Below are 121,896 nucleotides of genomic sequence, written 5' to 3' on the forward strand. Positions count from 1 at the left end.
ATACAATATCACTTATATGTGGCATCTAAAATATGGCACATAGAGTTCCCGTTGTGGCTCAGCAGAAATGAATCTGACTAGTATCCATGAAGACACAGGTTTGATCCCTGGCCTCGCACAGTGGATTAAGGATCCGGTGTTGCTGTAAGCTGTAGTGTGAGGAAGCAGATGCAGCTTGGATCAGGCATTGCTGTGGCTGTGGCGTAGGCTGGAAGCTACACCTCTGATATGACTCCTAGCCTGGGAACCTCCATATGCTGCGGGAGCGGCCCAAGAAATAGCAAAAAGACAAAAAAAAAATTTTTTTAATTAAAAATATAATAAATAAATAAAATTAATGTTAATAAAGCATAATTTACCTATAATAAAATGCACCTATTGTAAGGGCAAAGTTTGGTGAGTGTTGGTACATTTACACAGGCATGTAACTGTCATCTCCATCATGATACAGGCCCTTTCCGTTTCACCAGAAAGTTTTCTCATGCCCCTTTGCCGTCACTTGACAACCCACCTTGGCTCCAGGCAACCACTTCTTTTTGTGTCTACAGATTAGTTCCAAAATTTCACATAAATAGAAACATGTGATGTGGGTTGAATGGTGGCCCCAAAAGTGTGTTTTAGCCTCTGGAACCTGTAAATGTTACTTCATTTGGAAAAAGTGCCTTTTTTTAAAAAATATGAAGCCATTTGTATTGTGTATCTGAAATTTGAATGTTAAGTGGGTGCCCTACATTTTATTTGCTAAGTCTGGGAATCCTAGCCTTGATGCACTTTCTTCTTTAAACTTCTAAATTTTGTATTAAAGTGTAGAAGTGACCCAGTCATACATATACATACATTCCCTTTCTTATATTATCTTTCATAATGTTCTGGCCCCAGAGATTGGGTAGAGTTCCCTGTGCTGTACAGCAGGACCTCATTGCTTATCCATTCTAAATATAATAGTTTGCATCTACTAACCCCAAGCTCCCAGTCCATCCCCCTCCTCCCCCTTCCCCCTTGGCAACCACAAGTCTGTTCTCTGTGTTTGTGAGTCTGTTTCTGTTTCGTAGATAGGTTCATTTGCACCTTTTTTTTTTTTTTTTTTTTGTCTTTTTAGGGTCGCACCTGAGGCATAGGGATGTTCCCAGGCTAGGGGTCCCGCCACAGCAACGCGGGATCCAAGACGCATCTGCAACCTACTCTACAGCTCACAGCAAAGCCGGATCCTTAACCCACTGAGCAAGGCCAGGGATCGAACCCACAACCTCATGGTTCCTAGTCGGATTCGTTAACCACTGAGCCACATCGGGAACTCCTACTTTTTTTTTTTAATTTTATTTGTTTGTTTTGCTTTTTAGGGCTGCACCCTCAGCATATGGAAGTTCCCAGGCTAGGGGTTGAATCGGAGCTGCAGCTTCCCACCTACACCACAGCCACAGCAACGTGGGATCTGAGCTGCATCTGCCACCTACACCACAGCTCACAGCAATGCCGATCCTTAATCCACTGAGCGGAGCAAAGGATCAAACCCACGTCCTCATGGACACTAGTCAGTTTCATTACCAAGGAGACATGATGGGCACTCCAACATTAATTTTAAAAGAAAGCAAAAAAAGTGTAGCTTTAGGGAAGCCACCTTAGAAAGTCAGATCTGGCACATCTGGGGTGTATTCCGAACAAGCAGCCCAGGTGCCTGGAAGGCAGATCTTGGCACCTTCCTGGAGAAGTAGCCCCCTGGAAGCTGGGGAAACAATCTACCGCATTCTCCTGCCTTCCCTTTGGCTCCGGGGGGCCCAGTGCTGAGCTGGGGGCTCCCTGCTGAGGGGTCCTATCCAGGCCATTAGGACAGATGCCATAATTAACTCCAGCACAAGTCACATAGGACAGGAACTGACAGGTACAAAATTTCAGAGGAAGATGGACTGTGACCCTAGGTTATGGTAGAACACTCTCTCTCTCTCTCTTTTATTTTTTTTTTATTTATTTTTTTTTTTTGTCTTTTATCTTTTTAGGGCTGCAACCACAGCACATGGAGGTTCCACTGAGCCATGACAGGAACTCCGATTATGGTAGAACACTCTTGTGGGGAGGGTTAGCAGCACTGGATAGCGATTTGAGCTGGGCCCTGCCAATGGGGCAGGATTTTGACATTTGGAACAGTCAAGGCCAGTTTCTTCCTCTCATGTCCCCTTACTACACCGTGGGTCCTCTGTGCCTCCGCCCCCATACGAGTCAAGCCTGCTCAGGGGGGCCTCTCCAGGCCTTCCATCCTGCCACCTGTTTTTTGCCCAAGCTGGGCCAGGGGCCAGGCATGCCAGTCCCTTCTCTGGATTCTTCACCAACAAAGCCCCAACCATAAGACTGCCCTTCAGGGAGTTCCCATCATGGTGCAGTAGAAATGAATGCAACTAGGAAACATGAGGTTGCTGGTTCAATCCCTGGCCTTGCTCAGTGGGTTCAGGATCTGGTGTTGCCATGAGCTGTGGTGTAGGTTATAGACACAGCTGGTATCTGGCGTTGCTGTGGCTGTGGTGTAGGCCTGCAGGGTAGCTCCGATTTGACCCCTAGCCTGGGAACTTCAATATGCCCTGGGTGCGGCCCTAAAAAATGCAAAATAAATAAATAAATGGCTGGCCTTCAGTAAAGCACACTGGGGAGGCCCCTCCTATAGAGAAGCAAATGCATCCTTTCTCTTGATGACTCCACCCCAGGTTCTGATCCGCAGCTCCAGCCAAGCCTCGCTATTCTGAGACCCCTGTTTCTATGACTGGAATTGCTGGTCCCTCCCTACGTCTGGTTTCTCATGAAGGCTTTACCAGCTTTGCAGGTGAGCCTTGCCCTATAGAGCACAGGGATGCCATGGATGGTTAGGTCCTGTAGGACCTGGGTCCCAATCTCCACCTCCATTCCCCAGGCCTAGCTCCCTTGACTCGGATACTCTCAGCGATGGGCCCAGGCCAGGGCCCCAGGGCTTGCCTGGACCAAAAATGGAGCAATTCAAGCTTCTCAGACCCTTGTCCTAATGCAATCCAATAGGTTTGAACCTATGTGCCTTGCCTAAGGGAGACACCTTGGACTCTCTTAGCTTTTATCCTCTCCTTGTACCTATAAGCCAGGAAGCTTCTCCCTCCTTTGTGGACCGAGGCGAGACAGGCTTCTTGGAGCCACAGCCAAGCACTGATGAGGAAAGCTGAGCCCCGTGGCTCCAGGTATACCTCCCTGCATCCTTGTTCTGCCCACACAAGATGCTCCAGTCTTCTCTTGTAATCATTCTCTGTTCGCTCGTATCATCTTTAGGTGTCAGCAGAGCTCCTCATTGACCAGCTGAGCAGGTACACTGGCAAGGTGTCCCCAGATGGGCAGTTGGTAGCCTCCAAGACCTCAACCAACTACAGGGATGCCTCCACCTTTTGGGCAATCCAGGGACCTCCGAAATCTGATCCCAGAAGACAAGGAAAAAAGCCATGGGGAAGGAATGAGGCCTTCTGATGAACTAAGAACCCTAAAGCGAAGAGGAGCCCTCACTCTGGCAAGCTCCCTGAACTCATCACCTTGTGTCAAAGACTTGAACATGTCTTAAGTGTAAGGTAAGGAACAGCCACAGGGTGGAAGCTGCCCTCCTTGCTTTCTAAAAGAATGGGCCTGGACCACAGACAAATGGGGCATTAAAAGGGGCTCCACCAAATGTTCAGGACCCCCTGTCAGGGTATGAAGGCTGTTCTGGCCACAAGGACCCAATAATGAGGTCATCCAGGACCCTCAGTGCACCATATCACCCACACCTACTCTGGGAAACATTCTGACCCCTAAAGAAGGGATCCTAGTGACTGCAACAGCCAGATGGAGCTCAACCCTTGCTCCACCACTGAGAGGATGACTAGAGGCAGTAATTATGGCTGGTCACAATATTCCAGCTTTTCATCCACCTGGCACATAAGAGTACATTTCCTCTATCACATTATCTGAATGGGGTCACATGACCATCTCTAGTCAGTGAGTTGTAACCAGAAGTGACATGTGCCAAGTCTGGGCTGGAGCATGCAATTCCTGATACAGAACACTCTGGGTCTCTCTTTCCCCTCTGCCATGGAAACCATCAATGTTCCAGACGGTGGGTGCTCTATCAGCCTGAGCTGAACAATGAAGACGTGGTGCAAAGCTCCAACATGGGCCAGAATTAAATATTTGTTATGTGAAGTCACTGAGATCTGGGGACTCTTGTTACTGCAGCATAACCCAGCCTATCCTGACTGAAACATGGGGCAGAGGCCAACCAGCACAGCACAAGGTCAATGTCACTACTCCTAGTGACCCAGGCTGCTTTGTTTCCCCCAATCATCCACTTTTAATTTGGGGTCCAAGTCAATACCTCTGTCCTAACACAATGAAAGAGTGAAGATGCCACAGAATCCCACCCAGCTCAAGGACTCCAAGTCAATGATCTTCTTCTCTGAGCCAAACGTGCCAACCCTTCAGGATTGAGTGGATTCCAGTGGAGGGTTAGGAAACTGCAGGTGGCAAAGCTCTGGCTGCCAATCAAATACCACTAAATATCAGAAGTTGAACGGCATGTGAACTGCTATCTGACATGAGACACCAGAGCTTGAGCACTTCTTGCCAGGTTTGACTGAAGATAGACCCACCTCACCTCTTCTGTGGTTTCATCTTAAACCAGGAGAAATCCCACCCATGGGTCCTAACTTGATGGCCCTGCTAGGTCACCATCTCCAGCTTCACGTCCTAATGAAGCCTAGTGGTTCTCCTCCTCCCATCAATTTTCTAACTTGCTATCTCATAGGATCTCATAGCTTCTAGTCTTTCTTTGCTCCCCACCCTTGCCAACTCAAGCCTCAGATCATGGCCTCCCACCTTTAAACATCTTCTAACCCCATCATCCCCAGGGAGGTTTTCTGACTGACAAAGGCGGGCTGATGGGTACTGAGGTCTCACCCTACCTACTCTTAGAGCTCCCCATCCATTCCCATTCTGGATTTTAGACATTACATGTCTTTACTGCCTTATTTAACCTTTTCAGCTTGACCCTTTCAATCAAGTGGAGAAAGAAGTGAATGTTTATGAGTCTCTGCAAGGAGCTAGTTGCTCTCCTTCACTCACCCTTCATTCAAGCAGGATGGTGGGCAGTTAAAGGCATAGTCTCCAGAATCTAACTGTCTGGCATTGAATCCCTGCCTTGCCAGCCACTAGCTATGGCTCAGGGTAAGGTGCTTGACCTCCTCAGGCCTCGGTTTCCTTTTTCTGTGAAACAGGAATAACTTATGATGGCCATGAACAAATTGTACGCTTACTATGGTGACTAGACATAAAATGCTTAGAATAATGCCTAGCACAGAGCGCTCAGTGCATGTGAGTTATTACGATTCACTTCTAGAGCTTCTAAATGTGCCAGACACAGGAGATACAAAGGAGAACAAAATAGACATATTTACTCATTCAGCAAATATTGATTGGAAGGCTGCCTATGTCCCACACTGTGATGGGGGCTGAGGACATGAGTCCCTACCCTTGTGAAGCTCAGAGTCTTACAATAGAGGGAGGTGGACACGACACAAGTAAACAGCTCAAAATACACACCAGCAAGGCGTGCTCCAGACCAGGAATGGAAGGCGCGAGATGCCATAATAGAAACTGGGAGAGGCAGAGAAGTTGAGTGGTCAGGGAAGGCCTCTCTGATATTTAAAGTACAATCTCAAGATGAAATGGAGCCAAACCCAAGAGGGAAGCATAAGGTGACTCGTGGGGAGATGAGGTGAGAAAGGCAGGTCACATGGGCATGGTGTCCGGAGGGCAACCAGAAGCCACTGGATGGTTATAAGCAGAGAAGCAGCAGGTTCCCACCTGCATCTTTCTATGGGGATTCTGCAGCTCCTCTTTTACTGAAGTGGAAACTGAGGCCCAGGGCCACATCACGGGTAAATGGTGCAGCTAGAACCATAACAGGTCTCATCAGCCTTGGTTCAGTGAAATCTTGCCAGTTCACCGTGTACTGCTCACTAACCCCTGTCCCATACATTGGGAACCAAGTGCACAAGGTAAGAGCCTGTGACCTCCAAAAGCCCTTCACCTGCTCCTGGGGTCATGGCGCCTGCCTTGACTTAAACTCATACCACACCCGGGACTCTGCCATGTGCAACTACCTTTGTCCAATGAAAGTTTTCATGCCAGTGGCTTCTGTAAACGAACAGCTTCCCCGCACTTCTTCCCACCACTTTTTCCATCCCCCACAGTCACCAGAGTTGACACCCAAGCCAATAACCACAGGTAAACGTGTTTCTCTCTGGGACACGGAGTTAAACACACAACCGCAGAGATGCATCTTGGGCCCAGAATGGAAGGGCTCAAAGTGCCAGGGATGACAAATTCCCCAAGAATCCAGCTCAGAGCTCCCCCAAGAGACACCCCTCCCCAAAATAGGCAGAAGGGTCAGGAGCACTCGTGCAAATACCTGGTCCACAAAACCCCACTGTGCCCATGGCTTTCCCCACTTCAGCCCTTTCTATTTTTATCAGGAGGGTAAAAGGGGGTTGCCAGGTGGGGCTATGCTGCTGTTTATGTCTGAAATTTGAAAAGATGCACAGTGTACTTGGGAGGAGGCGTTTGCAGTTCAAGGAATTTCGGAGGAGAATTTCAAACCCAGCAGGGTGAATAGGTGCCTTGTGCTCTGGCTTTTGACTCTGGAAAAGCCACGTTTCCAACCAAGGCATGCAGAGGGGCCAGGGATGGGGAGAACATGCAGGGGTGTGAGATTTGGACAGGCAGTGGAACCAGCTCACCTGGGCACAGGCGACCACTGATTTTCAGACCGGGGCTGCTTAGGGAGGAAGCCCTCTGGCCCTCCAGGGTAATTTCTGTTCATTTGTCCCCCAGGTAATTCACAGACCTTCCTCTGCCCCCTTGGTCCTCCCTGATTTACGCCACTCAAGGCTAACCCTTCTGGCCCTTGCATCTCTCTCCTCTTGATCAGTGAATTTTACTCAGTATTAATTTTCTCATATACACATATTTGCTTGCTAGGACCTTAAGTCACTCTCATTTGTCAATTTTCTGTTTCCAGATAAATTGTAAGCATCCCTTTAGGAGCTGTAATGGTCAGTACGCCTTTCATACACACACACACAAGTTAGGACCTCGTCCAGCATTTTATACTGTAGGCACAACAGTGGGATTCAATGAGACCATTCCTTCAATTAGGGAGAGTAGAGGCAAGAAAGAGCAACAATTAAATGACAGCAGAAACTGAGTGAATTCCAACATGCCTCTTTTCTCGTCTTCATCCCTCAAGGTAATCTGGGTCTGACGCAGCTCTGTAGAGAACTCCTAGCCCGTCCTATACCTGCCCTTATTAAGCCAGGGATGCTCAGGAAGGCTGCTATGACTTTTGAGGGGGCTGGACTTCTGACTTGACCTGGGATCTAAGGTGGACTGGATGCCATGGCTCCGTGGTGAAATCTGGCCCATGTATATACGATCATAGCTATTGATCTCATTTCTTTGGGCCTCAGGGTAAGTGCCATGAAGCATCAGTCTCATGTTTGTAACCTAAGCTGCATAAAGGCAACACTCATTCAAAAAACAAATTTAAAAATTCACTAGCGGAGTTCCCCCTGTGGTATGGCAGTTTAGGATAGGGGTCTGGCATTATCTCTGCAGTGGTGTGGGTTTGATCCCTGGCCCAATGCCATGGGTTAAAAGGAGTTCCTGTTTTGGTTCAGTGGGTTAAGAACTCTACTAATATCTGTGAGGATGCGGGTTCCATCCTTGGACTCACTCAAGTGGGTTAAGGATCCGATGTTGCCATGAGCTGTGGTGTAGGTGGCAGACGTGGCTGGGATCCAGCATTGCTGTGGCTGTGGTGTAGGCTGGCAGCTCCAGCTCCAATTCAATCCCTTGCCTGGGAACTTCCATATGCCACAGGTGCGGCCCTAAAAAGAGCCCCCCCCAAAAAAAAGTATCTGGTGTTGCCACATCTGTGGTGTGGGTTGTGGCTGTGGCTTGGACTCAATCCCTGGCACAGGCAGGCCCACATGCCACAAGTGTGGACAAAAAAAAAAAAAAAAGGAAAAAAATTCCCCAGCCACAAAATCCTAATAGCCAAAAGATGCAGTTATCATGCAATCAAACCCTCATTCTGTCTATGGTTGATGGCAGATCATCACTTGACACACTTGTCCCCATTTCTTTTCTCCAGAATCCCTTGCATGTGTCACTTTTTCTCGGGGTGTCAGGGTCTCTGGCATTCCCTCCCTGTTTCTGTCTCTACCCTTCTTTTTTTTCATTTTTTATTTATTTATTTATTTATTTTTGTCCTTTTGCCATTTCTTGAGCCGCTCCCACGGCATATGGAGGTTCCCAGGCTAGGGGTCGAATCAGAGCTGTAGCCACCTGCTTACAGCACAGCCACAGCAACGCGGGATCCAAACTGTGTCTGCAAACTACACCACAGCTCACGGTAACGCCGGATTCTTAACCCACTGAGCAAGGCCAGGGATCAAACCCCTAACCTCATGGTTCCTAGTTGGATTCGTTAACCACTGCGCCACGAGGGGAACTCCTGTCTCTACCCTTTTATCCAGCAGCCTCTCTTCTTCCCCTCCTTGTCCTTCTGCCTTCTCCCTTTAGTAGTCACGGTATGGAAATAAAGTATAATTCAGCATTTGTGGACTAAACTTGACGTTCCCCATTTTTACATTACAAGCAGACGTGCGGAATCACAGCCTAAGCATTTCCCCAAAGCCCAGTCCCACCTGGCTCTCTGTTTCGAGCCACCTCCCCCGGATATCCCTCCACCTCGGAAGACCCATCTTGCCTGTGATGGGGCTCATCGCCTTTTCTCTATATTGATATCTATTTCTCTATTTCGAATTTTTAAGTTAGTCATCATTTGATCGTCCATAAAAATCTAGCTATTTGACTTCTCAAGGAAAACGCTGCCGGTAACTACCGCTCCCACTGCTGTTACCACCACATGACCCAGCAGCACGGAGCCTGAACTCCTGAACGATGACAAGCAGTTGCAACCGGCCAGGGGCTGTCCTTTTGGATGGGCACGCGATCTTCACTTTGCCTCCGCTCGGAGTGAAAGAAGCCAGACAAAAAGGAGTGCTCATGGGAGGATGACCGTTCTAGCAAGTAAAAAACAGACTAAAGGGGTGTGTCAGTGGACTCAGAATAGCCATCTCCCCAGGGGGTGATCACGGACTCAGAGGAGGTGTACCAACCAGAAGACACACAAGGGAACCTTCTCAAGAGCTGAAAATGTTCTACGTTCTGATTCGGCGGTGATTACAATGATGTTTATTGATATAAAAATACTTGCCTGTGTACTTGAGATGCACAGCATGTAAATTTTATATTAAAAGAAAGAAAGAGGGGGGAATGTTAGCACAATGCCTAGCCTAGGATGAGGCACAGAGTAAGAACTCTGCAAATGACTGATATGAACATTTTCTTGAAGTGCAAGGGCTCTGAAGCCAGGCGGCCTGTTAGAGGTCTGGTTCTACCATTTAGCAACTATATGAACTTGACCATGCAATTGTTTCCTGTCCTCAGTTTCTCCATCGGTGAAACAGAGCTAACAAGACCTCATGGGGTCGTGATGAGTTTTACTGAAACACTTAGCACAGGGCCTGGCAAAGAGTAAGTACCCAGCAAATATTCTGACACCTGCTACCACATGGGTGAGGCTTAAAGATACCATGCTGAGTGAATAAGCCCGTCGGTAAAGGGCCAACACCGTGTGATTCCAGTTCTATGAGGCGCTGAAAGGAGTTAAGTTCATAAAGACAGAAAGCAGAATGGGGCTTTGCCAGAGACCAGAGGGAGAGAAGGAATGGGGAGTTTAACTCGTATTTCATGGATACAGCATTTCAGCCTGTGAAGGTGAAAAGGTTCTGGAGGTGGGAGTTCCCGTCATGGTGCGGCGGAAACGAATCCGACTGGGAACCATGAGGTTGCGGGTTCCATCCCTGGCCTCGCTCAGTGGGTGTTCGATCCCTGGCCTCACTCAGTGGGTTAAGGATCTGGCATTGCCGTGAGCTGTGGTGTAGGTCGTAGACGTGGCTTGGATCTGGCATTGCTGTGGCTGTGGAGCAGGCTGGCAGCTATAGCTCTGATTCGACCCCTAGCCTGGGAACTTCCATATGCCATGGGTGGGGCTCTAAAAAGCAAAGTCAGTCAATCAATCAATCGATCGATCAATCAAATAAAAAAAAGTTCTGGAGATGGACAGTGGTGCTGGTGGCACAACACGAGGCATGTACATAATAGCACTGAACTGTATGCTTGAAATGGCTAAAAGGATAAATCTGATGTATATTTTACCACAATAATAAATACATACATACATAAAGATTATGACAATGATGAGCCTGTGCCAGCCCGTGAAGAAACTGAAATCCCACTTTTTTAAACTTGGGATTTTGAGACTACACAGAGAAGCATTTTGATAAACCCGGCTTTTAAAGACGAGGTCAAGCTTAAAACGCTAACAAGTAAATTCCCAAGAATAAAAGATAACCTATATGAATAGAGCTTTCCCCCTTACATATTCTGGGTTTTCTCTCCTTAAAGGAATACCCATTAAATAACCAAATAGATCAAGAGCAGCAACTAAAATGTCAAGATGACTGTTTCTCACCCCTGTATACCAAGTGAGTGGCTAGTTTTGTGGGGAAAAGTCATGCCCCTAACTTAGCAGATCATTTTTTTCTTTCTTTTCTTTTTTTTTTTTTTTTTTCCTTTTTAGGGCCGCACCTGCAGCATATGGAAGTTCCCAGGCTAGGGGTTGAACTGGAGCTGCAGCCACCAGCCTACACCACAGCCACAGCTACAGCCATGTGGAATCCAAGCCACATCTGCGGCCTACACCACAGCTGGCGGCAATGCCACATCATTAACCCACTGAGGGGGCCAGGGATCCTGCATCCTCATGGATACTCGTCAGGTTTATAACCCGCTGAGCCACAGTGGGAACTTCAAGCAGATCATTTTTTAACTATGGAGTTGCTCGCTGTCCCTCCTATATTTCATTTCCAGCACGCATTTGTTTGTGGGATACCACATTCGTTCATTTTATATGCATTTTTACATCTATACCATAACGTGTAAAACTCTGGTACAAACATTTTTCAGAATGACCCAATGTTTATCAATGAAAGCACATAAAACATCAAGTGCCATATGACTAGGATGGGGTGGTCAGTCCCACGAGACTCTGATGGCTGGAATGAAGGAAAGAGTAGAGAAGAGCCAGCTCAGGTCCAGGGTGTGGGAGGTGCCCCACGGGATTCAGAGAGAAGGTGAAGAAGGTCCCAGGAGCTTCTGGGGCTGGAGCCGCCTGGGACATAGCCTCCTACCCCGCCTCTTACCCCAGACCTGCATGGAAAACACTGTAATAGGATGGGGATGAGGATACAGGCTAACCCAGTAACACCCCACTCAGCATCATCCTCCGCGTATCCTCAAGGATAAAACACAACTGAGTCACGAGTAAAATACCCGCCATAATCTTCTTCTTGTATAAATGGCTCATTGGAAATAGAATCTGCAGGAGTTCCTGTCATGGCTCAGCGGTAACAAAACTGACTGGTATCTATGACACGGGTTCGATCCCTGGCCTCACTCAGGGGGTTAAGGATCCCACGTTGCCGTGAGCTGTGGTGTAGGCCATAGACAGGGCTCGGATCTGGCGTAGCTGTGGCTGTGGTGTAGACCGGCAGCTGCAGTTCCCATTTAACCCCTAGCCTGGGAACATCCATATGCCACAGGTGTGGCCCTAAAAAAAAAGGAAAGAAAGAAAAAAGAAAAGAAAACAGCATCTGCGATGAATCCAGGGGTGAAAAAAATCAAGCTGAATCTTTAAGAAACGAGTTTCCTTAAATGTGCCCTTCTGTGTCTAAGTGACACAGCACTTTCCTGTTACCGTACGTCATTATTCCACACACTCCCGTGTGGAATCGTAAGTGTTTCATTAACGTTACCCCATGCTCTTTATTATTAGAACATTTCCCTCTGAGTCAGTTACTCGCACGGTGTTAAAGAAATAAAATGGCCCTTTTCAAATGTTCCACTGGTTCTCACAAGACTCCCCTCCCCAGCCCAGCTCTGTAATAACAAGGCTTTTCTATATCATATTTCTACGGCCCCTTTACTTCCAGAAAGAATCTCAATGATTTCTACACACATTACGTATAGTATTAATCATGGCCACGCTCCTATGAGGTGAGTATTTTTAGCTCCTTTTACAAATCCAGAAGCCAGCATCCAGAAGAGAAGGCACTTATTCAGGAACATCAAATTGCAGTGAAGAGGGGCAGGGAAGAAAAGTAACCACCGTGCACCTTGAACCACAGAGGTTGTCAGGTGCTAACATCCCAGGTTTTTTTTGTTTGTTTGTTTTTTGTTTTTTGCTTTTTTTTTTTTTTTTTTTTGTCTTTTCTAGGGCCCCACCCATGGCATATGGAGGTTCCCAGGCTAGGGGTCCAGTCGAAGCTGTAGCCACCAGCCTACGCCAGAGCCACAGCAACGCAGGATCCGAGCCACATCCGCAACCTACACCACAGCTCCCGACAACACCGGATCCTTAACCCGCTGAGTGAAGCCAGGAAACGAACCTGCAACCTCAGAGTTCCTAGTCGGATTCATTAACCACCGAGCCAAGACAGGAACTCCTGACATCCCAGTTCTTATTCTAATTCTGTAATGTAGCTCTGTTTCACAGAGGAGCACAACCAAGACCCAAAGAGATTATGATACTTGCCCAAGGTCCCTGTGCCCGAACTAGGATTCACAGCCAAGGCTCTTGAACACACAGAGAACCTTCCTCTCCTTGACCCTCTGTTTTGTGGCTTGAGATACACAGGAAGCCTTTCCCTGGTGGCCAGTGTGAAATATGTCTAATGATTTCAATTGTCCACAAGTGTTTTGTTTTTTTCTTTTCCTTTTTCTATTTTTTTATGGCCGCACCCTAGGCAAATGGGAAGTTCCCAGACTAGGGGTCGAATCAGAGCTATAGCCGCCAGCCTGCATCACAGCCACAGCAACGCCAGATCCTTAACCCACAGAGCGAGGCCAGGGATAGAATCCACATCCTTGTGGATACTAGTCCAGTTCGTTACCGCTGAGCCAAAACTCTTCAATCATCCACAAGTTTTAATATCAACCAAAAGCCAGATGTAGCTCTAAAATACAACAATCTTTGGAGGCACCGTAGGAGCAGAATGTCCAAATGGTGAGAGGAAAGGCTGCCCTGGCTCTTCCCAAGTCAGCGCACAGCTGGCCTTGGGCATCTTTTGCCAGGAATGACATGTTAGAGGGGCACTCACAAACAGGAGCTTCCAGAGAGTGAGGAGGCCAGAAGGAAGCTCCTCTGAAAAACCGTTGAAAGACCTGTGAACATCCATCCCGCTGTGAGAAGAGGCATGGAGGGGTGACATGAAAACCCCCTTGGACGAAATGAAGGCTTTCCTGCAGAAATTGGGACCGGACCGATGCGTTGTCCCCGAGAGCAGGCTAGACCGCTTACTCCTACAGCGCATTGGAAACATTCTGCAAACACCTTAACACTCAGACTGGGCAAGGCTCTTACATGGTATCACCAGACTTGGCAAGGCTCTTACATGGTATCATCAGACTTGGCAAGGGACTTGGCAAGGCTCTTACATGGTATCACCAGACTTGGCAAGGGACTTGGCAAGGCTCTTACATGGTATCACGGATCCATGTAAGGGACAGAAACAAGCACTTGGTGACGATACAGTCAGATGGACTGGAAGACTGGCCATCCTCTTAAGAGTCAATGTAATGGAGCGTGGAAGCCAGTCTCCAAGACACCACCTGGCCGTCCCAATCCCCTGGTTGTCATAGCCTGTACATCCCCTCCCACACTAACTCAGGGCTGACAAACAGAATACAGGGGATATGACAGTGTGTGACTTCCACACAAAAACACTGTGGCTTCCCCTTGGCCTCTTGTATCACCTACTGTGGTGCAAGCCAGGTGCCAGGTCATGAGGCAGCCCCCCTGGCAGGCCCAGTATGGAGAAGAACTGAGGCCACTGGCCAAAAGCCATACCAACTAGTCAGCTATGGCAGTGAGCCTAAGACCTGGAGCCTCGCACCTCAGTTGAGCCTTCAGCGGCAACCCCATGAGACCGCCCAAGCCAGAACTGCCCAGGCAGACGTCTCCCCACTTCCTGACCCATAGAAACCATGAGAGAAATACTACACAAGGATTTCCTTGTGTAGACCCCTGCAGTGAAGAGGGAAGTGTCCATATGCCACCAAGGGCCTTCTGACACAAATGTCCTTGGATTGTCTGAACACAGTCTTTCAAGGGTCTAAATGCTGTCCCATCGTGCTGGGTTTTCTGCAGCCAGAAACGTCAGGCAATGCAGAGTCAAGCCACCCTGCACTCACTCACCACTAGGGTGGTCCCTGAGGCTGTTTCTTAGTGTGTAAAATGGGAATACAAGCCACCTGCTAGGGGTTGGTGCCCATGATATGCTTCTTAGCCCTGTTACACATTAGATGATCAATTCATTCCCTACACTACAAAGATTCATTATCTAATATTTGTTCTTGAACAATTTTTCTTTTTAGGGTCACACCTGCCACATATGGAGGGTCCCAGGCTAGGGGTCAAATCGGAGCTGTAGCCACCGGCTTACACCAAAGCACAGCAATAGCAGATCCAAGCCGCGTCTGCAACCTACACCACAGCTCATGGTAATGCTGGATCCTTAACCCCCTGAGCGAGGCCAGGGATCAAACCTGCATCCTCATAGATAGTGGTCAGATTCGTTTCCACTGAGCCACAATGGTAACTCCCTCTCTGTCCTTGAATTTAATTGTCCTTCACTAACCCCACATGTCCTGGGATGTATGTCAGATAAGACCCCATTTGACTGACAAGGGTACAGTTTGTTCTCACCTAGGGCATGAATTCACAGGAATGAATACTGACATGAGAATTCATGACCTTCCTGTTAGAATTTTAAGGATCATTTTTTTCTTCCCCTGGCCTGGACACCGGGATCTGTAACTAATAAGATTTCATCCCATTTCTTTGAGAGGAAAAATGCTGTGTCCCCCTGAGGGGACTGTCCTCTCAGCAGTGCTCAAAGCCCTCTGCAACTTAGAGACCTGACTGGGAGAAACCAACACTCAGGTAGAACAGAGGTGATGCCAAGAACCACCAACCAATGGAATACTTTAGCTCCAGTTCCCAGGACCAGCAGGTGGAGTGGGCACCATGCCCTCCTGGGGGCGGGAGGGGGGGGGAGGCTCCAGAGAATGTGCTGGGCCAGGGCCAGTAAAATACCCACACACGATTCCAGAGTAGTCACCCTGGGGAAACTAAGGCACTCTGGCTCCTTTTAATCAGGAAAAGCTGAGGCTATATCTCTATAACAGGCAGCCCACAAAGATCTCACTTCTCTTTCTCCATTCAGTCCCTGCCCAATGAAGGATCAAGCAGCTTCTACCACACTGACCAAAGCCCACTAAATCTTAGTGCCAATCACCAGTAGTTTCCTCCAAAAGGACCATGAAGGGCACCAGCCAGCCTAGGTCCCCCCCAAAACTGCAGCGCTGAACCAGGAACCTGTGTAGCAGAGTGTGACTGAGGGTTTGAAATTAGACCCTACCTTGAGAGGTAACACCATCACTCCCTGAGCCTCCGTTTTCACATCTTTTAGGAGGTAGTTGTAATATTTACCTTATTGGACTCTTTGGGAAAATTACATGAGACATTAATGTGTGTTCAGCAAGCAGCTCATGGAAGGGGTTCAAAAGCTGTCAATTCTTTTATTCGTTCAGCTGGGAAAAAAATCGTTATGGAGGGTGGTCTCAGGAACTACAGCAGTAGTGGAGAATCCCTGCTTCGTTGAGATGTCCTTGATCTCTCATGGATTTTGAAGACTCAGCCTTTTGCCTTGAAGCTCCCAGTCCCGGCGCGCCTCCCGCTTGCCCCTTAACTGCCTCCTCTCCCAGAACTCCTCTGCTACTTCGGTGCACCCCAACCCCAAAAACTTGCAGCTAGCTTTTCCCTAGGGTCCTTCCAAATCGTGACCTGGGGGTCGGGAGCCGTGTCCGTCCCGATCGCATCTGGCGGCGCGTCAGCTGCAGACCCCCGCGTGGGCTCCCGGGAGCCGGGTCCGGCCGCTGCGGCCAAGGAGCCCGACCCCGCCGGGGGCTGTTGTGCGGGTGCAGGCACCTGGGGCCCCTCAGCCTGCTGAGCGGCCGACCGCATTGCAGACGCGGGCCCTCCAGCCCTTCCCGCGCCGCCGCGGGGAGAGCTCCTCTAGCGCCCTGCGCGCCCGGCGGCTTCCCCAGCGGCGCGCGGGTCCAGAGCCGGGGTCCAGCGCGCTCCAGACGCCTCTGCCTTCCCCTCCCCCGGTCCGCCACCCCTCGGGTCCCCCGGGGGTGGGGTTTCCCTTCGCGCTCGCCCCCCTCCCGCCCCGCCCCCGCCCCGGCCCGAGCCGTCCCCTCCCCCGCCCGCCCCTATGTATGTGTCACCGCGCGCGGTGCCCGCCCGCCCGCCCGCCCACCTACCTTCCCGCCGCTCCAGAGGGGGCTCGCAGAGCGGAGGACGCGGTTGGCGCTGCTCAAGGTCTCTCTCTCTCCGCACCCTCGCTGGCCGGCATCTGACCCGGGTGCCAGAGGGCACTGGGGGCCTTTCAGGGTCCCTTCCCTCGGCCGGCCGAGACTCTGCAAGCCAGACGCTGCCGCTGCCGCTGCCGCTGCGGCCACAGCCCGAGGGGACCTGCGGACAGGACGCCGGCAGCAGGAGGGGTGCGCAGCGCCCGCGCAGAGCGTCTGCCCCGCGGCGCCGCGAGACCCGGGCCTTCCGGCCCCAGGAGCCCCCGCTGCCCTGCCAGGTGTATGGGACTGAAGTTCTCGGAGAAGGGAGCCCAACTCTTCAAGGTAATTGTCTCCTGCCCTCCAGGGAGAGGCTCTCCCAGGGCGCCTGGCGAGCCAGGAGCGGTGCTGCGGCTGCCCCCTCTGTGCTGGAGGCTGCGCTGCCCCTGTCTACCCTCAGGGAGGTGTGTGCTGGGCCCCACCCCACCCCCGACATCCACCCGCTGTGGACTTGAGCAAACTTTTTGGCTGCTGCAGACTCCGAGTAAATGGGGCGAAGGAACACGTGAGGAGGGCCTGCGGGCTCCTGGTCCCCAGAATTAAGGAATTGAGAGCAGGGAGGCCTTCACTCCAAACTTCCGTCTGTTTTCGGGCCCCGAGGTCTCGGAGGAGCCAGAGTGGGCAGAGTGGCAGCTTCAGAGTCAGAGAACTGTGGATTCACATCCAGCTGTGCTACTTTTGAGCTGGAGGAGTTGCTAAATCTTCCTGAGCTTTGGCCTGCCCTCTGTCCGCGAGGCAGGAGGAGGCCTCCTTGGCCCAGTGGCTGGGCAGTAAAGGAAATGTCATAGGCAGGGTGTCAGGTACCCAGCAGTTACCTAGGCAGAGACTGAGAAAACCCCTTGGTCTCACTTCCGGGGCCCCTGGGCACCCAGAGGGTTGAGGGAGAGCCAGGAAGAATGGGCAGAACCTGGGACAGGTCCTGGGCTGCCCACAAGAGGGATAAGAGCTGGGCTCTTGAACATGCCACCGAGAAGGGGCATTTCTCAAGGAAGGGGATGGGGGATGAAGACACATGGCCGAGGGAGACTCTCTGTCTCTTTGTTCCTCTGCAGATGCAGCCAGTGTCAGTGGAGCAGGAACTCTTTCCACCTGGGGTTGGGTGAGCTGTTGTCAATGTCAGTGGAATCCAGATTCCAGGCTAGAGCAAACTGTAGGGATGGGGGTCATCTCCTACTGGGGGACAGGATCCAACCTAAACTTTTTCACCATTCTCCTCCTTGGCCGTTGTAAGCGAGGTTCTGATGGAGTTGGTCTAGGGTTTCACCACTGAGGAGCTTAGGTCTCTGCATTTTGATTGATGTGTAAATTCCAGTTCTGTGGGGGTGGCTGGCTGCCAGAAGGGAAGGAAAGAAGACACAAAGCTGAATTGGGTTAGTGTGGCATTTCTGGTCCTGGATGCTGCCGTAGGTGGGTGTCTGACAGTTGCAGGGGTGTGCGGGGAGCCTGAACCTTGGAAGCACATTCATCTCATCTCAGGATGGAGAAAGTGAACCCAGAAAGATGTGATGACTCACTAAAGGTTGCACTGTGCCTTAGAACTAGTTGCCCAGTGGTGTAGGACTAGAATCTAGGTTTTCTGAGACCACAGCCGATTGCTAGTCCTGATCGAAGGGTCCAGAAGTCTGGGATTGAATCCTTCCCTCTCTTCCTTGCCTTCTGGGTTGCCAAGGAGAAGGAGCAGTCCTGCTGCCTGTGTTTCAGGGAAAGGCAGCTTAGGAGGCTCTGTGAAGAACGAGGTAGGAGTCAATCACTGAGCCAGTAAGAGATGGCCCAGGAATGGAAGGGCAATTGGTGTGGGGGGGCGGGGGGAGTGCAAAGGCTTGTTAGGGGTGGGAGTGTGGGGTCTGTAGAGTGGGGGGAGATGTTTCTAACCTGCAAGAAAACAAATTATAAAACAAAAGATCCCACCAATTTAAAAAGTTTTGGATGGAGGAATTATCAAAAGGAAGAGAATCTCTCTCAGAAATGCTAGAACCCTTCAAGTTACATCAAACTGTGTTTAAATTAGATGTATTTACGGGCACTTTCTAGCTCACCATCAGGTATGCTCATTCATTCTCCAGCATCTTCTAAGCACACCTTAGGTGCCAAGCCCTCTGCTCAGTGCTGGCCCATAGCAGGTCCTCAATAAAAGGTAACTGTGACATGACCCAAGCAAAGCCCTTCCCATAAGGGACAGTTCTTCCTAACTTTTCCTTACGGTATTATTTTTTACTATCTTTTTGGGGAGTGGGGGGGGTCACACCCACGGCATGTGGAAATTCCTGGGCCAGGATCAAACCTGTGCTACATCAGTGACCCAAGCTGCTTCAGTGACAAAGCCAGATCCTTGACCCACTGCGCCACAAGAGAACTCCTGACTCTCTCTCTTATATTGCTTTTACCCTTATAATTTGATGGCATTTACCATCTGATAATTAACAGTACCAGCGTGTCATGGAATATTGTGAAGTACTGAAATTTTGATTTTTCGAATACCCGAGTACACCAGACAGGTACTCCAAGTTGCTTGATGTTATTATTATTATTAATTTGAATATTAAGGAAACCTTTTTCTTTTCCTAGAATTTTCAATGAAAATCATCCTTATTGAGATTCTGTATTGTTTGAAAGCCCTCTGGTCCATACAGGAGCAAAGAATCCAGAGGGGCCAACAACAGATATATTATTACTTCTTGGAGGGGACTCTGTGTGCTTGGGTAGTGAGGGCCTGCCTGCGCTGTCTGGTGTGAGCCACACCTGACCCCACGCCCTTCCTCACACTCACACACACATTCCGCCCCTGCTCACCATCATACACACACTCTCCTCTCCCAGGCAGCCTGCACCTCTGCATGCCGAAATGAGGCACTGTCCATTCTCAGGTACCCAGAATGGCCTGTTCAACGCCACAGTCAAAAAGGGAGTCCAGGGAGTTCCCTTGTGGTTCAGTGGTAAAGAACCCAATTAGTATGCTGTGAGCTGCCGTGTAGGGCACAGACATGCTCGGATCCCACGTTGCTGTGGCTGTGGTGCAGGCTGGCAGCGGCAGCTCCAATTCAACCCCTAGCCTGGGAACTTCCATATGCTGAACTTTAAAAGGCAAAAAAAAAAGGAGGGGGGAGGGGAGTCCAAGAGAGAGTTCACCTCCTGAGCTGCTGGGGAATGGGAAGAGCCATGTGGGTGGGCAGCCTGCCCCGGAAGGCAGACCTGGGTTCGAATCCCAGCTCAGCCAGCTACTCATTACATGACTTTGTCACAGTTACTGGCCCTCATGGAACTCAGTTTCTTCTCTAAAAAGGGGAGGAAAAGCTCCAACTGGGAATTTGGGGGAGGATTAAAAGACATGGTGGGGGTGCTTTGTTCAGCTCTCAGCAGGTACCGCAAATTCCTCTTGAGTGGTTTCTAGGCCCCCCTGAGGTCACAAATCCTAAATTCAGGATAGCACCATTTTAGAATATTCTGTCTCAGTAAAGGACTGTGTGTCCCAACTTTTGGTGTGGATTTTTTTTTTTTTTCCTGCTTTTTAGGGATGCACCCGAGGCTTGTGGAGGTTTCCAGGCTAGGGGTCTAGTCGGAGCTGCAGCTGCCGGCCTGCGCCGCAGCCACACCAGATCCAAGCCTCATCTGTGACCTACACCGCAGCTCACAGCAACATCAGATCCTTATCCCACTGAGCGAGGCCAGGGATCGAACCCTCAACCTCATGGTTCCTAGTCGGATTCGTTTCCACTGCGGCATGACGGGAACTCCTTTGGTGTGGATTTTTTTTAATGATCCCTTCTAGAACCTTGTCCCTCTCAAGGTCCTTCTTGTTGGGCACTAGGAAGACCTCAGCTGAGCCAGAGGAAGCCCTTGGGCCCCTGTTTGGAGTGTTATATTTAGTCTGCTCCCACAAGAACATCTAACACAGGAGTTATCCAACTGCCCGTTTTGAAATCTATTTAGTGGAGGTTTAATGACATAGGAAAGAATAATCTCGTAGTGCCTCTCAGTGTCGTCAAGGTAAGTATTGCTTCTGGAAACGTTCATTTCTGATCTATATTTTGCAGTTCGACATAAGTGTATTTGTATTGATAATATATATGTATAGACATATATGTATATAGACACATTTGGTATTTGTATAATGTATTTCTTACTGCTGGTTGTGATCCAAAGAGTTTGAAAGACTCTGATCCCAATGATGTTTCTGACTCTGAGAAATTCCTGCCTTGTGACCCCAGCTGGCGAGGCTGGGGGATCCTTGCTGCCTGTGGAGGAACAAGACCCTTGAGTGTCTTGGGAGCAGAGGCAGCAAGGGATGGAAGCTGGAGGTGGGAGGTAAAGGGCAAGTTCAAGGAAGAGGACAGGCCAGCTTGCAAGTGGAGCAGGAGAGGGGACAGGGTTAACGGGCTGGGAAATGAGGTCTGTGGATGAGAAGAGCTGGAGATGACAGCTGTCCTTCTCTGCTGCCACCAAGTGCCCTCTTGGCCACACTCTGGGCCCTGATGGGAGCTTCACTCCCACCCTTCCTCCTTAAGAAGACCCCATTCAGGAGGCAAAGGTTGGGCTGGATGTGTGGCATCTCCCCTGGAGGAGTCTCCTTTCTCTCCTCTGACCCCCCCCCAAGGACACCCCCATCGCTGCGAGGGGGTCCGGAGTGGAGGAAGGGCTGCTGGAACCTGGGCAGAAAGAGGGGGAATTTGTGGGGAAAACGGTAAAACGGTTCCTTTTTTTCAAAAGTTGAATCCAGGGCAAGAGCTGAAACGGCAGAGTTTACTTTTAAAACTCAGAGCCTTCTTGTAAGCGGCTGTGTGTGTGTGTGTGTGTGTGTGTGTGTGTGTGTGTGTGTGTGCTGGGAGGGCGGCCCTGCGGGCTGGCCTGGATGTGTAAGAGGTGACTTTTCTCCCTCTCAATGGCCTTACAGTGTATCCTAAAGAAGCTTTTTGTTAAACTCATGAATAGGTGGATTTGGGGTGTGTGATGCTGGGCATGACGATTTGGGTATTTGGTTACCTTTGAGGTTACATGTTTTTCCTTTTAAGACACACACCCAAAAAAAAGGAGCCACCTCTGCTGCATAGGGTCTTGGGGGGTGGAGGGGGCGGCACTTGCCTGTCTGTCTTTAATTGATTTGGCTTAAGCAGGGATGGTAGGGAGGAGAAATTCAAGACAAGGTAGATCTTAATGTCCAGCCTGAGAGACGGCCCCCTGCTCAGCCCCTGGACTCTGAGCCCCTGAGGTGGAACATGGCAGTTCACTGACCACCGATGTCCAGGGCTTCAGGGCCTGTGTGGACCCTCATTTAAGAGATGGCAAGGGGGACCGGGCCCAGAGAGGAAAAGGCATTGTGCCCCAGACCAGCCCATTTTAGGTCAGTGGGGATCTCATCCTGAAACATACCATGCCCGCAGAAAGCACTCATTCATTCGTTCATTTGTTCTTCTCTCAGCAGCACTTGCCACATGCCAGGCACTGCACTAGGTGTGGGTGTCACAGCAGTGGGTGAAATAATTCCTGCTTCTTGCTCTCCAGCTGGTCATGGTCTAAGTGGGGAGACAGGCTATAATCAGCACGACCCTGACCCCTCTTGTCTATAAAGTAGTGGTTCTCAGCTAGGGGGCTATCTTGCCCCCCTGAGTACATTTAGCCAGGTCTGGAGATAGTTTTTATTGTCACCACAGGACAGGGGTGATACTGCTGGCATCAGTGCATAGAGGCTAAGGAGACTGATAAACATTTGCGATGTGTACAGGACAGCCCTTTCTCCTTAGTAAGAGGGAAGGAGTTCCCTGGCGGCACAACAAGTTAAGGATCAGGCATTGTCACTGCTGTGGCTCAGGCTGCTGCTGTGGCACAGGTTCCAATCCCTGGCTCGGGAACTTCCACATGCCACAGGTGCGGGGGGGGCGGGTGGGAGAGAGAGAGAATTATGCAGCCCAAAATGTCAGTAGTGCCAAGACGAAGAAACCCTGCTCCAGATCTTCATTTAGTCATTGGGTCAGGTCATGTCCAACTGTGTGTAACAGCAGGAAGCTGTGGGCAGGAGGGCAAGAAGGGAGAATTTGCAGGCGATAAAGAGCAGACACATGAAAAAAGAGCCAGGGCCCCAGAAGTATAATAGAAAGAACTTGAACTTTGGTAGCCCAGATCCAGGTTGAAATCCCAGCTATGAGCACTTGGATAAGTCATCTTCTCTGAGCCTCAGTTTCTGCACCTGTGAAACAAGGCTTGGGGGACACTGGAGCAAAGTCAAGTGACGCAAAGTAGACCTACAGTAAAATAGATCTGAGATTTTTTTAAAGGTCTCACTATGGAAAGTTACAGCATCAGCAGGTCTAGACATGTGATCCTGAGGTCAAAGAAGTTTGCTATTTGGGACACGGTTGCCACAATTGTGCCTTCTGGTTGTGAGGATGGGCATCAGCACCTCCTCACACGCACAGCCCCCAGCAAGGGGTGAGAAGATGGGGGAAGGGTTTGCTTCCACGAAAATCCCAGTGTGTGTATCCTCCAGTGCAGTGGGAGGAGCCCTGGACTTGCAGTCACGTGACCTGGGCACTGGCTGCTGTGTTATGTTGGGAAACTGCTTCACCTCTCTGAGCCTCAGGTTCTTTATCTGTAAAATGGAGATGCGAAGACCTGTCCTGCAGGTCAAGACCCAGAGAGAAATTGCTGTCCAGGGAGCTGCCTTGCGGGGGCACCTGTAAATCCCAAGCAGGAACCTTTTGTATCTGGTGTGCTCCATGTCTGAGCCAGTGCTGGACAGGCTGACGACTGAATGAATGAATGAACGAACCAACCAACCAACCAATTTATATCATTGTACTATATAAATTCCTTTCAATTCTTGACAAAGTGCCAGCAATACCCAGATGGGCATTCGCCGTTTTATCACTCCTCCATCCTGAGAAAGCCAGACGCTGGAGGTTGCCAGCACCTCCTAGGGTCAAGCTGCCGCACCGGCAACAGCACCCTCTAGAAGGAACTGCAGATTGGCCACTGAGCTGTGACAGTGCCAAGGTAGGGTCCCCACAGGGAGAGGGAGGAAGGAATGGACAGCAGAACTGAGGGAGCTGCTGAAAAGAGGACCAAATCAGGATTAGGAGCCCGGAGGATTCTCTCAGTGCAGGTGTGTCATTGAATACCTCCATTTTCCTTTCTTTAAAATGGAGCCATTCAACGTGGAGTTGAAATCACAATAAATTAGGGCTTAACTGAAAGCCACTAGCCATACAGGAGGATCTTGGAAACCCACAAGCTTCCCCGAGGCTTCTCAGAATTATGAAGCATCAGGGCACAGGGGGACATAAGGGACACTTGAGTCATCTGCCTCCTTCATCATGCAGGGGAGGAGACTGAGTCCCAGAGAGGGGAGGGCACAGGCTGCCTTGGCAGAGCCAGAGCTTTAACCAGACTGCTGAGGCTCCTCCCTCCATGTCACATGTCACATTCAGATAAGTCAAAGGAGGTGCTAGATCACAGAAACACTGTGCCATTTCCATCAGAACCCAACTGTGGACACATTTTGTCCTGGGACCACCAGTTGCCCACCCCTGGGCCACCTTCTGGCTCTGTCCCTCCAGGGTCCTTGCTGGTCCCAGGACTGCTTAAAGGGAAGAAAGCCTTTAAAGAAAGAGAAATGCCAAGGCAAGAGGGAGCCCAGCTTCCTAGCTCCCTCAAAAAGCCTGAGCTTCCTCATCCCAGCCACCACCCTGGGTCATGTGTGGGCTGACCTTCCCCTTGCTGCTCCCCCACCCCCATCAGGGGCTCCCTTCCTCTCCCCACAGAACCCCTTCACTTTGACCCGCTTATCCATTCAGTTCAGGGGAACACCTAGATTCCAGGATGACTCAGGGATGGAGCAGATGTTTTTCAGTTTTACGAGACACTGAAAAAGGGAGACTGGGAGCTGTCACCAGAGGCTTCCTCTGTCCCCAGAACCAGAAGCATTTGAGGAGTTGTGAGAAACATGGATGCCTGGGCCTTATGTGCCCCCAGAGATTGGTTTTTTTTTTTTTTGGAGGGTGGGACAGGATAGGAATCTGTACTATTCAAAATCATCCTGGGTGATTCAAGTACAGTCTGGTTTCTGAACCCCTAGTTTCAAGCCCGAATAAGTTCTTCTTGTTGCATTTGGCTCTAAGCCCCCATCCCAGAGTGACTGGACCTCCCTTTCTTGCAGACAGAACTGCAGCCTCTGGCAGTTCCCGTGGTGGCTCAGTGATTAACGAATCCGACTAGGAACCATGAGGTTGCAGGTTCGATCCCTGCCCTTGCTCAGTGGGTTAAGGATCTGGCGTTGCCATGAGCTGTGGTGTAGGCTGCAGACACGGCTTGGATCCCGCGTTGCTGTGGCTCTGGCGTAGGCCAGTGGCTGCAGCTCCGATTCGACCCCTGGCCTGGGAACCTCCATGTGCCATGGGAGCGGCCCAAGAAATGACAAAAAAAAAAAAAAAAAAAAAAAAAAACCTGCAGCATCTGCCCTTTGACCTTCCAGGGAGGTGGAGGCTCCCGGTCTCCCCTCTCTTGCCTGAGACAAGGGCCCTTCTTGTTAATTCAGTTGTCCTTGACTCTAGGTTAATGTTTATTTGTCCCAAGGGGCAGAAGAAGCTAGGCCAGGGCTCCCCAAAGTGGAGCATTCCTTCCAGAGATGTGAAGCGCATTGCATGTAAAAAGGATCTCATCCCCAAGGGTTAAACAGAATGAAAAAAATGCCTTTCCGGCAGGATGTCTCAACATGCTAATGGACATTGGAAATCTCCATCCAGTTCCTCACATTGAATTGACCAGAGAACTCTTATTCCCTAGAGCAGATTGAGGAACTCGCTCTAGGGACACTGATCCAGGCAGTCAGCCAGGTTTGATCCCGCAGCAAGGAGGCTGCTGCACCAGAGCCCCAGGGCCAGCCCAGGATAAGAGAGACCCCCACCAGCTAGGGCTTAAAACCCTAAACCTCAAAAGTAGTCACTGAGCCACCAAGCCTGCTCCCCCCCCCCCCCCAGGGCAAGGCTGGACCCAACCTCTCCACCTCCTACCTGCCGCCTTTACCTCTAAAGGTTGGTCATGCTGGAAGCTCAGTTTAGTTCCTTTAAATAATTTTTTTTTTTTTTTAATGGGGAGAGACGTCGAGCATTCAGCGCGGTTTACCGGAGGGTGGGGTCTTGGCTCCGCCTGCCTCTGAACAGGTTCACCCCGGACCTGGCTGCCCCCCTCCCAACTCTCTTTCTCCCCGCCCCACCCCTTGGGCTGCAAGCCTAAGCCTGTGCGCGCAACTCGCTGTCTGACTCCAGGGGGCACCAGTCTCCCAGAAGTCTCTGAATAGCACTCCCGCCCAAGGGGTTTATGGCAGCCCCTGAGCTGAGCAAAGAGGAGCTCTGCCCGTCTGCCCGTCTCTGTCGCCCGTCCCCGCCACTCCATCCATGGTCACCTCCAGCACCCAGGCCCACACAGCCCAACCAGGGGGCTTTTTCACCCGCTTCCTCAGCCATCAGTGCCCCATAGGCAGCCTCAGTCCGGGATTCCCACATGCTCCTCAACTTGCCCTGGCTGCTGCCGTAACTTGCTTTGTTGCTGCTGTGGCAGAGTGGGTCCCCCTAGTGGCCGGGAACACGATTGCTTACAGCGTCTTCATGCTCATTCCTAAGGCTGTGGAGTCAGGTTGGGGATGGCAGTGGCTTTGTCAATCAAGGAAGCTCCCAGCATGGGCTTCCGCTGTTCCCTCGGCCCTGTAAGTGTCTCAGAGCTCCCGGGCTTAACCCACAGAGGCTAGTCAAACCCATCTACACCACATCAGGCTCTGGCAACCTCAGTGGCACCTAGTCTGGCCCCTTCCTTATTCACTGAGAGTCCTGGGTGGCATGCGCTACCCTTAGATGCAGGCAGCAATCACTCCCTCCTCAGCCCTCTGGGGACAGCAGAGGCTCTTAGAGGACTTTAGAGACCTGGTCCGTTCACATTTAAAATAAAACCCAACTCCCTGCCTTTGCCCACAGGCCTTAGGAGCTGGTCTCCACTTCCCGTTAACATCCGCCATTCAGTATCCCCTCCCCACCACCCACCCCCACTGGCCTCCCCTCTCCCGCTGGCCTCCTGCTTCATTCCCACCTCAGGGCCTTTGCCCTCCTGGTCTCCCTGCCTGGCTCTGCCAGGCTGGCTCATTCTGGTCATTCAGGTCCCAGGGGCACCTCCTCCATGAAGCCTTTCTTGACCACCCAATTAAAGAAGATGAGCAACACCTCCACCCCCGCAATCCAGCGGTCCTTTGTGGCATTTTGTCCCGTGGCTTATCACTGAGTAAAATTTTCTGCTTGGCTGTTTCTCTTGGCAGTTGTCTGTCTCCTTCCCAGCCCCTCCAAAGACAAAAAGCTTCCTGGGACAGGAGCCCTGTCTTGATCGTCTTCTATCTCCAATGCCTAGAAAATGCTTTGCACACAGTAGGTGCTCAGTTAAAGTCTGCTGAGTGACTTCAGTCCAGTGCTTTTCAAAGCATGGTCCAGGGAGTCTGGTGGGTGGGGCGGCGGCCGGGGCCACAGAAGTGAGTTGAGTGATCGTGAGGGCCTGCGTCAGAGTCTATGAGAACAACTCTGATTTTCCATCTTTTAAAAGCCATCGTGTGGCATATCCTGCTCTTGTCATAGATTATGAAGCCTGAGACCTAGAAAAAAAGAATACATCCTGCCTGCAGGTGTGGCTGTCAGAGCTGGAACCGGGGCTCAACATCCCAGCTCCCAGTGCTCTACTGAACATGGTGGCTGTCTAAGAATAGCCCCCCCTGGCCCCAGACACCTCAACAGCCCCATCCCACCCCAGCCAGGGCCCAGGAACTCTGCCTAGTCAGATGGGCCCCACCTGGGCCAGCTCATGTTCTGCCACCCGTGGGACCCAGCTGAGACCCTGCCATTCGCCGTTCCCTTCAGAGCGTCCCTTAGTAGTTCACAATGATTCCATCATGTTGAAACACCTGCTTTTGGAAATAAATTGACATTTTTAGGTTCTACCACCTTGGAACGGGGCCGCCCAGCATGGGCCATGGGCCATCTTTCATCTCATTTTTTGTCCCTTTTTTTAAAGATGCAGGGTCCCAGCATACTCCATGACATGGTAGGAGACAGGCCAGGAACTGGGGAGAGGAGTTGGAACAAGACTTGGCTTCCCTAGCCTGGGAGCTCAGAATCTTCTTGATTATGGAAACCTCCATGGGTAACTCTTCTGAGCCTTCGCCATCCATCCTGAACAGCATTGCCCTCCAGCTCTGCACCTGTTCTCTTCAGCCTGCCTCACCGTGGGCCTTCTGTGGACTGCCAGGTCCATCTTGTCTTTCTCGTGTGACAGAAAATCTAGCACACTCTCCCCCATGTTTTATTCCCAGCTCCCTTCCTGATGGCATCTAGCACTTGGATTCTCAAAGGAATCCATCAGGCCGTTGTCTTCCAAGTGTAGAGTCAGGGTAGAAGGGCCCCAGGCCCAGTTTGGCCAGTTCCCTAGGGGTGTTACCTTGCCAGAGTTGATGAGTCTCGGCATGCCTTAGTGTCCTTATCTGTAAAGTGGGTACGATGACTCTTACCCCATAAGTTTGTCAGGAGGACAAAACAAGGAAACATAGCTAAACCAAGGTACATGGCACAGAGTGTGTGCTCTCTGAACAGTAACTGCTGTTCATTGTGAATGTTGGCAGGTTCATTCCCGATGTCTCACAACCTGAAGGTTTATAGGATGGGTCAGATGATCGTGTGGCTGCCTCTTGCCCAAACTGAAGTTCCTCAGCTGCTTTTCTGCCTGCTTATGCTCTTAAAGTACTCGTGCAAGCTTGGAGCAGGAAGGGGCCCAAGGAATGCAACCAGAGCCCTGGCACACGCTGATGCCCTTGAATTTAGTGCAGGTCTCCTGACACATCTGGAAACTGCCCTGTTGTACCATCGTGATGACCTCATCTTCATTTGATTACATCTGCAAAGCTTCTATTTCCAGATAAGGTCACATTCACAGCTGCTAGAGGTAGAGCCTCAACGTATCTTTTCTTGGGGGTGGGAGGGGACACAATTCAACCTATAGCAGCCTTATGGGCTTGCTATTATATTTTCTGTACTTCATTTGTAAGATGTAAAGGAAGTTCTATCAGGAAAGGCAGATTCAATAAATGACGTATCCTCCAATAGGTCAGTGCCTTTATGTGAACTAGAGACTGGGCAAGTTGAGTACAAAGGATATAAATGTCGGACTTCCCATCGTGGCTCAGTGGTTAACAAATCCGACTAGGAACCATGAGGTTGCAGGTTCGATCCCTGGCCTTGCTCAGTGGGTTAAGGATCCGATGTTGCTGTGAGCTATGTTGTAGGTTGCAGACACGGCTTGGATCCCGCATTGCTGTGGCTGTGACATAGGCCAGCAGCTATAGCTCCGATTCAACCCCTAGCCTGGGAACATCCATATGCCTCGGGTGCAGCTCTAAAAAGACAAAAGACCAAAAAAAAAAAAAAAAATGCCCTCCTAGGACCTGAGTCAAGCTCCCCAAGCGTAGACTTCATGCTGAGCCAGCAGCAAGCTCTGGAAAGTGGGTCTTATTTTCCCTCATTTATAGATCATAAAGGTAGGGCAAAGCTGGTTAGTGGTAGAGCCAGAACTTGAACTCATGACTCTCTGATTATCATATTCATGATTTCCTGGCTCGTCCTTACACTATGCCCAGAGAGAAGATGAATTTCTCAGATCAGACCCTGACATCTAGCATAAGGCAGAGAAGCAAAGGGGCTTGTCACCTGGTCTGGGGCCCATTCTTAGGGTGTATGTACAAAGCACTATTTACTCCTGCACACCATGGCTGTAAACTCTGTGGGGGTTCCCTGGCTCAGAGTTGGGGCCACCTCCAGGAAAAAAAACTAGGAATTGGAAAGCCCTTGGGCCCAGAGTCTATTGAACACTCACTGTGACAGAAAAAAAAAAAAAATTGTGTTTCCTAGCAGATTCCCAAGACTTTACATAGAGGACTTTCTGTCTCCTCCCACTGAGAGACTCCTCTCCACCCCCCCACCCCAACTGGCTGTCACCTTGGTCACTGGAGAGTCCTTTGGCTTTTACACACAAACTTCAGTTCTCCTAATGGACTGCCAGGACTGGAGCTTATTTTCTGCTATGATTGCCTTGAAGGTGGACTGTTTTTTTAAGGATATACAATTTCATTTTATTTTTAGAAACATTTTTCCTTAAAAAAATAATAAAGGGAGTTGTCGTTGTGGCTCAGCAGCTTAGAAACCTGACTAGGATCCATGAGGACGTGGGTTTGATCCCTGGCCCTGCTCAGTAGGTTAAGGATCCAGTGTTGCTGTGGCCATGGCGTAGGCCGGCAGCTGCAGCTCTGATTTGAGCCCTAGCCTGGGAACTTCTATATTAATAAAAAATAATTAAAAAAAACCAGCATAGAAAGTTGAAGAAATACAAACATGCAAAATGGAAGAAAAATAAAATGTACTATAAACACTCCACCCAGAAGTAACCAGAGTTAAATTTCTGTGTATATTTCTGGTCTTTTTTTTTTTCTGCGAATAGATATATAGAAAAAATGGCATAGAATTGCATTCTACCTATTATTTTTCAACTTGCTTTTTGTGCTTTATGATATAGGATGAACATGCTTCCAAGTCAGTAAACAGTTTTCTGTAATTAGAATATTCTACATGCCAGGCTCGCTATTGGACGCGGTAGGGAAAACAAAAGGAATGAAACGTTTTCCTTGACCTTCAGGACAGCCCAGAACTTAGGTGGGAGAGAGAGAGAGAGAGAGAGAGAGAGAGAGAGAGAGAGATGTCTGCTAGTCAGGTGATGCAGAGAGCCCTAGTTCCTTGCAGCTCTGGGTGAATTTTTCCATCAAGGGAAATTGGCACAGCTGCCCCCACAAACCTCTGCTGGGTTTGAGACTCAGCTCCAGTGCAGCAGCAGTCACTGGGAGAGAGCACCATTTAGTGAGAAATTGCAGGCACTCCGCTGATGGCCTTGTCCCCAGTGCACCAGAGACAAGAACCTCGAATTTGCTGCCACCCCAGTTGGCCTCAGTTCCCTCATTCTTCTCACAATGTGAGCATTTTGAGGCACCCTGCATGTATCTAATGTTTAACAGTATGTTTCTCAAACAACACAGCCTTCCTAACAAACCAACAGATCCATCTCAGATAAAGAAACAACAGTCCCACCCAGTAGTGGAAGAAAGATGATTGTGTTCATTTCACTCAGAGAGAATATGGAGGGGGTGCCACCAGGACACCTTCCTAAGAGATTTTCAAGGGGAACTTTGATCATGCCTGGTTTCCATCCTGCATGTAGCTTTAAAGCCCAACCCCAGGCAGATGCAGCTCTTCTGTGGAGCATGCGATGGCGCCCTGGGATGCAGGAGGCAGTGTGGTACCCAAGAGGGTCCTGGGTACGATGAAGGCTTCCTGGCATATGCAAAACATTCCAAAAATAAATAAATAAATACATACATAAATACATAAATAAATACATAAATAAAAGGGAACTTGTGCAATTGGAATAGCACGTAAAGATCTCTAGAAATTTTGCTAGATAGGATATAGCTTTGCTTCCTCCAGTCGTCCAGTTCATAGAGACAGAAAGTGGAAAGGCAGTTGCCAGGGACTGGGGGTGGGGAGGGGCGTTACGGTGTCCTGGGTACAGAGTTTCAGTTTGGCAAGATGAGCAAGGTTCTAAAGACGGATGGTGGTGATGGTTACCAAACAACATTCAGGCACTTAATGCCGCTGAACGGTAAAATACTGGAACTTAAAAATAGTTAAGACGGTAGGTTTTCCGTTATGTGTGTTTTACCACCATTTTTTTAAAAATCCATTTTTTTGAAAAGGAAAGGTACCTTTCTTGTGAGGACGGTATCACTGAAGAAACCCTGTCTGGGAGGAGCTGGGAGGCAGCACACAGCACAATTCCCTGGAAGGCGCTTTCGTGAAGCTCGCTGCTCTGGCATCCTGTCGGGAGGCTGTTAGGCACCATAATGCTGATAGCCTTGCAGGACACAGTCACACAGCCAGGAACAGCCCGGCAGAGAACTGGGGACATGCCAGAGACAGCTGGAAAGGAAGGGAACAGGAAAAGGGTGGCAACATTTGCAGCTCTGCACCGACTGTTCTGGAACAAGTCACGAGTGAGAGAGGTCTCTAAAGGGCTCAGAGAGCAAGCTCTCTGCCTCTCGTGAGGTTCCAGTCTTATTCTAACCCCTGAGGAGCCTCAGTGCTTTGAATCAAAGCTTGACTTTGACCCCAGTCTATGCAAAGCCTCTCCCCTGGAGGAGACACACAACAACTGTCTACCCATCAAACCTGTGTGTTTAAGCTGAGACCCCAGGTTGTCAAAGGCCTTTGGGTGATGAGAACAAACCTCCATTCTTGGCACCTACCCCCATCCCTGACAAGGGCATGGGAAGCAAGGAAGTGGTTAGGAGCATTGGCTTTGGGGAAGTTCCCTTCGTGGCTCAGCACTTAACGAACCCAACTGGAATCCATGAGGATACAGGTTCGATCCCTGGCCTCGCTTAGTGGGTTGAAGATCCAGCATTGCCATGAGCTGTGGTGTAGGTCACAGACGCAGCTCAGATCCTGCATTGCTGTGGCTGTGGTATCGGCCAGCAGCTGTAGCTCTAATTCTACACCTAGCCCGGGAACTTCCATATGCCATTAGTTCGGCCCTGAGGGGAGGAAAGAAAAAAAAAAGAAGAAGAAGAAGAAGAGGCACTGGCTTTGGAGTCAGACTGATCTGATCTGGGTTTGAATTCTGACTCTGCCACTCCCTGGCTGTGGGATTTACAGTAAGTTTTTTAGCCACCTGAGCCTCCGTTCTAAAATAGAACTAGTAACAATGTCCTCCTAGGAGGTGACTTGTGTGGCCACACTGCTGCTGGGCTGGGATCCATCTTCAATACACAGCCATTTTTAGAGGAAGTAATTACGATGAGGGAGACCCAAGGATGGACAAGCCCAGGGTACACCCCCAGGGGGCAAAGTCATCCTGCAGAAGCAGACAAACACTGGAGGCAGCACGTGTTCCTGCTATGATGGAAGAGGGTGAACTCGGTCAGGACGGAGACGTCTCAAAGCAGGAATCAGCCAGCAGATAGAGTGGAGGCTGTGGTTTCCTCCTGTTTTAGAGATCAGGTCATTCCCTAACCCCTGAGAGCCCCTTCCTCACCTACAGAATAAAGCCAAACTCACTAATCCAATGGAGGCTCTTCAGAACCTAGCCCAGCTTTGTTTTTAATTTGATTTGATTCTATATCAGTTGAAGCTACTCCTTTATTCATGTCTTTGTGCAGACGATCCTTTCTTCCTAGAATGCCCTTTCCCCTCCTCTCTATGCCCATAGTGTCCCCATCTGGCAAGGCTCAGCTCAAAAGCCATATCTTCTTCCACGCTCTCCCAGGTTCCCACAACCGGAGTGGTGTCTGCATCTTCTCGGCTCCCAGAGCCCTCTCATTGAATGACGCTCCCCTCTTGTATTGTAGGATTTCTTCACACATCCCATCTCCTGTCCCTCACAGTTGAGCCTGGGGGGTAAATTCTCACTGGTCTTTCCTTGGATCCCCCCCGAGCACCTGCTGCAAAGTTTTCCACATGGTGGGTGTTCAACAGAGGAAACGAAGGAGGGAGGAGAGCCAAGAAGTGCACGGAACTTTTCCAGATGAAAGGCAATTATTCCTTTCACATGAGGGCCAAAAAAAGAATGCTCAGCTCTTCAGAGCACATGCGCCAAGAAGGGAAAGCAGCGTCACCGAAGGACTGTCCACTCAACCCAAACTGAGCCACCCTCGGCAGGACAAGCTCCAGTGTCCTTGGAGATGGCATTTCGGGACATCTCCAAGACCACCTCCTGGTCTGGTAATTCACTAGGACTCACGGAACTCATCAAAGCTGCTATACACACAGTTGCAGTTTATTATGGCAGAAGGATACAGCTCAAAATCAGCAGAGGGAGGAGGCACACAGAGCAGGGCCCCAGAAAGATCAGGCATGCGTGTCCAGTTGTGCTCTCAAGAGAGGTATATGGACAATGCTTGCTTCTCCCAGCAGCAGTGGGTTACAACAGGCACAGAGTATTGCCAACCAGAGAAGCTTACCTGAGCCTGGCTATCCAGGGTTTCCACTGGGGGTTGGTGATGTAGACATGGCTGACCACCCACATGGCTGGTCTTAGTCGCCAGTCCCTCCAGAGGTCAAGTTGATACCACATGACCCAAGACCCCACAGTAGATCACACGGTTAGCAGTAGACTATCCAGCATGGCCCAAGGCTCCCAGGCAAATAAGGGCTTAGACATTACCTTCTGGGAGCCAGGTCTGCATCTCCCCTTGGCTCTCAAAGAGAAGCACAAACCAAAAGGAGCTAAGTGGACGTTCTCTATGAAGTCTTTCCAGTCCTAGAATCAGAGTGTGCAAACTAGAGTCAAAAGAATGAGGTTTGGAGTTCCCGTCCTGGCTCAGTGGTTAACGAATCCGACTAGGAACCATGGGGTTGCAGGTTCGATCCCTGGCCTTGCTCAGTGGGTTAGGGATCCTGCGTTGCTGTGGCTGTGGTGTAGGCCGGCAGCTGCAGCTCCGATTAGACCCCTAGGCTGGGAACCTCCATATGCCATGGGTGTGGCCCTAAAAAGACCAAAAAAAAAAAAAAAAAAAAAAAGAATGGGGTTTGATTCCAAATGGCCCATCTTCTTTCTTACTCCTGACTAGACCCCAGGACTAAACTCCAAGAGCCTGATGATCTGCCCCCAAGTTTAAGGGGTCAGGCTAGATGCCCATTGTTTCTTTTCAGCTGCATCCCAGGGACCTGGCCCAGGAATTCGGCTGTAGCTCCAAATGCCTGATGGCCCTTTCTGGCCAGGACCCTCCACTTCCCGAAACATTTACTGATGATCATTTTTGAAACCTGGGCTCAATTCCCACCCAGGGAGGCCACCAAGGAGTCATGCTGGGCCCCACAGCCCCTTCCCAAATTCCTGCAGGAAGGAGCTCTCTGTCCTGCCAGGTTGGTGGTCAGCGCCAAATTGAGGGAACTCAGTTCTTGGCCCAAGATTCCTGCCCCAGGAAAGGTGCTTGTGCCCGATGGAAAGTTTGGGCTGAAAGGTCCTCCTTTCCAACATCCCAGGTCTGATATTTACACAACGTCTGAAATTAATGCAGAGAAAACCTCCAAGTGCCGGGCTGGAACAGAAGACTGAGACCAGGAAGGGGCAGGTCCCCAGTACCGGGTTTTTTTCCACAAAGAGAACAGGGCGAAGCTCAATGTCTGTGGACGAGTGAATCAGGAACCACTAATCCTGCTGTGAACCTCTCCACTTTAAACTGGCTTTACTGGGAATTTGCAGTGGATGGTGGAAATATGTGGGGATAATGGGGAAGTTCGTAGCGTTGAACTGAATTCTTCCCTCGGGTGCCCACCCTGGGCCAGTCACTTACTTCGGAGCTGGGTTTGCCTGCAGCCACCCTACCCCAGGAAGCAGCATCATGGCCAGTCTTCCTTCCCAGCTCCTGGACTTGGCTCACTCCCAGCCCCTTGGCAATGCAGCCTTCTTCAGGCTTGCAGACATGGCTCTGAGTTCTGTTTTCTCTCTGGATGCTGTCTCCTGAGTCACACCCCTGCCACTGCCTGCTTGATGGCCCCCAGGCCCATCCTGCCCAGCCCTGATCCTCTCCTCACAGGAAACGAAGGTGAATAGGTCTTTTCAGGGATCATGTGTCTGCTCCTGCAAGCCACACTCAGAGTCACCCTCCCTCATAGAGTTTCTAGCCTGTTCTGGAGCTGAGGAATCAAGAATGCTTTGAAATCAGTTGACTTTCGACTGCTATGACCAGTCTTAAGCTTATCACTCCTTCCATTCTCGAACTTAATCCAGCAGGGACAGAGCCCATTCTTGAAGCACCATTCATTTGTTCATTCAACAGATATTTGGTGAGCACCTACTATGTGGCAGGCACTGTTCCAGGCAACTGAAGTATAGTGGTGAGCAAAGCAGGCAATATTCCCTCCCCTCATGGAATGTATATTCTAGTAGGGGAGACAATAAACAATCAAACAGAAAAAAGCAACGATTTCTAACAATGATAATGACATAAACAAACAATAATAGGGCGACATGATAGGAAGGCGCTGGGTGGGGTGAGGGAACAGAGTGGTCGGGGAAGGAACCTTCGAACTGAGGCTGGAATGATGAAAAGTGATCAGCTAGGGAAAGATCCAGAAATGTGTACCAGGAAGGAGGACGAGCAGGTACAGAAACTGTTAGGAGGAAACAAGTTTTTAATATTCAGAAAACAGCTAGAATGTGGTTGGGAATAGAGGCATGATGTGGTGTATCATGTAGCACCTTCATAAGCTGAAAGGGGCTGGATTTTACTCCAAGAATTCGTCCTGTTTTGCCCCGAAATACGGGCTGAGGTTCCTTTTGCTTTAGCCATTCCTTCTGACCTGAGCTCAACATCCCTGGCTCATTCAAGATTCCAGTGTGGGGAGTTCCCTTCGTGGCTCAGCGGAAATGAATCTGACTAGGAATCATGAGGTTGCTGGTTCAATCTCTGGCCCCGCTCAGTGGGTTGAGGATCCAGTGTTGCTGTGAGCTGTGGTGTAGTTCGCAGACGCAGCACCAATTAGACCCCTAGCCTGGCAACTTCCATATGCCACAGGTACGGCTCTAGAAAGACAAAAAAAAAAAAAAAAAAAAAAAAGATTCCAGTGTGATACAAGCTTCCTTCCCCCCAATTCCTCCTGCCATTCCCCCACCATAGGATCATACTACCCAGGGGACATAAGGACTTCTGTTCAATGATTTAGAGGAAATGACAAGTTCAGAGCAATCTGTTGTGGGAATCAGCTTCCTCTGCCCCTCCTCCTAACTGGAAGTCAGCAATTTCAAGAGGCCTCGTTCATGGATATTCCAGCCAGAGCTGCCAAGACATTTCCCTAAGTTCACCCCGATAGCAAGTGATGGGTCCAAGGGATGAATGGTTGTAATTTAAGTACCCACCCTCTCCTATACCATATGGTCTCCCAGGAAACCAAGAGGCCATCTCCAGAAATTGCATAGATCCCGGGTTCAAAGTGGACCCCAGAGAGAAGATGAAAAACAGCCTATCTCTGTCATAATAGATCCAGGGCCTTTTTTACTAGAAGGACTTTTATCAGAAGGAATCAAGATGGAAAGACCCTAGAGAGGAGCAATGATGTTTTCAAAAGTATTTTCCGTGCTCCATGCCCTGAACCAGGGTCTTCTCCTTCCAGTTTCCCATGATGCCCATCATCTACCTCCGCAGGCAGGGCCCTTAAAGCCCACACAGGCCTTCAGCAGACAAAGGCCAGCGCTGTTTTTGCTTGGGACCAGCATCCTCCTGGCCCCTGGTAGGGACATTGAGTTTGGCCACAGAGTGTCATTGGCAGAGATGGCTCACTGGGCTGCACTTCAGAAGCGGCTTCCTTCCCTTGACTCACCTCTCCCTGCAGGGAGTTGGCCAGCTCTTCCAGCTGCTGATGGCAAGGGTCCTCACATGGCAGGGTGGGACATCAGAAAGGTCCAGAAGACCCAGCCCAAGGGAGCACTCTACTGACTTTTCTGGTGAGCTGGCTGATAGGAGACCAATTACTCATGAGCTAGTGATGTTCGTGCCTTTGCAGATACTGGCCAAGACTTGGTTCATTCATTCAGAAATGACTTGATTGGAGCTCTGTTTAAAAACTTGGGAGTTCCTATCGTAGCTCAGCAGTAACAAACCCAATTAATACCATGTGGGTTCAATCCCCGGCCTCACTCAGTGGGTTAGGGATGCGGCATTGCCATGAGCATTGGTGTAAGTCCCAGACGTGGTTTGGATCCCATGTTGCTGTGGCTGTGGTATAGGCTGGCAGATGCAGCTCTGATTCACCCCCTAGCCTGGGACTTTCCATATGCCATGGGTGTGGCCCTCAAAAAGAAAAAAAAGTTCTGAAAACCCCTGAAAGGAAGTTAGCAAAGACTGCCTGAAGCCCTGCGGAGCAGAAGTGGATTTGTGTAGTAGTGCCATCTTTGTTTGAGCCCTCTGGCAAATTTCCTGAAGGACTTTGGAGCAGAGCTGCTGTGTGGGGCTGCAGGGCCCGTCCCCTGTTGGGCTTCTGGGGCACAGGGAAAGCCAGGACTCAGAGATCTGACCAGGTTCCTCCCTGCTGGTGGGGGCTCCAAGAATGCATCAGGACTCTCATTTGGGAATTCATCTCCTCCAGACGGGACGCTGTGTTAATCACTGTCAAGATCCTCCCACCCCAGCGCTGCCCATATTCTAGGTGCTATGTAGTCCTGGGCAGAGCTGGAGGAGATGTTGGATTTCCCTCTTTTATGAATTAGGGATTCGTTTTACCCTCTACCAACCCCTAACGCCCTTGGATCTGAAATTCAGTGAGAACATCCGCCATCTTCCCCTTACTTGAAATATGTATGTTGACTGGAGAATGGAGTGAATGAGTAAAATTAATGACTATGGAGGGACTGGAAATGTTGAGGGGAAAAAAAACGTAGAATTTAGAGCCCTAAGACCTGGGTTCCAAGCCAGACTCAATCCTTACTGTTTGTGTGATTTGGGGCAAGTTTCTTCAGCTGAGGGGTCGTCTCATCTGCGAAGTGAGGCTAACAGTACCCATCGCTGAAAGGTGGTTTGAAGCATGGCATTATGTACCATTGTGATCAGAGCAGAATTCCTGGAACATAGGAGGCCTGTATATAGGTAGCCTTTAGATTGTCCATGAAACCACTGTGTAAGCTGATTCTGGATGTCAGATGTGCACTGTTTCCTGAGGGCGGTGGTTTAAAACAGTGATGGGAGAGAAGTCACAAGCTAAAATGTGTTCATTAGTTCGTTGGCAGCAAGAGCAAGGAATGACAAAGCACATGAGCAGAAAGGAGATGGTTTCAGGTCAGGGTATCTGCAAGTTCCCGGGAGGTACCATTTGCACTGCGTTTAGAGAAGGCTATGATTAGGTCAGATGTAGAGTTGTTCTACAGATGTAGAATCTTCTGGAAGGAACAACCTGTGTGAGCAAAAGGAGAGAAGGAACAGGGCAGGGCCAGACCCAAGCTGAGGAGACAAGCCCACGGCCGCATTAGCAGAGGGTGCCGAGACGGGAGGTGTGACACCTTCTGGACCTGAGTCATTTCTTGATTTCCTTGTTTTCCTCCCAATTCCTCCACCTGAGCTTTGCTCTTCTCCTTACAGCCTCTCCTGACTCCTCTGAGACTCAGGCAGGACACTCACAACCTCACAGCTCCCCTCTTTGCATCCCTCCATCGCTTCTTGCCCAGCACATCAAGGGCACGGAGGACATCTTTCCAAGTGGGCTTGAACCTCCTTAGAGAAAAAAGCTGACCTGGTGCAGGAGCAGAACAAGCGAGAGATGAGCTGGTCCCTAATATGGGGAGGCTGTGATGAGTGAGATGTGACTCACCCTGACGCTGAATCAAATGAGTCTCTCTTCTACACTATGTGGAGCTGGCATTTAAAATCCCAGAGAGAAGTTCCTGTCGTGGCTCAGTGGTTAACGAATCCGACTAGGAACCATGAGGTTGCGGGTTTGGTCCCTGCCCTTGCTCAGTGGGTTAACGATCCGGCGTTGCCGTGAGCTGTGGTGTAGGTTGCAGACACGGCTCGGATCCCGCGTTGCTGTGGCTCTGGCGTAGGCCGGCGGCTGCAGCTCCGATTTGACCCCTAGCCTGGGAACCTCCATATGCCGCAGGAGTGGCCCAAGAAATAGCAAAAAGACAAATAAATACATAAAATAAAATAAAATCCCAGAGGTCTCCAGGGCCAATTCTCCCACCCTGCCCCACATCAGAGATGGAAAACCTGAGGCTTGGGGTCACGTGGTCATTCTAGGCAGAGGGTCAAGGTTAGGATCCAGCACCCAGTCACTCATATCTGCTATCTCTGGGTATAGGTTTATCTCCATTCCCTAGACTATAAGCAACTCAGAGGAAAACCATTCCTCCCCACTTCACTATGCCCCTCTGTCTTAGCACAGCACTGCTCAAGGCCAATCCTAGACAAAACCGTGGGCTTGAAAGGTCCCTCTCCAGCACCCCACCCCACTGCCAGCAGCCTTTTTCAGTGATCCCCCTTAATTCTCCTGAAAGCAGGAAGACAGTTGCAGGATTTAATATGCTTCACTGGTGACAGAGCAAGTAATAAAATAGGAATTAGGAAATCAGCTATATGGAAAAAGACATAGATGGAGAGAGAATAAGGAAAAGGGAGAGAGGAGGAAGAGGAGGAAATACGGAAAGAGTATTAGCATCTATGAAAAAAAACCTTCACGGTGTTCCTGGGGTGAAGCCTGCATTCTGATTCCAATTTGCATGTGGGAAAACCGAGGGCTTACGAGAGTTCCCCTGGAATCAGTTTCTTGGCTCCCCCTTTGCACACCCTCCCACTGGGTCTGTTTATAATATATAGAAAATTAGCTAATTGTAATGTATACATGTAAGGATAACCTGACCCCCTTGCTGTACAGTGGGAAAATTTTTAAAAATATTAAAAAAAAAGAAAAAGAAAAAAAAAAAGAAAATCAGCAGCTGCAGTTGGGGTCACTCTGGCCAAAAATGTCCTTGGGGTAGGATCCTTGCCCCTTTCCCAACGCTGGGTTTTTTTTGGGGGGCGGGGGTCAGTTTTAGTGAAGTATGGTTGGTTTACAGGGTTGTGATGATTTCTGCTGTACAACAAAGCGATTCAGCTATACAGGTCCACACATCCATTCTCTTTCAGACTCTTTTTTCCTGCCGATTATCACAGAACAGTACGAAGAGTTTAAAACACCCATCTCAAGTGAATATGCCACCGCTTATGCACTGACTGCTCGAGCCTGCAATTAAGTGACATGCTGGTGGTTGGGGGAATGGCTGACCTTGCTCCCTTCGAATCTCTCCCCAGGACCTAAGTCACAACACAGAGTCACTTGGGTATTGGCAAATCTTACTGGTCAGCTAAATTCCACCGTCCACCCATTCATTTAACAAGTAGGTGTCAAATGCCATTTTTTTGGTGTTCCCTCCACCACACCCAAACTCTGTAAATTAACGTAGGAGGATTTTTTTTTTTTTTAACTGAAGGCCTGACTTTAACCTTAAGGTCACAATCTGCATGATGAGGCCAAGCCTCATTATGTGTGTAAAACAATATGAGAAAAATTAAGTGCCAAAGTGGCTGTAGAAGCAGCCCTAGCTGGGAGAGCAGAACGGAGGCTCAGGGCCTGATGAGGCTTCGTGGAGGATACAGGAGCCCTGCAGGGTCAGGGAAGAGGAGCAGACACGTTCACATACCCAGCCATGTGTGCTGAGTCCACACCAACGTGGCTGTCGGGCTGGGCCTGGGACTGGAACATGGAGATGACCCATCCTGCCCGCAGGCTGGCAAACTGGTGTTGGTTTCAGCGTCAGCGTCCGAACTCATGCAGGACAGCACAATGAATGAAGAGTAAGACTTCCTTAGAAACAGTGCCCATTACCCTTCCCCTGGTCTTTTTCTTTATTTAGTATTAGAAACTCCAGTAGCGTGCTGGTAAGCCCCCTCAAAGCAGAAAGAAAAGGCAGTTCGCCTTGTGGCACAGCAGAAACAAACCCAGCAAGGATCCATGAGGATGCAGGTTTGATAAGGATCCAGCATTGCCGTGAGCTGTGGCATAGGTCATGGGCGAGGCTTGGATCCTGCATTGCTGTGGCTGTGCTGTAGGCCAGCAGCTGCCGCTCTGATTCAACCCCTAGCCTGGGAACCTCCATATGCCACAGGTGCAGCCCTAAAAAGCAAAAAGAAAAATAAAACACAAAGACGGTGTTATCCTTTATGGAAATCATGTTGTCCAACCCTCATCCCAGGGCAAGAAGCCTCCATATAACCATTCAACACTCTTCGGGTCCCCAGGTTCTGAGAGGCTCACCAGGGCGGGTAGGAAGAGAGTGGCACTGATGGATCCCCCCCGAGTGCCAGCCCCTGGGCTGGGTACCAAGCCAGAGACACAGCCCCCACCTTCCGGAAGGAGGGGGCCTGCCTGGCACATTCTCTCTCTCACTCCGTCTCTGGAACAGCCATGGAAGTGCATGCTGGGTTATTAAAGCAGGAGGAGGCTGAGCCAGAACCTGGACCCAGGTCTGGAGCAGGAATTCAGGGCGAGCCTGTGAGCAGCCCGTTCAAGCTCATAATCTGATGGAATAAAAGTCAAGGTCCCAGCAGAGCTGGCAACGATGGGACAGAGTCTAGCTGATAAGGAGGTGGAAGGTTTCACTGTCTTTAACCATGAATGTCTTCCCTCCCTCGTGCTCTCTCTCTCACACACACATACACAGCCTCAGCTCAGGCTCAAAGCACCAGCAAGTTCCCTTTCCCCCATCAAGCCTCCTAATGATTTTTTTTAATTATTTTTGTTTCCCACTGTGCAGCATGGGGACCCAGTTACACATACACGTATACATAATTTTCTCTCCCATTGTCGTGCTGCAAAGTAAGTATCTAGACATAGTTCTCAGTGCTACACAGCAGGATCTCATTGTAAATCCATTCATTCCAAGAGCAATAGTTTGTATCTGTTAACCCCAAGCTCCCAGGCCCTCCCACTCCCTCCCCCTCCCCCTTGGCAACCACAAGTCTATTCTCCAAGTCCATGATTTTCTTTTCTGTGGAAAGGTTCATTGGTGCTGTAAGAGCCAGTTCCTTGATGGGGACCCCAGCTCCCGACACACACGGATCCCACAGAAGCTCCACTCCCCAACCCCGACCTTCTCCCAGCACCCACTGCCTGCTCCCCCAAAGGCTCTTCCCTTCGTTTCAGACACCCCCTTGCCCCTCCCAGAGCCCCAGCCACCCAGTCCCCTTGCCACCACCTCACTCCTCCCCACAGAGAGAGGCCTCCCTGTTGACAGGGCTGGCAGAGTGAGTGCAGTGAGTCCAGGAGACACTTGGAACCCAGACAGAATGGAATTTCTCCCTATTTTCTTTACAGCTGAGAAAACACACACAAACACAGGAGCATATTTATGGCGATATTTCTATCCCAAAGTTTGTCTTTGAAAAAAAAAAGAAAGAAAATGAGTTTGCCCACACTCCGCCCCCTGCCCACTCCCTACCCTTGTCATTCCTGGCGAGGCCCGCACTGAACCACCGCATCCCGGACAATGTCCAGCTTGTTCGGAGAGGGAGACGAGAAACACAACTCCAAAAACACACACAAACCTTCCCCATGAAGGGTGTTCTGAGGGGAGAAGAACAGGCCAGCCTTGTGTCTGGACACAGTTTCCCTGAGGCTCTGGGAAGGGAGCCGCCCGTGAGTCCAGCCCCCTCCCCGCAGTGGAGGGGACCCTTGACCCTTTAGCCTCCAGGGGACCATTTTCTGGTCACACTGGGCCTGAAAAAGAGCCACAGCTCAGAGGCTCCTCACACGCCAGCAGCTGGCGCTCCAGAGGTGGTTTTATTTACTTTATTTTTTTGGAAAGCAGCGTCTCAGGAAAAGCAAAGGGCTGCTTCTTAGGTCTTTGGGATTTTCCAGGCTTCCTGTGTGTCCTGAGCCTCCACGTCCATATCTGGGCCCCAGCAGGGCCCACCCAGGCAGCCCTTTATTCCGTCCAGAAGTGGAGGGAATGGAGCTTAGCTGTGCAAAGATCACTCAGAGAACAAACTGGGGTCACCCCAAGTGTCCTCAGGGTTGTGGACCCTGCCCCTCCCACCCACACACATTCTTGGGAACTGAGGGAGCCCCCCTCAGCCTCTGTGCCATCCAGCCCCAGCTGATGGTCACTGAGCCAACAGCGACGCCTGCTGGGCTGCCCGACACTGACAGAGTCAAGGTCAGGTCGGTCGGGTTGGGGTTTTTTGTTGGGTTTTGTTCTGGTTTTTTTTTTTGTGGTTTTTGTTTTTTGTTTTTGTCTTTTTAGGGCCACACCCTTGGCATATGGAGGTTCCCAGGTTAGGGGTCAAATCAGAGCTGCAGCTGCCAGCCTACACCACAGCCAGAACAAGTTGGGATCCAAGCCCTGTCTGTGACCTACACCACAGCTCACGGCAACACCAGATCCTTAACCCACTGAGTGAGGCCAGGGATCGAACCTGCATCCTCATGGATGCTAGTCAGATTCATTCCCACGGAGTCATAGCAGGAACTTCTCCAAGCTCTCTTCTTGTCTTTAGTCGCAGGCTTCCTAACTCCACCCTTCGGCTCATCTGTGGTGCAAACAGTTCTTAAACCAAGACTAAAGGCTCACAGGCTGGGAGGAGGCCAAGAAAGGCTCCAGTGCAGGTCTATCAACACAGCAACTCAGTAAACATCCTCAGGCATGTGTCATGGGGCACAAGTCACAGGTGTCTGCAGGGTGACCTGCACACCCTCGAGCCAGTGGGATCCTGTCCTGGCTGCACATTAGAACCATCTCGGGAGCTGTTAAAGCACCTGGAATCCAGGCTGAAGCCTAGGTAACTTCAATGTGCAGCCAAGGCCAAGAACCTCCGCTCCGGTTTATCTCCTATAAATTCCAATGGGTTCTTCTTTTTTGGAGTCTACGTACACTAGCCCACTTGGAGTAAGGGTCCCAATTGTGTAGGTGATGTCCTTTACCTGTCATTGTCACAGATAAGTATACCTATGTATTTTTTTTTTTTTTTTGGCTTTTTGTCTTTTCCAGGGCCGCACCCATGGCATATGGAGGTTCTCAGACTAGGGGTCAAATCGGAGCTACAGCTGCCACCCTACACCACAGCCACAGAAATGCCAGATCCGAGCCGCGCCTGCAACCTACGCCACAGCTCACGGCAACACCGGCTCTTTAACCCACTGAGCGAGGCCAGGGATCGAACCCACAATCTCATGGTTCCTAGTCAGATTTGTTTCCACTGCGCCACGATGGGACCTCAACAGATTAGTATACTTAGCCTAGCACTTTTCGAGCAGACGCCAATAAGGAAAACTTCTTTCTCTAATTCACATGAAGTTAATGTTCAGGCCAGCATGAGGGCTGCAGAGGTCCTGGGCTCTTGTTTCTGTCCCACATTATTTGTCTATCTCACAGCTCCCTGGACTTAAGTCAGGCCCCTAAATTGTTTGGCAAACCTCACAGCATTCTCCATTCTAACACACACAAAATTCCTACATTTGGAGTTGGTGGCAGGTCCAGATTTTATCAGGGAGCTTGGGGAACTTGTGTCACTTTTCCGAGCTGGGCGGACTATTACATTAGTCAGGGTTCTCCAGAGTAATAGAAGCATTGAATGTGCATGTACATGCGAAAAGAAATTTAGTATAAGGAACCGGCTCACGTGGTTGTAAGCTAGAGACCCAGGAGAGGCAGGATATGGTTCCAGCCTGAGTCTGAAGGCTTGAGACCCAGAAGAACCAATCCTTCAGTTCAAGTCTAAAGGCAGTTTGAAGGTCATCAGACAGAAGAATCATCTCTCTTTTTTCTTTCTTTCTTCTTTTTTTTTTTTTTTTTTTTTTTTGCTTGTTTTCTTATTAGGGCCACACCCACAGCATATGGAAGTTACCAGGCTAGAGATCAAATGGGAGCTACAGCAGTCAGTCTACACCACAGCTCACGGCAACGCCCAATTCTTAACCCACTGAGTGAGGCCAGGGATCTGAACCCCTATCCTCATGGATACTAGTCGGGTTGGTTTCTGCTGCTTCACAATGGGACCTCCTGAATTATCTCTTATTTGAGAAGTTTAGCCTTTTTGTAATACTCTGGCCTTCAACCTATTGGGTGAGGCCCACCCACCTCAGCAGAGCAATCTTCTATGTTCAGTCTCCCAATTTCAGTGTTAATCTCGTCCCAGACACCCTCACCGACACACCCAGAATAACATTTGACCACATATTTGAGCACACCTTGGCCCAATCAAGTTGACACACAAAATCAAACCATTGCAGATATCCCTAAGGATGAGTCTTTGCTGGTCAGGTGAGGGGTTCCCTGGAAAATGTAGGAAGAGGTTTCCAGCTTGACACCTATCACTAGACTGAGAAATCCATGAAGGTTTTGTGAGGAAGGGCTTCTTTTTTTTTTTTTTTTTTTTGCTTTTTAGGGCCACACCTAAAAAGCATATGGAAGTTCCCAGGCTAGGATTCAAATCAGAGGGGCAGCTGCAGCCTACACCACAGCCACAGCAATGCAGGATCCAAGACCCATCTTTGACCTACACCACAGTTCACGGCAACACCAGATCCTTAACCCACTGAGCAATGCCAGAATAGAATCCACATTCTCATGGATACTAGTCGGGTTCATTACCGCTGAGCCACAATGGGAACTCTGAGGAGGGGCTTCTTGAGGAAGATATCTCTCAATATCTTCTTGTCTCTTTCTCAGTTTGATCTGATTTCAGATCCAGGGGAGCATGGAGTTGATCACACTTGTTATGTGACCTGTGACCTCAACCTCACCGTCTCTGAACCTCCAAATAACACGTCTGCCTCTTCTCTCCCAGGTGAACTATGACCACTTTACTCTTGGTGTTTGTGACTCTGAGGGTCATCGCTGCAGCCATCTCAGTAGAAGTTTCTGGTAAGGACATTCCCTGACGTGTGTCCTTTACCCAGCAGGCACCGAGGACTGGACTCTGGGGCCCGGGGACCAAACCTGGCACTGCTGGTCCTGGTGTGCTCTGGTTTGCCATCCCTTGGGAGGAGTCCCTTCTGATCCTCCTGCCGCTCCATGCTCCCGAAAGGATGAGGAATCCATAGGGCCAGTGAGAGGTGTTCACGCAGATCTGTGCTCCCTCTGAGTACCCAGAACGTCCAGAATTCTCTGTCCAGTTGGACTCAAGTGACTCCCAGGGTTGCATGGGTCTCTCCTCTGGGTCCATCCTCTCTTGGAAGGACCACGTCTCTGGGGTGGGCTGCCCTTAGGCTGAGGGTGTGGTAAAGTGGCGGCTGTTTGAGCGCGGACAGGGCTGGGATGAGAGGCCTGGGATAAACACAGACACCTCACAGAGCAGAGCCACGATGGGAAGAAAAGGGGCCCTGATTCCCTCTGGTCCGACTTGGCCACCACATCCCCATGCAAAACGCTCGGGAATCCAAGAATTCTACATTTGAATCAGGCTTTTCATTTTGAAAGGTATCATTGTCAAACAAGAAGATAGAACATATTTTATTTAACACGCCGTTGGCTTGGTTTATAACTTTTAAATATTTAGACATAAGGTCTTTGGGTCTCCATTTGTACGCTTGCTCTGGGCTGTTCCCGGGAGCTCGTTGCCCACAGGCCAGTCCATTCACGAGAGTTGGTTGAAAGCTTTAAAAACGGCAGAACCGGGCACTGCTGTCACTGTCAGCTGTCTCTGGAGAACCGCCGCCCCTAAAACCACGCTGTGTGTGTGCTAGGACTGACCATCAGAGGGAGATCTCTGTGAAAGGGCCTGGTGGTGCCAGCCCAGCACATCTAAAGGTTAGGACTGGACCCCCAGCATTGCTGGTCCCCCCTTCTCTGCCATGCTGTGTATCTACCACCCACAAATATCTGAAACATTTTTATTTTCAGCCAGCAACCTCTCCTGGGAAAAAAAAGAAAAGAAAAAAAGCTTCAATAAGTGTATAACTCTCCATGAATGTGGCTCTTTTTTTCAAAGGCTCTTTCTTTCCCATTCCAGGAAGGTTTTTGCCTTCTGATAGGGTTGGCAAACATTCTCCAGCTTCCCTATCAATAGTCTGCATGATTTTTCCTGGAATCTAATCATATCCCAACCCCACCCCCCGACGGACTGACTCTTTGCTGATTTAAATGTCTGATCTTCTCGGATGCTTCTCCAGCCAGATTCCTGATTCCCCCACCAGCAGAAGAGAATGACTTGTCCTTCTGCAAGATCTGGATAGAGCCAGAAACAGACCTTCTTGAGTGGGACACAGCTTTGACAGCTTTTTTTTTTTTTTTTTTTTTTTTTTAGGGCCACACCTGCAGCATATGGAAGTTCCCAGGCTAGGACTTGAATCCGAGCTGCAGCTGCTGGCCTACCCCACAGCCACAGCAACGCAGGATCCAAGCCGTGTCTGTGACTTACACTGCAGCTCATGGCAACACCAGATCCTTACCCCACTGAGCCAGGCCAAGGATCCCACCCATATCCTTATGGATGATACCAGTCTGGTTCATTTCTGTTGAGCCACAGTGGGAACTCCCACCTTTGACATTTTTGTATCTGAGCTTTAAAAGGTGTGTGTATTTTTTTTTCTTCCCCATAGTAATTTTTGATAACCCCAAATAGTTTTTTGCCATCCTTCCAGAAAGACAGATCCTCTTGATCCTATGACTTTTCAGCCCTTGGCTGACTTTTCAGTCCTAGTTTGAGAAACAGAGAGGTGGTCCCACCTCTGAAGGTCCACCTGCCCTCCTCTGCATCCCCTTCTGCCTCCGCAGTTCCTGTCTTGAGGCCAAGAGACCAGGGATCTTAAGGAAACTGCTCTGGAGAGGGAATTCCATGTAGCACAGGAGCTTCCCTCAGCATGGACACAAACATGCTCATGGGGCCTCGTCACTTTCAGAAGGACTGACAGGGAGGCTGGGTGGGCCTGTCTGGGCACTAACAGGCCTGTCTCCCGCACGTCTCTCCCTCACAGAGCCTGACAACTCGCTGAGTGTCAGCATCCCCCAACCGTCCCCGCTGCGGGTCCTCCTGGGGGGCTCCCTCACCATCCCCTGCTACTTCATCGACCCCATGCACCCCGTGACCACCGCCCCCTCCACCGCCCCCCTCGCCCCGAGAATCAAGTGGAGCCGCGTTTCCAAGGAGAAGGAGGTGGTGCTCCTGGTGGCCACGGAAGGGCAGGTGCGTGTCAACAGTGCCTACCAGGACAGGGTCACGCTGCCCAACTACCCGGCCATCCCCAGCGACGCCACCCTGGAAATCCAGAACCTGCGCTCCAATGACTCTGGGATCTATCGCTGCGAGGTGATGCACGGCATCGAGGACAGCGAGGCCACCCTGGAGGTCGTGGTCAAAGGTGAGCACCTCCCACAGGGACCCTGCTTCACCTGTGGAAAGAACCAGAACGGCATCCCCACTGGCTGGCTTCCACGTTCCAGCTCCTCCCCAACCCCCCCAGTGGTTTGCATCTCAGTCAAGTGACTTAACTTCAGTTGCTTCCTCTGTAACGCGGAACTGGTAATGTCACTTTCTCTGGACTTTGAGGGAACTGAATACTCCCCAGCCACAGCCACATGACAGTCTGTACTTGAGGCACTCCTGGGATGAGATGGGCCTTGTGACCCTCCCCATTTTACAGACAAGCAAACTGAGGTGGAGCGACTTGCCTGACATTTCCTTGGAAGTGAGCCTGAGCCATCTCCTGACTCTCCATGCAGGTGGCTTGTCCCTCTGCCCACCTCCACTTCCAGAAGCCAAAGAAAGGGATGAGAACTCCCTGGTTACCTTACCCTTGAGGGACCAAGGATTGTGTCCTTGGTTGGTTTCAGAACCTCAGAGAGCCCAAATTTTTCCTGTTGAAAGGCTCCACCAGAGACGTTTCATTCCCTGCCTGTGTCCTAAACAGGATTCCCACTAGAAAGGCCCTGGGCTGAGGGTACAGGGAACAGTAAATGCCTCTTTCTGCAAAGCAAATATGGGGTCCTGGAAGGACAAGAAAACATTATAAGGAAGCATATTTTAGTTCAAGTGAGGGAACTTTCCGATGATCAGAATTATCACAGGTATCCCAAGAAAGTGCCTTGGGAGGAGCATCTCCTGTTCCTGGAGATGTTCCAGCAAAGGCAGAAGGACCACATGCAAATGTGGAGCAGGGATCCACTCATCAGCGAGAGGTCCACCTGGCTGTCTTTAAGGTCCCCTTGACTCTGGCCATGATCCTGCGAGGGCCTCAATGATGGGAGGCTGTGCCTGACCTGCTCTCTCACCTTCCCGTCTCTTGCAGGCATCGTGTTCCATTACAGAGCCATCTCTACACGCTACACCCTGGACTTCGACAGGGCACAGAGGGCCTGCCTGCAGAATAGCGCCATCATCGCCACACCAGAGCAGCTGCAGGCCGCCTATGAGGACGGCTTCCACCAGTGTGACGCCGGCTGGCTGGCCGACCAGACTGTCAGGTGAGCCCCGCGGCCACAGCCAAGGAGGGTGGGGGATGGGCTGGAACAGGGACCAGCCCTGAGCCAGTGCTGGCACAACACCTTGGCCAGCCTAGGCTGGGGCTGCAGCAGTGCCTTGGCCGGTTCTAGGTCAGGCACCCGATGACCTGTCCCAAATCCTTGGTCTTCCATCCTGTGGTCAGGGGAGTGACCACTAGCAACATCCCCCCCATGTGACCATTTTCTCCGCACAGATGACATGTCTTTCTGCTTCCTACTCACTTTTCCCTTTGCCACCATTTCACTTACCTCTTTTGTCAACTTTGGCGTTTATACATTTTTGGTTTTTAGAGGTTTTTTTGGTTGATTGGTTGGTTGGTTTTTTTGTTTTTTTCTTTTTTTCTTTTTAGGGCTGCACCCGAGGCATATGGAAGTTCCCAGGCTAGGGCTTGAATCCGAGCTGCAGCTGCTGGCCTATACCACAGCCACAGCAACACAGGATCTGAGCCACATCCTCGACCTATACCACAGCTCACGGCAATGCCAGATCCCCGACCCACTGAGCGAGGCCCGGGATGGAACCCATTTCCTCATGGACACTGGTCGGGTTTGTTTTCCATGCGCCACAGTGGGAACTCCCTATATGTTTTGGTAAACCGGTTTACATGCTGCTTGTTTTTAGTAAGGCAAGACATCCATCAATTAAGCTTCGTGGCACGTTTCTCCCTGAACAATGCTGCTGAGGGATGCGTTGCCCAGCAAAAGAGTCAGAGCCCTGTCTTCAAGGGACCACAACTGTGTGAGCGAGTCTGTAAAAGCAAGAGCAGACAATTCATTTGGGGTGGACCAGAGCTCTGAATGCAAAAGCTGGAAGCCACGGAAAGAGCAAGGGACATATCTTTGTAATCTTGGAATAGGCAAAAGATCTTAGGACACAAAACCCATTAACTTTTTTTTTTTTTTTTAAATGCAAGATGAGGAGTTCCCGTTGTGGCTCAGTGGTTAATGAACCCGACTAGCATCCATGAGGACACAGGTTTGATCCCTGGCCTCGCTCAGTGGGTTAAGGATCCGGCATTGCCGTGAGCTGTGGTGTAGGTCACAGAGGCAGCTCACATCTGGCATTGCTGTGGCTGTGGTGTAGGCCAGCGGCTATAGCTCCAATTCAGTCCCTAGCCTGGGAACCTCCATATGCCCAGGGTGCGGCCCTAAAAAGCAAGAGAAAAAAAAAAAAGAAAGAAAGAAAGAAAGAAAAGAGAAAGAAAGCAAGAGAGAGCTGGGCTCAAACCCCAGCTCTGACCCTTGGAAGCTGTGTGACCATGAATGCATTGTTTAATGTCTCTGGGGCCTCGTTTCCTCCAAGTTAAAATAGAGTTGTTATAGCACCTGCCTCATTAGGTTGGTGTGAGACTCAAACGATACCGAGCAGGGGTCAGCAAGCTATGCCCCATGGGTCAAGTTCAATCTACCCCGTGTCTCTGTAAATAAAGTTTTATGGGAACATAGCCACATTTGGTCTTTTCTTTATTGTCCATGGTGGCTTGGCACAACAATGGCAAGTTTGAATGGTCACAGTGGAGATCCTAGGGCCTGCAAGACCCAAAATATTTACTCTCTGGCCTTTTGCAGGAAAGGTTTGCAAAAAGCTGGTGACAGAACATGTTTGGCACCAATAAATATTCAGACCAGGGGCTGCCTTTTCATCACCAAAGTGGTGAAAACATGTATCTCAGTAAAGCTGGGGGGAAAACCATGAACACAAGCAGCCCACCAAGCTAGGACAGATCTTGGCAAATACATCAGTAAGTCTCTGCTTCCTCTTGCAAGGGACGAGGATGATACAAGGGCACAGGTCACCGGCCCCCTCTGTCCCCGGAGTGTGACGCCCCTACTTTGGATTCCTGGCAGGTACCCCATCCACACTCCAAGGGAAGGTTGCTACGGGGACAAGGATGAATTTCCTGGCGTGAGAACCTACGGCATCCGTGACACCAATGAGACCTACGACGTGTACTGCTTCGCCGAGGAGATGGAGGGTGAGGCTGCCTGCTCCCCTTCCTCGAGCCCCCTGCCCATCCCCTTAGTCCTCTCAGGGATCATGCGGGCCTCCGCTGTGGCGGGGCACTAACCCAGGGCACCACACCCTTCAGCCCACTTCGGGGTGCCCAGCCTGGGTGGGGGAGGGGGAGGGAGGAGGGTCTGGCTCCCTGGCTCTCTGCTTTAGAGAAGGCCTCAGTGTACCTGCAAATCCAGCCACCACGGGGCCCGAGAATACTTGTCACTGGCCTCTCACCTGGGACAGCCCCTCCCAGCCAGGACCCCTGCTGCCTAACCCATCCATCACCATCCTCCAGTGCCATTGCACCATCACAGCCCAGCCCAGCCTCAGCACCCCCCACAAAGGACCCCTGCCCCAGTCCACTCCGTGGTGGGCCCGTCAGAAGTGTAGTCCCCAGGAGAGCTGGCCTCCCAGCCACCGTCTCTCTGCTTCCCTGCTGCCAGCCCCCTACCTATCCAGGCCACCCACAGGGCTGGTTCTGGAGAGCACTGGGGGCAGCAGGTAGGAACCTGCAGCTGTCTCTCTCTGCACTAATTTGTAAAGGGCACTAATTTTGGTCACAGAGCTGCACAAGTTACCCAGGCAAATGAATGCCACCCCTCCCCCCATCTGCTCTCACTCACCCCTTTGGACATTCCAGCCTCTGTCACCTCACCGCCACCCCCAGCTCACAGCTGCCCCCAGACCAAAAAGGAGCCCACAGCCTGGCTCACTGTGGGGCAGGACCATCCCCAGCTCTCTCACCACCATGGTCCCTCCCCTTAGTCTCACTCCAGGGCCCAAGTCACTTTATTAAGTAACAAATATTTGTGTCCCCACTTGGGCTAATCAAAGACGCTTATGATGGCCAACCAGAGCTGCTCCTGAGCAGGGACCACCAGGACTACCCCCAGAAGCCTAGCACCTGGTCCCTACCCACACGCCCTTGTTAGGTTTTCAGGAACAGTCAAAAGGGCTGGGAGTTCCCATTGTGGCTCAGGGGGTTAAGAACCTGACTAGGATCCATGAGGATGCGGGTTCGATCCCCGGCCTCGCTCAGTGGGTTAAGGATCCGACGTTGGCATGAGCTGTGGTGTAGGTCACAGACGCGGCTCAGATCTGGCATTGCCCTGGCTGTGGCATAGACCGACAGCTACAGCTCCATTCAACCCCTAGCCCAGGAACTCCCATATGCCACGAGTGCGGCCATTAAAAAAAAAAAAAAAAAAAAAAAAGCCCCACAGTCCTTTTGCTTTTATGGACACTAGAGACCCCAGTTTGGGAACCACAGTCTTGAGAGTCAAAGGCTACTGCCTGTTTTTCCCATCAGAATTTGGATTTTTTTTAAGGACTGCTCAAGTGGGCAGTGCTTGACTGATGGGAAAGAGGCCCCGGTGGCTGGAAGTTCCACCACAAAGTGCCAGTGAAGATGCTTTGCAGCAGGAATTTGGTCCTGGGCCTCACATTTCCCACACTTGCCTCATCTCTTTGCCGTTTTGGTGGCCTCTTTGTTGTTCTCGCTTTTTCAGGAAACCGATGTCACCCTGGAAGTAGAGGGCAGGACCTGAGATAGAGACATCTGGGACCCAGGCTTTGAAACGTTAGAGGCCAAAGCCAAGGAGCTGCATGGATCTCCCTGGGGACGTGGGGTCCAAGCCGCAGGGGAGGGAGGGTGGTCCTCACCCTGGCGACGGTGTCTTTCACAGGTGAGGTCTTTTACGCAACATCCCCGGAGAAGTTCACCTTCCAGGAGGCAGCCAACGAGTGCCGGCGGCTGGGCGCCCGGCTGGCCACCACGGGCCAGCTCTACCTGGCCTGGCAGGGCGGCATGGACATGTGCAGCGCCGGCTGGCTGGCTGACCGCAGCGTGCGCTACCCCATCTCCAAGGCCCGGCCCAACTGCGGGGGCAACCTCCTGGGCGTGAGGACCGTCTACCTGCACGCCAACCAGACGGGCTACCCAGATCCTTCATCCCGCTACGACGCCATCTGCTACACAGGTGGGGTTGGGCTGGATGCCAGAAGGGGGATCGCACCACCAAAACTGGGGCCCTGAGGGAGAGATCCTGGAATAGGAGGGTTCATTTGGACCCCCTCCAAGAGGCCACTGGATACCTGAACCCCATGTCACAATAACCTCCAAAGTTCACTGGTTCCCAGAAGAGCTGAGGTAGAATCACGGAAGGCTGCAGCATAACCAGCCTTATCATCAGCCCAGAGCAGGGGGAACGCATGCAGTTTAGAGTCTGTTTTCTGAAGTTCGAACCACATCTCTGCCCCTTGCTACTGTGTGGCCATGGCAAAGGCAAGGCCTGGAGCTTCACTTTCCTCTTATGTCTAAGGGGAAGGATGGTGGTCCCAGATGGCAGATCCTGACATGAAACTATGCCCCATGGGAGGGTGCTGTGAGCTGCCCTTTTAAATTAATGTGCTTTGAAAGGAGAGCCAAGACGTTACTAAAAAGAGTGGGAAATTCGTTCTGACCATGACTTTATTTTGAAAGTTTAGTCTAAAACTTTTTTTAATTTCTTCATTATAGTTGGTGTACAATGTTCTGTCAATTGCTGCTATATAGCAAAGTGACCCAGTCATATATATACATATACATTCTTTTTCTCATAAAATCTTCCATCACAAGTGGAAGTTCCCTGTGCTATACAGCAGGACCTCATTGCTTATCCACCCAAATGTAATAGTTTGTAACCCCAAATTCCCAGTCCCTCCCACTCCCTCCCCCTCCCCCTTGGCAACCATAGGTCTGTTCTCCAAGTCCATGAGTCTATTCTGTAGATAGGTTCATTTGTGCCAAAAATTAGATTCCAGATACAAGTGATATCATATATATATGTGTCTTTCTCTTTCTGACTTTATTTCACTTAGTATGAGAATCTCTAGTTCCATCCATAACATTTTTATCTTATATTTTGCACAGTCTATTTTATAATTGCAATTCAGTGCTAATTCTTGGAGGGAAAGAACTGTGAATAACATGGAGTTGCATGAGTCTTATGACAAAATTGGTGCTAGCACGGTAACATAGTTCATTTCATGTTTAACTGCCACATCCTGATATTACACAAAAAGGGTTGTTTTTGCAAAAATTATTAGGATTCCCCCGCAAAGCTTCTCTTAACATTTCACTATTCCCAAACACCCTGATTGAAGTCGTAGCAACCCTGTGCTTGCTCTCTTTATTAATTACTAAGTGGCTCACTTCTGCCAGACCCTCATTTGTTCATGACCGAGGCGGGCCGTCCTCTCAGGGCACTTTCATCCAGCTCCTGCATCTTTGGAAAGATTTGTCGCTTTCTTTGTGAACCTGATTTACACTGTCCCGTTGGCTAGTTCCAACATCAGATGGTTCCCAAGGTGCTCAGAAAATAGTTAAGGAGGCAGCTGGCGTTGATCAGGAAGGGATGTTGGAGCAGGATGGTTTTACAAGCAGTGAGCTGATTGATCAATTGCTCGTGCTGTGGTGACTGCGTTCTTTTGCAGTCTGGAAACCCTGGGCAGCCCTCTACTGAAGCGTCAAATCGTTGAGGACCTCTGAAATGGGCCTGACCAGGTGCCAGGCACACAGTCGTTGCTCTCCTCCCGTAGCAGGGGAGGAGGTGATCTGATGTCCGTCTGCCCTAAGCCAGCCCCGGGATGAGCGCTAATGCCTGTCTCTGCCTCCTGCCCCAGGTGAAGACTTTGTGGACATCCCCGAGAACTTCTTCGGGGTGGGTGGTGAAGAGGACATCACCATCCAGACAGTGACCTGGCCTGACGTGGAGCTGCCCCTGCCCCGAAACATCACCGAGGGTGAAGCCCGAGGCACCGTGATCCTCACGGTGAAACCCGTCTTCGAATTCTCCCCCACTGCCCCCGAGCCTGAGGAGCCCTTTACATTTGCCCCTGGCACAGGGGCCACTGCCTTCCCTGAGGCCGAGAACAGGACCGGTGAGGCCACCAGACCCTGGGCTTTTCCCGAGGAGTCCACACCAGGCCTGGGGGCCCCAACGGCCTTCACCAGCGAGGACCTCGTCGTGCAGGTGACCATGGCCCCTGGTGCGACTGAGTTCCCTGGGCAGCCACGACTTCCAGGAGGTAAGCGCCCACCTCTCAGGGGGCCGCATAGGGGGCAGGTGGAAAGAGCCTGGCCTGGGTGGTCTTCAGTACTTCCCACGTGACCTGGGACCTGGGGACAAGCCTCCTTCCTGTCAGACTTGGCACTCCTCTCTCGTGAAACAAGGGCGATGGGCCAGACCAGTGACATACACACTCTTTGTGTCTGTGTGTGTGGCTCTTTTGTCACAAAGCATTTCCTTCAAAGGAAGTCGTGGGTGGAAACCAGTGTCTATATCGACAGATAGAGGTAAAGTGCTGCGGAGAGCAGGGTCCCTGTGGTCCAGGGACCCTCCTCACCCCACCAGGCACTTCCCAGAATAGAGGCTGCACTGGGCCCCTCGCGGCACTGACCCTCCAGGACAGAGGTCGGTAAAGTGAGGCCCTTGAGCCAAATCCAATCCATCCTCTGTTTTTCTGTGGCCTTTGAACTAAGAATTAAGAACCTTTTTACACAGTGGAGGGGAAAAATCAAAAGAAGAATGATATTGGAGTTCCCATCATGGCTCAGTGGTTAACGAATCCGACTAGGAACCATGAGTTTGCGGGTTTGATCCCTGGCCTGGCTCAGTGGGTTAAAGATCCGGCGTTGCCGCGAACTGTGGTGTAGGTCACAGATGCAGCTCAGATCCCACGTTGCTGTGGCTCTGGCATAGGCCGGTGGCTACAGCTCCGATTAGACCCCTAGCCTGGGAACTTCCATATGCCGCAGGAGCAGCCCAAGAAATGATTTTTTAAAAAAAGAAGAAGAATGCTATTTTGTGATATATAATGAAAATTATGTAGAATTCAAATTTTTTTTAAATGTCCACAAATTTGATTGGAACAAAGCGACACCCATATAGCAACATGTTGTCTGTGGCCACTGAGGGCTCTAATGGTGGGATCAAGCAGTTGTGCAGAACCCTTTGGGCCCACCAAGCCTAAAATGTGTTCTGTATGGCCCTTTCTAGAAAAACCGGAAGCCAGCCCTGTCCTGAGATGAGGGTGTTTCCGGTGCTTCATAAATGTCTGGATAATCAGGATGTCACATCCCACAGAGCTCAGCGGGTCAGCAAACTGAAGTCCAGGGAGAAAAGGACATATTGGGGTGGTCTCCCTAAGGGCCTTCGTGATGTCCCCTGCTGGGGGAGGTGCAAGTGGCTACTGCCATCCACCGTCTCCCCCAGGAAGCCAGCAGGTGGCTGAATTTCAACCTGAATTGCCCAGATCAATACAGTATGTTGAGCAGGAAGAATTGTTGAGAACTGTGGGGATAACACCAAAGACAGCTGGGTCCCAGGGTTGGCCTAGGGCCAGAGAGACCCTCCCTCTGTCCATGTGGCCGCCACAAGGGAAGGTACCGATGGACAGATGAATATCTAACAAAGGACGGGACAAAGAATTTGGGACAGACTCAGATGGGGAATCTCTAGCTGTGACATAGGGACATAGCCGGTCACACAGGGAAGTGTTAAAAGCAGATGTGTATCCAGCTGAACGCAATGGAGAGGCAGAGTGGGTAGGGGCCCCACGACAGGCTGTGTGGACCCCAACCTCTTTGGAAATTTGGCAAATCTATGCGCCTACTCCCCAGAAATACACCCAGTGTACACAAACTCTTGCAGCCACTGTCAGGAGGACCACCTACCCTCTGAACCCAGGACCCTGGGCCAGATGGAAGAAACGCCGGTGACAGTTTGATTTTTTCTTATCCTTCTCTGTATTTTCCAAATGCTCTGTCATGATTGTTTACTCTTTTTAGGATAAGAAAAAAAATGCATTTGTTTTAAAGAGTAAAGGGACAGGAGTTCCCATTGTGGGTCAGCGGTAACAAACCCAACTAGTATCCATGAGGACATGGGTTTGATCCCTGGCCTCGCTCAGCGGGTCAGTGATCTGGCACTGCCGTGAGCTGTGATGTAGGTCACAGACACGGCTTGGATCCCGAATCCTTGTGGCATAGGCGGGCAGCTACAGCTCTGATTTGACCCCTAGCCTGAGAACTTCCATGTGCCGCAGGTGTGGCCCTAAAAAGCAAAAGAAAAGAAAAGAAAAGAGTAAGGGGACAAATGAGCAGCCTGGGAGTGAAGAGCCCAGAAAGGAGTTTTGGGGACAAGCCTGGCAGAAGAGTCCTAGAAGGCTCTCTCAGGGAGATGGATTTCAGGAGCAGTTTGAACAAGCAGAGAGCAACAACTCAGCTAGGAATAGGATCAGGAGTAGGAAAAGAAGGAGTGGATAAAGAGAGGTTATTCCTCAAGGAACCAGGGCTCCCTCCATGCCCACAGAGGCTTGAGAGCCAGGCACCATGGGCACTAGCACTGTGGTGCCCCATCCATGCCCTGAGCCTGCCCCGTCTCTCCTTCTCCCTTCTCCTCCCTACCCAGGGGTTGTGTTCCATTACCGCCCGGGCTCCTCCCGCTACTCACTGACTTTCGAGGAGGCACAGCAGGCCTGCCTGCGCACTGGGGCTGTCATCGCCTCGCCTGAGCAACTCCAGGCCGCCTATGAAGCAGGCTACGAGCAGTGTGACGCCGGCTGGCTGCAGGACCAGACTGTCAGGTGACAGATAAGCGGGGCACCCCTCCCAGCCCAAACCTTGCCATGAGAAGGCAGAGCCTATGGCCCAGCACAGATGGGGGACCCGCCACACCATGGGTTCATTAACTAATAGCTCATGGCTACCCCTGTAATTTCTCCCCCAGAACCAAGGCATATTCTGAGAGGGTGGAGGTGGGCCCCTGGTGACATTAAGTCCTTGGTCATTTTGCCTCAAGAGACATAGTGAAAGAGCCCTCACCCAGCCCCCCAGTCCCCTCCAGCTAGAAAAATCTCTGAAGTGGGAATTTTCTTCCAAATCCAGGCATCTCCCAGGGGCCCCGAGACCCCTCCCCTTCCTGGTTTGAATCCCACCGGCCAGTAGATGACACCTTTGCCGGGGTCCCCGAGGGACCTGCCATCATCACCCTGGGGCCCCGTGTCCCCCAGCCCCAGAGCAGGCCTTCACCTGCCCCTCCTGTCTGCTTGCAGATACCCCATTGTGAGCCCCCGGACTCCGTGTGTGGGTGACAAGGACAGCACCCCTGGGGTCAGGACCTACGGCGTGCGGCCACCATCAGAAACCTATGATGTCTACTGCTACGTGGACAGACTCGAGGGTACAGGCCACCTGCTCGCATTTTGGGCTCTGGATGGGCAGGGGGCTGATGGGGAGACACAGAGGAGGGGGAGGTACCAACTGCCTAGTCCTCTTCCCACCTGGGAGGGGAGCGGGGGGAGGATCCAGTTTAAGAAGGGAGGCCCTCCCAGCTTCTATCTCAGGTCCTCCCCCTTCTGTCCTTCCCAGACAGTCCATGTGAATTTCCCAGCCTTGCAGGGGAGCTTTGGTTTCTTTAAAAGGCAATGAATTCTGTGGATAAATCAATCAATTTCCTTATACCAAGAAGTGTAATAACACCATCTACCTCACAGAGAATCCCAACGCCCGCAAACAAATCAAAAGCTCTGAGAAGTCCTGCAGTTTAAGAAAAACCTCTTTGACTCTGCTTAACCAAGCATCGCCCAAGCTTATTTAAAGACAGACCATTTATTTGGATTTGTGTCATTTCTTTCCATTTCAATTAACTCCTCAAATTACTGTTCCACCGAACCCAATTTTGGACATGCACATATTCTGGAAAGAATGTCCCTTGCCACCCACTGGTGTGGGACATGGACAAGTTACTTAACCTGTCTAGGCCTCAATTTCCTCATGTGTCAAATGGGGCTGATTTATGCTCATAGCAGAGACTCTTTTGAGTATTAAAATGAGATGTGCCTGGCAAGTGCCTGGGATAAGCAGGTATTCAATAAATGTGAACTTCCATCCCCCACGTCAGACAGGGACCTGGGTCGGGTCCTGGATGTTGGGACCCAACCCCCAACAGTGGCCCACAGGGTGGGGGTGAGAGTGGGGGTGGGGCCTCAGGTCCACAGCATTCAGTGCCCAGTGATTAAGTGCTGTGATTTAGGGGAGCACAGGGTGCCCAAGAGAGTGCCTCTCAGCCAGAGGAGGGGGTGCCTACGTGTGATGAGAATTCAGACAGGAGGGGAGGTTGTTTCCATGGAAAGTGACCGCCTCGTCTTAGCTCAGTTGCCTTGCCCCTGGGTGAGCAGAGGGGTGCACTGGCCATGACCGTGGAGGGTCACACCTGCCACCTGCCTCTGCCCCCCAGGGGAAGTGTTCTTTGCCACACGCCTGGAGCAGTTCACCTTCCGGGAAGCCCAGGAGTTCTGTGAATCCCAGAATGCCACACTGGCCTCCACGGGCCAGCTCTACGCTGCCTGGAGCCGCGGCCTGGACAAGTGCTACGCCGGCTGGCTGGCTGACGGCAGCCTCCGCTACCCCATTGTCACCCCAAGGCCAGCCTGCGGTGGGGACAAGCCGGGCGTGAGAACTGTCTACCTCTACCCCAACCAGACGGGCCTCCTGGACCCACTGTCCCGGCACCACGCCTTCTGCTTCCGAGGTACGTGACCTCACCTCTCCACTAGCCTATCTTCTGTCTGGGAGTGACTCCCCTGGGCTCACCCCTCCTGGCCCCTCCTGAGCTCTGTTCACTCATCAGAAAAAAGAGGAAAAAGCCACCCTCTGAGCAGGGGCGGCTCTGGAGCTAACATGGCCTTAGGCTTTGACCCCCAGGCAAGTACATCCTTCTAAAGTGCCCCCAGGAGTTCCCATCGTGGCTCAGTGGTAATGAACCTGACTAGTATCCATGAGGACACGGTTCGCTCTCTGGCCTCGCTCAGGGGGTTAAGGATCTGGCGTTGCCAGGAGCTGTGATTTAGGTCACAGATGTGGCTCGGATCCCATGTTGCTGTGGCTGTGGTGTAGGCTGGCAGCTACAGCTCCGATTTGACCTCTACCCTGGGAACCTCCATATGCCATAGGTGCAGCCCTAAAAAGAAATAAGAATAAAGTGCCCCCAGAGACACATAGAGAGAAATGACTGAGAGCATGGGCTCTAAACTCAGGCAGACCTAAATTTTAATTATGGCTTTGCTGGTCAGTAGCTGTGTGACCCTGGGTAAGTCATTTAACCTCTCTGTTCCTGATTCATCTATAAAATTGTGATGAAATAGTTCCTACCTTAAAGAGTTGCTGGAAGGAGTAACTGGAGTAGTGCATACAGAACACTTGGTATGGTGCATGGGACATAGTAAATGCTCAGTAAATGTTAGGGTTTTCGTTATAAATAAATCACACACATTGTACAACTATAAATGTAATAAATTCATTGAGTAATACAAAATAAAATAAATAAATAAATCCCACACACACTCACACACAGTCTGTTTTAATTTGTACACTCTTGTCACGTTTTCATGTTTCTAAATATTTTTGTGATCAGAAATGTCAGATTGCTCTATTTCTCTTCACTAAGCACCCAAAATTCACACTTGTTAATTGTCCAGCGTTCTGAGAGTAAGGTCCACGAATAACTCAGTGAGCGAGGGTGTGACCAAGGCCTTGCTGGGCTCTGACTGTGTGAGTCTCCACAGGCTCCATGCACTGCCTAGAATGCAGAGGGTAGTAATGGCTTGTGTCCCATTTTATATATTACACATCAAAACTCAGTAATTCATAACTTCCCGTGAATCTATAATTATTTCAAAATAAAGTTCATTTTAAAAAAATCTTGAGCATCCCCAAGTGTCCCAGACATCCCAAGTCACCTTTTAAAACCCAATTCAGGGAGTTCCCATCATGGCTCAGCAGTTAACAAACCCAGCTAGGATCCATGAGGACGTGGGTGCCCATCTCGGGCCTCGCTCAGTGGATTAAGGATCCGACATTGCCGTGAGCTGTGGTATAGGTCAAAGATGCAGCCAGGACCCTGCGTGGCTGTGGCATAGGCCGGCAGCTGCAGCTCCTATTCGACCCCTAGCCTGGGAACCTCCATATGCCCTAAAAAGACATTCGATCAATAGATAAAACCCAATTCATAGAAAGTTCCGTCCCACTCTGCCAGCCTCAAGAAAGCCACTTCCCTCCCAGAAGATTTGATGAGGTTCTTGCCCCCCGTACCCCTCTCCGTGCTCTTGGGCATCAGAAGGTTTAGCCTCGCAGCAAGTTCCCAGCCGCGCATCCCCGCCATCCATCCCTGACCCTCCATGATCTCAGCCTTGTATATAACTGCCAAGAAGTTCAGCTTCCTTCCCCATCAAGCCCACTGGTGGGTTCCCCTAAAGCAGAACAGTTACCCAGTCAGTGAACCCTGCCTTTACCCCTCCAGTGCCAGGATGGCATCATACTTTTTTTGTTTGTTTTTTAGGGCCGCACCCGCGGCATATGGAGGTTCCCAGGATAGGGATCAAATTGGAGGTACAGCCGCCGGCCTATACCACAGCCGCGTCTGCAACCTACACCACAGCTCATGGCAACGCTGGATCCCTGACCCACTGAGTGAGGCCAGGGATCGAACCCACATCCTCATGGATACTAGTCAGATTCATTTCCGCTGCACCACAATGGGAACTCCCGTAACACCTTTAAACAAAGCCTGGCAGGGGTAATATATTCTGCAGAAGTGCCTCAGACTACCCTGAAATAAAGTGCTGATGGTATGTGCTTATTGATATAGATGCGGCAAAAGGCTCTTATTAATTGAGGACCAGAGCCATCCCACTGGACGGGGTGGGAAGTGGGAGGTGAAGGACCCGAAGTTTATGCTTAGGCTTGGCCCACTCAGAGTCCCCTCCTTGCCCTGAGGAGTGCCAGCCGGAGACGGGTCACACTGGTGAGAAGGAACCCTCACCACCCATGTCCCCTTTAGGTGTCTCGGCGGTGGCGCCCTCTCCAGGAGAAGAGGAGGGTGGCACGCCCACCTCTCTCCCAGACCTAGAGGAACGGATCGCTACCCAAGTGGGGCCCGGGGTGGCTGCTGTCCCTGTGGGCGAGGAGACGACAGAAGTCGCAGCCTTCACCACTGAGCCAGAAAACCGGACAGAATGGGAATTCGTCTACACCCCAGTGGGCACTTCCCCACTGCCAGGTCTGTGCGGCTCAGGCTCTGGGGCATGTCTGTCAGCCGAGGGGGTGCTCTGGGGGCCGGGGGGGGGGGTGTTCTCTCCCTGGCACCTGTGCTCAGGTTGTCCAGCCCTAATAACAGTTGATATGCTGCTGTGGGCCACGCCAGCCACCTGGGCCACTCCAGCTAGACCGACCCCCAAGGGAGAGAAAAGGCAGCTTCGGGTTGTGAAACACATTCTCTCCCTCCCTCTCTCTCTCACTCTCTCCCCTTCCCTCCCTCTCTCTCCCCCCCACCCCACCCCACTCACTCTTTTCCATCTATACACCCCAGATGCCCAGCACTGTATCCATCAGACGATTTTCACATATGCTGTGCTCCTTTCTTTACACCCCTGATCCCTAACCTCCTAAAAACTCTCTTGGAGAAGGCGCCCTTGAGGGAAAGGAGTAGAGAGGAAATGACCTGGGGTAGGGGGTGCTGTTAGCAGTCTGACTGTGACCTCTCTCCTTGCCTTGCTCCTCCTCTGTCCCTCTTCCGGCCCAGGTATCCCCAGCCAGCATTTCCCGAGCAGCCTCTCTCGTGATGAAATCAGTTGGGACTTGATGGGATGAAAGCAACAGTCCCCAAACTCTGTTGGGAAAAGTGTTTTCTAGGCGTTCCTTTTATGGCTCAGCGGTGACGAACCCGACTCGTATCCATGAGGAGGCGGGTTCGATCCCCAACCTCGCTCAGTGGGTCTGGGATCCGGCGTTGCCATGAGCTATGCTGTACGTCACAGACCCAGCTTGGGTCTGGCATGGCTGTGGCTGTGGCTGTGGCTTAGGCTGGCAGCTGCAGCTCCAATTTGACCCCTTGCCTGGGAACCTCCATATGCCTCAGAAGTAGCCCTTAAAAAAAAGACAAAAAAGAGAAAAGAGAAGAAAAAGTGTTTTCTACCCATAAGGTTTGGGAAATGCTGGCTTCCAGAATGATTAGCAAGCTACCCCCCACCCCCGCAATCTTTTCAGAGCCTTGGAAATGCTAATATGCACTGTAAGGCAGAGGGGGCAAGAGTTCCAGATGCATCTGACCACAGGGCCATTTTTGCCTCGGCCCAGCTTGGGTAAGGCTGCATTAAAGCAGGGCACAGTCGTGAGTGTGCGTCTGGGCAAGTCAGCTGGCCAAGGGGCACATGGATTTGAAAAAAGGAATATATCAGCGCTTCCCATGAATTCATCCAGATACTCAAGCAATGCACACAGTTCCCAAGCAACTTGGCCACATCGGGTGCTCCTCTGGAAGCGGAAAACCCAAAGATGAGGGCATGTGGGTGGAGCAGGTGGGATTCTGGCCCAGAGACCTCATCCGGCAGCCACACCCGCCCATGGCCGTTTCCTTGCCCTTCACCGGGACAAGCATAACCATGTCTTCTTTGGCATGAACCTGTGGCTTGGCACAGGACTCTGGGAGCCACTGATGGGAGTTATTATCTGTGAGAGGTGACACTGTCGGCCCCATAAACAGGTTTTCCAATATTGCTTCAGTCTCCCACCACCTTGCCGATTAGAGCCATATCTGGGAACCATCTTATCACCACTGTCCATTCTATATCTTTTTCTTTAAACTGCTTTGCGGGAGTTCCCGTCGTGGCGCAGTGGTTAACGAATCCGACTAGGAACCATGAGGTTGCGGGTTCGGTCCCTGCCCTTGCTCAGTGGGTTAAGGATCCGGCGTTGCCGTGAGCTGTGGTGTAGGTTGCAGACGCGGCTCGGATCCCGCGTTGCTGTGGCTCTGGCGTAGGCCGGTGGCTACAGCTCCGATTCAACCCCTAGCCTGGGAACCTCCATATGCCGCGGGAGCGGCCCAAGAAATAGCAACAACAACAACAAAAGACAAAAAAATAAAAAAATAAAATAAACTGCTTTGCTTTTGAAAAGAAACCTAAATTTATTTTTAGAAGAAAGGCTCCATCATGTCTGTAAGTGGCCATCCCAGAGCTTTTTTGATATGTATATATAAATATCAAGCCTCTTGGATGCCACAACTGCTCTACTGAACTCCCCACCTACCCTCCAGGATTCTCCTTTAAGGAGAGTACGCTGTGAGCCTGCGCGCTGGGATCCAGGACCCTCTGTGCCCAGGTTCTCCACCCGGGAAATTAGCCGAAAAATACATGCAAGGGACAATCCCAGACAGTCATTTTTAAAAGTCAGAGGAAACAAGACAGGAAATAATGTGACCTCGATTATTAGGATGATGGAGTTTTGTTGTTTGGGTTTTTTTGTTTGTTTGTTTTTCTCTTTTCCAAATCCTCTGTTACGGGGCTCTCAGAATTTAAAATGCTGTTTATTTTTGCAAACATCATCTGGCCCTCCCAGCTTCAAACGGAAGAGTTCCAGTGAACAGACACTCAGAGAGTATCAGCATAGTCAGGAGAAATTTTTTTTTTTTTTTTTTTTGCTTTCTAGGGCTGCATCTGCGGCACATGGAAGTTCCCAGGCTAGGGGTTGAATAGGAGCTGCAGCTGCCGGCCTATCCCACAGCCACAGCAATGCCAGATCCGAGCTGCGTGTGCAACCTACACCACAGCTCATGGCAACACCGGATCCTTAACCCACTGAGCCAGGCTAGGGATTGAACCCACATCCTCATGAATACTAGTCAGATTCGTTACCGCTGAGCCACAATGGGAACTCTGAGAGAGCGTATTAAAACACTCACTGCATTGCCGTGAGCTGTGGTGTAGTTTGCAGACACGGCTCAGATCCTGCGTTGCTGTGGCTGTGGCGTAGACCAGTGGCTACAGCTCCGATTCGACCCCTAGCCTGAGAACCTCCATATGCCGCAGGTGTAGCCCTAGAAACGGCAAAAAGACTAAATAAATAAATAAGAAACACACTGTGCCGTGTCCCACCCCAGAGTTCCTGATTCTGTGGAACTGAGATGGGATCTGAGAATTTGCTTTTCTGTCAAGCTCCCAAGTGTTGCTTGTGCAGATGGTCCAGAAAACACACTTTAAAAATCATAGTTTTAGATAAATGAGGTGATAAGGCGGAAGCACGTGAAAAGTGACCTTGACTGTCTTCAGTGGCAGCCAGGCCCCCACATTCTGTGGCTTGTGTGGGCAGCACCCCCTAGAGTCTCACAAAGTACAGCCTGAGGCAGGTTGTTTCCCGGTCCCTGGTGGAATTCAGATTCCGTAAGAAAATGTTTGGTAGTTCCCATGTGGTTCAGGGGGTTAAGGATCAGGCAATGTTGCTACAGTGGCTCAGGTCGCCGCTGTGGCGTGGGTTTGATCCCTGGCCCAGGAACTTCCACATGCTGTGGGCGTGGCCAAAAAAAAAATAGAAAATGTCCACACACATCTCTGAGCTCTTAAGAGAGAAGTTTTACTGTGGAAGGAATGGAGTTCAGCTTCTTGGCACAAGCTTAAAATGGGGCAGAGTTTCTAAATCCACAGCTCATCTTTCTTCTTCCTTTCCTTCAGGGATCCCTCCTACGTGGCCTCCCACTAGTGCAGCAACAGAGGAGGGCACAGAAGGCCCTTCTGCAACAGAAGCACCCTCAACCTCAGAGGAGCCGTTCCCCTCAGAGAAGCCGTTCCCCTCAGAGGAGCCATTCCCCTCAGAGGAGCCGTTCCCCTCAGAGAAGCCATCAGCTTCAGAGGAGCCATTCCCCTCAGAGCAGCCATCTACCCTTTCAGCCCCAGTGCCCAGCAGGACTGAGCTGCCAGGTTCTGGGGAAGTATCCGGGGCACCTGAAGTCAGTGGTGACTTCACAGGCAGTGGAGAAGTTTCAGGACACCTAGACTACAGTGGGCAGCCCTCAGGGGAAATTGCAAGTGGACTGCCCTCTGAAGACCTTGATTCCAGTGGGCTCACCTCTGCAGTGGGCTCAGGCCTGCCTGTGGAAAGCGGACTGGCTTCAGGGGATGAAGATAAAATTACGTGGTCCAGCACTTCTAAAGTTGACAGATTGCCCTCTGGAGGTGAGGGCCCAGAGGGCTCTGTTTCTGGAGTAGAGGATCTCAGTGGACTTCCTTCTGGGGAAGGTCCAGAAATTTCTGCCTCCGGAGTAGAGGACCTCAGCAGACTTCCTTCTGGGGAAGGTCCAGAAATTTCTGCCTCCGGAGTAGAGGACCTCAGCAGACTTCCTTCTGGAGAAGGTCCAGAAATTTCTGCCTCTGGAATAGAGGACATTAGCCAGCTTCCTTCTGGGGAAGGTCCAGAAATTTCTGCCTCTGGAATAGAGGACCTCAGCCGACTTCCTTCTGGAGAAGGTCCAGAAATTTCTGCCTCCGGAGTAGAGGACCTCAGCAGACTTCCTTCTGGAGAAGGTCCAGAAATTTCTGCCTCTGGAGTAGAGGACATTAGCCAACTTCCTTCTGGAGAAGGTCCAGAAATTTCTGCCTCCGGAGTAGAGGACCTCAGCAGACTTCCTTCTGGGGAAGGTCCAGAAATTTCTGCCTCTGGAGTAGAGGACATTAGCCAACTTCCTTCTGGAGAAGGTCCAGAAATTTCTGCCTCCGGAGTAGAGGACCTCAGCAGACTTCCTTCTGGGGAAGGTCCAGAAATTTCTGCCTCCGGAGTAGAGGACCTCAGCAGACTTCCTTCTGGGGAAGGTCCAGAAATTTCTGCCTCTGGAGTAGAGGACATTAGCCAACTTCCTTCTGGAGAAGGTCCAGAAATTTCTGCCTCCGGAGTAGAGGACCTCAGCAGACTTCCTTCTGGGGAAGGTCCAGAAATTTCTGCCTCTGGAGTAGAGGACATTAGCCAGCTTCCTTCTGGGGAAGGTCCAGAAATTTCTGTCTCCGGAGTAGAGGACCTCAGCAGACTTCCTTCTGGGGAAGGTCCAGAAATTTCTGCCTCCGGAGTAGAGGACCTCAGCAGACTTCCTTCTGGGGAAGGTCCAGAAATTTCTGCCTCCGGAGTAGAGGACATTAGCCAGCTTCCTTCTGGGGAAGGTCCAGAAATTTCTGCGTCTGGAGTAGAGGACCTCAGCAGACTTCCTTCTGGAGAAGGTCCAGAAATTTCTGCCTCCGGAGTAGAGGACCTCAGCAGACTTCCTTCGGGAGAAGGTCCAGACATTTCTGCCTCCGGAGTAGAGGACCTCAGCAGACTTCCCTCTGGGGAAGGTCCAGAAATTTCTGCCTCTGGAATAGAGGACCTCAGCCGACTTCCTTCTGGAGAAGGTCCAGAAATTTCTGCCTCCGGAGTAGAGGACCTCAGCAGACTTCCTTCTGGAGAAGGTCCAGAAATTTCTGCCTCTGGAGTAGAGGACATTAGCCAACTTCCTTCTGGAGAAGGTCCAGAAATTTCTGCCTCCGGAGTAGAGGACCTCAGCAGACTTCCTTCTGGGGAAGGTCCAGAAATTTCTGCCTCTGGAGTAGAGGACATTAGCCAACTTCCTTCTGGAGAAGGTCCAGAAATTTCTGCCTCCGGAGTAGAGGACCTCAGCAGACTTCCTTCTGGGGAAGGTCCAGAAATTTCTGCCTCCGGAGTAGAGGACATTAGCCAGCTTCCTTCTGGGGAAGGTCCAGAAATTTCTGCCTCCGGAGTAGAGGACCTCAGCAGACTTCCTTCTGGAGGAGAGGGTCATCTAGAGACCTCTGCCTCTGGAGTGGAGGACCTCAGTGGAATTCCTTCTGGAGGTGAGGATCATCTAGAGAGCTCTGCTTCTGGAGTAGGGGACCTTAGTGGACTTCCTTCTGGAAGGGAAGGTCTGGAGATCTATGCTTCTGGAGCTGAGGATCTCAGTGGTTTGACTTCTGGGAAAGAAGACTTGGCTGGGTCAGCTTCTGGGGACTTGGATGTTGGCAGGATGCCTTCTGGAACACTAGAAAGTGGGCAAGCTCCAGAAGTAAGTGGCCTTCCTTCTGGATTTAGTGGTGAATATTCTGGGGTGGACCTTGGAAGTGGCCCATCCTCTGGCCTTCCTGACTTTAGTGAACTTCCATCTGGGTTCCCAACTGTCTCCCTCGTGGATACTACATTGGTGGAGATGGTCACCGCCACCACTGCAAGTGAACTAGAAGGAAGAGGAACCATTGGTGTCAGTGGCGCTGGAGAAACATTTGGGCTTCCCTTCAGTGAGTTGGACATTAGCGGGGGAGCAAGCGGGCACCCTTCAGGAGCAGAACTCAGTGGCCAGGCATCTGGGTCTCCTGACATCAGTGGGGAAACATCTGGACTCTTTGACGTCAGTGGACAGCCATCAGGGTTTCCTGACATCAGCGGGGGAACGTCTGGGCTTTTTGAGGTCAGTGGGCAGCCGTCAGGATTTTCTGGGGCAACATCTGGTGTGACCGAGCTTAGTGGACTGTCCTCCGGACAACCAGACATCAGTGGGGATGCTTCAGGAGTTCTTTCTGGCGTTGGCCAACCATTTGGCCTCACCGACGTGAGTGGAGAGACATCCGGGGTCCCTGATCTCAGTGGGCAGCCATCGGGGTGGCCAGGGTTCAGTGGAATGCCATCCGGAACCCCTGACCTAGTTTCGAGTGCCACGAGTGGCAGTGGGGAATCTTCTGGCATTACATTCGTGGACACCAGTTTGGTTGAAGTGACCCCAACGACCCGGAAAGAAGAAGAAGGTTTAGGGTCCGTGGAACTCAGCGGCCTCCCCTCGGGAGAGGCAGATCTCTCAGGCGCATCTGGGGTAGTGGATGTCAGTGGACTCGCTTCTGGAGCCACTGACTCCAGCGGGTTTACATCTCAGCCTCCAGAATTCAGTGGCCTCCCGAGTGGAGTAACGGAGGTCAGTGGAGAATCCTCTGGTGTTGAAATTGGGAGCAGCCTGCCCTCCGGAGCCTATGACGGCAGCGGACTTCCCCTCAGTGCTCCCACTGTCTATCTTGTGGATAGAACTCTGGTGGAGTCTGTAACCCAGGCTCCAACGGCTCAAGAAGCAGGAGAAGGGCCTCCGGGCACTTTGGAACTTAGCGGTGCCCATTCTGGAGTACCAGACATGTCTGGAGACCATTCTGGATCTGTGGACCTAAGCGGGCTTCAATCTGGGCTGGCAGAGCCCAGTGGCGAGCCAGCAAGTACTCCATATTTTAGTGGGGACTTTTCTGTCACCACCGATATAAGTGGGGACTCCTCTGCAGCCACGAGCACCAGTGGGGAGGCCTCGGGACTTCCAGAAGTTACTTTAATCGCTTCTGAGTTCGTGGAGGGTGTTACTGAACCAACCGTTTCTCAGGAACTTGGCCAGAGACCCCCTGTAACCCACACGCCCCAGCTTTTTGAGTCCAGTGGAGAAGCCTCTGCATCTGGGGATGTGCCCAGGTTCCCCGGGTCTGGGGTAGAGGCACCACCAATCCCAGAATCTAGCAGGGAGTCATCGGCCTATCCTGAGGCTGAGACAGGAGCATCTGCTGCCCCTGAGGCCAGTGGAGGAGCCTCTGGGTCCCCCGATCTGACTGAAGCCACCTCTGCCTTCCATGAAGCTGACCTGGAGGGAACCTCAGGCCTGGGAGTGAGCGTCAGCACCTCAGCCTTTCAGGAAGGCACCAGGGAGGTCTCAGCTGCCCCAGAAGTGAGCAGAGAGTCGACCACCACCTATGATGTGGGCCCAGAGGCATCAGGCTTGCCTTTGGCCACTCCCGTGTCTTCCGGAGACAGAACTGAGGTCAGCGGAGACCTGTCTGGCCACACATCGGGGTTGGAGGTTGCCATCAGCACCGCCATCCCAGAATACGCGTGGACCCAGCAGACCCAGCGCCCTGCAGAGGCCCCTCTCGAAATTGAGTCCTCAAGCCCTGTGCACTCAGGAGAAGAGATGCCAACAGCCAAACCCGCCACCTCCCAAACAGAGGCTTCCATCCCAACCCCTCCAGGACAGACAGATGAATCAGAGGCAACCACGGCAGGTATGGTCAGGATTGTTTGCCTTGAAAGGGGTTCGAGTAGTTCAGACTGTAGGATGGTTAAGAGGTGTAGAGTCGAGGTCGAAGCACAGCTCCACTGCACATGAGCTGTTCAGCCTTGGGCAAGTTTCGTAACCTCTCTGAGCCTCATCTGTAAAATGGGACTAGTACCAGGGAAGTTTAAACAAGGTTCACATGTAGAGAGAAAAGCACTTAGCCTCATACTTACAGATGTACATGCTTACAGATTGGTGACTGTTGCTGTCACAGTGGAGTTACAACACAGGAACATTTATATGGGGATTCCATGGTCTGTCCTTGGCACAGGAAACACCAGTTAATGCTGGAAATTCTGCCTGCGCCCCTTCCCCATGGAGTGGGTGTGTGATGAGAGAATGAATCCGCTGATGACATCTGTGCCCCAGAGTTTACTTTGTGCAGGGTTAAAACCTGCACAGTTCAGGGATCTCTGAAGGGTCATGTCTGCTGTGTCCCGCCTTTAGACCTTGCATCCCGACCCCCACCCTGGTGCAAGTGCATCCTCTATGTTGTAGCTGTTGCCTCCCCTTGACCTACACCTGGCACTGGGCACCAGAAGCTAACAATTTTCCTCTGCCTTTTGCTTGGGGACCCCTGGCATCCCCCTGTGCACTGAGATACCTTCCCCAGTCAGAGACCTCGCCCCCCGCCCCCGCCGGGGACACAGTCCCCAGAATCATGGTGACCCCAAACCAGCCTTTAAGCTTCTGGGGCCTCGGGCCCAGACCTCAAGTTCTTGGAGGCTACACTGCACCCCAGGCGGCTGTGTTCTTGATGCTCAGCCTCTCCCCGGGGGTGGCAGCCTCCGCCAGGTCCTGTGCTGAGAAGCCCTGCAGTGCTGGGACCGGCCAGGAGACCAAGGGACAGGTCATGTGCCTGTGCCCCCCTGGCCACACTGGCAAGCTCCGCGACATGGGGGAGAACCTCACTGGCTGTGAGGGGTGCAGGCAGAGGGGTCAGGAGGAGGCGACCAAGGTCAGCTGAGGCTCAAGCTTCTCAGACTGGGAAGGGGTGGTACACAGTGACATGTAGTAGCAGCCACAGGATAAAGCTGGCACAGCTTTCTAGAATGTGTCTTCTACCTGGTGGTTTAGGAGGAAAAAACTCAAGTGATTGAGAAGTGGTTGGGTTTTGTCAGGTCATGGTTGTGTTATGGGTGGAATGTAAAGTATGCTTGAATTTTGAAGATAAAACTTGAGGCTTCAAAGAAAGGTTGAGCTGAGGAGTGGGAAACTCCAAGGGGGTAGTCTTGCATCCTACAGAGTGAACCTCACCAGAGACCCCCTACAGTCCCCTCCATGCTTGGATCTGGGGAGGGGTATTGGGTCCTCTTCTTGCCCTGAAGATGACACAGTGCTTGTCACCCCCAACCCTAGGATTCATGCCTGCAGGTCAACTGGGATCCAGAGGTGCTGCACCCCTGGGTCCAGTAGCTTGTGAGATGAGTGAGGAGCTGGGGAGAGGGGGCGGTCCTCTGATTGGAGGTGGCCCCCCAAAGTGAGATGATTAGAATTTACCTGTCACTCCCTGAACACCTTGGAACTGTGAGGACATTTCAACTCATCAAATCACCACCCTTGAGGGACAAAACGCCCAGTTCCCTCCAAGCTCACATCCTTGCGTTAGTTCTGTGCGCTGCCCTCATGCCCTTACCCCCGCCTCTGTCTGAAGTCAGGAATTGGAGACCCCAGGCCTTTCGTGAGAGGGCTTCATTCCTGGGACACATGCACAATGCCTTTACATCATACCCAAAGAAGCATTTTGTGTGTATAGATATGAACATATTTATAAAATGACACCTCATGGTATACTATATACTCATATGATATAGATATGCTCTGAGCTTTGCACTTATGCAGGAAATATATGTCTATATAAACAGGCACTAGGGCGCATATCTATCCACTCTCGCCCCCTTGGGCATCAACCTGTGCCCATGTCTGGGCGTCGTGACTGAAGAGACCATGGGTTGCCATGGCCACACAAGGTGGGCTCTTTTCGGAAAGTCCTGGCCTTTCCACCAAGGGGACGGTACTTCCACTGAGCCGTGATGACCTCAGGGGGTGGTAGACATCCCTAACTGTCATCCACCCCCGGGGGGAAAGCAGAGCACTGCCTATGTCCTGGGAGAGGCTGCCTCTGTCCTGGGAGAGGCTGCCTCTGATGAAAACCTGGAGATCTCAGCAAGCAGGGTGCAGAGACCTCCGTCAGCAGTGGCAATGGCACTGTCTGTCCCATGAGTAGCGCCCCTGGTGGATATCATGCAGGAGTGCAGACACTGCCTCCCCTAGGTCTGGGTGTGCAGGCAGGGGGCCACAGGGCACCCATCCTGGGTGAGGTGCTGCGATGCTCAGCTGTGTCGGCCAGCCCAGCCCAGGTTCATGAAGAATAGACTCAGAGCCCAACAGCACTTCTGGGATGGGGGCAGCAGCCAGGACCAGAACCCCCTTGTCCTTGGTTAGGATCTTCTGACACCTCTCTCCATTCTTAGCAACTCCTTCCCCAACCTGATACCTGAAGCGAAAATGTAACCATGGTATCAGAAGTCACACAGCAGGGCTCGTGTCCTGGCACCTCTGAAATTAGAAGTAGGTGACAATGGACCTTAACTAATCTGCTGTAAAGGACAGCTTTTCTCAAATCATTGTCTTTCTAAAGGACTCTCTTTCCCACAGTTTCTTCCCAGGCTGCTCTGAAAGCTTGGTAATCATCCCCATTTCAAAGTGCATCATAGGAATCTCTGTGGTGGCTCAGTGCTAATGAACCCAACTAGTAGCCATGAGGATGAGGGTTCAATCCCTGGCCTCGCTCAGTAGGTTAAGGATTTGGAGTTGCTGTGAGCTGTGGTGTCAGTCGCAGACATGGCTTAGACTTCACGTGGCTGTGGCTGTGGCATAGGCCAGCAGCCATAGCTTCCATTCACCCCCTAGCCTGGGAACTTCCATGTGCCACGGGTGCAACCCTAAGAAGACAAAAAAGAAAGAGTTTCAGAGATTTGCCTAACTCCACTAAGGGAATCCAATCAAGAATTGAGTTCTTTGCTGTTTAACACACTCAGCTAAATAAAAAACTCCTTCTTCAACATAAAAACCAGTTGCTGGAGTTCCCTGGTGGCTCAGCAGGTTAAAGACTTGGCATTGCCACTGCTGTGGCTCATGTCACTGCTGTGGTTTGGGTACAATCCCTGACCCAGGAACTTCTGTGGGCCATAGGTGCAGACCCCAAATAAGTAAATACATAAATAGAAAAACAGACTTCAAGGAGCTAGAAACCCGGAGTTCCTGTCATGGTGGTTAACGAATCTGACTAGGAACCATGAAGATGCAGGTTCGATCCCTGGCCTCATTCAGTGAGTTAAGGATCCAGCGTCGTGCATGAGCTGTGGTGTAGGTCAAAGACTCAGCTCAGATCCCGCGTTGCTGTGGCTGTGGTGTAGGCTACAGCTCCGATTAGACCCCTAGCCTGGGAACCTCCATATGCCACGGGTGTGGCCCTACAAAGACAAAAAAAAGACAAATAAAAAAATAATAATAAAATAAAAGAGCTAGAAACCAGACCTCAGGAGAACCAGAATGTAAGCAGCTGTAGAATTGGAGTTGGTACAACTGGACACAGACAAGCCTCCACTGCTTCATTTATAAATAGGGTCAAAGGTAGTGGTTCTCAGCTTTAAGAAATTCTGATGCCTGGGTCCCACCCCCACAGATTCTGATTGGAATGGGTCTGGCACTGGGTTCTTTTTCTAAGCTCCCAGGTAACTCCAATGCGCAGGCAGAGCTGAGAAGTACTGCTGTGAAGACAGGATCCTCTCTGAGCCTCTGACCCATTCCCCTTCCCCATCGATCATCCCACTCATTATGAACAAAAACTTTGTCATCTCTAAAGAGCAAGTGGGGAGTTCCTGTGTGGAGCAGTGGAAACGAATCCAACTAGTAGCCATGAGGATAAGGGTTCAATCCCTGGCCTCGCTCAGCGGGTAGAGGATTCAGCATTGCTGTGAGCTGTGGTGTAGTCACAGACGTGGCTCGGATCCCAAGTTGCTGTGCTGTGTGTGAAGAACCGCATCCTCACGGATACTAATCAGGTTCGTTTCTGTTGCACAACAGAAACTCCTCATCAGCTTCTTTTCTGTTTTTCTGATGTATTTTTCACTTTGGGAACTTGGGGTTCTGATTTATGGTCTGACACTGTCTCTCCCCCAATGGGGTGATGTTTTAATTCCAGTGAAACCTTATCCCTGGAGGATGGGAGAAATGCTTTCAAAGCAAGTGAAAATACAGGGTTACAAGTGAAAACTGCAAATTATACCATCACACCATCTTGACTTAAGAAGTACATGGGCAGATTTCTTTATTTATTCATTCATTCATTTATTTTAGCTTTTTAGGGCCACACCCAGAGCATATGGAAGTTCCCAGGCTAAGGGTTGAATCAGAGCTGCAGCTGCTGGCCTACACCACAGCCACAGCAACACAGGATCCGAGCCATGTCTGCAACCTACACCACAGCTCACAGCAACACTGATCTTTAACCTATTGAGCGAGGCCAGGGATCAAATCTGCATCCTCATGGTTACTAGTCAGATTCATTTCTGCTGCACCACAATGGGAACTCCTTCATGGGTAGATCATAACAGACAATTAACTGAATTGAAGAGGCAGGATATTGGAGTTCTTGTCTTGGCACAGTGGTTAATGAATCCGACTAGGAACTATGAGGTTGTGGAGTTAGATCCCTGGCCTTGTTCAGTGGGTTAAGGATCCGGCATTGCCTTGAGCTGTGGTGTAGGTTGCAGACGTGGCTCGGATTTCACGTTGCTGTGGCTGTGGTGTAGGCCAGTGGCTACAGCTCCAATTCAACCCCTAGCCTGGGAACCTCCATATGCCATGGAAGTGGCCCAAGAAATGGCAAAAAGACAAAAAAAAAAAAAAAAAAAAAAGAGGCAGGATATTAAAGTTACATTCAACATCAACTTTTAAAAATATGAAAGACTTGATACTATAAATAACTGTAACATACTTTTGATTTAATCATGTTTGGTTTTAGAGCAACTCAAAATTGATAAATATGCTCTTATAATCCTTCTATCAATTGTGATATACCAGAAAGTTAGTGGATTTACTCAAGTCTGTTCATCTTGATTGATACTATGCCTTTGCAGGGTTCAGAGCATCCGTTGGCTCTGTTATCTCTGTGCTTCTCAGGTGTATTTTCACCCATCCTTGTCCAGGAAAGTTATGTCCAAGATCACCAATACAGCTGCACAGGTTGTGCACTGAGCAACTGGACGGGTATCATTCATACTGCAATCTCTATGAGTGGCAGCCCCTTTGGTTGGGTATCACTTGAGTAAAAGCACCTGCTGTCACTCTTCATTCCACTTTTTCTAGGAACCAAATAAGCTCTCTAACTTGAAAGTCCTGGGCTCTGACATAGGCAACAGCTAGACAAGACCTACTCAGGTTGGAGGCCTGAGGTCCCCAGTTCAGAAGCCAAAGTGATTATTTGCAAATATATTTATACCCTTCACTTTCACCGGGGCTCTCAGTTATTTTAGCACTTATGTTAAAAATATCACTAAAGGCTGGAATTCCTTTATGGCTCAGTGGGTTAAGGATCCAGCATTGTTGCTGCAGTGGCTTGGGTCACTGCTGTGACACGGGTTCAATCCCTGACCCAGGAACTTCCATAGGCCGGGGGCACAGCCAAAAAAAGAGAGAGAGAGAAATATCACTAAATGGCCTTGTGCAAGAACACACCGTCCCATCTGGCTAGAGTGGTGGTAAGAGGACTCAGAGACCCAGCTCAGTGAGAACCAACGAGCCCTTGGCTAGTGCAGCAGAAATGGTCATGGGATGCTGAGATTCGGGATTCCATTGTTTCTCTTTTTCTCTCCACGTGGAACAGAGGCCCAGCTTTCAGCCTCATGGTCTAATTCTCTCCTTCATCTCCTCCAAATGTCTCCCCAGGGTAGGCAGGTCACTTCCTTTGTCTCCTTATCTGTACAGTGGCACCATGACATCCAGGCCATCGGGCCGTTGAGAGGACAATGCATGTGTCTGGCTCAGAGAAGACTCTTCAGAGTTATCAGCTCCCTCTCTTTCCTCTCTTCCTTCACACAGTCTGCTCATTTGCCCAAAGCCCCCCATCCTCCATCTGCTGTCACCTTCTCTGGGGTCCCTGGGTCCTCATAGCGAGGGCCAGCCCCACTCTTCTCAAGGTTTCCGAAGATGAGTGATATTCTCATTGCCTGCACAGAAAGAGGTGGGTGGATCAGGGCCAGAGTGGCTCTGCCAGCGAGAGGAAAAGGGGAGACCTGAAGGGCTGATAAGAAGGTCCCCCGCAGGATGCCCAGCCCTCCCACTACTGCTGAAGGCCTCTCTAAGCCACCCCAATGCCACTCGCAGGCTCTCTGGTCTTCAGGAGTATGGCCCTTCCATCCTTCTCTGTGAATGCAGAGAACTGCATAAAACAGCTTCTGGGTCCAGGAACCTGGTTTTAGCCCCTGCAGCCATTTCAGACTCTGTGCCCTGGCCAAACACCGAAGGAAAACAATACCGCTCCCGGACCCCAGGCCGCCTGAGTGGGGGCCAGGCAAAGGACGTGCTATAAGCCTCTGGGACAACTGGAAGCCACCTGGCCTGACCCCAACCACCCTGGGGCCTCCGCCCCACCCCACCCCCCTACCCCCAGGATGGCCAGAGGCCCCAGGGCCGATGTCTGGCTCTTCTCCCCACGGGCCACTCCTGTCCCCTGCTCTGTACAACTGCTTGAGCGCCTACATTTGCCTAATACCCCCTTGCCCGGTGCTTCCCATCTCCCATAATGACGCTAATGGACAAAAAGGAAAAGTAGCTTCTCTGAAGCAGGAGATCCTCCCCCAGCTTCCGCCCGGCCCACCATCAGCCTGACCTATTGCTGCTACTGCTGCTGCTGGGAATCCTGGTGCATGCTGGGAATCCAAGTGCATGCTGGGCCTTCCATCCGTTCCTCCATGCATTGTGGTTTTGCTTGGAACAGTTTCAAACTTGGAACTGTTGGTTTCTCACCCATGGCGTACGCTCCCTGAAATGAAGTTAAGAACGTCGTGGGAAAAGAGACGTATCTGAAGACTTGAGATTTTCAGGCCTCCTCTTGCACAGACCCAGCTCTGATCTAGGGGACATCTGCTTTGCTGTAGTGAAAAGGATCCAGAAGAAAATGCTTTGATCTTCTTATCAGAGGGTTGACCTTAAGGTCTAGTCTGCTCTTATGAGAGGCAAGAACTTAGTCCTAGAACGTATTTAGGATGCTGCTTATGTGGAGATCACCATAGACACGTCGGGTCCTAAAGGTTGTCTGAACGCAGCTGCACATATCATGCTGTCCCACGGGCGAGGGGAACCCATTCACTGCAGAAGTGTGTTGACCTCCTGGGAAGAAGAGCTTCACAATACCTTCTATCACATTCTCAGAGAAAGTAACCAGAAAAAACCAGCAGGTGCCTTTGGAAAACAAATATGAAGACAGTAGAATAGATCTTCTGGCTTCTCTGCAAGATGCAAAAAGACCAGATTGGGAGAGCCATTTCTCACCTTGGCTAATGGACGAAAATTTGAAGCAAAGGCCAATGACGTAGCAATAGAAGTGCCACAAAGAATTTGGATCACAAAGAACATCTTGGACCAGAAGAACAGAAGGAAAGAAGAGTCTTCTGGGGAAGAGAGGCTGATGGGGATCTGCCTGCATCCCAGGTTGGTGCTGGTGGATGACCACTTACTAAGAACCTCATGGGCCTCAAACACAGATCTCCTGCTGGCTGAGAGACAACCCTTGTAGAAATTACAACTCATTGGAGATGCCCATGTTCTGAGGCCTTAAGCTAGAAGATTACTTGGGAAAATATTAGACTGGGTTCCTGTCCCTTCCCCCTGAGATAACAGTGTTGGCTTCATCTTTATAAGACATTCTAGAATCTTCTTTACTGAAGACAAAGAAGGTATCTGAAACCAAAAAAAAAATCTATTGAATCTCATGCATGTATTCCATGCTGCCATTTTCTTGTGGTCCTGTACTCTGCAAACCACTTCTAGTGTTTTTGTTCTAGTACTTCATGGCCATGTCCTCTTTCCTTGGCTCATAACTAAAGAAGCTCAGAAAAGAAAGAGCTCTAACCAAGCTTCAAGAACTTGAATTCCAGGGAGTTCCCATTTTGGCTCAGCAGTAACGAACCCAACTAGGATCCATGAGGATGAGGGTTTGATCCCTGGCCTCTCTCAGTGGGTTAAGGATCTGGTGTTGTCATGAGCTGTGGTGTAGGTCACAGATGTGGCTTGGATTCCATCTTGCTGTGGCTGTGGTGTAGGCCAGCAGCTGTAGCTCCAATTCAACCCCAAGCCTGGGAACTTCCATCCATATGCCTTAGGTACAGCCCTAAAAAGCAAAAAAAAAAAAAAAAGAACTTGAATCCCAGTGTCCCTGCTCACCACCTTGTTCAGAGCCTACTCAGATCCCAAGGCCTCCTGAAATATTCGCAACAGAGGGCATCTTGGGGGAATGCCAAGCTCACTCTCACAATAGGTAGTTGTCTTCAGAAGCACTGGATCTTCACCCACTGGGAAACCTGGCTTCAGTCCTCCAACCTTGCCAATCAAGAATCACACACATCCAAGAAAGCCCTTGCTGGATCTTTGGCTCAGCACTCCAAGATGGCGGCAGCAGCAGCAGCAGCAACAGTTCTTAGGAAACCCAGCCACCCCTGCCAGGGCTCAGAAGAGCAGCAGGGCTGGCCACCCATAAAGAAGCTGCAACACGTTTGCGAAGCTGGAGTTGCTGGCGGGCGTCCTAATGGTGGCCCTTGGTTTCTTGCAGACTTTGACGAGTGCCTCTCAAGCCCTTGTCTGAATGGAGCCACCTGCGTGGATGCCATCGACTCTTTCACATGCTTATGCCTTCCCAGCTACCAAGGGGACCTGTGTGAGATCGGTACGGCCGTCTCGGCTTCAGCTAATGTTACTAACTGCTGCACCCCCTTCTCCTCCCTCACTCTTCCCTGCTAACCACAGGTTCTAGGCCCTGCCTGGGGGCCCCCAAGATCCACCCAGACAGCCACGTCAGGGGCCACAACTGAAAAGTGGGCCCTTCCTCACTCCCACTCCTTCTCTTGCTGTTCCCTGTGGAAGCCCTCCTCTGGGGCACTGGCTGAGCTGATTGCAGAAGAGACTTGCAAGAGTTCCCATCGTGGCTCAGTGGTTACTGAATCCAACTAGGAACCATGAGGTTGCGGGTTCGATCCCTGGCCTTGCTCAGTGGGTTAAGGATCCGGCGTTGCCTGAGCTGTGGTGTATGTTGCAGACGTGGCTCAGATCCTGCGTTGCTGTGGCTCTGGTGTAGGCCAGTGGCTACAGCTCCAATTGGACCCCTAGCTGGGAACCTCCATATGCCGAGGGAGCGGCCCAAGAAAATGACAAAAAGACAAAAAAAAAAAAAAGGAAGAGACTTGCAGGCCAGGCCAGCCTGCTCTTTGGAAGGTGGGGCTCTGGGGGACTTTTCAAATACTAACCTTGCCCAGGGCTGCCAGATGCTAGCAGCAGAGTTGGTGCATTCCTCAGCCTAAGAAGACAGAACTGATTCTGTGCATTTGTCTGGAAGGAAGCTATGGGTGGGAGTCACTGGTTCTTGCTCCAAATGATACCCTCGGATCTTCCCAGCGTGGCCCTGGCATGTGTCTGCCTGCTGTATTGCCCACAGGACCTTCGTGGCCCTCCACGGCCTTGGGAGCCACCGTGCCGCAGTGGCCAAGCTGCCTTCCTCTTCTTCTCTGGCAAGAGCTATGGTCTGTCTTTCTGAAAGCTCTCGCATCACGAGCTTGCTCAAGTCATGAACGCACAGGGATGGTTGCATGTCACCTTGTCCTCATCATCACCGTGACAGGCGCTATAGCCAATGCCACTCCAGCTCACGCTTCCTCTCTCCCTCCCCTAGGCAAGGCAAAAGGCTGATCAGAGAGAACAGAGCCTTGTTGCAGGGAACAGGGCCTGACTTTGCTCTCTTGGGCCTTGCCAACCCCTCTGCTTCTGCATCTGGGCCAGGCCCTGCCAAGGGGAGCTGTGGGCCAGGAAGTTTCGGAGGCCAGACTGAGCCTGCAGCTCTCTCACCTTTGGTGTCTCCTAGTCCCCCTGTCCTCCTAGATCTCGGGGTTGCCCTAACTCAGAAGGGGGGCTCGCAGTTGCCAGCAGCAATGGTCCTTGCAGAACTGGAAGGGTTTAGGGGCTCAAAACCATTTTCACTGAATGCTAAGTTGGACCTCCCAGAACCTTCCAGACAGCAGCTGAAACTCCTGAGCAATGTGGGGAGGTAGCTTTGGCTTGCATGTTCCTTGGAGACACTGCCAAGTTGCTAGACCAGTGGAGGAACTTCTGGAAGAAAAGTCTTGGCCTGGACCCTTCTTCCCTACAGCCCTCCAAGACTCTGAGAAATTGATACATGGGGATCTTTGACTCGGCTGGGAGCGGGGAATTACAAGGCTTTTCTCCTTAGGGTGCCAGAATATTTGCCACAAGGAGAAAGGTCTGGAATATTCATGCAGATAACAGCTTTTGGGTGCCAGACTGCGAGAAGAGCCCACACAGAGCTGCACCTGCCACAAAAGCAGGGCTACGTCTCTTCTTCCACATCAATCCCGAGCACTCACCGCCCCATGGGTGCCTCAAGCCTTGGCTCTGGCCCTGCTCCTCCTTCCAGCATTCCTGGAAATCTGTGGCTGTTGCCCTAGAGCCTCCATTCTGCATGGCCCCGGCCCCACCCAGCACAGCTGCACCCTCCGGCTCAGCCCTTAGGCACTGTGATGGCCCATGAATTGTCCCCACAAGTCAGTCTGGGGATGACGTCTCTGTCCTCCTCAGCACAGCTCCCTCTGAAGCCTCTGTGCCTCTTTGCAAACCTTTGCCTGCCCCCCGCCCCCCACCCCCAAGGAGGGATTGGCAGCAGAGGACCAGCAGCCTCCTTCTCAGCCCTCCTGCTGCTCTGCCTCTTTCGTCAAAGGCCACTGGCCCCTGGCTCTTCTCTTCCTGCTCTTTCAAGTGTCTGGCTTCCAGCCCTGCCAAGCATCTTCTCCTTCAGCCTGAGCATCCGTCTGCTCACATACTGGTCCTTTCTTCTGGAACAGCCAGACCAGGGAGGCTGCCACACAGCCCCACACTCAGCCCCAGGGCCCTGGGGGCAGCCCTTCACCCTGGAGGGACCAGGGGAAGAAGGAAGAGGGAGTTCCTTCTGTCCAGAGCTGTGCTGGCACACCTTTAGCAACTGGGTCTCAGAGAGGAAGAAGGATCCCTGATTTGTAGCATCTGCCATTTTCTACAGACTCATCCTCCCCTGAGGGCCAGTGAAAATCACCAATGTGATGTCACCAAAGGCCCGGCACACTCCTTGCCCGCTCCAGCACGACCGTGCCTCTGTTTACCCTTCTAAGCTGCTCCAGGAGCTCAAATCAGCCCCTTCTCCTGGACTCAGAACCCATTACCAGTGTAGGTTTGGGAGAAGAGAAGCCCCTCTCCTCTTCTCATCTGCCACCAAGAAGCAAAATGAAAAGCCAAGGTCCCTGGGTCACGGACCCCCAAGCCCATATCATGGGCTCCGCTCAGGCCAACTCTGCTCCCTCGACTTAGAGCTCAGTCTCTTCTTTGGACTCCTGTCTGCTCCTCTGTCCTGACTCGTTCCCATTTCCTGCCCCCGCCCCAGCACTGCTGCTGCTGCTGCCACCCTGACATACATCCCCACAGCTCCCTCTCTCCCTAGAACCCCTCGGAGCCTCTGAGCCATGTTATTCCTAGAGCCTCAACACCGCCTACTTTCCCCCCTCTTTTGACCTGGCCTGCTGAATACTTCCAGCATCAATAGGAGAAAAGGTTTGGGGGGGGGAAACCATATCAGGAAAGGAAGGGGTCCTGGCCATTCCCCAGAATCTGGGAACATGGCCAGGGCTCATGGGGGAGGAGGGGGAGGCCAGGCCTCTTCCTACTGGAGCCTCCATCCAGTTGGGCTTCTCCCTTCCTTTGGGGGCGACGTAGAAGGCGGGGTGAATGCTGGAATCCTTGCCATGAGACTGGCAGTCGCCGCTGTCCCCAAGTGGCCTCTGGGCCCTCCCCTCAAGCCCCTGACCTGTGTTGCAGACCAGAAGCTGTGTGAGAACGGCTGGACCAAATTCCAGGGCCACTGTTACCGCCACTTCCCTGACCGGGCGACCTGGGTGGATGCAGAGAGCCAGTGCCGGAAGCAGCAGTCACACCTGAGCAGCATCGTCACCCCCGAGGAGCAGGAGTTTGTCAACAGTGAGTGTGGGTCGGAGGTGCCTCGGGGGCCCAGAGGAGAATGGTTACCGGAGCAAAGGACTGCCCTCGCCAGAAATCAGCAGACTGGGGTCCAGTGAGGCTGCAGACATGGGGGGAGCAGAAAAGGAGGGCAGCGCATTTTCACAGCCTGAAGGGCCAATGGCTCAGGCTAGCTGTCAAAGTCACCCCCAGACTGTCTCTGTGGCTGTCACCAGTCCATGTCAGCTTGGTGACTGGGGAGCTAGGGGGTATCTAAAGTGCACTTCAGGAGTTCCCGTCGTGGCGCAGCAGAAATGAATCCAACTAGGAACCATGAGGTTGTGGGTTCGATCCTTGGCCTCGCTCAGGGGGTTAAGGATCCCACGTTGCCTTGAGCCCTGGTGTAAGTCACAGATGGGGCTTGGATATGGTGTTGCTGTGGCTGTGGTGGAGGCTGGCAGCTACAGTTCCAATTCAACCCCTAGCCTGGGAACCTCCATATGCCACGGGTGCGGCCCTAAAAAGCAAAAAAAAAAAAAAAAAAAAAAAAATATAGCAAAGTGCACTTCAAGCATTCACATGCTAAGACCCTTGTCGGGACCCTGGAAGCAGGCGGCACGCTCCTAGGAGCCCGCCCAGCTCCTGCCATCCCTCCATCCCCTCTGCCTCTATGAACTCAAGTTTCTCAGACACCTTCGGGGTACCCCAAACACATGCCCTCTCTCCAGACAACGCTCAGGACTACCAGTGGATTGGCTTGAACGACAAGACCATCGAAGGGGACTTCCGCTGGTCAGATGGACACTCCTTGGTGAGTTCTGCCGGGGCACGCAGCCTAGGTGGCAGCACAGAGGAGGTGAACAAAGGCCCCAGAGAGAGACACAATCAAACCACATACAGACATTCATGGAGCTGAAATGGGAGCCCTGAGGTCGGGGATCGTGTCTCCTTCCTCTCCCCTTCAGAGACTGGCCCAGGGCTGGATAAATGAAGAGTGGCGGGTCTGGAGGGGCGATGGGGGAGGCAAGGAACAGGCCCAGACATAAGGAGTCTGCCCCTCCTCACCCCTTCCCCACTCCCTCGCACAGCAATTTGAGAACTGGCGCCCCAACCAGCCTGACAACTTCTTCGCCACTGGAGAGGACTGCGTGGTGATGATCTGGCACGAGAAGGGCGAGTGGAATGACGTGCCCTGCAATTACCAGCTGCCCTTCACGTGTAAAAAGGGCACAGGTAAGCAGCGGCCTGGGCGGGAGGTGGGGGGGCCTCCAGTGTGGATAGAATCCAGACCCCAGGCTCCTGCTGTATGACTCGGTGTGACTCCTGGCTGCTGAGGGCACCTCACCTGCCCAACAGGAAGACTGGAGCTGACCTGGGGGGCCGTTCTCAGTGCCAGCATCCCAGAGCCAATAGCAAGGGCCAGCCTACTCTGAGGGACCATTTCCAGGCACAGGGAGAAGGTGACAGTCACAGGTTTAGCAGACAGTTCCCCCCCCCACACACACACACACAGTGCCTTGGATATGGGCACAGAATGTCCCCCTGGATGGCACATAGGTTGAGAGCTTCCCTCTCTGGGGTTCCCAGGTCCACCGTCTTGGAGTCAAAGTTGTCAGGCCTCAGCTTTAGATCCGGACACTGAGGGGCGGATAGGACCCTCCCTACCTGTTCCTGTTCCTGGCCATGTGCCTGACCCAGGCCTCCTTTCCTCCTGAAACACTGAAACACTGTTTCCATAGAGAAGTCACAGACAGTCTGCCTGGCTCTCGTGGTCTCTCCCCACCTTTCTCCCTTCTATTCCCGCCCCGCCCGGGGCTGTTCTAAATCATCGAGGAACCCAGACAATAGAAGCAGTGGTTTCCAGATTCTTAGTGCTGCGTGAAAGCACCCTTCCCCCAGCAGTCAGGGCTCACGGCTGCCGTCCAGGTTCCATGCCCTGTCCTCCGGCTCCGAGCTGTCTCATCCCAGCCAGCGAGGGTCACACCATGGGGCGTCATGGGAGACCCTCCGAGAGCCCTTTCTGAAGGGTATTTGCCCCTCAGTGGCCTGCGGAGAGCCCCCCGTGGTGGAGCACGCCAGGATCTTCGGGCAGAAGAAGGACCGGTACGAGATCAATTCCCTGGTGCGGTACCAGTGCACCGAGGGCTTTGTCCAGCGCCACGTGCCCACCATCCGGTGCCAGCCCAGCGGGCACTGGGAGGAGCCTCGGATCACCTGCACAGACCGTGAGCATCGCCCCACCCAGCATTAGGTTCCGCCAGCGTGTCCCCAGGCACAGCCTGGCTGGCCCTCTCCTGGGATCCTGAACTCCCACTGCCTGCTCTACGCACGCTCATGCTCAGTCACAGATCCTTGCGCCCCAGCCCTGCCCCCAGGAGGGGGGGTCACTTCCCCTGAGAGGATGAAGGTGGAGCCGGTGGCCCGCTTTCCTTTTCCACACCAGCGCGAAACCTCTTAGCCCAAAGGGGTTCCAAGAAAACTCCAAGCTGGGAAGCGGGCAAAGCCTCCGGTTGCCTTCATGAGGCTCAAGTTTCTGCAGGGAGGGGAGCCGGCAGAGCGGGCACAGGACGGGGAGAGGCTCGGCTGGCCTCCTTTCTTCCCAGGGTTCACCGGGATTTTGTCATCTCCCTTTCACCCCAGCCGCCACCTACAAGCGCAGACTACAGAAGCGGAGCTCACGGTCCCTGCGGAGGAGCCGCCCCAGCACGGGCCCCTGAGAGGGGCTTCCAGGACGTGCCCAGGATGCTGAGCCCAGGAGCCTTGCCAGGCTGACATCCCACACGGATGGTGTCCGCTCCTTGTCGCTTTCTGTCATATAAGGAATTCCATTAAAGAAGGAAAAAAAAAAAATCCCACATTGTGTATGCACCCACCCACCCCCTCAATCGCCAAAACTGCATCTAATTTTCCCCTCAAACGCCAAAGCAAATGCAGATGTATTGTAACCCGTGGACTGAGTTTAGAGACATTTCTTCAATCTCCCGTTGTGCCTTTCCAGGGACCAGCGCAGGGACAGGGGGAGAAGGGGAGGGGTTAAGTTAAATAAAGAAGATTATTTTTTGTTTCCTGACTTTATCCAAGAGCAGTGCAATCGTTGCTTCTTTCAACTCCAGGGAGAGGAGGGAGGGGGGTGCAGAGGCCCAGGGGTGTGAAGGATTGGGAACCGCAGCTGAATGTATTGGAGAGATGGAGTCGGAGGGTCTGCTGTCTGTGTCCGGGGAGAAGCCACGGCAGAGGGGGGCGGGTTCCGGCCGCCAGAGGGAGCCACCGAGGGCTCGTCTGCTGCGTGGGGGTCAGGGTCCCTCCGAGGGTCCCACTTCCGGCGTCCTCTCACCTGGGTCTGCCACCCCAGCAGGTGTCGCTCTCAGCAGGGCTGGGTGGGGGGCACTTCCTTCCCGGTGGGAGTGCGACCCACCCCTCCCCCCTCCCTCCCCCACCCCCGGGACCGTGCAGGCACCAGGGTTCCGTGCATCTATTTATATTTTTGAAAACTAAAGATTATGATTATAATAATAATAAAGACATTGGAAGAGATCTACTTTTCTTTTCCCTTCTTTTTGTAAATTTAATGAAAAGGTAGCCATGGTCCAGGGGCTCTTGGACATCTTAGCCATGAAGGAGCTCTTAGGAATGGGGGCAGTGGGGACACACTTTGATCAAATGACCCCAAATTCGTGCAAATCTGGCCTGATCAGAAAGCTTGGGAAGCCACACCTGCAGTGCTTTATTTTTATGAGGGTGGCCATTTGTATGATAGATTCTATGTATGTGTGTATTAATATATACACACACGCAGAGTGTGTGTAATATATACACACACTACACACACACAGAGTGACAACCAACAGGCATTGCGTGTGCATTTGCCAGTTGGCAGGCTTCAAAGAACAACTTGAATGAGGCATCTGGTCACTTTTCGTAGCTTGGTCCTCTGATTGACACTGTTTGTTCACATAGGAGGAGTCCATTGGTAGAGTGAGTCCAAGAAGAGAGGGAAAAAATCAGGATTTATAAGAGGGAAGGAAAAAAACTGCAGACAGCTTGGGAATAGTGAATCCTGCTGACACATTTTTAGGTAAATTGGTCAGCTGGCCCCTACAAAAATCTGGGCATCCCGCCCTTAAGTAGGCTGTGGGATGTCAACAAAAAAGACTTCAATGGTTTATGGATTTCCCCAGAAGACCTTAGAGGAGCTGGAGCATGCGTGCCAGGCAGCCAGTTCCCCCCAGGATGCCAGGTCAGCAACGTTTCTCATCACACTTGCTCAGGGGGCTGTTGAGCCTGTTGGTGAAGGGGTGTGGGTGTTGGTTAATGCGTGCCAGTTTGAGTCCGTGAGATTACCTGGATCCACAAAAGAATCAGTACACAAAAATTGAGGGCGTAGCCATGGTCCCTTAGTAAGAACTCAATAATTCAGCAATTTACTGATTTAAGTGATTCCTCGGGAACACAACTGTGTCGTTGGTTTCCAACCTGGAGCCTGTAGCAGAATCAAGAGGGCTCGCGCTTGACCCCGCTCCAGAGTGTCTGACTCTGCAGGTCTGGTGTGGGGTCCAGAAATCTACATTTTGACTGTTCCTTTGTTGTCTTTTTAGGGCCACCGCCACGGTACATGGAGGTTCCCAAGCTAGGGGTCCAATCAGAGCTGCAGCCGCCTGATCTGAGCAGCATCTGCGGCCTACACCACAGCTCACAGCAACACCAGATCCTTAACCCACTGAGCGAGGCCAGGGATCGAACCCGCAACCTCACAATTCCCAGGCTGATTCATTTCCACTGCGCCACCACGGGAACTCCAGAAATCTGCATTTTGAAACACATTCCCAGGTGAAGCTGGTGCCACCAGCCACACTTCGAGAAGCACTGGGCTCCGTGAAAGATTGACCAAGGGATTGACTATGGGTGGCAGAGTTGTGCCTGTGCCAGCAGCAAAAGGTCTGGTTCCCAGAGGGTGGCATAGGGGTGGGGCCAGAGGGTGCCTCCTCTGCAAGGCACAGCTTCCTCGGGTCTCCCACAAGGCAGCTCCCAGGCTTGTGCACGGCCCACGCAGAAACACAGCCAGGGAGTGGGCTGGTGAGAAAGCGAGCCGTGGCCTCCAGCTGCTAGGCCAGCCCCTGAGGCAGCCTGAAGGTACAGCCCAGTGCACAGACCCAGCCAGCCTTGGACGTCTAGGACACAACTGTCCCCCTTGCCCACTGGGCAGGGAGCCAAGCCCTGAGATTGAGTGAACTAGAGTGACACCAGGAGGAGGAGGGCGGGGAGGGGTCACAGCACCATTTACTGTCCAGAGAAGTACACACACCTGAGGGCTGCTCCCCAAATAGGGGAAAATGAGGATAAAATACAGACTTTTGGGGACCAAGAGAGGGGGGAAATAATGGAGTGGGAAATGTCTCTTTTCTCTCGGATTTCACACAGAGGCCTAGGGACCCACTTCCAGCCCTAAGGACTCAGCCATGCTGATGTGAGCCTGTGGCTTCATAAAGCAGCCTGAGAGGGGAGTTCCCATCGTGGTTCAGCAAAAACGAGCCTGACTAGTATGCATGAGGATGGGGTTCGATCCCTGGCCTCCCTCAGTGTGTTAAGGATCTGGCATTGCCATGAGCCGTGGTGTAGGTCACAGGCTCAGCTCAGATCTCAAGTTGCTGTGGCTGTGGTGTAGGCTGGCAACTGTAGCTCTGATTCAACCCCCAGCCTGGGAACCTCCATGTGCAGCAGGAATGGCCCTAAAAAAAGAGAGAGAGAGAAGAAGTAGCCAGAGAAGGCAGGAGACTGCAAAGGCCAAAGCCGAGCCTAAGAGCTGCCCTGGATGCCCTCTGCCTCCCCAAGACTGAGGGTCACCATGCCCTGGCTCCTTGTTCCACTGCCAACTCTGGACATTAGCCTCTGGGGGCAGGGAGCGGGGCTAGATTCGGTGACGGCAGAGCATCCTCGGGAGCCCATGAAGCTCAAACGTCCCAGAGGAGAGGGGTGGCTGGCTGGAAGGATCCCTGGAAGGGGAGACCCCTGGGGTGTCCCCCTGAGGTAAGGGAAGATTTGGAAATATGGGATTTACCCCCCCCAAAAAATAATAATAATAATATTCAAATTTGTTTGAAGTTGAAAAGTATAAAAACAAAATGAAAATTGCCCCAACCTGCAAGGGGAAAATGAACTATGTAATAAATACAGCCCGTGAGGGGAGGAGGCAGGGGTGGGCACAAAGCTGATGCCTGGGTACTAGCGTGGGCGGTGGCAATAGACGCCATAGTTGCGGCTCTGTGGGTCTGGGAAGCCAAAGCTTCGGACACCAGGCTCCACAGACCCACAGTTGGAACGCGGGTGAGCCACTGGGTAGCGGGCACTGCCATCTGCCAGCCACCCAGCATCGCAGCGGTCCAGGCCACGGAACTTCCAGGCGGCAAAGAGCTGGCCCACCTTGGCGATCTGGGCGCCATCTTCCTGGCAGGCCTCCTTTGCCTCTGCCAGCGTCAGCTTCTCAGGGTGCTCCAGGTAGTACACCTGTCCTGTGGGATGCGGGAAGTGAGGGCTAAGCAGTCAGAGAGGCCAGCAGGGCCTGGAGCAATGCCAGCTTGTCCAGACCTCACCAACCAGCCCCCAAAGACCTGACAGCTGTCTGAGCCCAGAGATCTGCTATGCTCTGGGTATCTGCAGTGATACTGTTGGGGGTTCCTTCCCAGTCCTCGCCCCCTCCCTGAGAGCACCATCCCACCGGCCATGGGGCTGAGGTCCCTCCACTCATGTCTGTACACCTCCTCGGCCTTCCCTCATTGCACCCTGCGGGGACACCTCACCTCCTGCCTGACCAACTGGTGTCTCTCATCCACTCGATCATTTACTGAGCACCTACTATGTGCCGGGCACCATTTTTCTAAGTGCTCAGGCTATGGCACTGAAGCAATTTCTTGTTTTTACTCATTGATCTTCCCATTGTGAGGACAGACTGTGTTGTATCTGTCTGTGATGACAGATTCCTCGACTTGGCTCCAGCACACAGTAGGCGCCCATGAGAATGTTTGGTGAATGCCCAAACCAATGATCGGTGGGAAGCAAGAGCAGAAAAGCACTCAAAACCCAACTGGGGAGTTCCCATTGTGGCTCAGTGGTAACAAACTCAACTAGGATCCAGGAGGACGCAGATTCGATCCCTGGCCTCCCTCAGTGGGTTAAGGATCCGGCATTGCCGTGAGCTGGGGTGTAGGTTGTAGACACGGCTCGGATCCCACATTGCTGTGGCTGTGGCGTAGACAGGCGGCTGCAGCTCCGATTTGACCCCTAGTCTGGGAACCTCCATATGCCGCAGGCGTGGCCCAAAAAAGATAAATAAATAAATAATAAAAGCACTGAAACTTAAAAAAAAAAAAAATTGGACAGACTTCAACATATGCAGGTGCTCCAGACCTCCAGGTGGAGGTGACAGCAGGGTGGGCAGAGAAGAGGAAGCTCCCCATATGCTACCCTCCCCGCTGCGGGCCTGTGCTGAGCCATTCCACTCACCCCTGAGGGCAGCCGCAAAGCAGAACACATCATAGCGGTGTCGGCGGCGGTGACGCGGGCCATAGCTGCGCACGCCGGGTGCCAGGCTCAGGCCGCCGCAGGGGTGGCGGGTCTGCGTGATGGGGTACTGCACCGAGGCGTCCTGCAGCCAGCCTGCGTTGCACCAGTCCAGGCCCTCCTCCCAGGCGCGGAACAGCTGCTCAAAGGAGGCCACCACTGCATCCTGTTCCTCACAGGCCCGCTGGGCCTCGTGGAAGTTGAACTGGTAGCGCCCTCGGGGGTGCTGGTAAGGAAAGACCACACCTGGGGAAAGAGGAAAAAGCGACTGGAATGGGTGGGCAGGGGCCCAGCTGGTTGGAGACCCACGTCCACTGGGACAGATGCTCCCTTCAGCAAGTGCATACATGCATGTGCATAAGCAAACACATACACACACACACACACACACACACACACACACACACACAGCATCTCTCAGAGATGCTCTGTAAACCTAGCATCTCCTCTTCATTATCCAGGTCCAATGCCGAGCCTGTATGTGCCTTATGCCTCCTTCCCAGAACTAGACAGGCACACGGAAGTAGGCAGAAAACTATTAGCTCATTAAGGGAAGAAATGAACCACCCACCTATTATCCCCAACTACAGAATGGAAAAAATACCTAATTCACAGGGCTGCTGCAAGAACCCCAGTGCTATGGTCTCAATGTGCTTCCCCCAAATTCCTGTGTTTAAACCCTTAATGCTCGGTGTGATGGAATTAGGAGGTGAGGCTTTGGGAGGTGATTAGGTCGGGAGGGTGGAGCTCTCAAAAATGGGGTTAGTGCCCTTATGAAAGAGACCCCAGGAAGAGCCCCTCGTGGAGCAATAGTAACAAACCCGCCACGTATCCATGAGGACGAGGGTTCGATCCCTGGCCTTGCTCAGTGGGTTAAGGAGCTGGCATTGCCATGAGCTGTGGTATAAGTCATAGATGTGGCTCAGATCCTGCGTTGCTGTGGTTGTGGCATAGACTGGCGGCTACAGTTCTGATTTGACCCCTAGCCTGGGAGCTTCCACATGCCACCGACATGCCCTAAAAGGCCAAAAAAGAGAGAGAGAGAGACCCCCTACCCCCAGCCCTTCCACCACATGAGGACCCAACAGGAAGTCTGCAACCTGGCGGAGGGCCCCCACCTGACCATCCTGGCACTCTGACCTCAGGCTTCCAGCCCCCAGAACTCTGTGAGAAATGAATCTCTGTAGTTTCTAAGTCAGTCTGGCTATTTAATGTCGTTACAGCATCCGGAATCAAGACATGAGGAGGCGGTGCTGCCATCTACAGGACACGGCGCATCTTTGGTCTCTGCTTTGGCTCTCGGTAGCTGAGACCCGATCATCTGCATTAACATTAATGTGGAAGCTCCTTACGAGAAGGCAAAGAGCTTTCCACAATGTGACAGATGAGTCTCAGGGGAGGGGGACGGATGGTAAAAGATCTTAATGAAAGAGGCTCAAGGTCAGGGAGGGCCCGGGCAGGAGGCTCCCCTTCCTGGTGCGAGGGTTTGACAGGGGCTGCAGGCTCCCTCAAAAGTTACCTTTCAGAGTTCCCATCGTGGTGCAGTGGAAACGAACCCAACTAGGATCCATGAGGACACAGGTTCAATCCCTGGCCTTGCTCAGTGGGTTAAGGATCTGGCATTGCCATGAGCTGTGGTGCAGGTTGCAGATGAGGCTCAGATCCCACATTGCTGTGGCTGTGGCGTAGGCTGGAGGCCACAGCTCCGATTTGACCTCTAGCCTGGGAACTTTCATATGTCTCAGGTGCGGCCCTGAAAAGACCAAAAAAAAAAAGAAAAAAAGCCACCAATCATGTTTGAAGTTTTGCCATAATAAAAAGTTTTTAGGAGTTCCTGTCATGGCACAACAGTAGCAAATCTGACTAGGAACTGTGAGGTTTCAGGTTTGATCCCTGGCCTCGATCAGTGGGTTAAGGATCCAGCGTTGCCATGAGCTGTGATGTAGGTCGCAGACGCAGCTCAGATCTGGTTGCAGACGTGGCTCAGATCAGGCCACAGCTCCTATTGGTCCCCTACCCTGGGAACCTCTGTATGCTGCAGGTATGCCCTGAGAAGATCAAAAAAAAAAAAAAAAAAAAAAAAAAAAGACACAAAAATATTAAAATAAAAAGGTTTTAAAACACTAAGGATTGAGTCTCTATGGGGTCAGATGAAACCTTAAGGAGAAGGGGTGTCCCTGGAAGCTCCTTCCTGTGGCCAGGGCCCTGGAAGCATCTTGGTCCCCACACCCCCATCTCACCTGAGGTAGGAAGCCAGGCACCTGGCCAGAGCCAGGTTGAGGGGTCAGAGAGGCCCTCGACCACTGGCTCACAACCTCTGTGTGTTTGCACGGCGGTTATTTCATGCCTGGTTCTATCCCAAATTCCCAGCCATCCTAGCCCCGGAAATAGGCTGAGGGGGCTATTTCCTGTTTCTCTTGGCTGCCCTGTGGTCCCCAGAGAAATGGTTCTCTCAGCCCCATCCCCCGCCATCCCCAGTGTCAGGGACCAGGAGCCTGGCCCCTCTGGACCACAGTCTAAGCCATGTGGACTGGGACTTGATGTTGGCTGCTGATGGCAAAGTCTGCCGCTGATTGATTGGCCCTTGACTCACATTTTGCCCTCATCTCAGAAGTCAAAGGAGATGCTACCACTGACCCCTCATTTCACACGTAGGGGACTGGCACTCCAAGGGGAGGCACTGACCCAGGGTGCCACAGCTGGGATGGGTGGACATGCAGTCAGGTCGCCCATCTCTACATACCTCCCCACCCCGCTACCTCCCACCAGGTAGGAGAGCTAGGAGGACAGATAGCCCCATCCTAGGGACAGAGGAGGTAGGGGTCCCATAGAGATCGGAGCTGGGGCCCTCACACAAGATCTGCCTGGCCCAGTCTGGCTACTTTGAACAGCCCAGGGAGTTTTTTAATTAGGAGATATATACATTAACAAACCTAGGGATTTCACATAAAAGTGTAAGTTCCTCTTGTCAAATCAGAAAATTGGACCACACTGGCCCTGCTTCTGATTGACTGGGCCTGGGTATGGTGGCCGTTTCAGACAGGACAAGGGCTCAGGAGTGTGCCCCAGTCCCCACCACTCCCTATCACTTACCCTGGCTGCCTCATTGGTTTGTGTTGCCTGCCAACCCTGCTTGACTCACAGCTCTGTCTTGATCAGCTGTGTGACCAGCTTCTGTCTCCCTCCTTCTGAACAGGATGTGAGCAAGAAGAAGTCAAGAGTAGTAGATTCTGGAGCCTGGGGTCAAACCCCTATGCTGCCATTTGTTGTGTGACCTTAGGTAAGTCACTTGACTTCTCTGTGCCTTGGTTTTCTCATCTGTGCAATGAGGGTGAGAATAATAGTAGCTTCCTCACGGGGTTGTTGTGAGGATCAAATGTTTATCTGCTTGGAGTTCCCTGGCGGCTCAATGGGTTAAGGATCTGATGCTGTCACTGCTACAGCTCAGGTGGCTACTGTGGCACAGATTCAGTCCTTAACTTCTACATGTGACAGGCACAGCCAAAAAGAAAAAAGAATGTTTACCTGATGAAAGTACAAAGCTTTCTCAGGGTCCCCTCCCCATAGCCCCCAGGATTCAGCCCCAGTCAGGGTCTCACCCCGCAGCTCCAGCTCCACCAGGCCACTCTCATCCTCCAGCCCATCAATGACCTCGCAGCGGTAGCGCCCATAGTCCTCCAGCCTCAGGTCCCGGATCTCCAGTGACACTTCCTGCTCCCTGTCCCGCCGCAGGTGCACCCGGCCTTGGTAGTCTCCGAAGGAGCGGTGCCTCAGCCCAATGGCCACCAGCACGTCCTGCTCCAGGGTCCCATTCTCGGACAGCTTCCACCATTTGATGCGCACGGGCCGTGGAGAGACCAGGGCCGGCTCGTAGCGGTAGCGACAGGGCAGGGTCACATTGGCCCCTCGATGGGAGAACAGGGTCTCCTCAGGCGTCTCTACCACCAGCTTCACTCCGTTGAAGATGCCTATAGGGGGAGAAGTGGGGTGCAGATGGGGACCTGCTGCAGCACATCTGTACCCCTGCAAGGGCCACTTCTAGCCCTTGCCAGGCCCAGGAGTCCTAGATTTCAGGAATGGCCACAGTGCCGCCCCTCCTCCTGCATCCACCTGCTCTACAAGGTGACTTTACCTCTCCTTCCATCAAGAGGTAACTCTGCCTCTTCCTCCTGAATCTTGCTGGCTTTGCTACTTGTTTTAACCAAATGACTATGGCAGAAGTGACTGTTCTGCAGTACTTGTTCTGAGCTGAGGCTCCAGAGGGCAGGCTGGGCCGCTCTCTTAGAACCTTGGCAACTGCCATCAGGACAAGCCTGGGCTCACCTGCTGGATGAGCACGCATGGAGCTGAGGCCATTCTAGACCAAGCAGGCCACAGCTAACCTGCCCACCAATCACAGGCGCAGCCAAGACCAAAGAAACAGAGCCCAGCCCCAAATGCTGACCCATGGAATCACGTGCAAAAGACAGGGCTGTCATCTCAAGCCATTAGGTTTGTTATGCATAAGAAATGAACTGATAGGGGAGTTCCCGTCATGGCTTAGCAGAAACGAATCTGACTGGTATCCATGAGGATGCAGGTTCGATCCCTGGCCTCAATCAGTGGGTTAAGGATCCAGTGTTGCCTTGAGCTATGGTGAAGATCAAAGACACGCCTCAGATTTGGCGTTGCTGTGGCAGTAGTGTAGGGCCACAGCTGCAGCTCCAATTTGACCCCTAGCCTGGGAACTTCCACTTGTCTCAGGTACAGCCCTAAAAAGCAAGAAAAAAAGGAGTTCCTGTCGTGGCTCAGTGGAAATGAATCTGACTAGGAACCATGAGGTTGCAGGTTCGATCCCTGACTCAGTGTGTTAAGGATCTGGCGTTGCTGTGAGCCATGGTGTAGGTCACAGACATGGCTCAAATGTGGCCCTGCTGTGGCTGTGGTGTAGGCAGGCAGCTGCAGCTCAAATTCTACCCCTAACCTGGGAACTTCCATACACAGCAGGTGCAGCCCTAAAAGGAAAAAAAAAAAAAAAAGAAAGAAAGAAATGAGGCTGGACCACGGCATGGGCCCAGATGCGAGAGGGGCTCCTGGCTTCATGGAAACTAGATGTCACAGCAGGTGCCAGGAGAGGTCTTGGTCACCTGGCTGAGCCAAGAGCTGACCTGGGAGGACACCCACCTTCGCCGTGGCCGTTGCCCGAGTTCCGGCCGTTGAGACTGTTGGAGTAGTAGAAGCCATTGTAGAAGGGCAGGCCGGAGACACAGCACAGCGGGAGCAGCAGGACCAGGAGTGGCAGGCCCATGGTGTCATGCATGTGGCAGTGCCAGGGCATCCCAGGCGAGGCAGGGGCCTGGGGCAAACTGGGAAGAGGAGAAAAACAAGCCAATGAGAGAAGCCCTACAGTGGGGGTGCCAGGGACCCCCTGGGTTTCAGCACCCACTCATTCACTTGCTCTTATGGGGCATCTTCTGCACACCAGGCACCACTTTGGGGGCCAAGCAGACAATGGTGATGAGCTTAGATGACGTCACTGCTCTCAGGGGACTGCACCCTGCAGGCACAATGGGCAGCAAGCAAGCCAACATATCTGAAACAGGAGGTAGGAGGCAGCAAAAAGACGGTGGAGAAAATCAAGCAGGACGGTGTCAACATTTTTGAAACTGTAGGATTGAACTGGAAAGGTTGCAAACAGCATTTTTTAATGACATTGAAAAGACTAAACCAGCCTCGAAGATATCAGGCTGCATTCAGAGTTAGTGATGATGAGCCCTGCACTGCAAAGCTTTTGTTTCGGTCCAGCAAGATCTGTGGGGATGAAGTAGGGGGTCGCAATGTGAAATGATTTCTTACCCTGGGTCAAGTTCAAAAAACTTTTTCTATCATGCTAGAATACTTCCGAGGAGCTATGCCCATTTCAGTGGACACTCAAATAAAATAGGCAGCTAGGCCAGGGGCTGTAGTTTGTTGATTCAATTGATTTATATTGCGTCAAAATATTACGTCTTTTTTGTCATCGATTTTTGTTTGTTTGTTTTTTGTTTTTTAGGGCTACACTTGAGGCATATGGAACTTCCCAGGTAGAATCGGAGCTACAGCTGCCAGCTTACACCACAGTCACAGCAACGCCAGATCCAAGCACAAAACGACTTTATACCACAGCTCACGGCAATGCTGGATCCCCCACCCACTGAGTGAGGCCAAGGATTGAACCCATGTCCTCGTGGACATTCGTTGGGTTCGTTTCCGTGGCACTACAGTGGGAACCCCCCAAATGTTTTTTATTTCAAAGAATATTTTCAGTGATGGATATAGTTAAATTGTGTAAAATTACAAAATATTTAAAAGCATAAAAGAGAAAATAAAAATTGCATGTAATTCACACGCCCATATGTTCTCGCTATAGATCTGGACATTTTCACGTAGGTTTCCACCATTAAAAAAAAAAAATCTCTGGTGACATTGTATCCACAGCCGCTTAATATTTCATTTGAGGGATGTAATATAATTGATTTAATCTTCCTCTTCTTATTGCACATTTTGTTTTCATTTTATGGGAGTATAGTTGACTTACAACGTTATATTAGTTTCAGTTGTACAGCAAAGTGAATCAGTGAATCAGATACACATTTATCCATTATTTTTTCTCATACAGGTTATTACAAACTATTGAGTAGATTCCCTTGTGCTATACAGTAGGCTCTTGTTAATTACCTATTTTCAAAATATTATATCTTGATTATTGAGTTTTTGGCACAAGCACTTCTCCCCTTAAATACACACCCAAGGTGAGTGCCTCACTCACCTCCCCTCATTCCTGGCCTGCGGATTGCCATTTACTGAATGTTCTCAACCATTAAAAGACCGGGTCACATCTTCGAGGAGCTCAGTCCAAGGAGGGGCAAAATCACAGGCAGGAGATATGCTGAGTTCAAAGATAAAGGTATAGAAGTTCCTGTCATGGCTCAGTGGTAACGAGGCCAACTAGCATCCATGAGGATGTGGGTTCAATTCCTGGCCTCACTCAGCAGGGTAGGGATCTAGTGTTGCCCTGAGCTGTGACTCGACCCCTAGCCTGGGAACCTCCGTATGCCACAAGTGCTGCCCTAAAAAGCAAAAATAAATAAATAAATAAGGTATGGAAGAGGAGCTAGGGAGCCAGATGGAAAAAGACAGCAGGGTTTGAACAGCAGGGGGCGCCACACATGCAAAGATGCAGAGGCCAGAGGGCATGTGGGGGACTGGGGTGTGCTGCGATTTGTCCACCTGTGTCTGCCACCCTGTCAAGCCCATCTCTGCCCTTCTCGGAGCCCTGCACTGCTCCCCGTGTGTCACTGCTCCCAGGGCCCCGGGCCCTCTGGCTTCAGGCTGGATTCAGCCAACGAGAGGCACGCACTGGAGATGGGCAGGAGGGGAGAGACAGAGCTGTGTCTTTGCAGTACCGGGTACCTGTGTCCCTTCGTGTAATGCTCTTCCCCTTTCCCCTCGAGCCCTGAGCCCCAAGCCGTGAGCCTGGGGACAGTGTCTGCCAGTGCTTGTCTCTGCACTGCCCACTCCCTCCTCTCTGTCACCATGGCGCTCTCTCTGCCTCTCTCTCTCTCTCTCTCTCCACCCCCCTGCCCCTCCCACCCATGCACCAACTAAAGAAAATCATGCGAGGACATGACCAGGAAGACACCCCTCATCAAATCCACCATGCTGGGACCCCAATTTGGGGCTCCAGGAACTGAGGCTTGGAAAAAGGTCTAAGGAGCTCAGCTAGGTCACACAGACCACAAGCAGCTGATACGGAACTTAGGTTGGCTTCCTGACTCTGACTCCGAAGACCATGGGTTTAGGCACGGTCACAATGCAATTCGAAAATTAAATACATAAAGGAGTTCCCGTCATGGCGCATCAGAAACGAATCCAACTAGGAACCATGAGGATGTGGGTTTGATCCCTGGCCTCGGTTAGTGTGTTAAGGATCTGGTGTTGCTGTGAGCTGTGGTGTAGGTCGCAGATGCAGCTCGAATCTGATGTGGCTGTGGCTGTGGTGTAGGCTGGCAGCTGTAGCTCTGATTTGACCCCTAGCCTGGGAACCTCCTTATGCCATGGGAGCGGCCTTAAAAAACAAAGAAAAAAAGAATTAAATGCACACATACATAAATATCACTGCATCATTAGAGTCTCACTTTTTTTTGTTGTTGTTTTCTGTTTTTGGCCACCCTGCAGCATATGGAGCTCCTGGGCAGGGGATCAGATCCAAGCCACAGCTGCAACCCAAGCCACAGCTGCAACCCAAGCCACAGCTGCAGCAACGCAGATCCTCAACCCACTGTGCCAGGACAGGGATCGAACCCACGTCCCAGTGCTCCTAAGATGCTGGTGATCCCCTTGCACCACAGCAGGAGCTCCTAGAGTCTCTTTATAATAATATCTACAGTGAATTCTGCTTCCCGCCAAGGCCCTGACTGCTACAGGGGAGAGGAGTGCAAGACTAGTGCCTACATGCCCTTGGGTGACAGACTCAGCAGCCTGTCCCTTGTCCCAAAGGCCTGGGGTGCCAGTGGTGGCTCTAAGCAGTGGAGCTACAGGACCTGACCCATATCGTAGCAACATTCCTCCAGGGGCTGACGTGTACTATAGGGCAGCAAGACCAGAGTGGACAGCAGACATTAGAAAGCAGAATTATGATGATCATGCAGCAACATGGAATGAGCTTAGGGTATAATTTAAAACAGACAAAGCAGAGCATAGAATTGCCACTCTGCTGTGATTGTAAGTATGTTGACTCTAAGAATGCCTGGGGGAGTTCCCGTCGTGGTGCAGTGGTTAACTAACCAGACTAGGAACCGTGAGGTTGCGGGTTCGATCCCTGGCCTTGCTCAGTGGGTTAAGGATCCAGCGTTGCCGTGAGCTGTGGTGTAGGTTACAGACGTGGCTTGGATCTCACGTTGCTGTGGTTCTGGTGTAGGCCTGTGGCTACAGCTCTGATTCAACCCCTAGCCTGGGAACCTCCATATGCTGCAGGAGTGGCCCTAAAAAAGGCAAAAAGACAAAAAAAAAAAAAAAAAAGAATGCCTGGGGATAGGAACCAGAAGGGAACAGCAAAAAAGAGGGAAAGAGGGAGGAAGCGAGGCAGGGGAAAAAGAAAAGTGTTGGCCTGCAAGGGGTGGACTGTGCAGGAAGCAGTCTTTTTCCCAGAGCAGGTAGGAGCTCTTGCTGGAGACGGAGGAACGGCTGTGGAGGAAGTCGAGGGTAGACTCCACTGTTCTTTTAGACGTCTCTGCAGAGAACCTGAGGCCCAGATGTGCCCTCTGTGCTGTGCACGCCAGGAGGACACTGTCAGCCTCGCTTCTTGTCCAAACGGAATCCCCAGGTGGCCCCAACAAAGCCTCTTGGTGACTTGGATCTGGGCAGTCTAAGCACAAACAACCAGGGCAGGAAGCTCTGGGTTCAAATCCCATCTCCACTCCTTAATAGCCGTGTAATTCTAGGCAGGATTCCTCATTCGTGAAATGGAGATCATACACTTTACTGTGGCATATTTTCCACCAGTACGTCCCACTTTTCCCCCATCGCAAATGTGTTCTAGATAGGTGCGTGACCAGTTAGCGGAAGGCTGTATTTCCAGGCTCCCTTGCAGCTAGGAGAGACGATGTGACTGGGTGTAGAACTAATACATGCCACATGCAGGTCTTACATTTAAAATAATCTGGGGAGTTCTCAATGTGGTTCAGCAGAAACAAATCTGACTAGCATCCAAGGATGTGGGTTCGATCCCTGGCCTCACTCAGTGGGCTAAGGATCCAGCGTCACCATGAGCTGTGATGTAGATCACAGATGCAGCTTGGATCTCATGCTGCTGTGCCTGTGGTGTAGGCCAGTAGCTACAGCTCCAATTCGACCTCTAGCCTGGGAACCTCCATTTGCTGCAAGAGCGGCCCTAAAAAGACAAAAAAAAGCAGAAGAAAAATGAAAAGGTTATTAAAATACTCAAAAAATTATAATAGTCTTTCCCTGGTAGTCTCTCCCCCAACCTGCTAGCAACCAGAGTAGCCACCTTAGCTCAGAGCTGGAAACCACTGACTAGGTGACAGAGCCACCCCTCCAGCCCTGGGCCTCCCCCACCTACACTGTACCATGAGAGAAAAACAAAAGCATTTCAGCCACCACATTTGAGACTCTTCATGAACACATAGCCACCCTGGCTTAAGAAATAACTTGCTCTGGAGTTCCTGTCGTGGCGCAATGGTTAACGAATCCGACTAGGAACCATGAGGTAGCGGGTTCGGTCCCTGCCCTTGCTCAGTGAGTTAACAATCCGGCGTTGCCGTGAGCTGTGGTGTAGGTCGCAGACATGGCTCGGATCCCGCATTGCTGTGGCTCTGGTATAGGCTGGTGGCTACAGCTCCGATTCGACCCCTAGCCTGGGAACCTCCATATGCTGCAGGAGCGGCCCAAAAAATGGCAAAAAGACAAAAAGAAAAGAAGAAATAACTCGCTCCACAGGGTTGCTATGATCAGCATAAAAATATGAACGGCGGAGTTTAATGAGCACTTAGATATATCATTTAATCCTCACCACAATCCCTAGAGGTGGGCAATCTGTTGGTGTCCCCACCTTACAGATGGGCAATCAAGGCACAGGAAGATGAAGCAATCTGCCCAAGGTCATCCGACTAGGACGTAGCAAAGCCAGGACCTGAACCCACTGCAGCTCCAAAGTCTGGTGCCACCATGTCAAACTCAGGCAAGAGACATGGATAAAGCACATAGCCCAGTGCCTGGCACAGAGTAGTCCCTCCTAGGTGTTAGTTTCCTTCCCCTTCCTTGGGGTTTCATGTTTGGGATGTGGAGAGAAAGGCAAGAGGATGGAGAGGCTTGTGGGTGCTGAGCTGGATGTCCCAGGATCCCCCCATCCATGAGAATACTAAGAGGAGGCTCGGGGGCTGAGGACAAGCCTGCCCTGAGTGTTAAGGCTAGAGCACAGAGTGGAGTCCGGGGTGTGAGTCAGAGGTGGCAAGTGCTGCTTAGTGGCTGTCCTGCCCCAGGCTCACCCCTAACCGCAGCTATTACAGGGAGCGATGGATGGCCTCTGCTCCCCTACCCTGTCTGGCGTAGCCACTCACCCCTCAGGACCACCACAGAGGTGCCACCAACTAGAAAGCCCACGATCGAGTCCAGCCCAGTGACCTTGGCCGTGGGTGACTCCAGCTGATTAGGGCACCCAGGTCTGGGCTCAGCATTGGAGCTGGACACACCTGCACTGTGCTGTGTGACCTTTGGAAAGTCACTCAGCCTCTCTGAGCCTCTACTGCCTCACCTGTAAAAAAAAAATAATAATAATACTAGCACCTCCCTATAGGGCTGTGTTGGGGATTAGATAAGAGGAATTTTGCTCAGGCCCTAACACATAGCAGGTGGCCAAGAAATAGCTTATACATATTGGCAGAAGAACGTGACAGGTTGCGGGGGGGGCTCTAGGATCAGATTGGCCACCCGGAATCAGCGCTGGTTCCTCCCATTTTTCTGACAGTCTGTCACTGTGCAAGTCACGGAGCCTTGGTTTCTCATGTGTAAAATCAGGGTCACAACAATTCGGACCAGAGAACACTGTTGTGACAACTACAGAAGAGAATGTCTGCAAAGCATTTAGAACAATGTCTGGAAGGGAAAAAAGAAAAATAAAAAATAAAAATATATATTAGCTGTGATTACTGCCATTAGCAGTTTGCAAAGTGAGATCTCCTATGATTTCAGCAGTTCCTTCTCTCTCCTGGACTAGAAGAGAAAGTAGCGGCTGTTGGGGAAACTGAGGCAGGAGGGGGCGGGCGGTGCGTCAAACTTTGCAGGATTCTATTTTTGGTGAACAGGTTAGAGAAATTCGGGTCTCCTGAAGGACCAGCCTTCCCTTTTCCCAGCACCCCTTGCCTCAGGACCCCTCCGCATAGCGGAATAACTGAACCCTGACTTGAAAGGAAAAGTGAGCCCCGCCAGGCTGCCTGCCTACACCGAGGACACGTCTCCCAGACACCAGCAGGGGGCAGCATTGCCCGCCAGGTCTCCAACGGCCTGGCTCCCCCAGAGAAATTTGACTTGGATGCCCCCAGTTTGGGCAAGGCTTACAAGCGCCTTTGAAAACTGTGGCTCCCGCGGAGTGGAAGCTGGAGGTGTTTCCTACCAGCTTTGCCAGCAACTGGCCCGTGCAGAGCCCCGGGAGTGGGGCCAGGGTGCCACTCAGTCCCCTCCCCTGCCGCAGAGGGTGAAGGCACTCTGGAGGTCAGTGCTGGACACCAGGCTGGGTCACAGGTCGGGTCCACCCAGGGAGTCGATGACAGAGCTGGGTCCAAGTGCTCTGCGCCGTTTCCTTCCAGGCTGCTTACGAGCCCTGAATTCCTCCCTGAGCAACGCATCTCCCACCCAGGGCTCCCCACTCGCCACCCTCCCGGCCCCTCTGCTGTGCCTGAGATAGAGACCCCGGCGAATCCAAGCCCGAAACCGACAGCACCTGCTGCGTTTGCCCTGGAACAGCCAGAGCAGACCGGCGATGCCGAAAGGCGCACTTCGCTTGCCCGCTCTGCCTTAGGAGGTGTCCCCAGCCCTCCCAGGGTTCCTGGGGCCCCAGAGGATCCGACACATGCCTGGGGGCAGAGCCCGGATCGCTGTGGTGGAGGCTGCAGGCCCGAGACTGGATGAGATCGGAAGGGACCTGGTGGCTCCCAGAGGGAAAGGGGCTGGACCGGGCAGTGGTCTCCGAGGCCACGGGTTTCCCTTGGGATTTGTCTCCTCTCCCACAAAGGTCTGTGCACAGGGTCTAACGCAAGTCAGCTCGCGCCCCGCAAGGCTCCCAGCCTGGCACCCCAGCCTGCGACCAGCTCGGCCCCGGCTCCGCGGTGCCCAGCGCACTCCTCCTGCCTGCGTCCCCAGCCCCTGCCCTGGGACGCAATGGGCCTGCGGGAGACCCAAAGCAGAAAGGGCGGAACTGGCCCAAAGGGGTCCCAGGAGCCAGGCCACCCGAGCCACGTACCGTCCCCAGGCGTCTGGCTCTTGACGTCTCGAGTGCTCCTGGCTGCAAGCTGACCAGGTCCGAGGAAGCGGACAGATTTGAGGGTCTTGAACGGCCTGAAGGGAAGGGGCTGCGAACAAACCCCCGCGCTTCTTTAAAGAGCCAACTCCTTAAAGAAACACACGCCCCTTTTTCCTGCCCTCTGGGCCCAGCCCAAGGGAGGAGGTGCCTACCGACGCGGGCTGTCTCCAGGCTCGGCCGGGGACCACCCCCAACCCTCGGAACTGCCGGCCGTGCGGTGAAGGGAGGAGGGTCCGGGCCTTGAGCGGCTGTCCCATCTGGGGGAAGGAGGTGCGGGGGGATGGAAGAGGAGCCTCTGTAGAGGGAGGGTCTCATTAGAACGTTCTGGCTTTGCCAAAAGCCATGGGACTAAGCAGGAGGAGCCCCTCTCCACCCTCGGCAGGCAGGCTCCGACTGCCCCCCACCTGCAGGAGAGGGAGGGCTGAGCATGCTATATGCCTGCCTTGTCCCCCATAGAAGGCAAGGGGTCGCTGACAGTCCTCCTGCCCCGGAATTTGGCCACCGGAAATGGCCCGCCAACCTCCTCACTCACGGTCAGGTACAGGCACGCGGCCTCTGGTAGGCGGGGCTTGAATGAGCAGCCCTGGGGGAAGGGGATCCAAGGGATAAGGGATGGTGCTGCCAGAGGCCCCGCAGGAGCGATGGGCCTTCTGATTGGCCCTCTAACAGGGGCGGAACCCTGCCTTAGACGCCTGACCTGTCAGCAAGGCCATCAGGCAGCCACTTCCCAGGATGCCTCTGTTTGGACGGGGTGATTTTTTTCCCCTCCAGATCGACGGGGAGGCTTGGCCTGGACAGCCCTATCATTTCCGCAGCAGCAAAGCCTCAGGAGGTCCTTCAGCCTCGGCTGGGAGCTGGCCAAGTGGTCACTGAACCCAGAGCCTCTTTCTAAACACAATTTTGACAGCCCGTGTGGGGGTGTGTGTGTGTGTGGGGGGTGTTGCACACACGCAGCCAGGAGTAAATCACAGCATGAAGAGCTGCGGTGGATGAGATTAAATTGCACCAAAGTGAATGGCAGCATGATGAACAAAAGGGAACCAATGAAGGTTCCTCCACAAGGAAGAGAGACCCGTCTGAGCACTGGACGCAAGAGGACTGGCAAGAGAAAAAAAACAGGACATGAGTTCCAAGGAGGAAACTCACAAGCTTCTCTGCCACCAGGCTTTGCATAGGTGTTTGCATACATTCTCTCCATCAGTTCCAAGACCATGGAGTAGGTCCTATTCCTCCCACTTTACAAACAGGGAAACTGAGGCCCAGGGAGGTTTAAGGAAATTGCCCAAGGGCACTCAAGAGCCAGGATTTGAACCCAGGTCCTCTTGACTTGAGGCCTTGTGCTCCTAACCCCTCCACTCTATTAAAACCAGGAACGGAAAGGAGACTCGACTCCCGGGAGCGGTGGGTCAAGGGCCCACAGGGGTAGGGACAGCCACAGGGGTAGGGAGAGGAATGGACAGCTGAGAAGGTCAGTTTTGCTACAACGAAGCAAGCTCAACATCCCAGCCAGTGGCAGGACTGGCCAGTAGGTGGAATCTCAGAGCTGGCTCTCAGGACTGCTGTCAGGAATAAAAACCTCAATCTGCAGAGGTGATGGTGAATGCTGGTGAAGTGGAGGTGCCTGCTCAGCAACAGCCTAGGGCAGAAGGGGTCAGAAATGAGGGGCCCCCAGTCCAGGGTCCCAGGAGGGGGACTTTCAGAAGGCCAACACATCCAAGGCTGCAAAGAGGAGTGGAAGAAGGGACTGAGAGGTGGCTTAGGCAATTCTGGGGTCACCTTGGGTCTCCTGGGCCAGGTGGGGGACTTGTGACCACTGCTCACCAGACCACCCTGCCAGCCAGCCAATGAGTCTGGCCTGCAGAAAATTCAATGCCTCAAAGAGGGACAAGTTGACACATGGGAGTGAAGCTCTGTTTCCCCCTCTGCAGGTGGGATTCCTGGGTTCTAACAAGGCTTGAACCACAATTAATTCTGGGGGAAGCAGAACCACCCCAGAGCAGAGATGCGGGGGTCGAAAGGGCTGGGGCATGGTGAAAGATGCTTCTTCCACTGTCTGCCAGTCCCCAGAAGAGGCCAGAGCAGGATGGTGGCAGGAAAGGAGACCTGAGGCCAGCAACCACCCCGAAGGAGTGACTCCAAACCCAACCCATGCGGCTCCAGGGGGCAGAGCTCTGAAACAGGAAGACGTGGGCCCAGGGGTTCGCAGCAGTGGGGACCCCACGTGCTCAGCTTCTTCAGAGACCTCCACGGCCAGGGCCTTTTCTTCTGTCCCTTCCCAGCCAAGAAGCCCTGGTAACAGATGGGGGGGGGGACCTTCCATCCTAATTTCCCTGAGGACCTTCCAACAAAGCCACACCTTCGCCTTGGCAGCTGCCTGGCCAGATCTGCTGCCTGGAGGTACTTGTACATAGCACGGCCTGGCTCCCAAAGGCTGCTCAGGAAAACTCATCTAGTGTCCCCAGGCATTGAATGCTGGGATGTTTCACCTCCCCCTTTACTCATCGGCCAGCCCTCCCCTAGATCACTGGCCTGCGGCCTGGGCGGGTGGGTGTGAGGGTGGGGAGAGGGGTACAGGCCCAGGAGGGAAGTTGCCAGTGGCCTCCCAGGAACCAGTGGGTTTGGCCAGGAGGCCTCCTGCCTGCTTGGCAGAACCCCGGCCCCCTCCCCCATGACGAGACACCGCACCCCAGGGCCTCCTACAGCTCTGACTGCAGCCGGGGTTCATAGAGTTTCTAATAGTTCCTTCAGCCCACCCCAACCCCCACTCCACCACTCCCCCCTCCCGTTGCAGAGAACACGCAAACTGCAGATGGGGAAAACCAGCAGCCTTGGCCTGTCTTCCGGTGTGGGACCGGAGCAAAGGCATCCAAAAGCTGGCCTCTGCATGGGCTCCCTGGGCCGCTCGCCTGACAGCAGCTACCCCAGGGCCGCAGGGGTCTGAAGAGTGGGAGGACCGAGGGGAACAGTCCTGGCCCCTCCCGTGGGACCCCCCCACCGTAGCTCCTGCCTCTCCGTAGTCAGAAGGCAGGTGACACCAGAATGCCTAAGGGGGGAACCAGCCAAAGCCAATGCACATTTCAACAGAGCAAAGAGGAACCACTTCGAGAGAGTTCAGGGGGTGATATAAATATATTTTGGAAGTTGCCTGTGTACTCTGGGGTGCAGAATCGGTACAGAGGGCCCCCCACATCCACCCTCCGAGGCTTCAGGACAAGGGGCAAGATAGGTCCCTGGAGGGAAGTGGGAGAGGGGTTGGGGGGCTTGGTGGCAGCAACAGGAGTGGTGACATCGGGCCTCACGGCTGAGGGGCAAGAAGAGATCTTCTCTCTGGGCTGGGGCCTCAGGGCCAGGGGAACGAGGAGGGTGGGTGATGGGCCAGGGAGGCAAGAAGCCGGGAGCAGGGACCAGAGAGGTGCAGGTGACCCATATCCCCGCCTTCGCCCTTCCCTGTCTATCTCAGACTCCCACCATGCCTAAGAAAACAGGATGGCATGAGGGCCGGGCACCAGGGGCATGTGGGGGGAAGGGGGAGGGAAGGAGGGAGGGAGAGGTGACTGAACCCCCCGCCCCCAGGTCAGCTACAATCGGGAGGGCAGGAGGAGGAGGCAGCAGGTCCCAGAAGGCCAGGAGGACCAGGGGACGGGCGGGTGCCCCCACGGCCCTGCCCGCCACTTCACCCGGGCCCCCCCACCCGCTAACAGCCCAGCAGCTCCACACGAAGGGTGATGCGGTTGTGCCAGGCCACAGGCAGGATGCGCACAAAGCGGGTCAGGAAAGGCGTCTCAAACATGTTCTTCTTGTGGGAATTGTTGTCCAAGTTGCCAGGGAAGATCTGGGGGCAGAGGGGGTGACAGGAGGGCCCCCCGTCAGACGCGCAGGGCACTGGGGAGGCAGGCAGCAAGGATGGCTGGGCATGCACTCACCTTGCCTTCCAGGGCCCCCTGGTCCCTGTACTCGGTCCAGCTCACACCATCGTCGCTGTAGGCCACCTTGTAGGCTGCCACATACTGGATGTGGCCAAAATCTCGGGCTCCCTGGGTGATGATGCCAGTTACTCGCCTCTGGGAGCCCAGGTCAATCTACAGGGGGACAAAATCAACCCCACTTGCTCTGGAACATCTCCAGGAAGCACGTAAAGGCAGACACACTGGGGCGTCCATTCTAGTTTGGGGGAAACCACTTCGCTTGGCAGAGCCTGTTTCCCTGTCTATAAAGCTGGCAGAAATAACTCCACCTACTTGGTCAGACACGTTAAGCCCTTCACTGTGATGAAGCTCAGATTTCAGGGCAAGGGCCCCGAACTCACGGCCAACCTCTCGCATGATGGGAAGAGGGACAGGAGAGGCCGCAACCACATACAGGCGCATGACCTGCTCCTGAGGCCCCTGCAGGGCTGTCCTCAGCCTGATATGGGTCCTGAGGGGGTCCCAAGGTGAGCAGCTGGTCATGGAACCTGGCCCCACAGGCTCCTTGGAACCCAGAGACACCCCTTCTGCCCCCACCCCTGCCCATCCCAAGGAGCCTGCCTGCTAGCCCCTGGGCAGGCAGTGCCAAGACCCAGGCTGCAAACCCAATTCACTGCCAACCAGCAGGTGAGCCCCAGGAAGTCCTTACCCTGTCAGGACCTGGTTCCCTCAACTAGAAGATGAGTGGATGCTATGGTTGTCTTTCTTTTTTTAAGCATAAAGCCTGTCTTGGAGTTCCTGTCATGCTCAGTGGTTAACAAACCCGACTAGGCTCCATGAGGATGTGGGTTTGATCCCTGGCCTCGCTCAGGGGAATAGGGATCCAGTGTTGCCCTGAGCTGTGGTGTAGGTCGCAGACACAGCTCGGATCCCGTGTTGCTGTGGCTGTGGTGTAGGCCGGCAGCTGCAGCTTTGATTTGACCCCTACCTTGGGAATTTCAATATGCCACAGGTACAGCCCTAAAAAGCAAAAAAAAAAGAAGAAGAAGAAGAAGAAGAAGAAGAAAGCCTGTCTTTTTGTTTTTAAACCCAGGCCTTTTGTTTTGGGCCATGACTATAGCACGCAAAAGTTCCCAGGCCAGAGATCGAACCCGTGCCACAGCAGCAACCAGAGCCACAGCAGGGACAACGCCAGGCTCTTTAACCCACTGCACCGCCAGGGAGCTCAGGGATGCTCTGATTGTCTATGACTCCCCTGTTTTCAAATTTCAAGGAAACCCAAGGGCTGTCCCATGGCGTGTTCTCAGACAGTGCGTTAAAGTGCATCCTCTATGTTCAGGCAGAAAATCCCGGGGTGTCTGGGACCCATGTCCCTTCTCCAACTCCCTCCTGTCCATGGGCTCAGCCTTCTCACCAGGTGGCAGCCAATGGAGGCGGCCCCCCCTACACATATACACCTTCACCACCCAGGGCTGGGGGCCTCAGAAAGCAGCCCTGAGCACCCCCACTATCCCCCCTCTGAAGTCACAGAATCAGGAGAAAGGTGGGGGCATGAGAGGAAGACAGAGCAAAACCAAAGCATTGCAGAAACTCCCTCCAGGGAGCAGAAAGCTCGCTGGGCCCAGGTCAAAGATCTAGCCACCCCACCCAATCGCACCCAACCCCACCCTACCCCCACCCTGTTTCCCAGGAGGAAGCTTGACCCACCTGCAGCCACTCAGAGGCACTGTTGGACTGGGCGGTCCAGGCATTGAACTTGCCCTGATTATCCAGCCGCGCATAGAAGGGATACCAGCTAAAGGCACTCAGGCCCCAGGTCCTGTAGAAGCTGGAGGCTGTGATCTGCTTGTTGGGGATGGTGTTGTCCTTCAGGCCTAGGGGTTCAGCGCATCCTGCCAGCCAAAGGGGGGTTCTGTCACTCAGATCTGGGATCCGCAGCCTCCCCGGGGTGTGAGTGGGAGGCGATGAAGGAGAAAACAACTCCGGCTCCTGCCCAGCCTCTGGCCTTCCCTTGGACCACAGACAGAGGCTCCTTCCACCTTTCAGAACCAACAGCTCTACTGTCCTGTGGCTGCCCCACCTGCTCCGCAATTCAGCCCCCCAAACCACCCCCCACTTTCTCTGCAGAGGTCACCTACCACTCGTGTCCCCGTGCCCCAGGGCAGACCCTGACCCATCACCTCCCACCCTCCTTCAAGGCCAGACTGTGAGATGCCTCCTCCAAGGAGCTGCCCAGACCACCTCACTTGGGTGGGACTTCTCCCTCCTCCGACTCATAGCACTTCCTACACTGAGTCCTGCGAGTACCATCCAGAGGGTTAATAACACCCATTGCATCGATTCAGTACTTACTTCAGTCATTCAATCTACCGCCCCCAAACCAGAATGAACAGTAACCCCATTCCACAGATGAGAAGACTGAGGCTGAGAGCCTTTAAGCACTGTGCCTAAGTCACACACACACACACTCCTCATCACCAGCCACACTACGATACTATCTCCACCACTTATGCATGCACGCAACCAGAGCCATGAACACCTGCCTGGTGGTGACCCGGCAATGACCAGGACAGCATTCCTGCTCTCCAGCAGGTGGAAGCTGAAAAATCAGAGCTCCTGGGGCTTAGGAAGATCCCTGAATCTCTGCCCAGCAGCCCCTCCCAAAGGGCCTTCACACACTCACTACAGGGCGTGCACTCAGACAGGCCTGGGAGGGCTGCCTGAGAAGCTGGCCTTGATTTCACTCGGGGCCTGCCCCGAACACCGGGAATATGCCCAGCTGTTTTGTACCTGCAGGCAGCCAGAGCAGTCAAGGATGGGCAGGCGATAAAACTCCCAAGAGGATGTTCCCATCGTGGCACAGCGGTAATGAACCCAACTAGTATCCATGAAGACACGGGTTCGATCCCTGGCCTCACTCAGTGGGTTAAGGATCAAGTGTTGCTATGAGCTGTGGTGTAAGTCTCAGATGCAGTTCGGATCCCGTGTTGCTGTGGCTGTGGCATAGGCCAGCAGCTGCAGCTTCAATTGGATCCCTAGCCTGGGGACTTCCATATGTTGCAGGCAAAGCCCTAAAAGGTAAAAAAAAAAAGACTCCCAAGAGAACGATGGGCATGTCTCACATGTAACAGAACCTCCACTCCATTCTGCCTGTCCCTCTGCAGAATCGGGGGTGGGCGTGGGTCTGGAAAGCCGTGGCCCCATCTGAGAGCAGGCTATGGTTCATGATGCTTTCCATCTCTGCCTCCCCAGATGCTCCCACCCTTGCCACTAAAGACATATGGTTCCAGAGTGAGCTGATGAGACCAGCCGTGCCATTTCCTTGTGAGGGCAGCTGTGCACCAGGTCAGCTCCACCCTCTCCCCACAGAGAGAGGCTGCTGGGCTGGGGGGTGGCTCATCTCTCAGCTCCAGACCCGGAGAGCCATGACACTGGCACAAGCTTGGAGCAAGCCACTGAGGCCACCAAGGCATCGCTTGCTCAAGGTGGACCCTTCTACAGACCATCTGCTTACAGGAGTTCATGCACCCCCCTCCTTCACTTCTGGGCCACTTCCCCCCAGGAAGTCAGACAGCCTTCCAGATAAAATGCCATTAGGAGGGGCACCAAGCGGAGAGAAGGACTGAGCTCCATCACTCGCCATGTGACCCTGGGCAGTCCCTTCCAGTCTCGGGTCCTCAGACTCCCCTCCTGCAAAGTGAGGTACCACAGCAATGCTTCTCCCTGTTAAAATGAGGATTCTGGGAGTTCCCGTCATGGCTCAGCAGAAACAAATACGACTAGGATCCATGAGGATGCAGATTCGATCCCTGGACTCAGGAACCTCCATATGCTGCAGGTGCGGCCCTGAAAAAGCCAAAAAAAAAAAAAAAAAAAAAAAAAAAAAAAAAAAAAGAAGAAGAAGAAGAAGAAGAATGCAATTTCCATGAGGTCAGGGATTTCACCTGTACTGTTCCTATGAGCCAGACACTTAGAAGGAGCTTAATAAATATCCTAAAAAAACATCTCTCCTGGGGTAAATAACTAATCGATTCACCAAAGACACTGTGCCTGCTGGAACAGAGGAACCTTGGTGCAGAGCATGTGTGGAAATGCCGAGACCTCAGCCCCACACAACTGCACAAGTGCACACGCACATGCAGAGAGGTGCACACCAACGCTCTCTCCAGCCGCCTGGAATGCCTATGAGGGAAAGGAGACAGTCTGGCCCTTGAGGGAAAGCAGACAGGGAACATTCACTTCCTCACCTCACCAGATCCACCCTCCCCTGGCCTTAGAGGGACCCGGAGGTGACAGGCTCAGGAAGGTAACTGAAATAGCCAGAGGCTTCAGACTGTGACGGCAAGAGGTGAGGGTCTCCAGAGAGAAGAGCCCAGGATGGTGGCCCCCAGACCTGTCTCTGTCCTCTACCAACCACCTGAATTTCCTTTCAGCAGAAGGCAAAGTCACTCACCACTTAAAACGATCAGGCTCAGAAGGCAGTGTTCCCAGGGAGCTAGAACAGGCTGACTTAAGCTCACGCTTTACAAACAAGACTAACCCCACACACCGACCTCGGCCCTGAGGGGCACTGGGTGGTAACCAAAATGGGATAAAAGGAACAGGTGCCAGAAAGGGTGGGTCTTGGGGACAATGAGAAGCAGAGAACAACCTCCGCCCTGCAGCTCTGCCTAGGGAGCCCTAAAGTTCTGCTGGTGGCCAGCAGGTGGCACTGTGGCTGCAAAGAGCCGGAAATACCCGCCCTCAGAGGGGGCTGGGCTGAGATAAGGCCTTTAGCCCAATCCCTGCACCCCGACTATTCAATGCTGAGTTTTTATGGCTCAGCAAAAACCTGTCCCTTTCTGGTCCCCTAGCCCTCCATCACAGAATCTCTCTGGAAAGGGCACCAAGAGTCACCAGCTCCAGCCCTATGATCCTATGGCCCTAGAAACCCCTTGTTTCTCCTGAATGCAGACTAAGGGTTTGGGGGGACAAACAGTGGATGGGTGGGTGTCAAAAGCCTAGGGATTCAGACTAAGTTCTTCCTTTTTTTTTTTTTTTTTTTCCTTTTGGTCCTTTTAGGGCTGCACCCTTGGCATATGGAGGTTCCCAGGCTACGGGTAAAATTGGAGCTGTAGCTGCCAGCCTACACCACAGCCACAGCAACAAGGGATCCAAGCCACATCTGGACCTACACCACAGCTCACTGCAACACTGGATCCTTAACCCACTGAGCGAGGCCAGGGACTGAACCCATATCCTCATGGATACTAGTTGGGTCTATTACCACTGAGCCATGGCAGGAACTCCCCAGACTAACTTTGAATACCTACCAGCTGTGTGTCCTTGACAGATAATTTATCTGGGCTTCACTTTCCCCATTCATTCATTCATTCACTCACTCACTCATTCAACAAATATTGATTGAGCGCCTATGATCCGGCACTGGTCTAGGCACTGGGAACGCAGCAATGAATAAAACCAAACCCCCGCCCTTGTGGTGAAACAGACATCTGCAAAACAGAACTACCTTACATGTTTGAGAAGCTCAAGGAACCAAATCAGAGTGAAAACACTTTGAAAACTGAAGTGGGATCTTTTTTCTTCTGCCAACCAGCAGAGAGTGAACACCCAAAGCGGGCCAGGAGAGCCCTCTGGTGGCCATGTCCTGGGGGAGCCCAGCTTCCCAGGCCTCACTGCCACCCTCCCCAGCTCAGCATGTGGAAGGCCATCTCCGGGGATGCCGAAGCCCCCAACACTCACCACTCAGCTCACAGCCAAGGAGCTCAAAGCGGAGTGTGCAGCCCCGGTGGCAGATGATGGGCACCAGCCTCACATACTGCACCTCCAGAGGGACCTCAAACAGGTTGACCTTTAAGCCGCTGTTGTCCAAATTACCCATAAATATCTAGGAGGGAAGAAGCAGGAGTGAGTCAGTGTGGGCAGTCCCACCTCCCCTGCCCCTTTCAGCCTGGAGGCAGAGGGGGCTTAGCTGAGCCAGCAGGGGTTCAGCCCTTCCTCTGGCCACCTCACAGTCCTCAACACAGATTCCTCTTTTTGGACCTTCCTTGGTCACCATGAAGCCTGGGCATAAGCCCCCGTCTGTCACACAGGGCCACCAATGATCTATGGTGTGCCTCTGTGGAAGTTAGGAAAAGGTGCACCTTTCTCAAAACACTTTGTTAGGAGTTCCTGTCGTGGCTCAGCGGTAACAAAGCTGACTAGTATCCATGAGGACATAGGTTCGATCCCTGGCCTTGTTCAGTGGGTTAAGGGTCTGGCGTTGCTGTGAGCTGTGGTGCAGGTTGCAGACGCAGCTCGGATCCGGAGTTGCTGTGGCTGTGGTGTAGGCCAGGGGCTACAGCTCTAATTAGACCCTTAGCCTGGGAACCTCCATATGATGCAAGTGCAGCCCTAAAAAGACCAAAAAGCAAAACAAACAAACAAAAAAAACATTTTGGAGTTCCCGTCGTGGCACAGCAGAAACAAATCTGACTAGGAACCATGAGGTTGCAGGTTCGATCCGTGGCTTCACTCAGTGGGTTAAGGATCTGGCATTGCCGTGAGCTGTGGTGTAGGTCACAGATGTGGCTCGGATCTGGCATTGCTGTGGCTATGGCATAGGCTGGCAGCTGTAGCTCCAATTTGACCCCTAGCCTGCGAACCTCCATATGCCTCGGGTGCAGCCCTAAACAGCCAAAAATTAAAAACAAAACACACCCACTTTATTAGAACAATTCTACAGACAGAAGTACACAAACATACAATGTCTATATTGTGAATGGTGACAGTAATGATACCCTTGAGCAGTGTACAACCTGTACAACTGTACCTGGTATCCCCAAAGGCTCTGAATACATCCTGTCTCTACCACTAGCGTCACCCTCAACAAGTCACTGCAGCTTTTTGAGTTTCACTAGTCTAAGCTCTAAAATGGGTCTACGACTTGTAACTAATCTGGGCTTCCCAATTTCTGAGAACCAAGATGCACCTGAAAACCCGCCTCATGGCCAAACCCACCCAGGATAGGCTTGCTTCACTGGGGTCCCTCAAACAGCACTGAATGCAGCCCTTCTGGAGGGCTCTGACAAGCTCACCTTATCTCCTGACTCCTCTGCACCCTGGATGAACTGGAACTTGCGTCCGTCACTGCTGTAGGCCACCTTGAAAGTCTTTATGTACTCGGCGCTGCCTGCACGGCTGGCACCCTGTGTCACCACGCCCGTCACCCGCATCCTCCGCAGCAGATTCACCTGGACCAGGGCAGGGAGGACAGGACCCTTGTCTGCCGGGTTCTTCCCACCCCCACCCCTCCCCTAACCCAAGCAGGATAAAGGAGGGGAACTTTCTCATGTGGCCCTCTTCAGGCTTTGAACCCTATGCTCAGGGAAGCATACAAGGATGAGCCCCCAGAGGCTGCATCCAGTGCAAACAGGCCCTCTGCAGCCTAGCAACCACTCCCCTTCATCCCACCCACCCACTCCAAGCCCCTCGAAGCTGCCCTATACTGGGAGTTCCCATCGTAGCGCAGCGGAAACAAATCCAAGTATTATCCATAAGGATGTGGGTTCAATCCCTGGCCTCACTCAGTGGGTTAAGGATCTGGCATTGCCATTGGTGTAGGTCACAGACACGGCTTGGATCCCTTGTTGCTGTGGCTGTGGTGTAGGCCTGCAGCTGTAGTTCAGATTCAACCCCCGGCCTCGGATCTTCCATATGCCGTGGGTATTATGCTAAAAAGAAAAAAAAAAAAAAAAGCTGCCCTACACGTAAAGAGACTGCACCCATGGGAAGCTGCTACCTTGCTACCTGGACTCCGGTTATGAACCCTCACGTGGTGACCCCCAAAAGCAGGCACATTCCTCTCCCCTTCTCACCTCCCATCACAGCACCCACCCCGAGCCATCCCTTCCACACCTGGATCCAGGGGTTTCTGTCATAGTTGCTGGCTGTCCACGCATTGACGATGCCAGCGCGGTGCAGGCGGGCCAGCTCCGGGGCCCAGCGCTGCAAACCCATGAAACCCAAGTGCATGGACGAGGCGGAGATCTGGAAGTCAGCGATGGCACCCGTCTCCATGCCCAGAGGTGCATTGCAGACTGGAGGAGGGGGGAGGGGAGGGGGCAGTCAGAGGGCCACCCAAACAGGTGGGACCCAGAGCACATGAGGACAAGACAGGATGGGCTCTGCCAAGAACCCGGAGCAGAGACTGCAAAGGGACAATGAGGACTGAGGAGCAGGTACTCCTGGCCTGGCAGACTCATGGGGATCTGGGGCCCAGGCTGCCGGAAGGTTCCAGACCAGATGGGCACTCATGGCACTGCTGGGATTGGCAACTGGAGCCCCTGCCAGGCTGCGGTAGGTGGTCTTATTTTTACAGGGCACCGAGCAGCAATTATTCTAACAGAGAAAGGGGGCAGGCTGGTGACAGAATATACCTGTGTGACCTCCTCTTCCTCGTGTCCCCACCCCACCAGGAGGACCACCACATCCAGCCCAGCCCCTGGCTTCCCCAGGACGATGGCTGTGGAGGAAGGGGTGCCTCACCACCACAGTGGACAGCATGCACAGTGGACAACATACACATAGAGCAACAAGCTCGTCTGCCTGGAGTTTTCCAGAATCCCACTGGCAGGAGTCTTCTGGCTGGGGTGTGAGTGCCATTCTGTTTTCCCTCGAATCCTTTGCCCCTTCCACCTGCCGGTCCTGACCAAGCCATCTGGGAAGTCACCCCCAGCCTTGAGGCCCATCACTTTCACCGCTACCCCAGTGATGTGGTCCTTGGGGCTGGGCTGGGGTGCCTGGGCCTCCGCTCCCAAGCAGAGAACCCGGAGTAGATCCACCCTCACCCCAACACCCCAGGCTTGTGTCCAACTCGGGGAATGACACTCTCTCGGGGAATGACACTCTCTCGGGGAAAGATTAAAGCCAACCACTGGCTGAGCAGAGGTCTGAACAGGTCCGCACTGTCCCACCTTCTCATGTCCAAAGGTGCATTCTTTGGGCCTTTGGGCCCCAAACATGGGGTCCTTGTGGGCTCCAAGGAAACACACTATATAGCAAATAAGGAGGGGGAGTTCCCATCATGGCGCAGCAGAAACAATTCCAACTAGGAACCATGAGGTCGCGGGTTCGATCCCTGGCCTCGCTCAGTGGGTTAAGGATCCGGTGTTGCCATGAGCTGTGCTGTAGATGGAAGATGTGTCTTGGATCCCACATTGCTGTGGCTGCGGTATAGGCTGGCAGCTGTAGCTCCAATTCTACCCCTAGCCTGGGAACCTCCCTATGCAGCAGGTGGGGCGCTGAAAAGCAAAACAAACAAAAACAAATAAGGAGGGTCAGCCAAGGTCCCTCTGGGAGGGTCCTCCGGCTTTGTGGTCACCTCCTACCTTCTTCTGCCCAAGGTGCTGCCCTATCCAGCCTGGGACAGACCCCAGGCCAAGAAGCAGAGGGAGGCTAGACGAGTAATTCCAACTCAGGCACACCCAGGGTTACCTGGGCTCCCAGCACAGTAATTAGTGGGCCCACTTGGCCCCACCCAGGGCTCCCTCAGCCTTGGTGACGCACACCCCCCCCACACATTCGTCCAGCCAGTGTCTCTGACACACTGGCCTCAGCCCAGGGCCCTCGGGCCATCTCCTCTGAGGTGAGAGGTGTTGCAGGCACTTCACCTGCCCTCCCCCAGGAGCCGGCTCCCACACAGCTGGCCTAGCCCTCCCTCCTCCTGGTGTCTGTCCGCACATCTGCCTACAGCCCGTCTGTCCCCCGCCCACGATGCTCAGCGACAGACCCTCTGGACTGCAGAAATCTAACGCCACCTACCCCCCGGGCCTGGATGTGGACTCTTCCAACCACAACAGGTGAGGAAGAAGCCTGCTTTGTGGGAGGTCCCAGCTATGCTCAGAGGGCCGTTCTGTGGCTCAGCAGATAACCGAGCAGCCAGGCTGCTCAGCCCCTCTGCACACGCCGGGCCTCTGACCGCCTGACTGTGAGGGATCGGCCCAGCCTGCCCAGCCCCCTCCCACCTCCCTGAGTTCTGCAACCGAGACCAGAACTCAGGCCCATGTCTCATTAACTGACCTCCTGGTCCCAAAAGATTAAGATCGCGTTGGTGCTCCCCTCTAGGTGGAAAAACCCCAGGTCTTAACTCTGATGCTACGTGTCTGGTTCATGGTGGCAGAAAATAACACTCCCACGACCTCTGGAGTCACCACCACCCCTCACTTCCCTGCAGGGACCGCAGGCCTGGCCTGCAGTCCCAGGAGAGAGGGCCAGGCTGGACGAAGGCTCCCTCCTCTGTCCCCCTCGGCCCCCCAGCCTACCTTCGGCTCTGTCCCACTCCCAATCTACCCAGAGGAGGCCCTGACACAGGAATAAGGCCAGCACAGGACTGTGGCTCAGGGTGGGTCCCCCCGCCCCTGGGCAGGCACCCCCAGATACTCACTGATCTCACAGTGGATGCCCGTGTAGCCATGAGGGCACTTGCAGATGTACTGGGTAAAGACATCCCCTCGGTGGGCGTCATCAATCACCTCACATTCCGCATCATTGTGGCAGGGATTTGGGAAACAGGGACCTGGGGGTGGGGTGGGAGAGCAGATAACATGGGTAGAGGATCAGGAAGGATCTGGGAACACAGCAGGCAGATGCGCCGAGCCCGAAAGGCCCCTTGGCCCAAACTCAGCCCACTGCCCACCTCCCCCCGACCCCCCCCCAGTCTTGCCCCACGGGGTCTGGGTCCCGCCTGGAGCCAAGGAGGGTCATGTGTAGGCCATTAATAATGAAGGAGGCACCCCGCTTTCCAAATGACCTGGGAGCTTCCAGGGAAAAGCTGGGGATGACAGGAAGGGGGCTGAGGACCAGTGCCCACTTCAGGATGAGCGCCGCCCAGCAGCCTGTGCTGCAACTGGGAGCTGGTGGGGAGTGGCCAGGCAAGGCCCAGGCAGGTACCTTTCTCAGTCTCGTTGCATATGAGGCCCGTGAAACCTTCAGGGCAGAGGCAGTGGAAGGGGTTTTGGGGATCCTGGTCCAACAAACAGGTCCCACCATTCAGGCACTGGCTGGAATCACAGAAGTCACCTGTAATGACAGTTCTGACTCAGAAACAACAAATCACTCACTCAGTAAATATTTGGGGGACCGACGATGACGACGGCCATGTGCATCTTGGGTCCCTGAGACAGAGGAATCAGGTGCAGCCCAGGCCTAAAGAAACCAGAGGAGGCGTTCCCGTCGTGGCTCAGCGGTAATGAACCTGACTAGTATCCATGAGGATGCAGGTTCGATCCCCGGCCTTGCTCAGGCAGTTAAGGATCCAGTGTTGCCATGAGCTGTGGTGTAGGTCAGAGACACGGCTCGGATCTGGCGTTGCTGTGGCTGTGGCTGTGGCCGGCGGCTGCAGCTCCAATTCAACCCCTAGCCTGGAAACCTCCTTATGCTGCAGGTGCAGCCCTAAAAAGAAAAAAAAAAAACAACCAGAGGAAAGAGGTGGCCAAGTACACAGGTAATGATGCCATGAGCTCTCATAGAGGTCTGCACAACAGGCCAGTGAAGGCTGGTTTCTGCCAGAGAGCTGGACATTTCAGAGGTGGGGACATTCGAACTGGTGGAAAAGTCAGAGTGGGAGGATGCCCAGCATGAGAAATGAGGAAAGATCTTTCTAAAGAAAAGCAGAAGCACAGAGGACATGCTACGCGGGAGGACAGTAAGGAGCGGCTGAAGAGGTAGGTGGGGAGGGATTCTTAAGAACAACAGGTTCTGGAGTTCCCATCGTGGCTCAGTGGTTAACGAATCCGACTAGTAACCACGAGGTTTCAGGTTCGATCCCTGGCCTCGCTCAGTGGGTTAAGGATCCAGCGTTGCTGTGGGCTGTGGTGAAAGTCACAGACGCGGCTCAGATCCTGCTTTGCCTCGGCTACAGCTCTAATTAGACCCCTAGCCTGGGAACCTCTATATGCTGTGGGTGCGGCCCTAGAAAAGACAAAAAGGGACAAAAAAAAAAGAATAACAAGTTCAGATGTTCCATCCTGCAGAACAGGGGCTCTTATCCTTCTTTCAGCCTCCCCACCCCTGTCCACCAGGGGAAAAAAATCAGAGCTTCTCAAGCATGAGGGAGGAGTGGGAAACCCCTTCCCTCTTTGGGGAAGGAGAAAGTGAAGAAAAGGCCGAGGGCAGAGAGGCCTCTTGTAGGCACACAAAGATCCCTCCAGCTCTGGGTGGCAATGTGACTGGAGCGGGTGAGGCAGGAGGCCAGGAGAGCACCAAGGAGGCTATCAACTCGCCTCTGGTAAGAGAGGAAGGTGGGCGGAGGGGTGAGGAGGAAGAGCAGGTTTGAGAAACCCGGGATGGGAAGAGGGCCGGAGGAGGACGACATGCCTCCTGGTTGGGGACCTGGGGGACAGAGGCGCTATCCCCAATCCCTTGCTTGACTTGGGTGAACTTCAGCCCACTGGGTCAGCCAGGCCTGTGGAACCTCTCCTAGCTGGCCTCGGCAACCCCAAAGGGCTGCCCCAGACCCCACACCCAAACCTGTCATTTGGGATAAGACAGAAGAACCCTTTTCTCCTCCCCAGAGTCACACCATCCCAGGCTGGAAGGCCCTTCTGAAACCCCAGAGCCCCTGAGAGCTGGGCTGGAGCTCCAGGAAGAGCACCGTTAATGAGCGCTAGAGCGTGGGCCTCAGGAGCTTAAGGCAGCTCCCAAGGAGCTATTTAGTCATTGGCTTTAAATAGCAGGTTAATCCCCTCCCTGACCTGACAGGCAGCAGGCACTACCCGGGACAGAGGCTTGGGAATGGCCAGAGCCCTGAGCTCCCCATGCCAGCAAGGTCCAACTCCCCTCTCTCCCTCTCCCAACCGCACCAGGGCAAAGCTAGCTAGCAGAAAAATGGGAAAGTTAAAGGTGTCCCCTGCCTGGCAGGCCCTTGACAGACTCACTTGGGCACTGCAGCCCTGGTGCGTCCCCCTCCTGAAAAGCCAGCTCCCCCTCTCCAAAACCACCTTTGGGATTTTAGGGTCCTGGCCTCTTTGGGAGATTTCCCCAGGCCTCTCAGGCTTTGGGGCTAGAGAGGAGTGGCAGGGGACTTTTAAGACCATCTCACTGTCTCCGGAGGAAGCTTGGAGTGGCCTTAAGGCTTCCGCTCCAGACCTGGGAGGACAGAGCCAGGGTCCCGCTGTGACAAACAACCTACCCCCTCCTTGCTTAGGTCAATCCTCTTTCTATAATAAAATGATGGGGCGGGGGTTGCACCTGAAGAGTCTTTGCCGTCTCCCCCCACCCTGCGGGCACCCCTTCCTCAGCCTACTGTGAGGCGGGTGGAGCATCCCCAGGCCCAGCCTGCAGTCTGCAGGTTGCCTCCTAGGCGGGGGGGAGGAGGACCAAGGAAGATAGAGCTTTAGGCCAAGGCCACGGGGGCGGGGGGGGGGGGGAGGAGGAGTCAGGAGCCGCAGCCCTTTTCCCAGCCCCTCCCGGGCCCCACTGAAGCCTCATCCATTCTATCCACTCCCCAGCCCTTCGTTTATATGACCAGATACCTACTTTTAAGAGGAGGACAAAACTCCAGGGAACTAACCAGCCGCCAGGGCTTGGGAGAGAGTTACAAGAAAAGTTGGCTGGAGAAGACTTATCAATACAAGAGTCCCAGAAACTTCCCAGCGGAAGGCGCGCGAGTCAGACTCACAGTTCACCGGCCTCATTTTACAGATGGGAAAAGAGAGGCCCTACACAGCAGATTCCTTTGTTCTGTGTAAACCACATCCCTGGGGGAGGCTGGGCTGTCACCCAGTGTCCCGGGTCCACGCCCAACGCTCAAGCCTCCGTCAGCGGCCAAAACCCCCCGGCGCGGAGACAGCCGAGTGCATCCCCGCCTTCCGTCCGAGAGCTGCCGGAGAAGTCGCCCCTCCGCGGCCCCCGGCTCTTTGACCAAGTTTGTAAACAGAGGAGGTACAGGGAGGGCGCGGCGCGAACTTCCGAGCGGCGCGGAGAGGAGGGGCGAGGGCGAGGAGGCGGCGCGATCGACTCACCGGAGAAGGCGAAGAGGCCGGAGGCGCAGAGGAGCGCGCCACAGATCGCGGTCAGCAGACGGGGGCCTGGCATGGTGGGCGGACGCGGGCGCGGGAGCCGGCGTTTCGGCGGTTCAGACCCGGGGGCTCTCACTTCTTCTCCTGGACGGGAATAAATCGGGCAGCGCAGCACCTCCCACTGGGCCACGTGCTCCGCCCAGGCCCGCCGGAGGCGGGCTGGGGGCGGGGCTACGAGGCCGCCCCGCCCCTGCCCCGGCCACGCCCTACATCCCGCTCAGTGCGGCCCACCAGCCGGGAGTCCTGAGTCGACCGGGCAGGGAAGGGCTTAGAAGGAGTTGTTTGTTTTTGCTTTTCGTTTTTGTTTCTTTTTTTAATTTTAGGCCTAAGAAAGATGCGAACCTTATTTATAAGAAAA

General features: G+C 52.5%; 3 protein-coding genes across 10 annotated transcripts; 1 reads left to right on the forward strand and 2 right to left on the reverse strand.

Moving 5' to 3' along the window:
• Positions 16,547 to 87,323, forward strand: ACAN (aggrecan). 4 transcript variants are annotated; one of them, XM_021098298.1, is made up of 19 exons: positions 16,547 to 16,923; positions 46,064 to 46,140; positions 48,192 to 48,575; positions 49,503 to 49,677; positions 51,565 to 51,692; positions 53,401 to 53,694; positions 55,379 to 55,783; positions 58,168 to 58,342; positions 58,811 to 58,938; positions 59,995 to 60,288; positions 62,596 to 62,814; positions 66,260 to 67,336; positions 67,394 to 70,645; positions 79,532 to 79,645; positions 82,831 to 82,989; positions 83,697 to 83,779; positions 84,057 to 84,201; positions 85,011 to 85,193; positions 85,609 to 87,323. In XM_021098298.1, exons 2-19 carry the CDS (start codon positions 46,071 to 46,073, stop codon positions 85,683 to 85,685), a joined length of 7,362 nt encoding a protein of 2,453 aa, XP_020953957.1. In that variant the 5' UTR covers positions 16,547 to 16,923; positions 46,064 to 46,070; the 3' UTR covers positions 85,686 to 87,323. The 4 variants fall into 4 exon arrangements, with proteins under 4 accessions (XP_020953957.1, XP_020953956.1, XP_020953958.1 ...); NM_001164652.1 differs by lacking the exon at positions 16,547 to 16,923 and having other exon boundaries at positions 46,071 to 46,140; positions 66,260 to 66,994; positions 67,049 to 67,678; positions 68,189 to 70,645; positions 85,609 to 85,911; XM_021098297.1 differs by having other exon boundaries at positions 66,260 to 70,645.
• On the reverse strand, positions 86,507 to 104,146 carry HAPLN3 (hyaluronan and proteoglycan link protein 3). Of its 3 annotated transcripts, none has more exons than XM_001925622.7 (6): positions 103,729 to 104,146; positions 103,517 to 103,625; positions 95,686 to 95,867; positions 94,122 to 94,490; positions 90,466 to 90,768; positions 86,507 to 89,474 (listed from the first exon to the last, which is right to left on the reverse strand). In XM_001925622.7, exons 1-6 carry the CDS (start codon positions 103,889 to 103,891, stop codon positions 89,188 to 89,190), a joined length of 1,413 nt encoding a protein of 470 aa, XP_001925657.4. In that variant the 5' UTR covers positions 103,892 to 104,146; the 3' UTR covers positions 86,507 to 89,187. The 3 variants fall into 3 exon arrangements, with proteins under 3 accessions (XP_001925657.4, XP_013852430.1, XP_005653576.1); XM_013996976.2 differs by having other exon boundaries at positions 104,109 to 104,126; XM_005653519.3 differs by having other exon boundaries at positions 103,981 to 104,098.
• Positions 106,687 to 121,602, reverse strand: MFGE8 (milk fat globule-EGF factor 8 protein). Of its 3 annotated transcripts, none has more exons than XM_021098306.1 (9): positions 120,997 to 121,393; positions 118,411 to 118,539; positions 117,905 to 118,036; positions 115,378 to 115,559; positions 114,558 to 114,713; positions 113,224 to 113,368; positions 109,189 to 109,373; positions 107,500 to 107,655; positions 106,687 to 107,408 (listed from the first exon to the last, which is right to left on the reverse strand). In XM_021098306.1, exons 4-9 carry the CDS (start codon positions 115,537 to 115,539, stop codon positions 107,271 to 107,273), a joined length of 942 nt encoding a protein of 313 aa, XP_020953965.1. In that variant the 5' UTR covers positions 115,540 to 115,559; positions 117,905 to 118,036; positions 118,411 to 118,539; positions 120,997 to 121,393; the 3' UTR covers positions 106,687 to 107,270. The 3 variants fall into 3 exon arrangements, with proteins under 3 accessions (XP_020953965.1, XP_013852399.1, NP_001116456.1); XM_013996945.2 differs by having other exon boundaries at positions 121,139 to 121,346; NM_001122984.1 differs by lacking the exon at positions 120,997 to 121,393 and adding an exon at positions 121,482 to 121,602 and having other exon boundaries at positions 107,271 to 107,408.

Source organism: Sus scrofa, chromosome 7, assembly GCF_000003025.6.
Source record: "Sus scrofa isolate TJ Tabasco breed Duroc chromosome 7, Sscrofa11.1, whole genome shotgun sequence".
In the NCBI taxonomy this organism is placed as follows: Eukaryota; Metazoa; Chordata; class Mammalia; order Artiodactyla; family Suidae; genus Sus; species Sus scrofa.

Bases quoted from the DNA above. Each gene is read 5' to 3' on its own strand.
- HAPLN3 (XM_001925622.7), bottom strand. From the start codon at position 103,891: ATGAGACCCTCCCTCTACAGAGGCTCCTCTTCCATCCCCCCGCACCTC. The intron at 95,868-103,516 runs GTACGTGGCTCG...TCCTCTTCCCAG, and splicing joins GAGCCAGACGCCTGGGGACG to TTTGCCCCAGGCCCCTGCCT. The intron at 94,491-95,685 runs GTGGGTGTCCTC...CTCCCCCTATAG, and splicing joins GGGCAACGGCCACGGCGAAG to GCATCTTCAACGGAGTGAAG.
- ACAN (XM_021098297.1), top strand. From the start codon at position 46,071: ATGACCACTTTACTCTTGGTGTTTGTGACTCTGAGGGTCATCGCTGCA. The intron at 83,780-84,056 runs GTGAGTTCTGCC...TCCCTCGCACAG, and splicing joins GGTCAGATGGACACTCCTTG to CAATTTGAGAACTGGCGCCC. The intron at 85,194-85,608 runs GTGAGCATCGCC...CTTTCACCCCAG, and splicing joins TCGGATCACCTGCACAGACC to CCGCCACCTACAAGCGCAGA.
- MFGE8 (NM_001122984.1), bottom strand. From the start codon at position 121,554: ATGCCAGGCCCCCGTCTGCTGACCGCGATCTGTGGCGCGCTCCTCTGC. The intron at 118,037-118,410 runs GTACCTGCCTGG...CCCCACCCCCAG, and splicing joins ATGCAACGAGACTGAGAAAG to GTCCCTGTTTCCCAAATCCC. The intron at 114,714-115,377 runs GTGTGGAAGGGA...GCCCTGGTCCAG, and splicing joins ACAGAAACCCCTGGATCCAG to GTGAATCTGCTGCGGAGGAT.